Source organism: Callithrix jacchus, chromosome 16 (assembly GCF_049354715.1).
Source record: "Callithrix jacchus isolate 240 chromosome 16, calJac240_pri, whole genome shotgun sequence".
In the NCBI taxonomy this organism is placed as follows: Eukaryota; Metazoa; Chordata; class Mammalia; order Primates; family Cebidae; genus Callithrix; species Callithrix jacchus.
This window is the reverse complement of record NC_133517.1, coordinates 70,374,397-70,518,575: the sequence shown is the minus strand read 5'-3', so window position 1 is coordinate 70,518,575 and position 144,179 is coordinate 70,374,397.

Here is a 144,179-nt window from a genome sequence, read left to right as displayed (position 1 = left end):
GCGTGGGCCTTGGAATCACAGACCTGTGTTCAAATTCTTAAAAGCCATAATGAAATCCGTGTCTCAGGCCTCCTGTGAACACCTTACTCTAATATGGCTTCTACTCTCTCCACTTAATAAAACTAGTCTTAAAAGTACATGTTCATCACAATTGACCCACACTCCTCCCTGAAACACATTTCTGTGACCTCATGCCTTCCTGGTTTTCTTTCTACCACCCTAGTTACACTTGTTCAGTCTTCTGTGCTTGCTTTTTCTCCTCTCTCTGATCTCAGAATGTGAAGATAAACCTTCTTCCCTCTTCTTAAACACACTCTAGATAATAGTCATCATTTCATTAAACATCAGGCATGTGCTGACAACTCTCAGATTTATCTCCATAACTTAAATGTGTCTTTGGAGATTCGGTTTAGTTTCTTCACCTGCCCACTTGCCATCTCCACTTGGATGCCCTTTAAACATCATACACTAACATATCTATGAATCTTGAGCTTCTCCTTAAAAACCCGTTCTACTCCAAGTCTACCACATCTCAGTAAATGACACCATAATCAAACTCATGACTCTAATCAAAAGCCTAAGGTCCATAGTAAATCCCTCTCTTCTACTCTCCATATAAGATACATCTGTACCTCATGAGGATCCTGTATCCAAGTGATATGGTTTGGATTTGTGTCCCCACCCAAATCTCATGCCAAATTGTAATCCCTAGAGTTGGAGGAGGGGTCAGGTGAGAGGTGACTGGATCATGGGAGCAGACTTCCCCCTTGGTGTTCTCCTGATAGTGAGTTCTCATGGGATCTGGTTGTTTAAAAGTGTGTAGCACCTCCCCCTCCTCTCTCTCTCTCCTCCGGCCATGTAAGACGTACCTGCTTCCCTTGCACCTTCTGCTGTGATTATAAGTTTCCTGAGGCCTCCCCAGCCATGCCCCCTATAGAGCCTGCAGAACTGGGAGCCAGTTAATCCTCTTTATATATTACTCAATTAAACCTCTTTTCTTTATATATGACCCAGTCTCAGGTAGTTCTTTATAGCAAAGTGAGAACGGACTAATACACCAAGGATATCTTAAATTCATCAATTTATCTTCATCTCCACTAGCACCTTTTAGGAGGTGTATTTTTCATTTTCCTCCCTGGATCCATTTTTCAGCCTTCTCCAACCTGTATGATTCCTTGGCAGACTGAGGTATATATGATATTATCAATAAACTCCCCAGCCTTTGGAGTGGCTAATTGGGTTTAGCTAGTGGAGAGTACTAGCTGGAAATTAGAGAGAAGGAGAAAACTGCAATTGGAGTGTGTGTCCCATGGGTTCCTTTCTCTCAGGAGGGCCATAGACTTACAGGGGTCCAGCTTCTGTCTCCATGTTCTAGTTAGTCCTCCCTCCACTTGTGTCTCTGTGCCCTGTGTGGCAATGTCTCTCCACTGGTCCTTGTCCCAAAGAAACTGCACAGCTCTCTTGTGGCTTCCTTACATCCTGCCTTGCATGATCCCTGAATTTAACTCTCCCAAGCTATCCTTCTTTGAAAATGCTATCTATTTTCTGCTTGGGAGCATGACGGTTTCTGTTTTAAGTATTCTGTATTTTCTGAGTCACCAAAACATCAACAACAACAAAAAGAGTCACTGTCCTAATTTGCCGCCTCCACTTACTAAAACCAGCCTAATAGAGTCTTTGCAGCAGAACTGAGTGGTCATTTAAAGACTTCTATCATTTTACCTTACTGCTGAAAATCTTTCAGAAGCTTCCTTTTGCATTTCAATAACCTCCTTTCTTTGGGACTAAGTCCCTCCATGATCTGACTCCTGCCTACTTCTCAAGCATATTTTGTGCTCTTCTATGGCTTTGTTTTTTGTGCTTCAGTCCTGCAGATATAATTAACTTCTTTAAAACACTCCACGCTCTTTGCTGCCTTGTGGATTTCATGCATTTTCCTATGTATGCCTGGAATCCTTTCTTCACAGAGAACAAGCGAATTTGCCTCTTCCCTCGTCGAGGTTTCAGCTTAGTTGCCACCTTTTCAGAAACACCAGTTCTTTCCTCCTCATTCTCCGTCATGGCTTCATGTTATCTTCTTTCATAGCAAAGACTTCACTAATTATTAATTATTTAATATATGTGTCTCTTCAATAGACTGTAAGTATAAGGACACGGCTGTGGGAGTGGTGGTGGTTTTTACCCTCACCCCATAATGAACATTGCCTGTTATATAATAGGAGCCTGATAAATATTTATAGATTTAAGGCATTAGTCAGGTGCAGATACCTGGCCCATAGTATGTGTTTATTTATTGAGCATGTAGCATTTACCAAGTTCTTTATGATCCCTGATGTTTGTTATTAATATTAAGATAATCAAATCCAATATTTATTCCGGTACTTCTGGTTATCATGGATGGATTTTTGAGACATAATTCATAATTCAAATATTTAGGGTAATTGATTTTCATAATTGGGGGCATGTAGGTATACCTATTCTCTAAATGTCCTATTTTCTAAATACCAATCAAGTTTGATAAGTCAGAATAAAGAGAAGAAAGCAATTTACCCTCCTAGAAGCTTGGGAAATAGGACCTGTTGGTGGAGAAGAGTACTAATCTATTCTAATAGAGATATATTGTTATATTTTTAAAATACTTATTCATATTAAAGGGGATTCCAGCATAAATAAATAAAGGCTTTTGGATAGATTTACAATCTAAGACTTCTTTGCCTAGTGGTATTTATCTAAATTACAGGAAATAGTACTAGGTAGGAAAAAACCAACAGGCCTTTTGAATACTATTATTCATTGCACATTTGAACCAAGAAAGATAATAAATGCAAATAGAGTAATGATTAAATAGCATCATAAAATTTTTTGACCTATTTGGTGGTGAGAAACATTGTAAGTGCCTCCTAGAGAACTTAGATTAAAACAAGTGTTTTTTTTTTTTTGTATAATTATAAATTTTAGATATTGGAGAAACCTTGAGTGGTTGTCTTTTGTGGACTCATGGCATGTGGGTGGGGAAACAGAAGAAGCACAAGTAGCCCCATTTTATAAATGAAGCAGCTGAGGGTTGTAGAGATTACACACTGTCCAAGGTCAAAACAACCTTTGTGAGTCAGAGTCGAGCATGCGTACCTGAGTACCTGCCTCCTGGTACCATGACAGTCAGATTCAGAAGTTCCCTCCAGGCCCATATTTCAGTTTTCTCAAATTTGTATTCAGCAACACTTTACTGATTTTAATAAGGTGAATAGTTGAACCTACGAGTCCTTTCATATCCCTATTCTTACCTGGACCCCATAGCATCTTCATTAAGTTGGTATGTTGATTAAAGTGAGACTCTTGCTTTTTTGGGAATGTAAACTCATATAATAGTATGGTAGACAGTATGGAGATTCCTTAAAGAACTAAAAACAGAACTACCATTCGATCCAGTAATTCCATTACTGGTGTCTACCCAAAGAAAAACAAGTCATTATATGAAAAAGACACATGCACATGCCTGTTTATAGCAGCACAATTTGCAGTTTCAAAAATACACAACATAAATGCTTATCAACCAATGAGTGGATAAAAAATGTCATATATATACCATGAAATGCTACTCAGCCATAAAATGGAATAAAATTATGGTCGTTGCAGAAACTTGGATAGCCATTATTCTAAGTGAAGTAACTTAGAAATGGAAATGCAAATATCATATGTTCTCACTTACAAGTGGGAAGTAAGCTATAAGGACGCAAAGACATGTAATGGAATGATATAACGGTAACGGACTTTGGGGACTCAGGGAAAGAGTGGAAGGTGGGTGAAGGATAAAAGACTGCACACTGGGTACACTGTACACTGCCTGGGTGACAGATGCACCAAGAATCTCAGAAGTCACCACTAAAGAACTTATCTATGTAAACAGAAACTGCCTGTACCCTGAGAACTATTGAAATAAAACAAAAACTAAAAGATCAGAATGAAGGTGTAACAACCATTAAACAAATACACCAGCTTTCCTGTAGTCACACACCCAGAACGTGTCAAAAGAAGGCCTCCAATTGTGGATGTGCTGATTCCGAGTCTTACTGCCTTTTCACTTTTTGGTGTTAAGCCAGTGGAAACAGCACAGATCTCTATTTTCTTTCTTTCTTTTTGTTTTGAGGTAACAATGTTTTTTTAACACCGTAACAAAAGTGTGGTACCTTATTTCTCCCTAAAGGCCAAAGTACAGTACCTTCCTCTGATGATTGCTACAGGCAGTCATCTGTTATCACCTGCTTCGGTGTGAAGCCACTTACAGAATCATGAAAAAAGAATTTACCCTAAAGGGTCTTGCTCAATAAAGGTGCCAAGAAAAGGGAAGTGAGAGGGAATGGAATTTTCCCCACCATCTTTACATAATTACTTTTTATAGGCAATGTTATGGCAATGTATAATTACAGGCATATAATAATAACTCTTGTTCTCAGGCCCAGAATTCAGGCTATGAGCTTTTGCTTAAATAGAATCTACCCTTCAGTGCTGTGTAGAGGAGAGGAATTAGGGAAGATTTTGAAGCACACAGACTTGGGCTCTAAGTACAGCTTCATCACTGGCTGGCTCTGTGGCGTTGGCCACAAACCGCATCTTTCACTCTTGCTGCTTTATTATCTCAAAGGGTACATCAATAGGATTTTGAAAGCCTAACTGATAAAATGTATGGAAATGCATAATAATAACAGTAACTGAAATCAAATAGACACTCCAAAAATGTTTATTTTCTTCCCCTTCTCCATCCGCTTGTGTAATATAGACATTACCATAACATCTGCCAAGGGCAATGCAAATGAATCCTCTTTCCGTCTTGAGTGGCAGAGGGCATGCATGTAGGAGATTGTTCAAAGTTGTGATGCTGTAAGCCTATCCAAAAAAGCCACTGGCCAGTAGGTTAATGCCCCCTGTCTTCAGTTAATCTACATTACACTGGATACAATGAGAACTTTCTGCATGGCTTCAAGCTGAGAAGTTTCAAGCTAAGATAATTTATATGAATTGGCCAAAATTCACCCAAAGTAGGATATGAGTCAGTTGAGATTCCAGGCTTCTGGCCTAGACAAGATCTATTCAAATCCAACTCTATTGGCAGAGTTTATTTTATTTTTAGGATATATTTTTCTAAAGATTTAAAATTCTTCTTTAAAGTCATACCCCAGTCCTTCTTATTTTCTTATCCAATTTCTCCCTTTTTTGAGGACTCCTTCCAGGACACAGCTTTCGCACATGTGGAATGATAATGTTTTTCCTACTGCTAAAAATAATAATGGTCAATATTAAAGCAATAACAATATGTAGTCATTTATATTATTTAATCCATTCGTCAATATTATAAGCCTATAATAGCACTCCTACTTTACAGAAAAGAAGCTGAAGCTTATAGAGGTAGAGAAAGGGGCAGGGCACTTCTAATCTAGGTCTGTCTCATTCTAATACCCATGTTCTAAATATTATATTCTAATATACTGTCTTCATTCCAATTGTGTATACATTAAATGCCTAGCCTCTTTTTCATGCATTTAGGAGTAAATAATACTGCTTTTTAATGTGTTGAATTCAGTCCCTAAATAACAGCAACAGATTTATAGTTTGTACAAGTTTTCCAAAGATAAAACTGCTGCTGACTCACCTCCACCTGATAACTCAAAACACCATACACTTAACACATCCAAGGCATCACGGCCTACTCTGCCAAACCTGCTTCTGCCCAGCTTTGGTAGAGAAGGCCGTGATGCCATGGATGTGTTAAGTGTATGATGTCACCATTGGTAACCCAGTGTCTTAGGTGAGAAATTTCTCCTCGTCTTAATGTTTTTACCTCTAAAATCTTAATTAATCCACATTTCTCTACTTCCATAGTCACTGATAGTCTGAGCAGAGGTTGGAGCAGTCTCAGATAGAGGTGTCAGGGAGTGTATTTGGGAATTGGATGTGGAGCTTATTCAATGGGTTCTAAATTCCCCTCAGATTATGAGACTTCATGAACTTATCTCCTCTATTGAATGTAACTCTCAAAAGGAGGTATTTAAGGCTTCCATATGGCAAATGTAAGAAAAGCATCATCGATAGGAACATGTAGATAAGCTCTCAGGCAGGTGTAGGCTGAACTGTTTCATAGAAGGAGGTTTTTTGTTTGTTTTTGGCTTTTTTGTGTTGTACACTTTGGCATGCAGCCATTTGTAGATGGCGTGCAGGCAACCTCTCCAAACCAAATTCAAATACAATGACGAGAATCTGGAGTCTGAACTGTGTGGGAATTCCAATTCTGCCAGAAATGTGCATGTGTCACCTTGGGCTCCTCAGCCTCTCTCTGACATAATTTGCTCATCTGTCAAAAGGGAAGATCACTACTTCACATACTGAGTGGGCAAAAATAGATCATAATGCAGAAGATAATAAAGAAAATAATGTGTGTATTTATTTCAAGAGTATTGCATGTCGGATAAGTGATGAAGATGGAGAGGGCAAGAGAGACACAGTTCCTATCATTGGGTAATTTACTATTTACAGGGATAGACAGATGCTAAACAATACTCATAAGATGCTATGTAGATAATCATCCCAATAACAGGTAAGACTCATCAACCCCTTTGCTATGCTAGATAGTCAAGGCGTTTTACATACATTATCCAGTTCAGTCCTACAGCAGACCTGTGAGGAAGACACTGTCATCATCCCATTTTGTAGATAAAAGAGCTGAAGCACCAAGAAGTGAAGTAACTTATCCAAGATTTTCCAACTACTAAATGACCAAGTCCAGATTTGAACCAAGGCTGCCTGGCTCTTGACATTCTCGTATTATACTGATAGTGTCAGGAAGGCAAACAGCAGGGCACTGCGAAATAACATACTAGGTATGCTGACATAGATTGATTAGGGTGTCTGGGAAGCCTATCCAAGAAATTAACATTTAGGATGAAATTTAAAGGATAAGTAAGAGCCAGGATAAGAAAGTCTGGAGTAAATACTTTGACATGGGCATGAAACAGACATGGATCAGGTGGGAGGAAACTTGAGAATGAGGGGAGTCCAGGGGAGAGGAAGTTGCAGAGACCAGCGAAGGGCCAGAACAGACAACAGTTTAGAGGCTGTGCAGGCAACAGTTTAGAGGCTGTGCCAGGGATTGTGGATTTTATTTCAAGAGCAGAGAGATCATTGCAGATTTTAATCAAGGTAATGACATGATACAATTTTGTGAGAGCTTGGTAGGTATTCGGTATTATGATATACTGGGTATAGTAGAGTAGGAGGCATTCTATAAAGATTACCTTTCTTAAGATGTCACAGGTGGTATGTGGCTAATGCAGGATTTACTATGGGTGAGGCTAACCTGTTTTCACAGCCTTAACCTTTAACCGTGGCATGGTCCTGTAGAGGGTCTACCACGTACTCTATGTGATAAATATCTCTAATCTACCCTCTGGTATAATTCCATCCAGTCCCATTGCTTTCAGTCCCACCCACATGCCAATGACTCCCACATTGATGTGCCCAGTTCTAGTCTTTCCTGGGAATTCCAACTCTGGGGTTGACTTGGTATTTCTATTTGTATGCTTATTGGCTTCTCAAACTTAACATGCAAAAATGTGAACACTTGATTTCCAGTTTTCAGTGGCAGCTTCATTATTCCATTGCATGGGTTACATAGCTGTCATCTTCTGCTCCTCTCTTTAGTGCCACAAAAGTAATCTGTCACCAACTCACGTTGGCTCTACTTACAAAACATAGCTCCCTCTCCTTTCCGAATGCAAGTCACCAGCATCTCTCACCTCATTCTTGTTAACGCCTTCTCACAATTTGCTTCCAAAGTGATCAAAACTCTTCAGCAGCTTTTCCTCTTAGAGTGAAAGCCAAAATTGTCACTGTGGTTTGTAAGACTGTACTTGTTTTATTTTGCTTTTATTGCCCATTTGTTTACATTTAGTCTATGACTACTTTCATGCTATAACAATACAGTTGAGTGGTTGCAACAGAGACCATATGGCCCATGAATGTAAACTATTTATTGTTTGGCTTCTTGCAGAAAGAATTTTCTGATCCATGCTCTACATAATTTTACATACTCCCCAAGATATGTGTGTGCATGCCCAAGTGCGCACTCACACTTTCTCTCTCTCTCTCTCTCCCCCCCCACCACTTCCCGCCTCCTCTGACCTCATACCCTAACACTCAGACCCTTTCCTATTCTGTTTAGCTACATTGACTTCCATACAACGTCAGAAACTTTCTCAAAATGTCCTTACCTCAGGAAAGTTTACTTGCTGTTCCCACTGCCTGGAGGACCCTTCACCCTTGATCAAATGCATTCATCTATCCATATGCAAAGCTCCCAAGCTTCCTTTCAAGGTTTTTGCTCAAGTGTCATCTGATTCAAACACTCTCCCCAGGTTTCCCTAGTGAAGTAAACAAACAACACCCTCCCCCATTGCTCTTTCACTCCCATCTTGCTTTTCTTTGTACCCCAGACCTCTGCTGATAGTGTATAATTTGTATATGCTCTGTCTCTCTACTACCATGTAAGCACCATGAAAGCAGAGATTTCATTTCATTTATTCCTTCATCATCTGTGACTTGAGAAAACCAGGTACATAAATGCCCAATTACTTTTTTGAATAAATAAATGCGTGTGAAAATACCTGGACTGTAGTAGGAAATGTCAGCATAAGTTCTAGAATATTCGCTGTGTGCCTGTCATGTGCTAGGCACTTACTGAACACTTTCACACACATTGACTTCATGTTTCACCTCTCAGCCATCTTGATAGGAAGGGGCCCTTGTTTCTTTTCTGTCATTTCCATTGCAAAAAAAAAAAAAAATCTCTGAAACAATGGGCTGTGAAAGCTGTTGTGTACTGAGGGGCAGGAAGAGGCCATGTCTCCGGAATACTCACAAGTGACCATTTCTGAGGTCTGAGCCACTTCTTCCCTCCAGGTGGCTGCTGAGAAAAGCACTATCTCTTTAAAATAGCTCACATCATTAAGATGCTAATAATAAATCATAGTTATGTGATTTTTCCTAAAAAGATTAAATCCAGTATCCTTCCCCAGAAATCCAGTTCCTGCGACAATGGGCATCCTGTTTACTGTGCTCGCAATAATAGTCTTAACTGGAAGATGTCAGAATAAAATTAAAGGTCAGAGCACACATGGGCGTAGCACTTTTGATTTTTCTTCTTTGTTGAATACCAAATACAGATATGCGTCTCAAAACACTGCCTAGAACCAACCTTCTTCTTTTATTGTGGCAAAACATACCTGACATGGAATTTAACATTTTAACTATTTTGACATGTATTTCAGTGGTATTACGTACACTCACATTGTTCTGAAACCGCCACCACTGTGCATCTCCAGAACTTCTTTATCTTGCAAAACCTTAACTCTGTACCTGTTAAGCCATAACTCTGTATCCCTCCTTTCCCCAGTCTCTGAAAACAACTATTTTTCTTTCTGTCTCCATGAATTTGATGACTCTAGGTGCTTTATGTAAGTGGAAACATAGTATTTACCCTTTTGTGACTGGCTTATTTCACTTGGCAGTATGAATTCAAGGTTTATCCATGTTGTAGCATGTGCCAGAATTTTCTTCCTTTTTAAGGCCGTGTGATATTCTATTGTACACATATACTATATTTTGATTATCCATTCATCTATTGGTTAACTTGCATTACTTCCACCTTTGGACATACTGTGAGTAACACTGCAATGAACTTGGTTGTGTATATATCTCTTCACAACCCTGCCTTTAATTCCTTTGGGTATATATCCAGAAGTGGAATTGCTAGAACATATGGTAATTCAGTGTTTAATTTTTGTGAGAAACTTCTATATAGTTTTCTAATCAGTCTTTTATTAAATTTGCCTTAGGTGAAAATTTAAAATACAGATTAAAAGACTGGCTTTGACAAATGTTACAAAAATAACAAAAGTGCTGGTCTTTCACCCAGTTTCAAGTCTCATGACTCAGCCACTGACTTCCCAGGTTGCCCTAATGACCACTTTATTGTTACACTAAGGTGCAGGTATTCTGTCTTTATTTCTTGTGTTTTGTTCCCCAAATGAGTCAACTGAGGAAGCCAAGAAGGCTGAGGGAACAATGCTAAGTGTTTTGTAATTCTTCCTTCCATTTTCCCCTAAATTTACCAGTCTCAATATTATCCAACCCAAGTCAGAGAGCCACGTATCAAGGCTATTTCCTTGTAACCCATCTGTGACCCTGTGAAACTCTGAAGGGGCCCTAACAGACCCTGACAGACCAAGGCTAAAGGCCTGGAATCATACAATGTTACATTATGACCTGGATTGGAGTACTGAGCTATATGAATGCCTGCAATTTTTGGAGTCATAAGGAGAGCCGTGCAAATGGAGATTGGGCATAGCATCAGGCCCTATTATATATTCTACTCCTAAATTATTTAATGTGATCTTGGTCGAGATACTTAACCTTCTCTAAGAGTGGATCAATTTTTCTTTTACTGCTGTTTTTAAAGAAGTAGTAGTGATGTGGTTTGGCTCTGTATCCCCACCCAAATATCATCTTGAATTATAATTTCCATGTGTTAAGGGAGAATCTGGTGGGGGAGGTGATGGATCATGGAGCAGTCTCCCCCATGCTATTCTCATGATAGTGAGTGAGTTCTCATGATAGCTGATGATTTTAAGATGTGGCACTTCCCCCTTCATCTCTCTTTCACTCTCTCCTGCCACCATTTGAAACAGGTCTTTGCCTCCCCTTCACATTCCACCATGATTGTAAGTTTTCTGAGGCTTCCCCAGTCATACAGAACTGTGAGTCAATTAAACCTTTTTTTTTTTTTTCCTGTATAAATTATCTAGTCTCAGGTAGTATCTTTATAGCAGTGTGAAAACAGACCAATACAGAAAATTGGTACTGGCAGAGCAGGGCCATTCTATAAAGATACCAAAAAATGTGGAAGCAACTTTGGAACGGGTAGTGGGCAGAGGTTGGAACAGTTTAGAGGGCTCAAAAGAAGCAAGAGAATGTGGGAAATTTTGGAACTTCCTAGAGATTGGTTGAATAGTTTTGATCAAAATGCTGATAGTCATATGGAAAATGAAGTATAGGCTGATGCAGTCTCAGATGGAGATGTGGTATTTATTGAGAAATAGAGCAAAGATCACTCTTGCTATGCCTTAGCAGAGAGACTGGCAGCATTTTGCCCCTGCCATCGAGACCTGTGGAACTTTAAACTTGAGAGAGATGATTTAGGGTATCTGGCAGAAGAAATTTCTAAGCAGCAAAGCATTCAAGATGTGACCTGAATTTTTCTGAAGCATATGGTTATATGAGTTTACAAGTAGATGATCTGAAATTGAAACTTATGTTTAAAAAGAAGGAGATCATAGAAGTTTAGAAAATTTGCAGCCTGGCTATGCAATAGAAGAGAAAAACCCATTTTCTGGGGAGAAAGTCAAGCCTGCTGCAGAAATTGGCATAAGTAATGAGGAGCTAAATGTTAATAGTTAAGACAATAGGGAAAATATCTCCCAGGCATTTCAGAGATCTTCACAGCAGTCCCTCCCATCACAGGCCTGGAGGCCTAGGAGGGAAAAATAGTTTTGTGGGCTGAGTCCAGGGCTCCTCTGCTTGGTTTAGCTTTGGGACATGGCACTCTTGAGTCCCAACAGCTCCAGCTCCAGCTCCAGCCACAGCTTTAAGGGGCCAAGGTAAAGCTCGGATCATGGCTTCAGAGGGCACAAGCCCCAAACCTTGGTGGCTTCCATGTGGTGTTGGGCCTGTGGGTTTGCAGAACACAAGAGCTGAACTTTGGGAAGTTCCACCTAGATTTCAGAGGATGTATGGAAATACCTACATGTCTAAGCAGCAGTTTGTTGCCGGTGTGGAGCCCTCATGGAGAACCTCTACTAGGGCAATGCAGAAGGGAAATTGGGTGGTGAAGCCCTCACACAGAGTCCTCACTAGGGCACGCCTAGTGGAGCTGTGAGAAGAGGGACACCATCCTTCCGACCCCAGAATGGTAGGTCCATTGATAGCTTGCACTGTGTGCTTGGAAAAACCACAGGCACTGAATGGCAAAAGCAGGTGTGGGTGCTATATACTGCGGAACCATAGAGTCAGAGCTGCCCAAGGCCTTGGGAGCCCACCTCTTGCATTAGCATTCCCTGGATGTGAAACATGAAGTCAAAGGAGATGATATTGGAGCTTTAAGATTTAATGAGGTCCCTGCCGTGTTTTGGACTTGCATGGGGCCTTGGTCCCTCTCTTTTGTCCAATTTCTCCCACTTGTAACAGGAACATTTACCCAAAGCCTGTATCCCCATTGTATCTTGATAGTAACAAACCTGTTTTTTATTTTACAGATTCATAGGTGGAAGGGACTTGACTTGTCTCAGATAAGACTTTGGACTTGTACTTTTGAGTTAATGCTGAAATGAGTTAAGATGTTGGGAAGGCATGATTGGTTTTGAAATGTGAAAGGGGCATGAAATTTGGGAGTGGCTAGGGGCAGAATGATACGGTTAGGCTTTGTGTCCCCACATGAATCCCATCTTGAATTGTAATCCCTACATGTCGAGGGAGAGTTCCAGTGGGAGGTGATTGGATCAGGGGTGGCTTCCCCCATGCGATTCTCATGATAGTGAGTGAATTCTCATGAGAGATGATTCTAAAGTGTGGTACTCCTTCCTTTTCTCCTGCCACCATGTGAAGAAGGTACTTGCTTCACCTTTGCCTTCCATTGTAATTGTAAGTTTCCTGAGGACCCCCCAGCCATATAGACCTATGAATCAATTAAATACTTTATTTTTGTAAATTATTCAGTCAATTAAACATTTTATTTTTATAAATTACTCAGTCTCAGGTAGTATCCTTATAGCTGTGTAAAAACAAACTGATACAGTAATTTCCTAGAATCAAATAAAATATTACTCAGAATCTCAAAATATGATATAAACAATAGTAAAAATTATTTGCTTAAAAAAAGATGGCAGTTGCATGCAGTGGCTTATGCCTCTGATCCCAGCACGTTGGGAGGCTGAAGCAGGTGGATTACTTGAGCCCAGTAGTTTGAGACCAGCCTGGGCCGCATGGCAAGACCTATCTCTACTAACAATTAAAAAAAATAGCTGGGTGTGATGGTGCATGGCTGCAGTCCCAGCCACTTGGAGGCTGAGATGGGAGGATTACTTAAGCCTGGGAGGTCAAGGCTGCTATGAGCCATGATTGTGCCTCTAAATTACAACCTGTACAGCAGAGAGGGACTCTGTCTCAATTTAAAAAAGGTGGGGAGAGATTGAGGGTCAGAACCTCATGGACTCATTGTCACTCACTTGATCTCTTCTTGGCCCAATCTCTAAAGTCTTCTGAAGCTCCTTGTGGCATTCTAGTGCTTAGTAGAACTTAGGAAACCAGTAAAATAGATATCTAGCTATTGATATCCCACTGTAACATGCATTGATTGAAGTTCTTAGAGACTACAATGTGGATGTTGCTTTAATTATGAACAGGCTTGCTAAATGCAGTTTATAAGTACAGTTGTTCATCAAAAGTCTAAGGATACAATAATACATCAATGATGATTCCTGCCATCTGTTGGTTGTGGTCAAAGCTGATGGGGTTTTACTCTGACTCACTGCTCTGTTTACAACTCTGCAAGTTTGTCAATGTTTTAGAGATGAGAAAACTGAGCCTTAGAGATGTTGTGTGATTTGGTCAATGCCAACTTGTATGTGGAAGAGCCAGGATTTGAATCTAGGAAAATTTGTTCTTACAGCCTATACATTAAAAAATTCCACATAATAATCCCCTTTTAGAAGCCAGAAGTGGATAAGTGGAGAAGTTTTTGTACACAGCAGATGTGAGAGGCAGGAGGTCCATCCACTGGACTACCCACCACCATTGTCTCAATACCACTGTGAGAGGTGCCCATCTCTGGCAAAAATCACCAACCTTGTTCCCTGCAAAGACCCAAGTCTCCTGGGCCAGCACCGTGTAGGCTCTTCAGCAAGTTTTAGAAATTAAAGTGATTTAGTTGAAGGTTCAGAGCTACAAAACAATTTATTTGGTGTAAGATTAGATCTTTGGAATTGAATTCTCCATCAGTTTCCACATCTCTTTTATTCCTCTCTTTGCCTCATAAGGGGCTTGTCGTTTTTAATTACACAGGTGCTTCCTCTTCTTTCTTATTTTCTTCCTCAGGGCTCCCTGCAGAGAGTCTGCTACAGTTGATTGATAAGACAATATTGATTCCAAGGTGAGAGTTCAGCAATATTCATATAAATGGATCAAGTTGTTAATAACGGGTCACCCGAAAAGAGGTTTAAGGATAGAGAAGTTGCTGAAATCAGAGCTCTCAGCAGTTGTAGTAAGAGAGATAAAATGGCCCAATGACCCATGCTCAAGAAAGTAAATTAAAGGAAAGGAGAGATAGAATCAAACTTACCATTTATCAAGCATCTATGATATATATGCAAGAGTTCTGGTTCTACAATACAAACCTTATGACTTTGAGCAAGCTTCTTAACATCGCCAGATCTCAGCTTCTTCAGCTGTAAAGTGGCATCAGTAACATCTTCCAAAGGTGTTGTCAGGATTAAATGATGTATGTAGAGTGCTTGGCACAGCTGCAGTATTAAGCAGTATAATAATAAGCAATATAGAAATGGTCATTGTTAACTAGCATCACTGGCACAATTATTATTTGTGCTTTTGTTTAACCATCGCCAGTATCCTAAGTGATAGGCATCAACTAGAATTCTAGGTTTCAAAATCCTAAAGCAAACATGCTACACAACCTTGCCTGTTGGGTGGTACAATAGCGTTTCTCTTTATGATTTACATATAAAAATCAGACCAAGTGATGGCTTTTGGAAAAGGGAAAGATGCAGAAAAATAAAGCCAGCTGAGGGGCAGAACGTGTGCATTTTACAACCGCCCTTGCTTTAATGTTTGGCATTCAATCCTCATTAGTGACTGTGTATGGCTTCACAGTAAATTGAGAGAGTGCTATATGAGAAAATGAAGATTTATACAAAGCTAAATTGAACAAATGGTGAATAACTGATTTAGCTGACCTGACACCACCCACTTATAAATAACATAGAATGTTTTACTCTGGCAGTAATTTAGTTTTCTGGGCATCCTGACTTCTAGCAATACACTGTAGAGTCACAGTGCTTTCTGACTTTCCCGTACAGGAGAAAAAAAAAATTAGATCATGAGCTCTGTCCTCCCAGTATCACACTGGCATGATCTATAGCCAGTATGGTGGTTCACATTATGTGGTTCACTTCATGTTCTTCAGACATTCCCTGAAGAACGTACAGATCCTTTATTTAGTCCTGTGATTTAAGAATACAGTTTGGCCTCTACTTAGCAAACCTTGAAATATATTTGGTTGGGTTTAAGAATTACAGTGTTTACCAGTCTTATAATACAGTCTTAGGAAAAAAGAAAAGTAAAATAAATAACATACATATAAAATAAACAATATTGTGTCATTGTTTAAAATGCCCTTTCTGGCCTCTGGGTATAATACATCCCATCTTAGAACACATTAGTGTAGGAAGCATTTATTTCCAAGCTTAGTATCCCAAGGAATGGTACAGGTGAATATACAAATCCTTGGGCATATCCACACCAAGGGCTATATGAATTCACAGGTGGCTTCCTAAACAAGATACAGAAGCAAATGAGGGCATTTTACAGATATCTTTTAGCATTCCAGAATCAGAGTATTAGGATCGAAAGTATCCTAAACAGATTATTCTCTTTAACCTATTGATTATAGGCTCTGTTTCATTCAATAAACATACAGTGAACTTCTGGAGTGTGACAGGGATTAGGCTGGGATTAGATGAAGGGGTGTGTTTAGGGAGGCAAAATGAAAAAAGAAGGCAAAGTTTCTGCCATAAAAGAATTTCTATGCTACTAGAAGCAATATTTGGCTACACATGGCTATGATACTTGGCAAGTGCCATGAGGGTGGTATGAATAAAGTAGTAATGAAGCAGTTGAAGTGGAGACATCTCATTCATATTTTTAGCTTGGATGGCACAATATCATTCTTTTTTGTTCCAAGTCAGCATCTTGCTCTGTTACTTGGGCTGTAGCACAGTAGCACAATCACAACTCTCTGCAGCCTTGACCGCCTGGGTTCAAGCGATCCTCCTACCTCAACTTCTCAAGTAGCGAGGACCCAGGTACACATCCCCATGTCTAGTTAATTTTTTTATTAAAAAATTTGGTATGGATAAGATCTCACTATGTTGCTCAGGTTGGTCTCCAACTTCTATGCTCAAGTGATCCACCTGCCTTGGCTTCCAAAGTGCTGGGATCACAAGAGTGAGCCATCACATCCAGCCAATATTATTCTTACATGAGCTTCTCTTTACTTCATTCATTCACCAAAAATCCATTGACCATCTTCTATTAGCTGAAATACTGTGCTTAAGTACTTGGGGATGCTGAATATAGTAGTCATGATCTAGCTTTATGATGGACCCAAAGTCTAACAAACAAGGTTGATATTTGAACAGGAAATTGTGGTGTTATGAGCATTCTGAAGTACTGTGTTCCTTGCTTACATAGACCTATATGAAACTGGCCTGAAAGACTGTGGGAAGACAACGCAAACAGACCAGAGAATTATTTTCTATTTTTGATCCTGACTACTTAAGTGGGAGAGATAAGGCATATGGATGAGAGGAGAATTAGCTTGTTTTTATTTAAAACTATAGACTTTAGGCTGGGTGCTGTGGCTCATACCTGTAATCCCAGCACTTTGGGAGGTCAAGGAGGGAGGATCACCTGAGGCCAAGAGTTTGAGACCAACCTGGCCAACATGAGGAAACTCCATCTCTACTAAAAATACAAAATATTAGGTGAGTGTGATTACAGGTGCCTGTAATCTCAGCTGCTTTGGAGGCTGAGGCAGGAGAATTGCTTGAACCTGGGAGGCAGAGGCTGCTGTGAGGTGAGATTGTGCCATTGCACTCCAGCCTGGGCAACAAGAGTGAAATTCCATCTCAAAATAAATAAATAAATAAATAAAAATAAAAGTATAGATGATTCCTACTTGTGGGAGGATCCAAGATGGCCAAATAGGAAGAACTTTGGAGTGCAGTACCCAGAGAGAACAATGCAGAGGGTCTGTGATCACTGCATTTCCAAATGAGTTATTACTGCCCACAGATCAAGAGATTCCCCAGACTGAAAGCACCATGAGTTTCCAGCACAGCTGTTTCAGCTGGCGCAGTGGGTCTCCACACAAAAACTCACACAAATCTGGGTGGCCATTTCAATTGGCACCTGGAATGCCTAGGAGACAGAGCTGCCCATTCAACTGAAAAGAAAGGGGGCTGAAACAGGAAGCCAGGTGATCTGACTCAGTGGGTCTCAGCTGACAAAGAACAGCAATCTGAAACACTCTGGATTGAGAGTTTCACAGAAAGTGCAGCTGGACCCAGGACAGTCCAACTCTGTCGGGGGAAGGGCATCTGTCATTACCAAGGCAGTCCACCACTACTGAGGCAATGTGCCATTACAGAGGCAGTCTGCCATTACTGAGGCAGACCACCATTACTGAGGCAGTTCTAACTATACCTCTATAAACAAAACCGCAAGGAAGTTCACACAGCAGCTGGGCAGAGCCCATGGCAGCTCAGCAATGCCTCTGCTGGCAGTGACTAGGCTACCTCCTTGCTGGACAGGGCATCTCTGAAAAAAGGCAGCAGCACATCAGGAACTTATAAATAAAGCCCCACCTTCGCAGGACAGAGCACCTGGGAGAAACGATGGTTATGAGTTCCACTGCAGCAGACTTAAAAGTACCTGCCCAGCAGCTCTGATCAGAACAACAGAGCTCACAGCTCAGCACTTGAGCTCCTATAAGGGACAGACTGTCACCTCAGGCAGCTCCCTGACCCCTGTATATCCAAAGAGACACCTCATAAAGGAGAGCCCAGGCTGACATCTGGCAGCAATCCTTCCAGGTCAAAGATAACAGAAGAAGAAACTGACAGAAATCCTTACTGTTCTTCAGCCACTGCAGGTGATCCCTGGGCAAGCAGGGTCTGGAGTGCATCTCCAGCAGTCCTACAGCAGAGGAGTCTGACTGTTAGAAGGCAAACTAAAAAACAGAATGAAATAACTTCATCATCAACAAAAAGGACATCCACTATGAGACCCCATCTGAAAGTCACCAACTATGAAGACCACAGGTAGATAAATCCACAAAGATGGGAAGAAAGCAGCGCAAAAAGGATTAAAACACCAAAACCAGAATACCTCTTCTCCTCTAAGGGATCACAACTCCTCACCAGCAAAGGAACAAAGCTGGATGGAGAATGAGTGTGATAAATTGACAGAAACAGGCTTTAGAAAGTGGGTAATAACAAACCTCTCTGAGCTAAAAGAACATGCAAAGAATGCAAAGAACCTAAGAACCTTGAAAAAAGGTTTGATGAAATGCTAACAAGAATAAACACCTTAGGGAAGAATATAAATGAATTGATGGAGCTGAAAAACACAACAGGAGAACTTTGCAAAGCATATACAAGTTTCAATAGCTGAATCGACCAAGCAGAAGAAAGGATCTCAAAGACTGAAGATCAACTCAACGAAATAAAATGAGAAGGCAAGATTAGAGAAAAAAGAATGAAGATAAATGAACAAAGTCTCCAAGAAATATGGGACTATGTGAAGAGACTTAATCTACGTTTGATAGGTGTACCTGAATGAGACGGAGTGAATGAATCTAAGTTGGAAAACACTCTTCAGGATATTGTCCAGGAGAACTTCCGCAACCTAGCAAGGCAGGCCAACATTCAAGTTGAGGAAATACAGAGAACACCACAAAGACATTCCTCAAGAAGAGCAACCCCAAGGCATATAATCATTAGATTCACAAGAGTTGAAATGAAGGAAAAAATGCTAGGGGCAGCCAGAGAGAAAGGTCAGGTTACCCACAAAGGGAAGCCCATCAGATTCACAGCGGATGTCTTGGCAGAAATCCTACAAACCAGAACACAGTGGGGCAAATATTCAACATCCTTAAAAGAACTTTCAACCTAGAATTTCATATCTAGCCAAACCAAGCTTCATAAGTGAATGAGAAATAAAATACCTTATGAACAAGCAATTGCTGCAAAATTTTGTCATCACCAGGCCTGCCTTACAAGAGCTCCTAAAAGAAGCACTAAATATAGGAAGAAACAACCAGTACCAGCCACTCCAAAAATGTACCAAATGGTAAAAAGCATCGACAAAATGAAGAAACTGCATCAACTAAAGGGAAAAACAACCAGCTAGCATCAAAATGGCAGGTTGAAATTCACACATAATAATATTAACCTTAAATGTTAATTGGTTAAATGTCCCAGTCAAAAGACACAGACTAACAAATTGGATAAAGAGTCAAAACCCAGTGTGCTGTATTCAGGAAACCCATCTCACATGGAAGGACACACATAGGCTCAAAATAAAGGGATGGAAGAAGATCTACCAAGCAAATGGAGAGTGAAAAAAAGCAGGAGTTGCAATCCTAGTCTCTGATAAAATAGGCTTTAAACCAACAAAGATCAAAAGAGACAAAGAAGGACATCACATAATGGTAAAAGGATCAATGCAACAAGAAGAGCTAATGGTCTTAAATATATATGCACCCAATACAGGAGCACCCAGACATAGAAAGCAAGTTCTTAATGACTTACAAAGAGACTTAGACTCCCACACGGTAATAGTGGGAGACTTTAACACTCCACTGTCAATATTAGATCAACAAGACAGAAAATTAACAAGAATATTCAGGACTTGAACTCAGCTCTGGACCAAGGAAATCTAATAGACATCTACAGAACTCTCCACCTCAAATCCACAGAATATACCTTATTCACAGCACCACATCACACCTATTCTAAAATAGACTACATAATTGGAAGTAAATCACTCTTCAGCAACTGCAAAAGAATGGAAATCATAACAAACAGTCTCTCAGACCACAGTGTAATCAAATTAGAACTCAGGATTAAGAAACTCACTCAGAAACACACCACTTCGTGGAAACTAAATAACTTCCTCTTGATGTTGACTGGATAAACAATGAAACAAAGGCATTAATAAAGAAGTTCTTAGTAACCAATGAGAAGGAAGACACAACATACCAATATCTCTGGGACACATTTAAAGCAGTGTCTAGGGGAAATTTATAGCAATAAATGCCTACATGAGAAGCAAGGAGAGATCTAAACTTGACACCCTATCATCAAAACTGAAGGAAATAGAGGAGCAAGATAAAAAAAAACTCAAAAGCTAGTAGAAGACAAGAAATAACTAAGATCAGAGCAGAACTGAAGGAGATAGAGACACAAAAAACCCTTCAAAAAATCAATAAATCTAGAAGCTGGTTTTCTGAAAAGATCAACAAAATAGACTGCTAGCCACATTAAAAAAGAGAGAAGAATCAAATAGATGCAATAAAAAATGATAAAGGGGATATCACTACCAATTCCACAGAAATACAAACTACCATTAAAGATTACTACAAACAACTATATGCACATAAATCAGTGAACCTGGAAGAAATGGATAAATTCCTGGACACTTGCACCCTCCCAAGCCTAAACCAGAAAGAAGTCGAAACCCTGAATAGAACAATAATAAGGGCCAAAGTTGAGGCAGAAATTAAGAGCCTACCACCCAAAAAAATCCCAGGTCCAGATGGGTTCACAATCAAATTCTACCAGACATAGAAAAAGAAGCTGGTACCTCTTTTTCTGAAACTATTCCAAACAATACAAAAGAGGGGAATCCTTCCCAAATCATTTTATGAGACCAACATCATCCTGATAGCAAAATCCAGAAGAGACTCAACAAAAAAGAAAACTTCAGGCCAATATCCATGATGAACATAGATGCAAAAATCTTCAAAAAATATTGGCAAACTGACTGCAATAGCACATCAGAAAGCTTATCCATCACAATCAAGTAGGCTTCACCCTGGGGATGCAAGGCTGGTTCAACATATGCAAGTCTATAAATGTAATCCACCACATAAACAGAACCAAAGACAAAAACCACATGATTATCTCAGTAGATGTGGAGAAGGCATTTGACAAAATTCACAGCCCTTAATGCTAAAAACTCTCAATAAACTAGGTATTGACAGAACGAATCTCAAAATAATAGAAGCTATATGTACTAGGTCCTCAAGGACCTAGAAATAGAAATTCCATTTGGCTGAGCAATCCCATTACTGGGTATATATCCAAAGGATTATAAATTGTTTTTATTTTATTTTATTATTTTATTTATTTTTTTAAGACGGAGTTTTGCTCTTGTGACCCAGGCTGGAGTGCAATGGTGCAATCTTGGCTCACTGCAACCTCCGCCTCCTGGGTTCAGGCAATTCTCCTGCCTCAGCCTCCCGAGTAGCTGGGATTACAGGCATGCGTCACTGTGCCCAGCTAATTTTTTGTATCTTTAGTAGAGACGGGGTCTCACCATGTTGACCAAGATGGTCTCGATCTCTTGACCTCATGATCCACCCGCCTCGGCCTCCCAAAGTGTTGGGATTACAGGCTTGAGCCACCGCACCCAGCCTATAAATTGTTCTATTTTAAAGACACATGCACACGTATGTTCACTGCGGCACTGTTTACATTAGCAAAGACCTGGAACCAACCCAAATGCCCATCGATGATAGACTGGACAAGGAAAATGTGGTACATATTCGCCATGGAATACTATGAAGCTATAAAAAAACAATGAGTTTGTGTCCTTTCTAGGGACATAGATGAATCTGGAAACCTATTATATTCAGCAAACTGACACAAGAACAGAAAATCAAACACTTCAAGTTCTCACTTAGAGGCAGGTGTTGAATGATGAGAACACATGGACACAGGGAGGGGAGCATCACACACTGGGGTCTGTTGGGGGTGAATAGAGATGGGACAGCAGGGGGTAGGGAGGTTGGGGAGGGATAACATGTGGAGAAATGCCAGATGTAGGTGATGAGGGATGGAGAGAGTAAACCACATTGCCATGTATGTACCTATGCAACAATCCTGCATGTTCTGCACATGTACCCCAGAATCTAAAGTGCAGTAAAATATATATATATACATACATATATATGTATATATGTATGTATGTGTGTGTGTGTGTGTATATATATATATTTATATATATATATTTATATATATATTTATATATATATATTTATATTTATATATATATTTATATATATATTTATATATATATATTTATATATATATATTTATATATATATTTATATATATATATTTATATATATATTTATATATATATATATTTATATATATATAAAATAAAAGTATAGACTTCAAATGAACATGAGTTGTGCTAAATTTTGCTTGGCAAAATATATAACAGGCAAACTGAAGAGAGAATTGTAAGTTCTTGCTACAGTTTAGTGTAATTGAATACTTTCTGGCCTGCAAATCAGAGGCTCTGAATTCAAGTTTCAGCTCTGCTATGGAGTAGGTGTTTATCCATACTGATAGGACCTTATTCAATTATATTGAACCTAGGTTTTCTTGGATGTGAAGTTGGAAGAAGGAGTAACAGGAAGCTACTTCTGCTAAACTCTACCTCTGTTCTTTTGACAAACTCATGACACAGGAAGTCTCTTTGGCCCTATGGCACAATGAAGCTGAAATATATATATATATATATATATATATATATATATATATATATATATATATATTTCATTTCTTTTTTATTGCATTTTAGTTTTGGGGTACATGTGAAGAACATGCAAGATTGTTGCATAGGTACACACATGGCAGTGTGATTTGCTGCCTTCCTCCCCTTCACCTATATCTGGCATTTCTCCCCATGCTATCTCTCCCCAACTCCCCACCTCCCACTGTCCCTCCCCTATTCCCCCCCGACAGACTCCAGTGTGTGATGCTCCCCTCCCTGTGTCCATGTGTTCTCATTGTTCAACACCCACCTGTGAGTGAGAACATGTGGTTGAAATATATTTCTAATACATGTTTTAGAAAAAGAGCCAGTTGTATTGCCTATAAGTGTCAGATTACCTATATTCTGTTAACACTGATAATGCATCAACTCCCAAATTTTGGTTTTTATATGTTTGAACAACCGACATTTGAAAGGCAAATGTTTCCAATGAATCATATCCTAAAGTTATTTTTAATTACCATGAGAATAGGATTGCAGCAATCTGCATGGGCTTTGCACATGGGTTTGTCGTTTTGGGCTATGTGACATAAAGAATCTTTATAACCCTGGATCTCAGTTTTCTCTTCCTAAAAATAGGGCTGATTATTGTGTCTGCCTCATTGGGCTATTTAAAAATGTAAGACTTATAGTATCACCATCATGGTGTCTGGCATACAGTAAATTTGTAATGATTATAGGTCCTATTGATGTGGGCTTTCCAGCCGAAAGTGTTGTACCCTCTCTTGAGTTCCTTTTTTATTGGACTAATTTCAACTCACATAGGTGGAGAATGGCAAGCCTGGGACTTGAACCCAGGTAGATATCAGAGAATGTACTCTGTTCACTTCACTGTCTCTCTGATTAGTGAGTTAGAATCGATGACTTTTAAACATTGAGACTCATTGACAATAAAATAATCTGTGAAACTCTTTACCTGGTGGACTTTATATGCCTGTTAAAGATGTTATATATGTTTATAAAGAGATATGCATTATATACCGTTATACACTTCAAATTGTTAACTCTTATTCAACCAATTAATATTGGTGAATATTATTAAAACAATTCTTCTGTTTTGTCTTAGGACCAGAGTTACAGTTCAATTGAGTTTGAGTCATGATTGGACATTAGAATTTCAAAATACATTTGAGAAATATCATTAAAAAGGATAACTTTTGGAAAGCTTTCCTATACCTGGAATTACGGAATCCCCATCTTTTATCTACTGGTGAATTTTTATATGTCGGAGGCCTCTGATTTCTTGTTTGCATAAGACCTAACTAGCATTTTGATTTAGAGGAGTGGGTTATTTGAAGAGTGTGATGGTGAAACAATAATAGAAAGAAGCTAGTGTTCGTTGAGCACATATTATGTACCAGGCACTTTTATATTTTATTATATATATTTTTATTTTACATCTTTTATTACTATTTTTATAATAATTTTGCAAACAAGATATCATTATATCCATTTGACTGATTGCCCAGATTGAAATCAAGATTAGCCCGTCTCCAAAGCTCAGCAATTTTCACTTCCACTCTGCAAGCCCAGAATGGAAAGGAATGATGTTTATAGGAGCGATGGAAAGAAGCCTTGCTCTGATTGAAAAAGTGTGTGTGTGTGTGTGCACACTTGTATCTGTGTGATTATTTTTGTGAACTAAGATACCATATACGTTCAGAAGATAATACTATTAAAATGAAACCGGTAATAAGACCTTTTGCAAAAACCAAACATTTTTATGTAGAGAATAACTACCCCCATTATAATTCTTTTGGGAAATATTCCTTTGGATCAAACATGTGTATTTAAATGAGCTAGATGCACATCGTGCTTTTACTCATGGCCACCATGATGGCACCTCTGATTTTGCCTAGCAGGGGTGTTATTGGAGGAAGGAGCAAACAAATATTGTGAAAGAAGAAGCAACTGTTAAAAGTATAACAACTTACATTTATGTAGAACTTTATTTTTATTTATGTATTTATTTGAGACAGAGTCTCACTGTCTTGCCCAGGCTGGAGTGCAGTGGCACAATCTAGGCTCACTGTAACCCCTACCTCCTGGGTTCAAGTGATTCTCTTGCCTCAGCATCCCAAGTAGCTTGGATTACAGGTGCCCACCATCACACAGGCTCATTTTTGTATTTTTAGTAGAGATGTGATTTTGTCATGTTGGCCGGGCTGGTCTCCAACTCCTGACCTCAAGTGATCTACTCATCTCGGCCTCCCAAACTATTGGGATTACAGGCACGAGCCACTTCACCCAGCCTCATGTAGAACTTTAGTAGTCCTATGATTTCAACTTCACAAGGGCACTGTGAAGAAGTAATCTTTTAATTTCCCCATTTAATAGATAAGCAAAACTTTAAGAGAAGTTCAGAGCCTGCCAGATTTCAAACAGCAAGACACAGAATTAGGAGTTAAGCCTTAATCTTTTAGTGCCAAAACAATGTTTCATCTGGCCTACACTGTATTTAGTGGAGTAGGTTGAAGAGAGGGTCTTCCAGAGTTTTTGGCAGTAGTAACCAGCACAGGCAGTTATTTACATGGCAGTAATTAGCACAGATTGGTATTCATTTGATGTTGTCAATTTTTAATCAAGTGCTTATTATGGTCTTGTGAAAACAAAATTTAAACTACCAGTTGTATGCCTTGCAGTTCATGATCTGATGTTTTTGCTACTGCATTTAAAAAATTATTTCATAAAGTTTACAAGTAAATGAAATGTATGCAAAATTCATCGAGCATATATTATTTGCAATGGAGTTTTCATTTTAGAAGGACAAAGATAAATGGATAAATCATTATAATAGATTTTTCATGTTTTAGCATAGATATTTACTATGGATGCTGTGGGAAAATAGATGACTTCCTTCCTCCTGAGGCTGGTATTAAAGATATGCAGTTGAGGTTATTTAAATTGGATCTTAAGTTGAAAAAATATGTAGGCATTCACCAGAAATGCATAGGGAAAACTGAATTTAGGTTGAGAAAACAAGCATTTGAACAACATTAAACCATGAAAAATCAAGGGATTTTTTTTAAAAAACAGCAAATGGTAAACAATTCAATGTGTCCAAAACATAGAAAATAAATAGAAAATGTGTGTAGATATAATTGAACAAGAAATTTGGAATTTGATTGTGAGGAGACTGGTCTGTCTTGCTGAAAAGCGTGGAGAGCACTGGGAGGCCACTGAAAATTTTCAGAAAGAAGTGGGATGACCAGATGGGAGTAAGAGAAACATTTCATTGGCAGCAGTGTGGAGAATGCATGAATAGGCTGAAATCAACAAGGTAAGAGGCTGACACAGCAATCCTGTAAAGAGATGAGACCTGGGGCAGTGGCAGGGGAGTTGGAGAATATGCCTCCAAAAGAGAAACCTACCTTTGTGGGGGTGTTTTCTAATAGCCTTTGTAGACAGGGTTGTAGCTTTCATCTCACACTCCATGTGTCTTCCTCAGAAGAAGAGCTAAGATAAGAATATTTTGGTTTTTTTATTCATTGATTTATTTTTTAAAAAATATAAAAGAAACCAGCCCTTACTGTAACCAGTGAAGCAGTTTGAAGCTATGAAAAGAATAGCTAATAATATTCCCTCACATTATCCTTTTTCCTGAGGCAAGCAATATTAAACAGCTTGATGGGTATCTTTGAATCTATTTTCATTGTTCTTGCAAAACATATGGATGTATGTTTTTGGTGTTTTTCTATTAGAGGCATCAAATTCATACACAATTGTCTATGATTTGCTTAATCTCTTTATTACACTTTTAAAACACATCATGGACATCCCTCGAGGGTAACAGATAGAAATAAAACTCACCTTTTTATATGACTGAATAATATTCCTTGCATGGATGTGCCACAATTTGTGCAGTCTTTTCCTTATTCATATATTAAGCTTGTGTCTTTTGTCTCCAGAAACTATTAAATGATGTTTACATATTTTTAATTATATCATCTAAATAACGGCTACAGAAGTTTTAAAATAATCATTTTGCATATTTTCACACCTTGAAAAAACTTTACACATGTCAATCAACCTCCTAATTTACAGACGAGGAATCAGAAGTATTGAACAGGTCAGAGAAGCGCTCAATATCACATAAATAGTTTGGTAGTTCATCTGGAGCCAGAATCCAGTTTCCTGGAAGCCAACTAGCCCTGTTTTCACAGGGAAGGTACTTCTAGGGAACAGAGATTTGGATTCTGAAATAGCTGGGGACTTGTCATCACAAGGAATCCACATTTAGAACTGTTCTTCTAGGCCTGATTTTAATCACAAGTCAACCTTTCTTCTAGTAAACAAAGCCTCCTTTGCCAAAGCAAGGGCTAAACTCACTCTAGCCTTCTGGTCTGAGGAAGTGCTCTTTTATCAAGTGTGTGGGGTTTCCAGGTTGGGGGACAGAGGCACCTCCTCTTCCCTTCCTTGCATAGATCCCTTTGACCTTTTAACCATCATTGGAGGCCCTGTTTCACTTACTCTCTTATGTATCCAGCCTCCAGATTCCTAGCAATAGGTAGAAAACAACAACAAAAATTCTTAGTGTTTTCACTCTGAAATGCTAAGTAGGGAAAGAGGCAGAAGACTGATGACCTTTTCCTTCGGCTATTTCCAGACCTGTCTAATCTTTAGAATCATTCTGAGAGCTTATTTACAATGCAGATTACTGATTTCAAATATGACTTTCCAGGGGGCACCTCCAAGGAAAAAGCAATATTTTAAAATACATTATTTTAAGTGTATTATTTAGAAATTCAGCCAGTCGTAGTGGCTCATGCCTTTGAAACCAGCACTTTGGACAGTGGAAGTGGAAGGATCACCTAAGGCCAGGAGTTCACGATCAGCCTGGGCAGCATAGCAAGTCCCATCTCTGTATTAAAAAAAAGTTTTGAAAAAAAAAAGTTACACACATGCAAACATGCAATATATATATTTTTTCTGAGTTCCTGAGTTTTTCCATGGTTAGCACAGTTAGTGACCTGTGGACTGAGTGTAACATTGCTATTTTCTCAGTGAGAAAGTTGAGCTCTGGAAATGCTCTAGGACTTGTCTGAAACCACACAACAATGGTCCTGCGGCAGAGCTGGGACCACTCCCCGTTTCTCAGGTCCTGGGTCAGAATTCTTCCATTCAATTTATAACTACAGATTTCTTTTAAAACAGAGAAGATGATTTGTCTTAGTCAAAATGCCACTGTGAGAGGATGTAAGAAAAAAAATACAAAGCAGACAAGGCTCCAGTCTTCAGTGTTGGACAGAGGCAGCATTTCTGATCCTGATGGACCTGTTGGGGCGCAGGAAGGTGGGGAGCCAGAGGCCCAGGGATGTACGGGGGTCCACAGGGTCTCACCCGCCTATTGTATTTCAAAGGCTGGTGAATAGAGAAAGTTGTTGAGGTAGAGGCCGATCCCATTCATCTCTTAAGCATGTGAAAGACATTTAGAGACTGAATGATTTTCAGTCCCTCTAGATTTGGGAATTAAAGGTAAATATGGTGCAGAAAATGCTTTGGCCTGGCTTTAAAGGCTTGTGTGAAACGCTTCCCAAGGGGGGAGCTGTGGGTCACTAAGAGGTTGCTGCTCACTAATGCCCATGATTGGTTGATGGTGTGCAGTTCCCTCTGAAGTGGCAATCAGTTAGAGTGACCACTGCCCTTTTGCTGCAATTATCAATGGTCTGGCAATTTCCCTCAATTTTAATCAATTTGGTTTCTGAATAGCTCTTTTCTTTATTTTAGACAAAAGAGGCAAGTGTTCTTAGTCAGGATGCCCCCCTGCTCCCTGGTAGCTCCTGTTTTCTTTAGGAAGCCCTTTAGAGACCCTGTCCACTATTAGGCTGTGCAGAAGGCTCGAATCTCCTTTCATTAGAGCAAGATTCATTTTGGCTGACATTCCAGCTGAGCGCAGCCCAGTGTGATCAGCATGGTGACTCTTAGTGGTGCGGTGGGAGGGGGGAAGTCAGACGAGGGTGTGTGTGGGGGCTATGGCATGAAAACAGACTTAAATGATTGGGGCTATTACTGTCTATTAGAGTTGCCAGTTACAATAAAAGACTGTCAGATTTCAAATGCAGATAAATAACACTTTCATGTGGGACATACTTATACTACATTTTTTTTTTTATTGAGTATCTAAAATTACAATGTAGTTGGGTGTCCTATATTTGTATTGGTTAAATGTGACCACCTCAGTATGAATAGTTAAGGGTAAAGAAACAAATCATATCAAAGTCCAAGAAACCAAGAAGCTGATGGGTAAGTACAATAGTAGCAATGGTGACCTAGCACTTTCATTCATTCATTTGTGAGTGAATTTGTATTCGAAGATTCACTGATTTAGTAAAGATTTATTGAACCTTGTTATGTAGCCAGTATTTTAATGGGGGTATTAAGATGAACAAAACAGGTAAGTGTGATTGAAGATGTGCAAACCAATGCTATGATGCAGTATGGATAAGTATTGTTACAACAAATGTTGATGCAAATGTTCTTGGTGCTAGTGCATTTTTTTCATTCATCAAGCTGGCAGGTAATATGATTTGTCTGTGTCCTGATCCAAATCTCATCTTGAATTGTAGCTCCCCATAATTTCCACATGTTGTGTGAGGGACCTCATGGGACATAACTGAATCATGGGTGTGGGTCTTTCTCCTGCTGTTCTCCTGATAGTGAATAAGCCTCATGAGCTCTAAGGAGTTCCCCTGCTCATGCTCTCTTTCATGCCACCATATAAGATGGGACTTTGTTTCTCCTTTGCCTTTTACTATGATTGTGAGGCTTCCCCAGCCCTGTGGAGCTGTGAATTCATTAAACCTCTTTCCTTTATAAATTACCCAGTCTTGGGTATGTCTTTATTAGCAACATGACTAATACAAGGGGTATGACCCTCAATGGCTGAGCGCTCAAGCCAAAAATGCTTTAGAATATATCAATCTTTCTTTATCAGGAATTTTTCCCACTTTATCATCTTCTGACCTCATTCAAGATAACTCTTCAGGAAGTAGATTGAGCGGGTGAATATCAAACACCTGTATGCTCTATTTGTGAAATAAACAGACTTCAACTGAAAACCATTTAAGTATACAAATTGGGCCATGGCCTTCAATATATTCCACAGTTGTATAAGAAACAAACAAAGGAAAATGTGATATTTCTACTTAAAGTTTTCTCTAGATAGAAGTTCCAAAGGCATCTTATTAAAATTTGTTTTTAAATCGGACCCAGACTGCTTGCCATTTTATTTTCTGCAAAAGATTACTTATCTAATGTGCCTCATTCTCTCTGTGGTCCCTCACCCCATAACACATCACATCCACAAACACACCCTTTTTGAATCAGAGTCATAATAATGAGAGACTAAATTGATTCCAGAAAAAATGCAGTTCAATCAAATTTTTGTGTTTTTTTTTTTTTTGAAACAGAGTCTCGCCCTGTCTTTTAGGCTGGAGTGCAGTGGCATGATCTCAGCTCACTGCAGCCTCTGCCTGCCAGGTTCAAGCAATTTTCCTGCCTCAGCCTCCCAAGTACCTGGGACTACAGGTTTGTGCTGCCACACCTGGCTAATTTTTGTATAGTAGAGTCAGGGTTTCACCATGTTGGCCAGGATGGTCTTTATCTCCTGACCTCATAATCCACCCACCTCAGCCCCTCAAAGTGCTGGGATTACAAGTGTGAGCCACCACACCCGGCCTCAATCAGATTTTAAAAGTGCTTAGTATCTATTAGTTGCTGCAGGGGATTCAGAGATGAACGAGAAACAGTTTGCTTTTCCTGCAAAATAAATTTAGAGAGCAGTAATGGAGAGAAGAGAGTCCACTGGGGAGTCTTTGCTTCAGATGTTTGCCATGCCCCAGCTGCCTTTGTTGGGATTCCCAAACAGACACAGTGCACTCCCATAAGAAATCTTGCTAGTGCCAAGTGTGAACCCATCATCTCGGGCATGGGTGACTGGAGTGTATATGTTTGCTTGGGGTTGATATGTAACTCAAGGACAGTCAATTGGCCAGCAGACTGCTGGTGGCATAGAAAGGCTGGCCAGTGGATACAATGGTGACCACTGTGATCAACAGATTTTCTCCCTTTGAAATAAGCAAACGGAAAGTGAAGAAAAAGACAGAGGAGTGGTTGAATTATGGTGAAGAGAGTCTAGGCTTAGAGGGCCCACCAGAGAGGCACAGGCATCGGCAAGGCTGTTTGACCAGGTGTGCACACTGTATCTATGTGAAGAATGACCTTGGGATCTGTACCATAAGCTTGTTGGGATCTCAAGTAACCTTTTGGTTCTTGAAAGTGTTTCTGTCCCTCTGAAGCCTAGAAGTGTGAACATCTCTACCCTTCCTGGAGGCCAGACTCTGGAGATGCTCCAGTTTCCTGTGAGACCTGGTTGAGCTCCCTGCTTTTCTTCAGGCTATATCTTTTCTTACAGTAACGTATGATCTTAGGTAATGCAAGGGAGGCCTGAGCTTCTTACAAGCAAAAAGTAAAACTCACAAACCCAAGCCCAATAAGATTATTATGTCACAAGGCAAATAAGACCTGTGCTTAGAGCAGAAGGTGAAAAAGCTGAGAAATACAGTGGAGTGGAAGGCCGGTTTCTGCTGGGAGACTTAGACACTGCAGCATCTGAAATGGGCTCTAAAGGAGGGGTCAAGAGTTTTCTAGCAAGTACCTCCTGAGGAAGTAAATAAAACCATGTGCTTGTAATAAAAGCATTCCTCTGCCTGTGGAGCTGAAATCAGATGTTCATGTTTTGACTCACTAAAAGACACGTGTATGTGCATGCACACATACACACACAGCTGGGATTTACCAGCCCCATATCTTCATTATGAAACACCTTTATGTCTTTTTCTATGCTCCCTGAAGAAGAAAGATATGAAGGAGAAAGGAAACTAAGAAAACAATCAGATTTGTTTGGTCATTGAGCTAATATCTCACCTTGTCCCAGTTGCTTATGTGACCACATTTAAAACTCACAAAAATTTGCTAATGACATGCTCCCTTTTTACAGGTGAGTTAACAAACTCAGAATAGATAAGTGATTTGCCCAATATTACACATACATTAAAGATATGAGTTTTTTTCTTTATAAATATCACTTTTTCTTTTGTTTTTAAATTTTTTATATTATACTTTAAGTTCTGGAATACATGTGCAGAATGTGCAGGTTAGTTACATAGGTATACACATGCCATGGTGGTTTGCTGCATCCATCACCCTGTCATCTACATTAGGTATTTCTCCTAATGCTATCCCTCCCTAGCCTCTGTATCCACCGACAGACCCTGGTGAGTGATGTTCCCCTCCCTGTGTCCACGTGTTCTCACTGTCCAACACCAACTTATGAGTGAGAACATGCGGTGTTTGGTTTTCTGTTCTTGTGTCAATTTGCTGAGAATGATGGTTTCCAGCTTCACCTGTGTCCCTGCAAAGGACATGAACTCGTTTTTAAATAAAAGAGGTAAAACAAAAGCAAAAATTAAAAAGGCAAGTATTATCATATAGAACCTGTTCACAAGCCACCACCCCACCCCTCCACATGCCCTTATGCCTCGGACCTAGTTGTTCTCACTGCTGCTTGGTGGCTTCGGACCCACCAGAGCCACGCTTTACTCAGGCCAAGACTTTCTTCTATTAACCCAGGATCTATGATAATTTTGACTCTCGACCCCATCTCAAAACTTACCTGCCCTATGCTTCATTCCCTGAGATTATTGCTAAAGAATTGATTGTGTAATAAGCAAATCAAATACTGAGATATTAATAAATGATGATCAAAGTATAATCCTTTCTCCTAAAGTAAATGAAAATGGAGACCAGGCTTGAAGAATCCTTCAGAGCAGGCAAAGCCAATTAGACCTCACAAGGGATCTTACCTCTGGTTTGCAAACGTAAGTGAAACTTAAGTTGAGCATTTTCTTCTCTCTCTTCCTCTCTTTCTCTCTTTTTCTCTATCTCTCCTTCTCTCTTTCTTTCACTCTTGTAGCCCAGGCTGGAATGCAGTGGTGCAGTCTCAGCTCACTGTAACCTCTGCCTCTTGGGTTCAGGTGATTCTCTTGCCTCAGCCTCCTGAGTAGCTGTGACTACAGGTATGCACCATCATGCCCAGCTAATTGTATATTTTTAGTAGAGATGGGGTTTTGCCATGTTGGCCAGGCTGATCTCAAACTCCTGACCTCAGGTGATCCACCCGCCTCAGCCTCCCAAAGTACTGGGATTACAGGCGTGAGTCACCACTCCAGGACCCAGTTGGGCATTTTCTTAACAATGACCATATTAAAGCAAAATGAAACGGAAACTGAAGGCTAACCAGTCAGAAGATACCAACTCACTTACATGACTAGGAACCTGTTAGTACAGACCAAATAAGGTAACTGTATAATGGTAATCTACCAAATATTTTCTTTGCTTTACTTCCATATTCATCCTATAAAAGCCTTTCCCTAGGATTCCCGTGATGGACCCCACTAGCAACTTCTGACTTGGAGCTGCCCAATTCACTAATTTTGTTTGCTCAAATAAACACAATTAAAAATGTTATTATGCCTCAATTTACCTTTTAACACTTTTCGAGACTGTATTGCATTTTATCCTGGCAAAACTGATTGAAAACTCAGCATATTTCTAAGAATGAAATTCACTTATTAGTCCAATAGTTTGTTTGTTTTTTAATAGATCTGGCAGATACTAGCTGGAGCCTACAAAGTGCTGCTGCTCCTGAGTCCAGTGCTAATTCTTTTCCTCTGGAAATACTATTCATTTGTCTTTAGCTTTTTTTAAAATATAAATCCTGGGACTCTAAAATACCAGATTCAAAGAGTGTAATTAAGTTTTCTGAACCTGCCACACAGCCCAGCTTTAAGTATAGCACCCTTTTTTAAAAAAGTGAAGTCAGTGTTTGTGGACTTAATTTGAGTTTAAACTATATTTTGAATCCACTGCTCATAGGTTGACTAATCAATGTTTATTTTTTTCAACAACTGTGGCCTTTTGTAGCCTTTCTTCAGGGGTATAAAGGTCCTGCCCCATATCAGTTCACAAAAGTTGATGCATTCTTAGAAAATTTGTGACTGGTTGACTCCTTCCTCTCTTGCTTCCTTCCTTTCTCCTGTTTTTTTCCTCTCTTCCTTCTTCCCTTGTTTCTCTTTTTTCTCCCTTCTATCTTCCCTTTCTCTTTCCCTGACTCTTACCTTTCCTTTCTCTGTCCTTCCCTCACTCCCTCTATTCCTTATTCCCTTCCTCTTTCCTCCCATTATTTTTCTTTTATTTTCTATGCTTGCTTATATTTTTCATATATACTGGGCATTTTGACAGGCCCTTTACGTAAAACCTTATTTTATCATTATAACAACTCACTATACCATTTTAACTCAATTTTTACAAATAAACAGAGACTCAGGGTATTTAATACCCAAGAAACCACTACTGCTAAATAGTAGAAGTGGAATTGAAAAGCAAATTTGTGTGGTTTGGAAGCTCATGTTCATTCACAAATCTGTACTGAAACACACCACAATAAAAACAAAAATAAAAAAAAGCAAAAAGCTGGGTTGGCGACTCCCAAACAGACTAGCTCTGCTGCCAGATATTGCCTCGAAAGATCTGTTACTGGATGACAATATGTCTTTACATCCCCACCAGGTTTCTGCGTCAGAAAAAACATATTCACTAAAGTTAACAATGAGGATGGGAGGGGGCAACCTGCTCTGGCATTGTCTGAAAATAAAAAACTCAGGCAGATCTCACTACCCATCAGAGAATGTGAGATGTTTTAGCAGGGTGCTCCCCAAGAGGTGGCCCTGTCTTGATAGGAGATACTGGGTACCACCACACCCCTCACCAACTCCTGTCAAAATATCAACCAGAGATAGAATTTGGAAATCTTCACACTTTTCTTTAAAATCCTTCTTTATCTCTGAGGTTGCTTATTTCCATCTCTGGACACTGTTTTACTAACAGAAAAGCTACGTAACTCAACTCTTACAACACCAAACTCTGGTGAGTCCAGGGTGGACGATTCAGAAACATTTGGATTTAATTTCCTTCTTAACAGACAGGAGACTAGAAATTAAGGGAAAATGTTTTGGCAAATTCGGGGAGATTATCAAGTCCCAAACCAAACTTAAAACCTAAAATATAAAAGGATAAACTCGTTTGCCCATCCAGTCAACAGACATTTATTCAGCAGGTGCAGCCAGGTGGCTAGTACCACCCTACACATTGGGAAACGGTGCATGAGACAAGTAGGCTGGACCTGTCAGCAGCTTGAGAAGATAAATTCGTAAACCTAGAAATAAGCAGGACAATTTCCTATTTGGATAAGTCCTGTGAAAACATAGGGTCTTTCATAGTGCCCTTGCAAATAGATTATGAGTGATGGTGTCATTTTGGGTATTTAGGGAGGGCCTCTCTCAGCAGGGAAGCTTTGTGAAACTCAGTGACAAGTGAGTCTCTTCAGGGTTCTCAGTCTTCCTTCCACACTTCTGCTGTATGTCTGAGTCAGCCTACCCTTGTTCTGTTGATTCCCACTCTAGCTATTTTTCCAATACTGCATTCTCTCTCTGGCATGCTAAATCTCCACTCAGACTTGATTTCAAGGTCTAATCTAAATGAGGCAAAAAAAAAAAAAAAAAAAAAAAATCCAAAAGGCATGGCCTGTTTAAAATCTTGACTTTCCTTCTTACTAGTGTTATCTCATATACAGATTTAACTATACTTGATTAAATTTTACAATTTGACAAGTTTTAACTATGTAGGTACCTGTAAAATAATCACAGAAATCGGTAAAATGAACATAGCCATCACTCTGAAAAGTTTTCTCCTGTATCTTTGGATTTCCTCCTTCTGACCTCTCTTTATATCCCCCAAACCTGTAACGAGTAATATGCTTTCTTTATGTGAAGATCTTAGAAATCTTTTGTCAGATATGTAACTATTTCATAGTTTTGATGCTATTTCAAATGGTATTCATTATAGTGTCAATTTCAGATTTTCTAGTGTATATGTCAATACAATTGATTTTTTGTATTGATCTTGTAAGCTGCAGCCTTGCTAAATTAACCTCTTAATTCTACTGTCTTTTATTTTGGTGAGGGGAGGGAGTATATTCTAAATAATTTTCCATATAAATAATTACATCTTCTGGGATTAAAAACAATCACTTTTCTTTTCCAGTCTTTTTTGTTGTTGTTCCTTTTTCTGTCTGATATTACCTGCTGAAATCTTTAGTACGATGTTGAATAGAAGCAGTGAAAGGAGGGCATCACTGTTTAGTTTCTGATTTTAGTGAAAAAGCATCCTGTCATCATTTAAAGTTGTGGTAGATGTTCAGCGAATTGAGGAACTTTCTTTCTCTTTCTAGTTACAGAGAATTTTTATTGGAAATAAGAGTTTTTTCCCCCAATTACCCACCTAAGGGATATTGGCCTGTAGTTTGTATTATTGTGGTGGTTTTTAACCAACCAAACAGATGGCAGTGATGACCTGTAGTTTTTATTCTTGTAATACTTTTTGTGTTCTTTGGATATCAGAGTGATGCTGGCCTCAGAATAAGTTGAGAAGTATTCTTTCCTCTTCAATTGTTTTAAAGAGTTTGTGTATGTTTTAATCTTGATAGAATTCTCCAGTAAAACCATCTGAGAGTAGCATTCACTTTGTGGAAAGATTTTTAACAAAAAAATTGTTTAAAAAATAGACATAGGGCTATTCAGTTAATTTCAAGTGAGCTTTGGTATTTTGAATGTTTCCAGGTATTTGTGCATTTTCTCTAGTTTATCAAATTTATCAGCGTATGAAGTTGTATATAATATTTTCTTATTTTCCCTTTAATATATCGAGAATCTACAGTGATGTCGCCTCTTTCATTTCTGATATGTGTAATTTGCCCTCATCCTTTCTTTTCTGATTAGTCTACCTAGTGGTAAATTAATTTTATAGACCTTCTCAAAGAAGCAGATTTTTGTTTTATTGATTTTCTCTATTCTCTTTTATATTAATTGACTGAAGGTATGATTGTTTCATTTCTTCTGTTTGCATTGTTTTTTGTTGTGTGTGTGTGTGTGTGTGTGTGTGTGTGTGTGTGTGTGTTTTCTCTTTTCTAGTTTCTTTCATGGAAGCTGAAGTTATGGTCTGAAACTTTTTTTTCTTTTCTAATATAGGCCTCTTGGGCTATAAATAAAGTGCTGCTTTAGAGTCATCTCACAGATTTGATAGGGTGCTAACCATTTTTTCTTTAAGCTCAAAAGTCTTTTTTGTATTTTCTTTTGTTTTTGTTTTTTCCCACTGGTCCATATTTACTTAGAAGTTTGTTATTTAGTTGTCACGTATGTAAAATTTTTCTAGAAATGTTTTGCTTGAACATCTATGTTAACTTTTAAATTAGACTTTACCTTTCAGAGCAGGTTTAGATTCATGGCAAAACTGAGTTAAATACACAGAGTTCTCACATGACAATGAGTACTGAAAAATGCATAATGACATGTGTCCACCAGTATAGCATCATATGGAAGCATTTCACTGCCTTGACAGTCCTTTGTTCTTCTCCTATTCATACCTTCCTTATTCCTAACCCTTGGAATTCACTGATCTTCTCACTGTTTCTACAGTTTTGTCTTTTCCAGAATTTTGTATTGTTGATATTTTACAGTATATAGCCTTTTCAAATTGACTTTTTTCACTTAGCGGTATGCATGTAAGTTTTCTCTATGTCTTTTTATGACTTGATAGCTCATTTATTTTTATCTCTTAAAAAAAATTCATTATCTGAGTGTACCACAGATTATTTATCCAGCTCTCTACTGAAAGACATCTTAGCTGCTTCCAAGTTTTGGCAATTTTGAATAAAGCTGCCGTAAACATTGTGTGCAGAGATTTGTGCAAACATAAGTTTTCAACTCATTTGGCTAAGTACCAAGAAGTGTGATTGCTGGATTGTATAGTAAGAGTATATTTAGTTTTGTAAGAAACTGCCAAACTGTTTTTTGAAGTAATTTACCATTTCTCATTCCCACAAGTAATGAATAAAAGTTTCTTTTGCTCCACATTCTCAGCATTTGGTGCCAGTGTTTTGGTTTTGGCCATTGAAATAGTTGTGTAGTGATATTTCTTTGTTGTTTTTATTTGCAATCCCTTAATGACATAAGATGTTGAAATTTCTTTTTTTTTTTTTTTTACTCTTTTTTTTTATTGCATTTTAGGTTTTGGGGTACATGTGCAGAGCATGCAATACAGTTGCATAGGTACACACATGGCAATGTGCTTTGTTTGCTTTCTCCCCTGCACCCACATTTGGCAATTCTCCCCAGGCTATCCCTCCCCACCTCCCCTTCCCCCTGGCCCTCCCCTTTTCCCCCCAATAGACCCCAGTGTTTAGTACTCCCCTCTCTGTGTCCATGTGATCTCATTTTTCCTCACCTGCCTATGAGTGAGAATATGCGGTGTTTCATTTTCTGTTCTTGTGTCAGTTTGCTGAGAATGACGTTCTCCAGATTCATCCATGTCCCTACAAACGACACAAACTCATCATTTCTGATTGCTGCATCATATTCCATGGTGTATATGTGCCACATTTTCTCTGTCCAGTCTATCATCAATGGGCATTAGGGGTGGTTCCAGGTCTTTGCTATTGTAAACAGTGCTGCAATGAACATTCGTGTGCATATTTCCTTATAGTAGAACGATTTATAGTCCTTTGGATATATACCCAGTAATGGGATTACTGGTTCAAATGGAATTTCTACTTCTAAGGCCTTGAGGAATCGCCACACTGTCTTCCACAATGGTTGAACTAATTTACACTCCCACCAACAGTGTAAAAGTGTTCCTTTTTCTCCACATCCTCTCCAGCATCTGTTGTCTCCAGATTTTTTAATGATCGCCATTCTAACTGGCGTGAGATAGTATCTCAATGTGGTTTTGATTTGCATCTCTTTGATGACCAGTGATGATAAGCATTTTTTCATATGATTGTTGGCCTCATATATGTCTTCTTTTGTAAAGTGTCTGTTCATATCCTTTGCCCAATTTTGAATCGGCTTGTTTGTTTTTTTCCTGTAAATCTGTTTGAGTTCTTTGTAAATTCTGGATATCAGCCCTTTGTCAGATGGGTAAACTGCAAAAATTTTTTCCCATTCTGTTGGTTGCTGATTCACTCTAGAGACTGTTTCTTTTGCTGTGCAGAAGCTGTGGAGTTTCATTAGGTCCCATTTGTCTCTTTTGGCTTTTGTTACCAATGCTTTTGGTGTTTTGTTCATGAAGTCCTTGCCTACTCCTGTGTCCTGGATGGTTTTGCCTAGATTTCCTTCTAGGGTTTTTATGGTGCCAGGTCTTATGTTTAAGTCTTTAATCCATCTGGAGTTAATTTTGGTGTAAGGCATCAGGAAGGGGTCCAGTTTCTGCTTTCTGCACATGGCTAGCCAGTTTTCCCAGCACCATTTGTTGAACAGGGAATCCTTTCCCCATTGCTTGTTTTTGTTGGGTTTATCAAAGATTGTATGGTTGTAGCTATGTTGTGCTACCTCTTATGCCTCTGTTCTGTTCCGTTGGTCTATATCTCTGTTTTGGTACCAGTACGATGCTGTTTTGATTACTGTAGCCTTGTAGTATAGTTTGAAATCCGGTAGTGTGATGCCCCCCGCTGTGTTCTTTTTGCTTAGAATTGACTTGGCTATGCGGGCTCTCTTTTGGTTCCATATGAAGTTCATGGTGATTTTTTCCAGTTCTGTGAAGAAAGTCAAAGGTAGCTTGATGGGTATAGCATTGATTCTGTAAATTACTTTGGGCAGTATAGCCATTTTCACGATATTAATTCTTCCTAACCATGAGCATGGAATGTTTCTCCATCTGTTTGTGTCCTCTCTGATTTCGTTGAGCAGTGGTTTGTAGTTTTCCCTTAAGAGGTCCCTTACGTTCCTTGTGAGTTGTATTCCAAGGTATTTTATTCTTTTGGTAGCAATTGTGAATGGCAGTTCGTTCTTGATTTGGCTCTCTTTAAGTCTGTTATTGGTGTAGAGGAAGGCTTGTGATTTTTTTTTTATTAATTTTTTATTGGATTTTAGGTTTTGGGGTACATGAGCAGAGCATGCAAGACAGTTGCGTAGGTACACACATGGCAGTGTGCTTTGCTTTCCTTTCCCCTTCACCCACATTTGGCATTTCTTCCCGGGCTATCCCTCCCCATCTTCCCCTCCCACTGGCCCTCCCCTTTCCCCCCCAATAGACCCCAGTGTTTAGTACTCCCCTTCCTGTGTCCATGTGTTCTCATTTTTCGTCACCTGCCTATGAGTGAGAATATGCGGTGTTTCATTTTCTGTTCTTGTGTCAGTTTGCTGAGGATGACGTTCTCCAGATTCATCCATGTCCCTACAAACGACACAAACTCATCATTTCTGATTGCTGCATAATATTCTATGGTGTATATGTGCCACATTTTTCCAATCCAGTCTATCATCAATGGGCATTTGGGTTGATTCCAGGTCTTTGCTATTGTAAACAGTGCTGCAATGAACATTCGTGTACATGTGTCCTTATAGTAGAACGATTTATAGTCTTTTGGATATATGCCGTTTTGCACATTGATTTTATATCCTGAGACTTTGCTGAAGTTGCTTATCAGTTTCAGGAGTTTTTGGGCTGAGGCGATGGGGTCTTCTAGGTATACTATCATGTCGTCTGCAAATAGAGACAATTTGGCTTCCACCTTTCCTATTTGAATACCCTTTATTTCTTTTTCTTGCCTGATTGCTCTGGCTAGAACTTCCAGTACTATATTGAATAGGAGTGGTGACAGAGGGCATCCTTGTCTAGTGCCAGATTTCAAAGGGAATGCTTCCAGTTTTTGCCCATTCAGTATGATATTGGCTGTTGGTTTGTCATAAATAGCTTTTATTACTTTGAGATACGTTCCATCGATACCGAGTTTATTGAGGGTTTTTAGCATAAAGGGCTGCTGAATTTTGTCAAATGCCTTCTCTGCATCAATTGAGATAATCATGTGGTTTTTGTTTTTGGTTCTGTTTATGTGGTGAATTATGTTTATAGACTTGCGTATGTTGAACCAGCCTTGCATCCCTGGGATGAATCCTACTTGATCATGATGAATAAGTTTTTTGATTTGCTGCTGCAATCGGCTTGCCAATGTTTTATTGAAGATTTTTGCATCTATGTTCATCATGGATATTGGCCTGAAGTTTTCTTTTCTTGTTGGGTCTCTGCTGGGTTTTGGTATCAGGATGATATTGGTCTCATAGAATAATTTGGGAAGGATTCTTTCTTTTTGGATTATTTGAAATAGTTTCAGAAGGAATGGTACCAGCTCCTCTTTGTGTGTCTGGTAGAATTCGGCTGTAAACCTGTCTGGACCTGGTCTTTTTTTTGTGTGGTAGGCTCTTAATTGCTGTCTCGACTCTGACCTTGTTATTGGTCTATTCATAGTTTCAGCTTCCTCCTGGTTTAGGCTTGGGAGGACACAGGAGTCCAGGAATTTATCCATTTCTTCCAGGTTTACTAGTTTATGTGCATAGAGTTGTTTGTAATATTCTCTGATGATGGTTTGAATTTCTGTGGAGTCTGTGGTGATTTCCCCTTTATCATTTTTTATTGCAAATATTTGGTTGTTCTCTCTTTTCTTTTTAATCAATCTGGCTAGTGGTCAGTCTATTTTGTTGATCTTTTCCAAAAAACCATCTCTTGGATTTATTGATTTTTTGAAGGGTTTTTCGTGTCTCAATCTCCTTCAATTCAGCTCTGAACTTAGTTATTTCTTGTCTTCTGCTGGGTTTTGAGTTTTTTTGATCTTGCTCCTCTAGCTCTTTCAATTTTGACGATAGGGTGTCAATTTTGGATCTCTCCATTCTCCTCATATGGGAACTTATTGCTATATACTTTCCTCTAGAGACTGCTCTAAATGTGTCCCAGAGATTCTGGCACGTTGTGTCTTCATTCTCATTGGTTTCGAAGAACTTCTTTATTTCTGCCTTCATTTCATTGTTTACCCAGTCAACATTCAAGAGCCAGTTGTTCAGTTTCCATGAAGCTGTGCGGTTCTGAGTTATTTTCTGAATTCTGAGTTCTAGCTTGATTGCACTATGGTCTGAGAGGCTGTTTGTTATGATTTCAGTTGTTTTCCATTTGCTGAGCAGTGCTTTACTTCCAATTATGTGGTCAATTTTAGAGTAGGTGTGATGTGGTGCTGAGAAGAATGTATATGCTGTAGATTTGGGGTGGAGAGTTCTGTAAATGTCTATCAGGTTTGCTTGCTCCAGGTCTGTGTTCAAGCCCTGGATATCCTTGTTGATTTTCTGTCTGGTTGATCTGTCTAGTATTGACAGTGGAGTGTTAAAGTCTCCCACTATTATTGTGTGGGAGTGTAAGTCTCTTTGTAAGTCGTTAAGAATTTGCCTTATGTATCTGGGTGCTCCTGCATTGGGTCCATATATGTTTAGGATCGTTAGCTCTTCTTGTTGTATCGATCCTTTTACCATTATGTAATGGTCTTCTTTGTCTCTTTTGATCTTTGTTGCTTTAAAGTCTATTTTATCAGAGATGAGAATTGCAACTCCTGCTTTCTTTTGCTCTCCATTTGCTTGGTAAATCTTCCTCCATCCCTTTATTTTGAGCCTTTGTGTATCCTTGCATGTGAGATGGGTTTCCTGGATACAGCACACTGATGGGTTTTGGCTTTTTATCCAATTTGCCAGTCTGTCTTTTGATTGGTGCATTTAGTCCATTTACATTTAGGGTTAATATTGTTATGTGTGAATTTGATACTGCCATTTTGATGCTAGCTGGCTGTTTTGCCCGTTAGTTGTTGTAGATTCTTCATTATGTTGATGCTCTTAACATTTAGTGTGATTTTGGAATGGCTGGTACTGGTTGTTCCTTTCTATGTGTAGTGCCTCTTTCAGAAGCTCTTCCAAAGCAGGCCTGGTGGTGACAAAATCTCTGAGTACTTGCTTGTTCACAAAGGATTTTATTTTTACTTCACTTCTGAAGCTCAGTTTGGCTGGATATGAAATTCTGGGTTGAAAGTTCTTTTCTTTAAGAATGTTGAATATTGGCCCCCACTCTCTTCTGGCTTGTAGAGTTTCTGCCAAGAGATCTGCTGTGAGTCTGATGGGCTTCCCTTTGGGAGTGACCCAACCTTTCTCTCTGGCAGCCCTTAGTATTTTCTCCTTTATTTCAACCTTGTTGAATCTGATGATTATGTGCCTCGGGGTTGCTCTTCTTGCAGAATATCTTTGTGGTGTTCTCTGCATTTCCTGCAATTGAGTGTTGGCCTGTCTTGCTAGGTGTGGGAAATTTTCCTGGATAATGTCCTGAAGAGTATTTTCCAACTTGGATTCATTCTCTTCGTCCCCTTCTGGTACACCTATCAAACGTAGGTTAGGTCTCTTCACATAGTCCCACATTTCTTGGAGAGTTTGTTCATTCCTTTTTGCGCTTTTTTCTCCGATCTTGGTTTCTCGTTTTATTTCATTGAGTTGATCTTCGACTTCTGATATTCTCTCTTCTGCTTGGTCAATTTGGCTATTGAAACTTGTGCATGCTTCGCGAAGTTCTCGTATTGTGTTTTTCAGCTCCTTTAATTCATTCATATTTCTCTCTTAGGTATCCAGTCTTGTTATCATATCCTCAAATGTTTTTTCAAGGTTCTTAGTTCCTTTGCATTAATTTAAAACATGTTCTTTTAGCTCACAAAAGTTTCTTATTATACACCTTCTGAAGTCTAATTCCGTCATTTTGTCACAGTCATTCTCCATCCAGCTTTGTTCCCTTGCTGGTGAGGAGTTTTGGTCCTTTCTAGGCAGCGAGGTGTTCTGGTTTCAGGTGTTTTCCTCCTTTTTGTTCTGGTTTCTTCCCATCTTTGTGGATTTATTTACCTGTCGTCTGTGTAGTTGCTGACTTTTCGATTGGGTCTCTGAGTGGACACCCAGATTGTTGATGATGAAATATTTCTGTTACTTGATTTTCCTTCTACCAGTCTAGCCCCTATGCTGTACAACTGCTGAGGTCCACTTCAGGCCCTGCTTTTCTGGGGTGCACCTATAGCAGCTGCGGAAAAGCGAGGGATGCTACCAGTTTCTTTTTCTGCTATCTTTGTCCCAGAATGATGCCTGCCAAATATCAGTCTTTTGGATATAGAGGGGTCAGGGAGCTGCTTGAGGAGACAGTCTGTACTTTGTAGGAGCTCAAGTGCTGAGCTGTGAGCTCTGTTGTTTGTTCAGGGCTGTTAGGCTGAAATAAACCCTTTTTTCTCAGATGCTCTGTCGGGGTTGGTTGGGGCTTTCCTTGTGAGTGTCTGCCTCGCTGTCCTGCCCAGCTAGGAGGCAGTCTATTCACTATTTGCCTGCCGAGGCTCCGCCCTGCTGGTGTGAGGTTCACTCTGTTGCTGCAGGCTCTGCCCTTCTGCTGCAGTCTCCGCCCTGTTGCCACGGGCTACGCCCTGCAGCGGAGTCTGTCTGTTGTACCGGGTTGCCTCAGCGATGGCAGGCTGCATCAGCAATGGGCGTGTACCTCAATAGGGGCTGATTGCCTCGGTAATAGCGGATGCCCCTCCCCCACGGAGCTGCGCTTTAAGAAAACCTCCTCACTGGGAGTGTTTGGAATGGCCATTTTGTTTGTCACACTGGGCTACCCCAAACGCTGTTTCCCTGGGATTTCCTGGGCTGGCTCACTTTCCAAGTCCCATTCAGTCTCAAGTTCAGCCCTCTCAGGTCTCAGTTTGCCAGTTCAACAGTGCACCTGTAACAGTGCGCTTTTGTATGAAGCGTTTTGGAGCACCTCTGTTCTCCGGCACGGGCCGGAGCCACACCGGCTGCCAGCTACACCAGCCGAGACCTCTGCCTGGTGTCCCACGTCTCTTTTATACCTGGGAATTTCCCCGTTCTGTGGGCAACTAAGATCCGTCTGGAAATGCATCCCCTACTCACCCTCTCCGCATATCCAGCGAGAGCTTCAATCCTGGGTTGTTCTCATAGTGCCATCTTGAGTCCTCCCCCCAGATGTTGAAATTTCTATGTGCTTATTTGCCATCTGTTTATCTTCTATGATGACTTTTTTTTTTTCACGTCTCCTTTTAAGACTTATGCACATTTTTAATAGGTGGTTTGTTTTTTTTATTATCAAGTTTTAAGGTTTGGAGGAGTTTATTTTAGATAATAGTTTTTTTCAGGTATGTGTTTTGCAAATATTTACTCCAAGTCGATGGCTTGTCTTTTTATTGTCTCGACATTGTCTATTGTGGAGAATAACTATTTTTAAAATTTTAATGAAGTCTGTTTTATCAATTTTTTAATGGATTGTATCTTTGGTATTATATTTTAAAAGTGACATACTGAAGGTCATGTAGATTTTCTATCTTGTCTCCTGGAGTTTTATAGTTTTGCATTTTACATTTAGGTCTATTATCTATTTTGAGTGAATTTTTGGCCAGCATTTAGCTCGGTTATTTTCACTGTTGTTGCATGTGGATTTCCAGTGTTTCAATCACTATCTGTTGAAAAAAACCATTGTTTCTCCATTCTGTTGCCTTTGCTCCTTTTTAAAAATCTATTGACTCTGCATATGTTGATTTATTTATTTGTTCTTCATTTTTTCCATTGATCTATTATTTATCCTTTTGCCCATATCACACTGTCTTCATTACTATAGTTCTCTACTTGGGAAGCTGAGGAAGGAGAATCGCTTGAACGTGGGAGGCAGAGGTTGCAGTAACCTGAAATTGTGCCATTGCACTCCAGCCTCGGCAACAAGAGTAATACTCCATTTCAAAAAAAAAAAAAAATAGTTGAGTAGTGTCAGTCCTCTCAGTTTGTTGCTATCCACAAAATAAGTTGCTAAGATTTTAACTGGCATTGCATTGAACTTGTTGATCAAGTTGAGAAGAACTGACATCTTGACAATATTGATTCTTCCTATTTATTACTTGAAATATTTCTCCATTTTTCCATTTCTTTGGTTTATTGTATAAACATTTTATAGTTTTCTTCCTGTAGACATAGTACATATTTTCTTAGAGTTTAGTTTTTTGAGTGTTAATGTAAACTGTATTATCTTAAATTTCAAATTGTTCCTATTCATTGTGAGTATCCAGAAGATTGACTCTTTTGTATTAACCATGTACTCTGTAACATGGCTATAACTTCTTATTAATTCCAGGAGAGTCTGATAGTTCTTTTGAATTTTCTGTGTAGACAATTCTGTCATCTGTAAACAAAGAAAGTTAATTTCTTCCATGGCACATTTTATATTTTTCTCATCTTTTTTTTTTTAAATTTTACTTTAGGTGTGTACTCTATCTGGCATTTCTCCCCATGTTATCCCTTCCCACCCCACCACCCTCCTCTGTCTCTCCCCTACCCACCCAGTTGCCCCCAGTGTGTGATGTTCCTCTCCCTGAGTCCATGTGTTCTCACTGTTCAACGCTCACATATGAGTGAGAACATGTGGTGTTTGGCTTTCTGTTCTTGTGTCAGTTTGCTGAGAATGATGATTTCCAGATTCATTCAAGTTCCTACAAAGGACACGAACTCATCATTTTTTTTTTATTTGTGGCTGTGTAGTATTCCGTGGTGTACATGTACCACATTTTCTTTGTCCAGTCTATCATCGATGGGTATTTGGGTTGGTTCCAGCTCTTTGCTATTTGTGCACAGGGCTGCAATGAACATAGGTGTGCATGTGTCTTTATAACAGAACAATTTATAGTTCTTTGGGTATATACCCAGTAATGGGATTGCTGGGTCAAATGGAATTTCTATTTTTAGATCCTTAAGAAATTGACACACTGTCTTCCACAATGGTTGAACTAATTTGCACTCCCACCAACTGTGTAAGAGTGTTCCTATATCTCCACATCCTCTCCAGCATCTGTTGTCTCCAGATTTTTTAATGATTGCCATTCTAACTGGCATGAGATGGTATCTTAATGTGGTTTTGATTTGCATTTCTCTAATGACCAGTGATGACGAACATTTTTTCATATGTTTGTTGGCCTCATATATGTTTTCTTTTGAAAAGTGGCTGTTCATATTCTTCACCCAATTTTGAATGGGTTTGTTTGTTTTTTTCTTGTAAATCTGTGTTAGTTCTTTGTAGATTCTGGATATTAGCCCTTTGTCAGATGGGTAGATTGCAAAAATTTTTTCCCGTTCTGTTGGTTTCTGGTTAGCTCTAATGATGGTTTCTTTTGCTGTACAGAAGCTCTGAATTTTAATTAGATCCCATTTATCTATCTTGGCTTTTATCGCCATTGCTTTTGGTGTTTTAGTCATGAAGTCCTTGCCTAAGCCTATGTTTAAATCTTTAATACATCTGGAGTTAATTTTAGGGTAAGGTAGGGGTCCAGTTTCTGCTTTCTGCACATTTCTAGCCAGTTTTCTCAACACCATTTATTAAACATGGAGTCCTTTACCCATTGCTTGTTTTTGTCAGGTTTTAACAAACCTGACAGTTGTAGATGAGTGGTGTTGCTTCTGGGTCCTCTGTTCTGTTCCATTGGTCTATGTCTCTGTTTTGGTACCAGTACTATGCTGCTTTGATTACTGTAGCCTTGTAGTGTAGTTTAATGTCTGCCAGCATGATGCCTCCAACTTTGTTCTTTTTGCTTAGGATTGTCTTAGCTATTTGGGCTCTCTTGGGATTCCATATGAAATTTAAAGTGTTTTTTTCCAGTTTTGTAAAGAAGGTCATTGGTAGCTTGATGGGGATAGCATTGAATCTGTCAATTACTTTGCGCAGTATGGCCATTTTCACAATATTAATTCTTCCTAACCATGAGCACGGAATATTTTTCCATCTGTTTGTATCCTATTTCCTTTAGCAATGGTTTGTAGTTCTCCTTGAAGAGGTGCTTTACATCCTTTGTTAGCGGTATTCCTAGGTATTTTATTCTCTTTGTAGCAATTGTGAATGGGAGTTCACTCTTGATTTGGCTCTCTGTTGGTCTGTTATTGGTGTATAGGAATGCTTGTGATTTCTGCACATGGATTTTGTATCCTGAGACTTTGCTGAAGTTGCTTATCAGTTTCAGGAGATTTTGGGCTGAGACTATGGGGTCTTCTAGATATACAATCATGTCATCTGCAAATAGAGACAGTTTGACTTCCTCCTTTCCTAACTGAATACCCTTTATTTCTTTTTCTTTCCTGATTGTTCTGGCTAGAACTTCCAATACTATATTGAATAGGAGTGGTGAGAGAGGGCATCCTTGTCTCATGCATGATTTCAAAGGGAATTCTTCCAGCTTTTGCCTGTTCAGTATATTAGCTGTAGGTTTGTCATATATAGCTTTTATCATTTTATGATACATTCCGTAGATACCTAGTTTATTGAGAGTTTTCAATAAAGGCTGTTGAATTTTGTCAAAGGCCTTCTCTGCATCTATTGAGACAATCATGTGGTTTTTGTCTTTGGTTCTGTTTATATGATGGATTACATTTATGGGTTTGTGTATGTTGAACCAGCCTTGCATCCCTAGGATGAAGCCTACTTGATCATGATGGATAAGCTTCTTGATGTGCTGTTGGAATCTGTTTGCCAGTACTTTATTGAAGATTTTTGCATCAATATTCATCATGGATATTGGCCTGAAGTTTTCTTTTTTAGTTGAGTCTCTGCCTGGTTTTGGTATCAGGATGATATTGGTCTCATTAAATGAGTTTGGGAGGATTACCTCCTTTTGTATTGTTTAATACAGATTCAGAAGGAATGGAACCAGCTCCTCTTTTTACTTCTGGTAGAATTCGGCTGTGAACCCGTCTGGACCTGGACTCTTTTTGGTTGGTAGGCTATTGATTGCTGCCTGAACTTCAGCCCTTTTTATTGGTCTACTCAGGGTTTCACATTCCTCCTGGTTTAGTCTTGGTACAGTACAAGTGTCTAGGAATTTACTCACTTCTTCCTCGTTTACTGGTTTATGTGCACAGAGCTGTGTGTAGTAATCTCTGATGGTAGTTTGTATTTCTGTGGGATCAGTGGTGATATCCCCTTTAACATTTTTTATTGCATCCATTTGATTCTTCTCCCTTTTCTTTTTTATTAATCTAGCTAGCGGTCTATTTTGTTTATCTTTTCAGAATATTAGCTCCTGGATTTATTGATTTTTTTGAAGGGTTTTTTTGTGTCTCTATCTCCTTCAGTTTGGCACTGATCTTAGTTATTTCTTGCCTTCTGCTAGCTTTTGAGTTTTCTTGATCTTCCTCCTCTAGCTCTTTCAATTTTGATGATAAGGTGTCAATTTTAGATCTTTCCTTGTTTCTCATGTGGGCATTTATTGCTATAAATTTCCCTCTTGACACTGCTTTAATGGTGTCCCAGAAATTCTGGTAAGTTGAGTCTTCATTTTGATTAGTTTTAAAGAACATCTCTATTTCTGCCTTCATTTCATTTTTTATCCAGTCAACACTCAGAAGCAAGTTGTTCAGTTTCCAAGTGGTTGTGCAGGTTTGACTGTGTTTCTTAATCCTGAGTTCTAGTTTGATTGTGCTGTGGTCTGATAGACTGTTGTTATGATTTCTGGTCTTTTACATTTGCTGAGGAGTGATTTGCTTTCAATGATGTGGTCAGTTTTAGAGTAAGTGCAATGTGGTGCTGAGAAAAATGTATACTCTGTGGATTTGGGGTGGAGCATTCTGTATATGCCTATTAGGTTCGCTTGGTCTAGCTCTGCATTCAAGTCCTGGATGTCCTTGTTAATTTTCTGTCTCGATCTGTCTAATACTGACAGTGGAGTGTTGAAGTCTCCCACTATTATTGTGTGGGAGTCTAAATCTCGTTTTAGGTCATTAAGAACTTGCTTTATGTATCTGGGTGCTCCTGTGTTGGGTGTGTATATATTTAGGATAATTAGCTCTTCTTGTTGGATTGATTCTTTTACCATTATGTAATGTCCTTCTTTGACTCTTTTGATCTTTGTTGGTTTGAAGTCCATTTTATCAGAGATTGAGATTTCAAGCCCTGCTTTTTTTCATTCTCCATTTGCTTGGTAAATCTTCCATCCCTTTATTTGAGTCTATGTGTGTCTTTATTTGTGAGATGGGTTTCCTGAATACAGCACACTGATGGGTCTTGACATTTTATCCAGTTTGCCAGTCTGTGTCTTTTGATTGGGCCATTTGGGCCATTTACATTCAATATTAATATTGTTATGTGTGAATTTGATCCTGCCATTTTGTTACTGGCTGGTTTTCTTTCCTATTAGTTGACTCATTTTCTTCATTGCATTTTTGGTCTTTGCCAACTGGTTTCCTTTTGCAGTGACTGGTACTTGTTCCTTTCTGTGCTTAGTGTTTCTTTCAGGAGCTCTTATAGGGCAGGTCTGGTGGTGATGAAGTCTCTCAGTAATTGCTTGTCCATAAAAGATTTTATTTCTCCTTCACTTATGCAGCTTAGTTTGGCTGGATATGAGATTCTGGGTTGAAAGTTCTTTCCTTTAAGGATGTTGAATATTGGCTCCCACTCTCTTCTGGCTTGCAGGGTTTCTGCCGAGAGATCTGCTGTGAGTCTAATTGGCTTCCCTGTGGGGGTGACCTGACCTTTCTCTCTGGCTGCCCTTAGCAATTTTTTCTTCATTTCAACCCTGGTGAATCTGATGATTATGTGCCTTGGCATTGCTCTTCTTGAGGAATCTCTTTGTGGAGTTCTCCATATTTCTTGAATTTCAATGTTGGACTGCCTTGCTAGGCTTGGGAAGTTCTGCTAGATAATAACCTAGAGTGTGTTTTTCAGCTTGGATTCATTCTCTTCATCATATTCAGATACACCAATCAAACATAAATTAGGTCTTTTTACATAATCCCATATTTCTTGGAGACTTTGTTCATTTTTTTTCACTCTTTTTCCTCTTGTCTTGCCTTCTCTTTGTATTTCATTGAGTTGATCTTCAATCTCTGATATCCTTTCTTCTGCTTGATTGATTCAGCTATTAAAACTTGTGTTTGCTTCACGTAGTTCTTGTGCTGTGTTTTTCAACTCCATCAAGTCGTTTATGTTCTTCTCTAAGCTGGTTATTCTAATTAGCATTTCATCTAACATTTTTTCAAAGTTTTTTATTTCTTTACATTGAGTTAGAATGTGTTCCTTTAGCTCAGAAAAGTTTGTCATTATCCACCTTCTGAAGCCTCTTTCTGTCAATTCGTCGCACTCCTTCTTGGTCATGTTGTGTTACGGTATTGTTGAGGAGTTGTGATCCCTTGAAGGAGAATAGGTGTTCTGGTCTTTGATGATTTCATCTGTTTTGTGCTGGTCTTTTCCCATCTTTTGGATTTACCTGGCTGTGGTCTCAGGGAGCTGCTTGGTGAGGTCACTTGTCTACCTGTTGAGATGCTACTGGGTTTCTAGGGACTCCTTCAGGTTACTAGGGAAACTTCCTGTGTCTTTTTTGTTTACACTGGGGGTTTAGGCCCACCTTTTCTGCTGGCCTGGTGGTGCTGCTGGGTGGTCAAGAATGCAGTTCTGTTGCTACATAGGCTTCCTGTGTTTTTTTGTTGAAACATGTAGCCTAGTCCAACCCCTCTAATGGTGGATTATGCCGTTCCTCCACTGGGCTGGATCATTCGGGGTTCAGTTCAGACTGTGGCACTGGCTGTGCAACCTGCTAGAGTCAGAGCTTCAGCCCTCTGGGGTTTGTGGGGAAGGGTAAGGACCCACCCAGGTGCACCCGACCCATCTCCCCCTTTCAGCTTCCTCTCTCTCTGGTTATGGGGTAGGAGCCTGCCCATCTGCTCCCGCTTACAGCTCCCTCTCTCCGAGTTTGGGGAGGGAGCAATAGCTCAGTCTGCAGACTCTCCTGGCTGCCTTTTGGGCTTATGCATCTGTTTAGGTCTGTACACCAATCTGGGACACCATCCTGGATTATTATTCAACTCCAGACTTGTAATTCCTGGTGCTTGGCTGGCAAAGATCCCCTGTTCTGTGTATTGCTGAGGCTTTGGGGGACGTGCTGTATCTGGACCAGAGTGCCAGAGGAGGAACCTCCACTTGCAGGTCAGATGCATTTTCTGGGTGAAGCAGCACCCCTCCCTGCCTCGGTCTCCCCTGCATAGGCTTTGCTCACCATTGGACCAGACCCTTTGAAATGCACCTGTTACCTCGAATTGAGCTCGGAGATCTCTGGATTTCTGCATTTCTCTCTCTGGGTGTTGTGTGCGGGAGTTGTGTCTATTCAGCCATATTGAAGAGTCTCTATTTTTCTCGTCTTATTGCATTAGTCAAGACTTTCAGTATAATGTTGAAAATGAGTGGTGAGAGGGAACATTGCCTAGTTCCTGATCTTTGTGGTAAATAAAGCTTTTTTATCTTTCTTTACTTAATAGGTGTTTCAAAATGGAATGTATAATATATTTTACTGCAAAAAGAAGTTCAATGCTTTAAAACTGTTATTGCATACCAAAATATGTAGTTTTAAGCTTTTCATATACCATGCACTAGGTAATACTTATTAAATTCATCATCAACTGTTATTTGTGTTCCCCTATATCGTAATTACTTATATGTCTATTAAAAACTCAAGTAGTTCATTTAGCTGATCCACAAGAAACTTTGTTGCTATGAATTGGCTGTAATCAGCCACTGATCGTGGCTGCACGATCAGTATCTAATCTCACCCCTCCTCAACTCCCCTCTCCAAATTATTTTTTCTAAAGTAAGAATTTATTTTGGATTTAATACACTCAGGAATGAGTTTCAGTGCAAACAAGAGTCAAATTACCAGAGCAAAATTCATTATGTTTTTAGGAAGAGACATTTGCCAGAGGAAAGGCTCTTCAATGATTCATAATAACTTTCAAGAAATGATGCACATTTATTGATTTATTTGGTTTATTGATTAATGGCTTAAAAATACCAAGGAGATTTCCACTCTAGGCATCCTACAAGATAACACCCCAAAAAGCAGTGAAAACTATGATAGAGATGGAATTTTGCATTACAAACGTGAGATGTAAATATATGAGTCAAGTGATGGCTCTCGAACATAAAAGGAAGTGTTTTTCAAATATGGAGTTAATAATTTAGGTGCACCAGATTCTTTCTATGAATACAGAAGAAAAATACCTGCCTTTGGGTACCAGGTTTTATGCTAGGAATTATTCTTGTGTTGTATCTTTAATCTTCCCAGTAATCATTTTGTGAGATAAATATAATTTTCCTCATATTCAGATATGTAGTTGAAACAGAATGGGTACGTTGCTTGCTTGGCTAAGGTCACATAGCTAGAAAGTGGCAAAGTCAGAAAACATAGAAAACGCTTACTGTGTATGTGCCAATAATTATGATAAAATATTGAAAGGTGTGATTTTGTTTCATGCTCCTATCAGCCTTGTGAGATTGATTACAGTATTTTGCAGATGAGAAAATGGAGACACACAGAGCCCAAACACCTTATACAGTATCATGTGGCCAGCAAAGTCAGCATCAGGATTCATCTTCTGTCCTCTGTGATAATTAATTATACCAGGAAATGAAAAACATATACCAGAGAGGCTTTGTGAGAGAGCGTAAGATCTCCAGAAAGACCTAAACATTATTCTTCAGAGTGGAAGAGAGAGATTTGTGTGGGAGGGAGCTCTTAGGCTAAGAAAACCCAAAGGACCACTGAGGAAGTTGCCACACGATGCCCTCACAGGTGGCCCGGTGGCTTCTCCAATATACCTCCAGGTGAAGGAATAGTGAAATGTTTCTGGACCCTTTCTGCTAGTAAACAGAGATCTTACTTCTCGCGGGTCTGGATGACACTTGTGTTTTCAGTCTGTAGAGTTAAACGGTCTTGATTTCTAAGCCTACCTTGGTGACATAAGGCAAATTATTTAAGCCCTCAAAGTCTCAGTTTTCTAATCTTCAAAATAGGGTTAATATTAGTATTTGTTTCATCACATATTTGTTGAGAGGAGGTTAGGTCACTCAGGGACTGGGGCGGGATACAATCTTTGGATCGGATGCTACTTAATGACCTTTCCAAGTTTAAACTTTTCTGATATAAAATTTGACAAAATATTGAGTTTTTAATGATGAAAACCTGGCTTTAGAGATACTGTTATTAAGTACATTGCCTAGCATCTCTCATAAAACTTCCCAGGTAGCTGCATCTAAGATGGACCCACATTTTTTGCATTCAGTAGGGAAAAACAAATCTAAACCTACTGAGCATTTACTGCCAGGCGGTATTCGTTTCACTGTGTATTTGTGATGCTATTTAGTCGCTACAAAACACATATGGCACGTATTATTCATATCATTTTGCATTTAGAAAAATGGGACTAAGAAGTAGATAAACTTTCCACAACATGCATAATTGGCAACTTGAGCATCCAAGGTTTAAGCCCAAATCTGTTTGACTCCAAAGTGTGTGCTCATTATCCTGTGAAGCAAAAGTCAGGTTATATTAGATCTACTCTAAAATTAGATCAGTTTCTCTCCCCTAGGCCCCACTTGAACAGACCCCTAATCTGAACTTGAGGAAGAGAGAGACTTCCCTTCTAAAGAAGTCTGTCCTTCCAGGAGGAGCTGGGTATTGTTCCTTAGCATTCCATAAATTGTGGTCTAACCTGCCCATATCCTGTCACTCCAGCTTCCTTCCCTTGCTGCTGATAGCTGGGCTGACTATAAGCAGCAGCCCTGATAGGCACCTTACTTGCTTCTTTGCTGGATGAATGCAATGATCCTTGACAGAAGAGATGTATGGGATTCCCACACTTCCGAAGAAGCATACTCCAGATGTGAAGTAAAGTTTACTGACTCTCCTTAAAAATATTTTTTTACCTAATTAAAAAAAATTTTTAAAAAACAACAAAAAAATGAGGGCAGCTGAAGTGCTTGGTCCACACCCACTAGAGCAGACACTGACTGTTCCTTAGGCTCTGGTGCAAGTGACTTCCCTTTTCCTTTCTTCTTATCGCTTCCCTTTAAAGTGCCTGGAAATGTTGCAAAGGGGAAAGTATAAACAATGTCAGGGGTGGTGCTATATTTAAAGGAAATTTAGGCCTTGCATCCTGTCCTCTTAGAAAATAAATAAATAAATAAACTGGAGCATTCCTGCACATTTTGTACCCTTCCCTTGGTGTTAGTTTATTTACATAGTTAGATAACCAGTTTAGCATTTCGATAATCTCAGAGCTGACTTTCTGACTGTCACAAATGTAGTGAAAAGCACCTAATCTCAGCCTTCTGGACTAACCCATTATCCCTCTCACAACAGTGTTTTTAAAAACACTTCCAGGAATTTCCTCTTTAACATTCCCCAAAAAGATAACATCATAGGGCTTGAGTTAGAATGACTTTCAGAAATGAAAGGGAAGTTACTGGAAGTAAACTCGAGACCCATGAGTGAAATCTTGTACATATGGTTTGTTTGACTTTCAAAGACAAATGTTTTCAAAAGATGTGATCCAACATTTAACAATTAATTGATTCCACATTTTAAAGTCTGATTATTTTTAAAGAGTGGAAGATACAGCAACCTTGGGCTGGCAATTCTACCTGATATCATTAGATGAAGTGAAGTAGCCACTTCTCCCATAGGAGAGGCAAACCTTTCTCTTGTGTCACCAGCATTGAGGCTCAAGGCCAATGGCCCGTTACATCATTATATTGCCTTTGCATCGTTGTTGCTATATTTAAGAAAATTATATCTTATAATTATATCTGTATGATCTTCAGCAAATGACAACATCTGGAAGCAGTGTCATTGTCTGGGGCAAATACCTGAGATTCATTGTCTCATGGCCATGGAAAACTGTAAGCCAACACACAACGAGTAAGGTTCAAAGTGGAAATTTAATAGGTGAAAAAGAGATGAGCTATCTGCAGCAGAGAGGGGTCCCAGAGAAATGGGTTGCTGGTTTCGAGGTGGAATTTAGTGAGTTTTTTTAGGTGAGCTTGAGGAGGTGGTGGCTGATTTCCATAGGGCATGAAAGACTTATTGGACCAGGTGTTTCATTTGCATAGGGTATGAAAAAGCTGGCCGCTGCTACCCTAATCTTTTATTATGCAGATGAGTTCTCTGTGTGGCCAGCACCATGTTGCCTGTTTCTTTACTTTATGTGTAAAAAAAGAGAAGTTGGCGCCTCCATACTGAACATACCTGGGTCCCAGATGACCTTTTACTTTCCTCTTTTTTTTTTTTTTTTTTTTTAATGTTTCATTGGATTTAATGAACTTTTTTTTTTTTTAATTTCTCAGGTACATGTGCAGAGCGTGCAGGTTTGTTACATAGGTATACATGTGCCATAGTGGTGTGCTGCACCCATCAGCGTGTCATTTACATTAGGTATTTCTCCTAATGCTATCCCTCCCTTAGCCCATCATCCCCTGACAAGCCCTGGTGTGTGATGTTTTCCTCTGTGTCCATGTGTTCTCATTGTTCAGCTCCCACTTATGAGTGAGAACATGCAGTGTGTGGTTTTCTGTTCTTGTGTTAGTTTTCTGAGAATGATGGTTTCCAGCTTCATCCATGTCCCTGCAAAGGACATGATCTCATCCTTTTTTACGGCTGCATAGTATTCGATAGTGTATATGTGCCACATTTTCTATATCCAATCTATCATTAATGGGCATTTGGGTTCGTTCCAAGTCTTTGCTATTGTGAACAGTAGTGTAATAAACATACCATGTGTTTTATGGTAGAACATGTGACCCTTTTCTGTCATCACAGCTCATGGCATTCATCTGTGAAAGGTTCCAGCTTGCAGCTTGATTTTTCAGGCTTTTCTTTGTTAGGAAAAAAATGATTTGGGTGCTGCTTTCTGTTAAAAGGAAAATTCTGCTGAAGACTCCATTGCCCTTACTATCTGCTTAAATAATTTATTTCTGGCTCCTGTGTCACACTCTAAGCCTCAACTTTCTCATAAATAAAATGGAATAATAGTAGTAACTATATCATTTGGGTGTTTTGAGACTAAATGTACCAATATATGTAGTGTTTAGAATAGTTCCTAATATACAGTCATTGCAATAGATATTACTGTTGTTTTGTTCAGAATTTATTGAGAGTTATTGTTGACTATTTAAGAAAATACAGGTTTCTTTTTTTTTTTTTTTTTTTTTTTTTGAGATGGAGTTTTGCTCTTGTTACCCAGGCTGGAGTGCAATGGCACGATCTCGGCTCACCGCAACCTCCATCTCCTGGGTTCAGGCAATTCTCCTGCCTCAGCCTCCTGAGTAGCTGGGATTACAGGCACGCGCCACCATGCCCAGCTACTTTTTTGTATTTTTAGTAGAGATGGGGTTTTACCATGTTGACCAGGATGGTCTCGATCTCTTAACCTTGTGATCCACCCACCTCGGCCTCCCAAAGTGCTGGGATTACAGGCGTGAGCCACTGCGCCCGGCCCACAGGTTTCTAATGTAACTCTACCTGCCTGACTATGTACTGTTTATATTCTTGGTGATTTCACATTTATGAGTGAGTATCTCATTACTTCGTAGGGCATATTTATGGAAATATACATGTTATATTATTGTAAATTATTTTTTTTCTTTATATTACTTTCAGAAGATAATATTAAGGTCTTTTTTTAAAAAAAAGTATGTGTGAGAATATGTTATAGTATATGTAAAATTTATTTCTGATAGTAAAGAGGCATTGCAAAATACTTGATCTGAAAAGGGTTTGATTATGCGAGTGCTTTGGTCTAGTGTTTTCCATGCATGGCCTAATAACATTCTCTGACTTCCTAGAACTCTTAAAGGGACCATTTTGTAAGTCAGACAATTATCTGTCTGACTTTGCAGCATTTAAAGGAAGGCCAGTTTTATGCTTACACAAAACAGGGATTATCTAATCAACTTGGAGTGACTAAGTCACAGCTTTCTAGAATAGTAATGTCTGCTAACTGGCAACCGCCAAAAGAAGAGAGAAGCATGTCCCAAACGGAAACGAAGGGTTCCAAGAGATTTATCCTTCTACTGCCTATTAACTGGGTTTGTGGCTCAAGGTTTAAGAAAGAGTCGTTCAATATTTCATGCAAATCCAATGGTACCTCTTGACATCAGAGTTTATCTCATTCCAAGTGTGATGAAAAACTATTGGAGGGTTTCAGACAAGTAGTTAATTGGAATTATTATACTCTTAAAAGATCACTGTAGTTGCTGGAAGGCATGTAATCTTCAAGGAGGAAGGCAGACCAAGAGGAGAAGCAGAAAAATTAGTTAAGAAATATTATCTCAGATGAGTGAAACTACAGTGGTAGCAGGCGAGGTGAGGAAATTTGTTCCAACCAAAAATATACTTTGAAGGGTGAACAAAAGGAATATGCTGATGGATTAGATGTGGAATATAACAGGCATCAAACTGGCTCTTTTGGAATCAAACAATAGCAGGAAAGGCGATGCTATTGAATGAAATAGAGAACACAGAAAAAGAAGGATTGGGACGTGGATTCAAGGGTTTCATTTTGAACATGGTAAATTTTCTCAGCCTATTGTTATCTGAGTGGAAATGCAGCTGGATAAATGAGTCTAGACTTTGTGAAACAGGTCAGGTCTAGAAATAGGATTTGAGAGTCATCAGTATATTGGTACATTTAAAGCCATGATCCTGGATGAAATCTCTAAAAAGTGAGCACAGGCACTTACTGATGTTGAAAGGTTTAGGAACATGAGCAGGATCCAGCAAGGGAGAAAGAGGAAGAAGAGACATAGACAGGATAAAAATAGATATATATTGGAAGTATGGACATCTTACAGTGACAAACATGTTTTAAGAAGAGAATGTAACCAGTTTTGTAAAAGGCAACTGAAAGATCAAGAAAAATAATCATTGAGAATTCATTGTTGAATTAAGCAAAAACTTTTTTAAGCTTTTTCTTCTGCGTGTTTTAAAAATGTTCACTATCACGTGTCTTAAAGTGGGACTTTAAATATATTTGTACTGAGCACTTAAGGTTTTTAATCTGGAGACCTATGTGATTTTATTCTGGGAAAATTTTCATTATTTCATGTTTTTTTCTTCCCCTTCACTTTCTCAGGCCATTATTTCTGGAATTTCTATTATTTGGATGTTCAACTTCCTACACTGATTTTTCTAATTTTGTTTTATCTCTTATTCTCCATCTTAGAATGTTTGACTTTACTTCTGTGAGATTAGTGTAACTCAACTCTTTTAAGTGAAGGAGAGTCAGGTGTGGTGACATGTGCTTGTAGCCCTAGCTACTTGGGAGGCTAAAGCAGAAAGATCCCTTGAGCTCTTGAGTTCAAGGTTACAGTGAGCTGTGATCATGCCACTGTACCCCAGTTTGGGCATCCCTAAAAATAACAAATAGATACATAAATAATGCAATAAAATAAAAAGTGAAGGAGAATTCAGAGTCTGATAACTGATAAGCAGAAGAACCTGAGAGATTCATTTGCTTAACTTACATATTTTACAACAATCACTTCCAACTTTTTAACTCAGATCTGAGCTATTATGTAAGAGGGTGTGCACATCCTTTGGCAATCTTTAATAGAATTTTGAAAGCTTAGAAGGAAGAGAAACATACCTGGAGGGGAAGAAATGTACCAAAGAGATTTGCTTGTCTTGTGGCCACAAGTTAAAGAAAACTTCTACCAATACTAGGCTAAATCCCAGAAGTTCCTGTTGATCTCAGAGGAATTTGAAAGAAGGCATTTTACTGTGGGTTACTCACGTGCTGATAAGAAAGACAGACATGAAGCAATTATATCCGCAAGCCTCTTAAGACTTTGATGATCAGGGGGTGCCAAACTTGTTACCACGCCTGTTCCCTACATATTTGGCTCTTGACTCTTACCTTATCAGGTGTTTTTCTAGATTTAAAGATTTTTGTTTTTGAGATGAAGTCTTACTCTGACACCCAAGCTGGAGTAAAGTGACACTATCTCAGCTCACTGCAACCTCTGCCCACTGGGTTCAAGCAGTCCTCCCATCACCTCAGCCTCCTGAGTAGCTGGGACTGCAGACACATGTAACAAAGCCCAGCTAATTTTTTGTATTTTTGGTAGAGATGGGGTTTTGCCATGTTGCCCAGGGTGGTCTCAAACTCCTGAGCTCAAGCAACCCACCCTCCGCAGCCTCCCAAAGAGCTGGGATTATAGGCATGAGCCACTTGATTCTATAATTTTCCTGGTCTCTTGAAGTACTAAAGTGTTATGAATCGAGTTCATAATTTCATGTAACTCCTTCTACCATGTGCTAAGTACCTTGGTACTTAAGAACAGACAACATGATCTTCATCTTTCAAATCTACAGTAAAATTTAAAAATGGAGAAGGGAGAAAATAATAGACAACATTGCACTTCAAATTTAAGGTGCAAATAGGATAGATGGAGGCTCCTATGAGTACTGAATTAAGCAATTCGTGTTGAACCAGGTGTGGGTTTAACAAGAAGTGGCATATTTAATTAGAGATATCAGGCTTCAGCAAAAATGGAAATAGCTATTTCTTCTCTGTTTATCTGTGAATAGCTATTTTCTTCTGTGTTAATCTAGCCAAGAATTTTTTGAGAGGTAGAGAGAAAAAGAGAAAGAAATATACTGATCAGGTGTGGTGGTTCATGCCTGTAATCCCAGCACTTTGGAAGGTCAAGGAGGTCAATCCCCTGAGGTCAGGAGTTCAAAACAGCATGGCCAACATGGTGAAACCCTGTCTCTACTAGAAATACAAAAATTAGCCAGGTGAGGTGGTGGTGTATGCCTGTAATCTCAGCTACAGGGAGAGGGAGGCACTAGAATCAGCTAATGGGGAGGCTAAGGCACTAGAATCACTTGAACCCAGGAGGTGGAGGTTGTAGTGGGCAGAGATTGTGCCACTGTGCTCCAGCCTGGGTAACAGAGCAAGAATTTGTCAAAAAAAAAAAAAAAAAAAAAAAAGAAGAGGTATGCTAATGTGAGGTGGAACAGTCAAAGCACACTTTCTTTGGTAGGTGGCAAGGTTTTGCAAGAAGACAGATAAATGAATGACACCCCAGGGAAGGAGAAGAGAGAGAACAAGCACAATGTGTTTTATGCCAAGTCTTCCATAACATAACCATAAGCATTCAGGAGTTCTGACCTCTAGTCCTACTGCACCAGCCATTAGCTATGAGTAAAATACAAATCATTTCTTCTTTCTCAGGTGGTATTGCCATTTGCAAATGGAAGTTTCATTTCTGACCCAGTATTATCATTCATAAAATGAGAAGATATTATGGCATGCTCCCTAAGGGATGTTCTATGAAATTTTGTGTTCATGAGATGTTATGAATATCATTGGGAAAAGTGTTCTGCAATCATGTAAACTTTAAAAATACTGGTCAAAAAAACCTAAATTGGATTATTTAGTACATTTAAAAAATATTATATAGTATAAATTTTATGATAGAAATATCATAAGCAGAGATATTCAATTTATTTGATCACAGAACCTTTTGATAAAAGACTATCATGAGGGGCTAGGAGTGTGGATGTGCTCCTAATTTTTTCCTATCACCCAGCTTTGTGCAAGACACTAGGAAGAGATGCAAAAGGAGAAGATAATGGACAGATGGAATATGGATGATGATTCACATAGACCTGGCTTTGAATCCCAGGACCGGTACCTACCTCCTGTGCAAACTGGGAAAAGTTAACTTTCATTTGTTTCAATTTCCTCTTCTATATAACACGGCTAACAAGATTTACCTCGTGTATTGCTGTTAGGATATTTGGAGACAGGATATGTATGACCTGACAGCACAGTTTCTGATACTAAGTAGATGCTCAGTAGTATTTATTTTACTTCCTCCTACATAATTTTTTGTTTTAGTGAGGGTTAAATAGCCATGGGATTGGTTGCAAATGGGGTATGAGACTCATAACCATCATGATTTTAAACACTATGTGTAAAGGTGTAGGGGGGAGAACTCTCTTTTCACTGTAAGATATTATTGATCTGGAAGGGTAAAAGAAACATTTCTTTTTCTATTTTTTCTTTCTTTTTTGTTTTTGAGATGGTCTCATTCTGTCACCTAGGCTGGGGTGCAGTGGTGTGATCTTGGCTCACTGCAATCTCTGTCTCCCAGGTTCAAGTGATTCTCCTGCCTCAGCCTCCCAAGTAGCTGGGACTGCAGGCATGTACCACCATGCCCAGCTAATTTTTTGTATTTTTAGTATAGATGGGGTTTCACTGTGTTAGCCAGGATGGTCTCTAACTCCTGACATTGTGATCCACCCACCTCAGCCTCCCAAAGTGTTGGGATTACAGGCATGAGCCACTGTGCCTGGCCAAAAGTGCATCATAGTGTGACCAGATGTTTACAAACATATTGCTTGCACAAGATCACAAATCCTGTCTATACCTGGTTCCATTTTTTAAAAGTGGTAATAAGAAGAAAGTACTAGAAATCAGATTTTGTCTTGTAATTGCAGAAGAGCAGGTGTACCAGACTAATGTGTCATAAATTGTATCCCTTCTCGCACCCCCTTCCATCTGAACTTCACTACCCAAGGCACTCCTTCTTTTGAAAGAACGCTAGACTGTACTTGATGCAGGGCTGGCTACAATTAAATGAGGTGGGCAGCTGACCCAATAGCAGCCTATACTAATTGCTTACAAGAAGGTTGGATAGCAAGGGTGATAGACAATTACCAAATACCAAAGTCACAATTTTTGTGATTCACTTGACATAAAAGAGAAATTAGTCTACCGGGGGCAATAGAGCAGATAGGCAAAGAGAAGACGTGCTGTCCTTGGGCCTTTTTCTTATGATTCCCATGACTTCTTGCTTTGTAAATAGTAACAACTTAAGTGGCAAATGAATTTCGTCAATTCCTTTGCTTCAGTATTCCCATCTTAGCCTTTACAGAAGTCTTTCTCCAAGCCAAGCATTGGGAAGTAACCAAAATATTTTATTTCTCAGTTGTCTTTAAAGTGTTGGTTTGACTTCTGTTCTCCCAGGACCAAGATGAGAGGTGGTCCCTGAGTTGATTACCAAGGTAGGTTTACTTCAAAGTGACTGAGAGATGAAGATCAACATACGTTCGTGCAGATCCAGATGTGCCAAGCTTGGGTAGACTTTCTCTTCCCTGCTTTATCAGGAGCTTTGATGATGTGCCAGGTAAAGCTGTCTATAGCCATTAGCTATGTGGATGACATCAGACATATACTACTTGGCAACTCAACTCTACATTCCTAAAAAGTCTCAGGAAACTTAAAAGATCATCTAAAAATTTGTATGTTTTGGGAGTTTTACTAAGAATTGTGGGTCAAATATTTATCTTTCAGATGAGGTCAATGACTATATTTTAATTCTTTTCTCTTATGCAAAGCCACAGATTCTCCAAGCTAAGGACCAATGCCAGCAATTATATGCATGTGTACATATACATGCGTGTGTATGTGTGTATATGTATGTGTATGTGTGTGTGTATTTGCAGATTTTGTATGAGGCTCTCCATGTTTCAGTGGCTATGGAAGAGAGAAATAGACTAGGCTGGGGCCTATGGATCTCAGGTTTTAACCCATACTCTGCCACAATTTCTATTACTTTTGACAAATGTCTTCTTATCTATTCATCTTCGGTTTTCTAAATTGGATAGAATTTCGATGACTGGAGCTAAAAGACTTCTCTAGAAATGCTGGTGTCCAACTGCCTTCATTTTAGAAGTGAGAAAACTAAGGCTTTGTGTGGCAAGCTTTTCCTGGGATCCAAAAATTCTCGTAAGCAAGTTTTTGCCACTCAGTATTCCATTTCCTTTTCTTTGGTAACAGCACTCCAGTTTCCTCTAGAAAGCCCCATTCCCTCATTCTCTATCCAGTAAAATGGGTTAACTGTAGTAACTGTTCTTGGGAGTTGACATGTGGTTTAAGCCTGCCCAGTCAACATGTTTTGTGTCCTCACAGTTTCTCAGACTTTGTGACTGGTTAAGGGATGGGTCATGACTCAAACTAGACAAATGGGAGCCAAGGAAACACAATTAGAAATCTTTGCTTTAAGAATTGCATGATGGGAGAACTCAAGATGGCGCTGTGAGAACAACCCAGGATTGGAGCTCACGTTGAATCCGCAAACAGTGAGTCAGAGCTGCATTTCCAGACTGATCTTTGTTGCCCACAGAACGGGGAAACTCCCAAGTATAAAAAGAAACGGGACGCCAGGCAGTAGGTCTGCCTGGCGAAGCCGGCAGCCGGGGCGGCGGCGGCCAGCCCTACCCAGCAATCCCCACAGGGCGCGCTTGTCCAGGTGCCCTGTTGAACCGGCAACCTGAGACTTGAGAGGGCTGGACTTGAGACTGAACGAGACTTGGACAGTAGCCCAGCCCAGGGGATTGCAGGGACAAATCGTTTGGGATACCCAGTGGGACGAACAAAACCGCGATTTCAAACTATCCCGAGCAGACGGTCCAAGACGCTCTGTGGGGAGGGGCGTCCAACACTACCAAGGCAACCAGCCCCAACTGAGATACACGCCCACTGCTGACGCAGGCAGCCGTTGCTGAGGCAACCCGCCCCAACTGAGATACACGCCCACTGCTGATGCAGCCAGCTGTTGCTGAGGCAACACGCTACAACGAAGAGACTCCGCCGCAGGGCGTGGCGGAGACCACAGCAGAGCCTGCAGGAACAGGGCGAATCACACAACAGCAGGGCGGAGCCTCGGCAGCCAAACAGTGGCTAGTCTGCCTTCTAGCTAGGCAGGACACCTCATTGAACATCCAAAAATAAAGCCCAAACCCCTCAACACAGAGCATTTGAGAAAAAAAAAAAAAAAGAATTTTTTAATGAGCTCTGTTGCAGCAGAATCAAACATAGCAGCCTAACAGCCCTGAATGAACAACAGAGCGCACAGCTCAGCAATTAAGCCCCTATAAAGTACAAACTGTCTCCTCAAGCAGCTCCCTGACCCCTCTATAGACTTACATTAGGCAGGCATCATCCTGGGACAAAGATAGCAGAAAAAGAAACTGGTAGCATCCCACGCTGTGCCACAGATGCTAGAGGTGCACCCGAGACAAGCAGGGTCTGGAGCAGACCTCAGCAGTCGTACAGCAAAGGGGCTAGACTGGTAGAAGGAAAACCAAGCAACAGAAATACTTCATCATCAATATTCTGGGTGTCCACTCAGAGACCCAATCGAAAAGTCAGCAACTACGCAGACGACCAGTGGAGAAATCCACGAAGATGGGAAGAAACCAGTGCAAAAAGGAGGAAAAACCCGAAACCAGAACACCTCGCCTCCTAGAAAGGACCAAAACTCCGCACCAGCAAGGAAACAAAGCTGGACGGAGAATGACTGTGACGAAATGACGGAATTAGACGTCAGAAGATGGATAATGAGAAACTTTTGTGAGCTAAAAGATCATGTATTAAATCAATGCAAAGAAACTAAGAACCTTGAAAAAAGATTTGAAAAAAGATTCGAGGAAATGATAACAAGAATGGATAACTTAGAGAGGAATATGAATGAATTAAAGGAGCTGAAAAACACAATACGAGAACTTCGCGAAGCAAACACAAGTTTCAATAGCGAATTGACCAAGCAGAAGAAAGAATATCTGAAGTCGAAGACCAACTCAATGAAATAAAACGAGAAACCAAGATCAGAGAAAAAAGCGCAAAAAGGAATGAACAAAGTCTCCAAGAAATGTGGGACTATGTGAAAAGACCTAACCTACGTTTGATAGGTGTACCAGAAGGGGATGAAGAGAATGAATCCAAGCTGGAATATACTCTTCAGGACATCATCCAGGAAAATTTCCCCCACCTAGCAAGACAGGCCAACACTCAATTGCAGGAAATACAGAGAACACCACAAAGATATTCCGCAAGAAGGGCAACCCCAAGGCACATAATCGTCAGATTCAACATGGTTGAAATAAAGGAGAGAATACTAAGGGCTGCCAGAGAGAAAGGTCGGGTCACCCACAAAGGGAAGCCCATCAGACTCACAGCAGATCTCTTGGCAGAAACTCTACAAGCCAGAAGAGAGTGGGGGCCAATATTCAACATCCTTAAAGAAAAGAACTTTCAACCCAGAATTTCATATCCAGCCAAACTGAGCTTCAGAAGTGAAGGAAAAATAAAATCCTTTGCGAACAAGCAAGTACTCAGTGATTTTGTCACCACCAGGCCTACTTTACAAGAGCTCCTAAAAGAGGCACTACACATAGAAAGGATCAACCAGTACCAGCCATTCCAAAATCACACTGAATGCTAAAGAGCTTCAACATAATGAAGAATCTACAACAACTAACGGGAAAAACGGCCACTTAGCATCAAAATGGCAGTATCAAATTCACACATAACAATATTAACCCTAAATGTAAATGGACTAAATGCACCAATCAAAAGACACAGACTGGCAAATTGGATAAAAATCCAAAACCCATCAGTGTGCTGTATCCAGGAAACCCATCTCACATGCAAGGATACACAAAGGCTCAAAATAAAGGGATGGAGGAAGATTTACCAAGCTAATGGAAAGCAAAAAAAAGCAGGAGTTGCAATTCTCATCTCTGATAAAATAGACTTTAAAGCAACAAAGATCAAAAGAGACAAAGAAGGCCATTACATAATGGTAAAAGGATCAATACAACAAGAAGAGCTAACGATCCTAACATATATGGACCCAATGCAGGAGCACCCAGATACATAAGGCAAGTTCTTAATGACTTACAAAAGGACTTAGACTCCCACACAATAATAGTGGGAGACTTTAACACTCCACTGTCAATACTAGACAGATCAACCAGACAGAAAATCAACAAGGATATCCAGGGCTTGAACTCAGACCTGGAGCAAGCAAACCTGATAGACATTTACAGAACTCTCCACCCCAAATCCACAGAATACACATTCTTCTCAGCATCACATCACACCTACTCTAAAATTGACCACATAATTGGAAGTAAAGCACTGCTCAACAAATGCAAAACAACTGAAATCATAACAAACAGCCTCTCAGACCATAGGGCAATCAAGTTAGAACTCAGAATTCAGAAACCGACCCAGAACCGCACATCTTCATGAAAACTGAACAACTGGCTCTTGAATGTTGACTGGGTAAACAACGAAATGAAGGCAGAAATAAAGAAGTTCTTCGAAACCAATGAGAATGAAGACACAACGTGCCAGAACCTCTGGGACACATTTAAAACAATCTCTAGAGGAAAGTATATAGCAATAAGTGCCCATATGAGGAGAATGGAGAGATCCAAAATTGACACCCTATCGTCAAAATTGAAAGAGCTAGAGGAGCAAGATCAAAAAGCTCAAAACCCAGCAGAAGACAAGAAATAACTAAGATCAGAGCTGAGCTGAAGGAGATTGAGACACGAAAAACCCTTCAAAAAATCAATAGATCCAAGAGCTTCTTTTTTGAAAAGATCAACAAAATAGACAGACCACTAGCCAGATTGATTAAAAATAAAAGAGAGAACAACCAAATAGATGCAATAAAAAATGATAAAAGGGAAATCACCACAGATTCCACAGAAATTCAAACCATCATCAGAGAATATTACAAACAACTCTATGTGCATAAACTAGTAAACCTGGAAGAAATGGATAAATTCCTGGACTCCTGTGTCCTCCCAAGCCTAAACCAGGAGGAAGCTGAAACTATGAATAGACCAATAACAAGGTCTGAAGTCGAGGCAGCAATTAAGAGCCTACCACACAAAAAAGCCCAGGTCCAGACGGGTTCACAGCCGAATTCTACCAGACACACAAGGAGGAGCTGGTACCATTCCTTCTAAAACTATTTCAAACAATCCAAAAAGAGGGAATCCTTCCCAAATCATTTTATGAGACCAACATCATCCTGATACCAAAACCCGGCAGAGACCCAACGAGAAAAGAAAACTTCAGGCCAATATCCATGATGAACATAGATGCAAAAATCTTCAATAAAATATTGGCAAGCCGATTGCAACAGCAAATCAAAAAACTTATTCATCATGATCAAGTAGGATTCATCCCGGGGATGCAAGGCTGGTTCAACATACGCAAGTCTATCAACGTAATTCACCACATAAACAGAACCAAAAACAAAAACCACATGATTATCTCAATTGACGCAGAGAAGGCATTTGACAAAATTCAACAGCCCTTTATGCTAAAAACCCTCAATAAACTCGGTATTGATGGAACGTATCTCAAAGTAATAAAAGCTTTTTATGACAAACCAACAGCCAATATCATACTGAATGGGCAAAAACTGGAAGCATTCCCTTTAAAATCTGGCACTAGACAAGGATGCCCTCTCTCACCACTCCTATTCAATATAGTACTGGAAGTTCTAGCCAGAGCAATCAGGCAAGAAAAAGAAATAAAGGGTATTCAAATAGGAAAGGTGGAAGCCAAATTGTCTCTATTTGCAGACGACATGATAGTATACCTAGAAGACCCCATTGCCTCAGCCCAAAAACTCCTGAAACTGATAAACAACTTCAGCAAAGTCTCAGGATATAAAATCAATGTGCAAAAATCACAAGCATTCGTCTACACCAATAACAGACTTAAAGAAAGCCAAATCAAGAACGAACTGCCATTCGCAATTGCTACAAAAAGAATAAAATACCTTGGAATACAACTCACAAGGAATGTAAGAGAACTCTTCAAGGAGAACTACAAACCACTGCTCAATGAAATCAGAGAGGACACAAACAGATGGAGAAACATTCCATGTTCATGGTTAGGAAGAATTAATATCGTGAAAATGGCTATACTGCCCAAAGTAATTTACAGAATCAACGCTATCCCCATCAAGCTACCATTGACTTTCTTCACAGAACTGGAAAAAACCACCATGAACTTCATATGGAACCAAAAGAGAGCCCGCATAGCCAAGTCAATTCTAAGCAAAAAGAACACAGCGGGGGGCATCACACTACCGGATTTCAAACTAGACTACAAGGCTACAATAATCAAAACCGCATGGTACTGGTACCAAAACAGAGATATAGACCAATGGAACAAAACAGAGGCACCGGAGGCAACACAACATACATACAACTATACAATCTTTGATAAACCTGACAAAAACAAGCAATGGGGCAAGGATTCCATGTTTAACAAATGGTGTTGGGAAAACTGGCTAGCATGTGCAGAAAGCAGAAACTGGACCCCTTCCTGACACCTTACACTAAAATTAACTCCAGATGGATTAAAGACTTAAACATAAGACCTGGCACAATAAAAACCCTAGAAGGAAATCTAGGCAAAACTATCCAGGACATAGGAGTAGGCAAGGACTTCATGAACAAAACACCAAAAGCTTTGGCAACAAAAGCCAAAATAGACAAATGGGACCTAATGAAACTCCACAGCTTCTGCACGGCAAAAGAAACAGTCACTAGAGTGGATCGGCAACCAACAGAATGGGAAAAAATTTTCACAGTCTACCCATCTGACAAAGGGCTGATATCCAGAATTTACAAAGAACTCAAACAGATTTACAGGAAAAAAACAAACAAGCCCATTCAAAAGTGAGCAAAGGATATGAACAGATACTTTATGAAAGAAGACATATATGAGGCCAACAATCATATGAAAAAATGCTCATCGTCACTGGTCATCAGAGAGATGCCAATCAAAACCACATTGAGATACCATCTCACGCCAGTTAGAATGGCGATCATTAAAAAATCTGGAGACAACAGATGCTGGAGAGGATGTGGAGAAAAAGGAACACTTTTACACTGTTGGTGGGAGTGTAAATTAGTTCAACCATTGTGGAAGACAGTGTGGCGATTCCTCAAGGTCTTAGAAATAGAAATTCCATTGGACCCAGCAATCCCATTACTGGGTATATATCCAAAAGACTATAAATCGTTCTACTATAAGGACACATGTACACGAATGTTCATTGCAGCACTGTTTACAATAGCAAAGACCTGGAATCAACCCAAATGCCCATTGATAATAGACTGGATTGGAAAAATGTGGCACATATACACCATGGAATATTATGCAGCAATCAGAAATGATGAGTTTGTGTCGTTTGTAGGGACATGGATGAATCTGGAGAACATCATCCTCAGCAAACTGACACAAGAACAGAGAATGAAACACCGCATATTCTCACTCATAGGTGGGTGATGAAAAATGAGAACACATGGACACAGAAAGGGGAGTACTAAACACTGGGGTCTATTGGGGGGAAAAGGGGAGGGCCAGTGGGAGGGGTAGGTGGGGAGGGATAGCCTGGGGAGAAATGCCAAATGTGGGCGAAGGGGAGAAGAAAAGCAAAGCACACTGCCATGTGTGTACCTACGCAACTGTCTTGCATGCTCTGCTCATGTACCCCAAAACCTATAATCCAATAAAAAATCAAAAAAAAAAAAAAAAAAAGAATTGCATGATGAGGCATACGGTTTCTACAGGAGTGGTTGATAATAAAGGTGGAGTAAATCAAAGCTATGCTTCAATCAAGACAGAAAGCCCTGCTTCAAAATGGAGCCAGAAAACAAGTGACAGAGTGTGGTATGAGAGGAAGATTGAGTCCTGTAGATATAATTTGAGTCCCTGAGCCCAACTTAAGCTAAATGTTGGAGCTAGTCTTCCCTTGTTGCAATCACAACTCTGCTACCAACAAGCTTTGTGGCCTTCATGAGCAAGCCACTAGACTTGTATATGTCTCAGTAACCTCACTGAAGTGAATAAAGGTGAGGACTGGAAACTTTACCTCATAATGTGCTGTGACTAATACACAATTTCATACCCACGTGCGCACGTGCACACACACACACACACACGGATAGTTACCCTTATTATGACTGGAGTTGGCAGTTGTATGAGCCAGTATGTTCCATGTTCTGCTTAACACAGTGTGATCTCCGACAAAATTGTCAAGTTAGTGATAGATCTTAAAACCAGGTATTCTGACCTACATTTCAGACAAATTGATTTTCCATCACTATAATGATGCATCAAATTAAGGCATTGGACTGAACAGAGAACCAGTCCATATGTTTTCTGAGTTTATTGCATTACATGTCAACTGATGTTAAAGTCGAGGTATTCAATTGTGGGAACTGCTGTTGATTTCGTTAGGTGTGATATTACCGTGTTACTGAACAGGGAGATGGTCTTTTCTCTTTTTTTATAGATATACACTGAAGTATATATGACTCAATGTTATAAAAAATCTATAATTTATTATAAAGTAATTGTATTATTAGAATTCTCTAGAGTTGACACTCTGTATTAACCGTTACAGTAATTTAGCAAAATCTAAAATAATGAGACAAAGCAAATATGACATGCTAGTAACTGCCATTCTACTCAATTAAGGATAACTGAATGTTCATTATAAAATTGTCTCAGCTTTCTTGTATGTTTGAAAACTTATATAATGTTAACCTTGATTACAATTCCTGGCTTAATTATTTGTCTTCCCCACTTCAGTGTAGGCACCATAAGGGCAAAGTTGCCTTTCTTACTGTTATATTCCCAGGGACTGTAGTATGGTACTTGCTCAATAAAGATATAATGAACAGGTTAGACCTTGTTAGTTGAGAGGAACTGAAGATGTGGATGCTCTGCCACATCTCATCACCAGTCATTCCTGTGCATGCTGACAGCTTTCAACTGCAGGCATCTGGAACTTATGTCCTGAAGGGTGTTCTCCGGGTACTCGGTCTCTGCAAGGGGCTGGTCACGTTTCACTTCCCCAACAGTAGCCCTGTGATGAGAAGAACCAGTGATGAGCAGAAGTTGGAGGACAGTTATTTTAGGTTTCTTGCCCCTCTAATGAAACAATCTGTGACTTACTCTGTATTGTTTCTCAGAGATCCCCAGGGCAATTGCACTTTAATTGCCACTGCAGCTCCCTGCTCATGAACACACCTTCCTTGGGCCAGTTGAGCTCCAACTGCCACTGCAGCTCCCTGCTCATGAACACACCTTCTTTGGTTTACTTCTCTTCTCTTTCTTCTATCTCTACTCTCTTACCTAAAGTCACTTCTAAAATGAATTACTTGCCTCCAAATTTTTGTCTAAGATATGATTTCCACAGACAACCTAAGACAGAATGATAAAGAAGATCAAGTGTGAGCAAGGTCACCAAGAGTAGATATAGAGAGGAAGGATTTGCTGGGATTACTTTCTGGATGTACTAAACAGAATTTAGTCTCCTATGAGTATGGGGTGATTTAGAAGACGTTATTGCTCCCTGAATATATTCCATGGTTTGTGCAGGTCTGACCGGGGTATTCAGTCGGCTTTACTGGACATTGGGAAAACCCTGTGCTCATCACCAGCACCACCACTTCTAGAATAAAATCACTCAGCTGTTCCACTTTCAACCCCCCTTTCTGCCTTCTCCATGGAGACATTGCTTGGTGCTGGTGTTTGAATCATTAGCCAAATATTCTTTTCCTCTCTGCATAGTAACTTTGCAGTACAGTAAAGACATATGCTCCCCCCTGAGAGCCCATCCTAAATTCCATCCTGGCTTCTTCAAATGCCCTTGGATGAAAATAGACATTCCTTTCTCCTGCAATCTTTGTGTATTCTTTTTTATTAGACATGCTATGTTAAATCCATTAATGGAGCAGTTATGCTTATGAAACTTCTAAATTGTATCCAACTCAAAGCCCTCATAAAATGAAGCACAAAACTGAGAAAAAATAAAGTTTCCCTAGCTACCCATTGTCCATGGGGCACAATATAATCTGCTTGGTCTGACAGTCAAGAATCTCAATGACTTAAGGTTCCAGAAGTACTGAAGAAGATCAAATGGATCTGAATTTGATTTCTAACATTTTCACTATCCTCCTGGGTAGTTTTGAATCCATGTCCTGTTTCATTATCTCTCTAAAAAAGTAACAGCATACTCAATCTATAAGAATACAATTCTTATTTACCCAGGCAAATGAGAAGCTTGTTACTCATAGGAGAATGACATTAGAGGGATTAATGAAGCAAGTAATGAACCTTTACTTCCCCTTGTATTTCCAAATACTCTCTCTGAGTTATTGCTATAAATCTTCTAGCTACAAGCCATGGAAGTTCAGAGTAACTTTTGACTTATCTTGCTTGATCTTTCCTTAGAGGTCTCCCTAAATCCTCCTGTTTGTACCATCTAAGGTTCTCTAACTGGTCTCCCTGCTTCCACACAATCTCTGCTAATAGCTCCTACTTATATCTCTGTTTTATCCTGCTGTCAGTGGATGGCCCTATATGTGAGTAGGTTTATATTTTCTCTGGTTACCAAAGAGTCAGTAGTTTCTCCACGGAATTCTACTTTGTCTCTTGGTAACTAGATCCAGCTTTATTTCTATTTTCAGGATTTTGAATCCTATGCTTCTTCCTTACAAGTCTTAAATGTTTCTTCAATTTTCCTTCACTGTGCCTTTGCTCAAGCTGGTTTCTCTTCTTAGTGCCCTTCTCAAATACATATTTGTCAAAGCCCTAAATATTCTTAAGGTGTTGTTCAAATTTTATTCCACTCCCCCCAAATCATGATTTATTTTTAGTATATAGTACCATAGCACATAGTTTCTCTAAAACAAAATTTACTGTCTTGTTTCTGAAAGATTTTGTTTCTGTTTTCTTCATTTGCTCGTGGGTGTTCAAGAGGCAGTTGCTGTTTTATTCATTCAAAATCAGCCACTAGCTCTTAGAACTGTGCTCTGTACACAGCAGAGACTCATTAAATGACATCTTTAAGTGTAACTGCAGGGTAGGGCGAGGTTTGGCTCTTGGAAGCATATATGACCATGAGGTAATACTGACACTTCTGACTATTCCAATCTCTCCTCTCATAGACCAGGAATTGCATTTGGATTTAAAGAAACAAAACTTTAAGAACCCTACTGTGGTGAGTAGCTTCTGACATGACTCTCAGTGATCTCTTCCTCCTGGTGTTCATGTGCTTGGGTAATCTTCTCTGAGTGTGAAGTAAATCTCACATCTCACTTCTAATGAATAAAATATGGCAGAAGTGATGGGATGTCACTTCCATAATTACATCACAGGTTGTGATGTCCATCTTGCCAGCACTTTCTCGTTGGTCGATATTCTGTTTTACTTACTTGCTTACTTGCTGCTAAGTTGTAAGGCAATCTGTGGAGAGGTTTACATAGCAAAGAACCAACCACATTGCAAGGCCTCCAACTAAAACCTTGCAGGGAACAGAGGTCTCAGTCCAGCAGATCATGAGAAGCTGAATTTTGCCAACTATAATGTGATTGAACTAAGGAGCCAATCCTTCTTGTTTGAGCCTTGAGATGATTGTAGCCTTGTGAGAGACCCAGAGATACAGCATCTTCCTAATCTGTGTCCAAATTCTTGGCTTAAAGAGCTGTTGCTTTGAGCCACTATGTTTTGGGGTAAATTGTTATGCAATAATACTTAACCTAGATATCTACTTTTGAAAATTCTGCCTACCATGTTCATTCTATCAGGACATACTTTCTTACTGATGGATAGCCAGTGACATGGATTTAATTGTCCTTCTATCTGTTTCCATTTCTGGTCTTTGTATAAAGACTGTTAGTGCTTATTAGCATGGTTTATAAATTTATCTTCAGAGCTAGTCCATAATTGTGCAAAAGCTGTACTTTAATAGAAAATAAAATAAAACACAGTGAAAATATATTAATTAGAGATTACTTAATGGTTTAGGTATCTTGTGAGGGTAACTATTTTCCCAATTCCACAAATAAGGATGATGAGACTAAGTGAAGACATTTGGTCAAGAGCACACATTCAGCAAGTGTTAGATGTCAAGTTCAGACATGTACACTGTCAATAGCAAGCTCTTTCCCCTAAACCAAAGTCCTTAACTGTGGCTATACATTGCAGTCACCTGAGAAATACTAAATACATACTGAGAGAGTAATTTAATTCTTTTGGGGCACAGCCTGGGCATTGGAATTTTTAGAAACCACCCAGGAAATTCTAATACATAGCCAATTTGAGAACCACTAGGTACATCTCTGAGCCTCCCAAATTTTGTTCATACCCAATGACACTTAATCACACTCTATGTTTGTCTCCTGATTCCTGAATTTGAAAGCAAGCCACTTGAATCTTTCCTGAAAAGGACAGAGTTTCACCAAGACAGAACAATCTGTTGAGTACAGACTGTGAGGAGAAGCATCTTAGGTGAGGAAGAAATAGGAGGGGCACAATAAACTCTGACCTTCAGTTAGTTACACAGTCATTGAATGAGGAAGATTTTATTACACGCCAGGACACTGGTCAGCAGTTTTCCTGTATCTTAGATAGCTCCACTATTTACTCATATTTCACGTGTCCTTGAGTAATGGTCATTTCCCTTGAATGATAGTATTTGAGTTAGAAAAGATTCTAGAATTTAATTATTTTATGTAAAAGGAAACGGAACCTTAAAAAGGAGAAAGGCCGCACAGCAAATTAGTGGCAGAACAGAATCTAGTTTACATGTCTATGCCCTTAGACCATGGACCTTTCCATAACATCAGAGCAAGCTTTTTTGATTAAATTATAGGTAGGTAGGTGAATGTTTTATTTTCCAAAAGTATGGAACTGACAAAGAATTTCAGGCCTTTTCAAAAACCCATGCTCTGTTTCCTCCTGCAGAGTGCCAGATTTTAGGAGTGTTTCATTTGCTGTTTCTTGTGTCTGAAACTCTTTCCTTAGGCATACTTTATTGCCATCCCCTTCACCTCATTTAATCTTTGCTCGAATGTTGTTACCTTACCAGAGAGGCCTGCCCTGACCACTCAATATAGAACAGCAACCTTCCCCCGGCACTCTCTTCACTTTGCTGTATTTTTTTCTGTAGCTTTTATCATCAGCCACAATGTATTTTTTTAAATTATTTCTGTCTCCTCTGCTCACCTCACTACACTGTGAACTGCATGAGTAAAGGGTCTTTGCCTCTTTTTCTACTGTACCCCTGAGGCCTAGTGGCCTGAAGGAGGCCCTCAATAAACATTAGCTAGTTAAATGTAGAACTAATTGTAAGAACTTCAAATATGAACCATCCTGAGAATGAATAAATTCAATCTCAGGAGGCATGTTCAGGTATAGGTTGAGTTGCCACTTAACAGGGATAAAGAAAGTGGTCTTTAGACACAAATGGGAAATCAAGTCTAAAGACTTCTAAAACCTCTTCCAAAACTGAGAGTCTATAATGTGAAAGGTTACTTCTCTAAAGAGAACACTCATGTTTGCTGGAATCTTCATGGATTCTTTACATAAGCACTTAATGCATTCAATATTTTTTGTTCATTCAAGAAATATTCAGTGAGAGGCTGCTTTATGCATGGTAGATACAATTTTTGCATGAAAAATACAAGAATCAAGTGGTGACTCTCATGATCTCAAGCCTATTTCTCCACTCCTGACTTCTCATCTTTCTCTAAGTATCTCTCTACTTTTAGTTGTTCCTTTATCATTTTTAGAAAGTCAAATTCAGCCTAACTGGTGACCACTGGGAAAAGAGTAAATTTGTAGCATAACTTTATAGTGCATGAGGTTCTGACCTTTGCAAAACAACTCACAGGAAAGGCAACCACATACCATCACTCCCAAAGGTCTCATTCTTTCTAAAATGAAGGAAAGAAGGCTGTATCAGACCCCCTTTATTTCTTGCCCTTGGGTGACTTTGATCTATAATATGACTTGGTGAGAATTAAAGGCCAGAGGAGAGTCATTTGAAGTAAACTTTTCTTGGAGTTACTTCCGTTGGAACCGTTCTCCATTGCTCACTCTGGAGGAGGAAAGTACATTTTTGTATTTTTAACCACCAAACCTGACCCTCCTTAAACATCTTCTCAGGGACTTACTTCAAATCATCTTCCAAGGTTTTTATCAACAAAAATCATCAGTGTAACAAAGACACTTTGTTGGGCCTTGTGACTATGAATAATATTTTTAAAATATCAGCTTTACCAAGATATAATTCACATAACAAATCTTTTTAAAAATGTAAAACCAAACAATTCTGAGTGTTCGATTTTATAGTCTCATTACCTTGAAAAGAATCCTGTACCCTTTTTTGTCACACTTCCTATTATGTTTTTCCACCAGTTTTTGGCAAACACTAACTTATTTTCTGTCCTAAATCTTTTTCTATTCTGAACATTTTATGTAAATGGAATTATAGAATATGTGGTCTTTATGTCTTCTTTCCTTTAGTGTAATATTTTCAAGGTTCATCTAGGTTGTAGCATGTATCAGTACTTCATTTCTTTTTACAACCAAATAATATAGTGTTTTTGTATAGATGATATAACACTTTTTATTTCATTGTATAGATACAATTTTAGAAAGTTAAATTCAGCCTAACTGGTGACCAGGGGAAAAAATAAGAGTAAATTTGCAGCATAACTTTATAGTGCATGAGGTTCTGACCTTCTTTGCAAAACAACTTGTTGTACAGATAAAATGAAATTTTATGTCTTTTTTTTTATTTCTCCATTTATTAACAGGTAGACATTTGAGTTATTTTCACATTTCAGCTACTATGAATAAGGCTGCATAAACATTTTGTATAAGTTTTTATGTAGCCATATGCTTAAATTGTTTTGGGTATAAACCTAGGAGTGTAAATGCTGGGTAATATAGTAACTCTGTTTAATCTTTTGAGGAATTGCCAAACTGTTTTACACAAAGACTGAACATTTGATATTCTCACCAGCAGTATATGAGGATTCCATATTTTTTACATCCTTGCCAACACGTGTTACTGTTTATCTGATAACGGGTATCTTAAAGGGTATGAAATAGTATCTCATTGTTTTCATTTGCATTCTCTTAATAGCAAATAATGTTGAACACCTTTATTTATTTAGATGTGTATGTTTATTATCCATTTTCACATCTTCTATGGAGAAGTGTCTGTTCAGATACTTCGCCTATTTTAAAATTGAGTTTTTTTGTTGAATTGTAACTATACTTTACATATTCTAGATATTAATCCCTTATCAGATATCATTTGTGCAAATAGTTTCTGTAATTCAGCGAGTTGTCTTTTTACTTTCCTGATGGTGTTTTTGAGATCAACATTTTTTAGTTCTGAAGAAGGCCAGTCCTCTATTATTTTTGTTTTTGATGCTTATGTGTTTGGTGTTATATCTAAGAGTCACTGGCTAATTCACAATTGTTAAATTTTATTTCTATATTTTTGTCTAAGAGTTTAATAGTTTTAGCAGTTACATTAAGGTCTATGATCCATTTTGTTAACTTTTGCATGTGGTGTGAGGTAGGGGTCCAAGTTCACTTTTTTGTATGTGGTTATTCAGTTTTTCCCCAACTATTTGTTGAAAGGACTATTCTTTACTTACTGTTTTCTACACTCTTGTTAAATGTCATTTGACTGTAAATGTAAGGGTTTGTTTTTGGACTGTTAGTTGTATAACATCAGTTTTTATGTCTATATATGCCATTGTCACATTGATTTGATTCCTTTAGCTTTACAATAACTTTTGAAATCAAGAAGTGTGAGTTCTCCAACTTTGTTTATTCTCCTTTAATATTGTTTTGGCTATTCCAGACTCTTTAAAATTCCATGTGAATTTTAGAATTTACACACACAATTATTTTGAAAATGCATCCAGGATTTTGATAGATATTATATCGAATCCATAGATCATCTTGGGTTTTACCACCATCATAGTAATATTATATCTTGCAGTTGATAAAACTGGGATGTCCTTTCACTTTCTATTTTCTTTAACCTCTTTCAGTAATTTCTTTTGCAGTTTTTAATGAGCAAATTTTGTACTTCTTTTTTGAAATTAATTTCTAAGTATTTTTTGTTCTTTTTGACACTGCTTTCAATAACATTGTTTTAATTTTAATTTTATATTATTCATTGCCACTGTATAAAAGTATAATTGATTTTTGAATGTTAATCTTGTGTTCTGTGGACTAACTGAACTCACTTATAGTGCTAATAGTTTTTATAGATTCTTTAACGTTTTCTACATAAAACATCATTTCATCTGCAAGTAAAGATTGTTTTAATTCTTCCTTGTGGATCTGGATATCCTTTCCATCATTATCCTAATGGTTCTGGCTTGAACCTCCAGTAAAATGTTCCACAGAAGTATCAAAAGAGGAAAACTTTTGTCTTATTTATTATCTTGGGAGCAGAGCATTCAGTCTTTCACTTACAACTATGATGCCAACTGTGCATTTTTAATAATGGTCTTTGTCAGGTTGAGAAAATTCTTTTCTATTTCGAGTTTGCAGAGAGTTTTATCATGAAAGAATATGATTTCTGTCAAACGACTTTTGTGGCTATTATAATCATGGGTTTTTTTCCTTTGTTCTGTTAATATTAATATGGTATATTACATTGACCGATATTCATATGTTAAGCCAACTTTTCATTTCTGGGGTCCATGCTGCATAATCTTTCATATGTTGTTTACTAGTAATTTTTTAGGGATTTTTGCATCTATGTTCCTAAGGAATATTGATCTATAGTTTTCTTTTTTCCCCTTATGCTGTTTTTTTCTTGTTTTAGTATCAACGTAATCCTAGCCTCAGAGAAGTGTTAAAAAGTGTTCCATCTCCTCTATTTTTCTGGGTGAGTTGTGAAGAATTAGTGCCAGGTCAATTCATATTGTCCAGTCAAGTAACAGAAAGGAAAAAAGGATGAAATAATAAAAAACAGAGTCTTAAAGACTTGTGAGACATCAACTGTAACAATACACAAAGCCCTACTAGCTTTGCATTTTCACTTATCAGTAATTAACAGGGTAAATAACAGTTATATGAAATGTATACTTTCTTTCACTTCCATTATTCAGTTTCCCATTCTTTTACATTAGGCAACTTTCAATGATTGTGTGTTACTGCCTGGCTTCTGTGGAAACTTAGTTTGCAACCTCTGAAACAGAAGAACATCAGGAATAAATGGAAAGATATTTTCAAAAGGAAAAACAGCAGAAACAAAGAATAAGGAGTAAGAAAGTATATGGTTTCTTGAGAAAGAGTAAACATGGACTTGGCTGAGGAGGAACTCTTTGTAGGAAGACAATAGTAGATGTATTTGGACAGAATAGCTGGAGCTAGACTGTGGAGCACATGTATAGCAGGATTTTACATACAATTTAGCAGCTTTCATGTGTGTCAGAGAGCAGAAATGCTAAGTATCTTATTTGCTCTCCACTGGCACTCTTGAAATGAGGATTATGGTTGTTATTACTATTACTATTGTTACTGGTATTATGTTGAGACAGGGCCTCACTTTGTTGCCCAGGCTGGAGTTCAGTGGCACAAACATGGCTCATGGCAACCTTAAAGTCCCAGGTTCAGGAGATCCTCCCACCTCAGTCCCCCAAGTAGCCGGGACTATAGGTACATGCCACCATGCTTGGCTAATTTTTGTATTTTTTATAGAGATAGTGTTTCACCATGTTACTCAGGCTCAAACCCCTGAGATGAAGGGATGTGTCTGCCTCAGCCTCCCAAAGTACTGGTATTATAGCCATAAGTCACCATGAGTAGCCTATGGTCATTATTTTTCAAATGTGGAGATTAAAGCTGAGAGTCACATCATCTGTCAATGTCTAATGGCAAACTGGAAACAGAATCTCGATCTCTCAGTCTGGCCCACTGCTGGTAGACAGACAGACTAGCCATCACAAACAAGCTGGACATAGGCCATATTGATTGTTTTGTTCTCTGCTTTTCTTCTTAGCATCTAGAAGACCGTGTAGCACTTGGATGAGAGAAATATTTGAATCCTGAGAAGCACAATAAATGCAGTCTGCTTATTCTATAGTCAGTTATCATTGGCCTTCTCAGGGGTTTACACCACATGCAACTCCTGGAAGGTAGAAAGGCTTTAACCAGGTGCAGCTATTTGCTTCAGTTTCCCAGCTCCTCACATAAGCTGAATTGGGTCATTCGTCAGGAATTTTCTTCTTCAGAAGATACTAGGAACTGGGCTCATCACATGACTTTATAATGAGGCAATCTGGCTGACCTTCAAGATGGTGGTAGATAGGCTGGCCATTGGGTGGGGATTGAGGACCATGGTGAAAAGCAGTTGTCACTTGAAAAACACTCTTTTCCAGTCATTCCTAACATAAGATATGACTACTATTTGCTTAGGAAGGAGAATTTGTCCTGAAATTTACTCCTTCTAAAGAGGCTTTTTTTTTTTTGCACCAGGTCTCACTCTGTTTTCCAGGCTGGAGTGCAGTGGTGCAATCACTGCTCACTGCAGCCCAAACCTCCCAGACTCAAGCAATTCTCCCACCTCAGCCTCCCAAGTAGCTGTGACTATAGAAGCATGTCACCATGCCTGACTAATTTTTAATTTTTTTTGTAGAGACAAGGTCTCCCTATGTTTCCCAGGCTGCTTTTGAAATCCTGGGCTCAAGCAATCTGTCTGGCTCAGCCTCCCAAAGTTCTAGGATTATAGGCATAAACCACTGCACCCAGCCTGAAGTACATTCTTGAGGTCTTGTTTCAATGTGTCAGATCCCTGTCTTTATATTTGTGAACCATTTCTGGATGAATTGATTTAAAGCGTGGTATTATAAAGGCTACAGAATTTTCAAGGCCCCAAACAAAAGAAGCCATCTTTCATTTTATTTTGTTTACTAGTGAATTAGAGGACATCTGATCTAGATTTAGCTTGGTTTCTTATACAAAGCACCAAACAGAGAATTCAGAGGCCTGGATCTTATATATGTTTCAATATAGTGACCTTTAGCTGGTCTTATGATATGTCTGAGTTTCAGGGTTCTTCCATGTAAAAACAGAAGTGGAGAATTCCTCAGGATCTTCCAGGTTTATAGTCCACTTACTTGTATATTGCAACATTTCCTGAGAAGGTTCCAGTTCAGATTGATCTTGTTGTGAATGTTGTTTCTAATTCCAATTGAAAGAAATGAGGGTTTGGTTACATCCAAAGACATATTTTTACAGTGATCCCAACAGGTTCCAACCAAATTCAATATTTGCTCTAGCAATACTTTGTATTTGTATAGCCTCTTGTAATTTTTTAAAATAACATGAATTACTTAATTTGTTTAACTTTTTTCTCTACAGTAACTTCTAAGGAGGCCAGATCAGAGGGAACAAGTTGAGGGCATTATTCCCATTTTATATATGAGGAAACACCCTCAAAGAATTTCAGTAATTTTTGAAAAATAATATAACTAATTAGTGGAAGAAGTGGAACCAGAACCTGGGTCATCTGATGGATGGCCCAGAAATTTAAAAATTATTATTAAACAACTGCTTATATGTAAATATTTTGCTGTGACATCATCTTATGGGACCATAAGACATGTCCTAATTCTCTGGAAGCTTCCATGTGGTACATCTGTAATCAAATAATTTGAGTAAATTGTGTAAGAGCAGTAATTGAAGTGGGACTGTGAAGGGAACCCAGAACAGAGAGAAACACAGACCCACCTGGGGAGTTCTTGCAGGGCTCAAGTAAGATAAGGCATCTGACTATGGTCTTAAAGAATGGAGGAGTTGGCTGGGTTCAGTGGCTGATGCCTATAATCCCAGCACTTTGAGAGGCTGAGGCGGGCAGATCACCTGAGGTCAGGAGTTCAAGACCAGCCTGGTCAACATGGTAAAACCCCACATCTATTAAAAACATCCTGAAAAATAAGCTGGGAATGGTAGCAAGCAACTGTAATCCCAGATACTCAGGAGGCTGAGGCAGGAGAATTGCTTGAACCCAGGAGGTGGAGTTTGCAGTGAGCCAAGATCATGCCACTGCACTGCATCCTCAGCAACAGAGCAAGACTCTATCTCAAGAAGTAAAAAAATAAGAATGGATGAGTCAGCCAGACATAGCGTGGAAAAGGGACTTTCCTGGTTGAGGGAGCAACATAAATAAAAGTACAAAGGTAGGAAACAACTTTATCTGTGCAGAGAAAGATACCCACTTCTTTTTGGAACATAGATTGAAAAGCTGGGACTGGAGTGAAAGGAAACTAGAAAGGTAGCTGGGATCAGATTATGAAAGGTTGCATTTGCCTTATAAGCTTGGAGCTTTTCCTGGAGGATGTGGTGGGAAGCTACTGAATGGTTTTACTTGGAGGCATGACTTGGTCCCATATCCAGATAGCTAACTGTTGTGGGTGCATACAGGTTATGAGAGGGGTGTAAGAGAGGGGGCGGGGAATTCAGTTTGGTGGCTTTAGCACAGGATGGAAAATGCTCAGATGTTCTTTGGAGTGAAAGCCAGCAGTTGAGTAGAAAACCTAATGGAAGTGATCATCTTTCCAGAGGAAAGTGAGGTATTTTCCCTCGTTACTTGGTAGCTTAAGGGTGTGCACACCACTTCTTGTTGGGGTCCGGCACATCTGCCAGGGGGCTATCGACCTGCGGGAGCCCCTGAGACCGCCAACGTAGATGTCTCGTTCAACCTGAGGGAGAGAGTGAGCGGAAGTGAAAGAAAAGAGAAAAGCAGAGTGTGGAGGGCTGGCTTAGGCTATGTCCAAGCAGCAATTTTATTTTTGCAATATGTTCCATTATATACTTTTCTGAAGTTAATGTTGTTTACGCTAGATCAACATACTTAAGTTACAGTAAGCAAGTTACGCCCACTAAGTTATGCCCAGTAAGTCAGTTATGCCCAGTAAGTTAAGGTAAGTAAGTTACAGTTACACCCAGTAAGTTAAGGTAAGTAAGTTACCAAGTGTAAATACTTAAGTTAATATTTTACAATGAAGGTAACAACGGTCCAAAATGAACACAATCAAGCAATAAACCATAAGGAGCCGAAAGTGGACAACAATGCCTCCCAAGTCCTCATATCCATAAAGTAATGTCTGTTAATTATTTTGAATAGCATAGTCCCTCTCTCGGTTCCTGCTTTCCCTCAGCTCGACTCCCCCAACCGGGGATCTGTGTCTGGGCTCAAGCTAACCATATGGCGAGGCCCATTTCCTAGGGGCCTCACACGGGAGTGATCCCCACAGATCCCTCAACTTCTCTTAGTGTTGTTTATTACAATCAGATTTCCCATTGGAGTAAGCTAAAAGTATGCTGTAAATAAGATAAAGCCAATGCTACTAACCAAATGAAATTGGTTGACTACTGTAGTGTAGGGAGTGAGCAAAGCCCTTTACATTCATTCTATTATTCAGCATTCTCATCAGTATTGTAAAGCAGGTATACTTACCACAGATGGAAAAATTGAGAACAAAGGCAATAAGTTGCCTGCTGAAGATCTAGTGTGTGATGGAGTTAGAATTCAAATGTGGGTTGGTGGCCGGTTGCAGTGGCTCATGTGTATAATTCCGGCACTTTGGGAGGGCAAGGCAGGTGGATCACTTGAGATCAGGAGTTCAAGACCAGCCTGGGCAACTTACAGAAACCCTGTCTCTACAAAAAACACAAAAATTAGCCAGGCATGGTGGTGTGTGCCTGTAGTCCCAGCTAGTTGGGAGGTTGAGATGGGAGGATCGCTTGAGCCCAGGAGGCAGAGGTTACAGTGAGCCAAGGTCATGCCACTGCAGTCCACCCTGGGTGACACAGTGAGACCCTGTCCCCCCCCACCGAAACAAACAACAACAACAACAACAAATAGGCTGGACTGTTTCCTCAAATGTAGCTTTTCATTGTAGCAGGTCTTGAAGTAAAAATAATAAAACTTAGAGTAAGAATGGAGGGTACAGACCAGCAAGAGGAGAGGATAGGGTATGGGGGGATGTATGGTCCTCAGTGCAGCTCAGCAGCAGCAGTTAAGACCTGTGGCTCACTGTGGTCGAAGATTCCAGTGTTCTCACCAGAAAAAAAGGAAAAGAAGATAGACAAAGCTACAGTTACTCTGAGTCCCACCGTGATGATGTCAAACATCTTTGTAGGCTTGGAATTCAGGCCAGTGAATGGGGCTGAGAAACTCTAACTCTGCCTCTTTTACTGCTGCTTTCCCTTTTAGATTTCTTCTATAGACTGTATATTCTGTGTCCCACAGGTTGAAAAGCTTTTGTACTTAAAACCTAGATTTTGGGGAAACTTTCACAAATGCTTGTGTGTGTCTCAGTCGTGTTTATGACTATCGGTTAAGCTATGGGAAAAAAATCTACCTTGGAAGGCAAAGCCATCAACTTGACTGTTACTATTTCTGGATTGGTTTCTGTCGCATCTCCTCAACCAGCTGCTTGGAAATGAGGGAATGCAGAGAGGATATTTTAGAAGTAAAAAACGATACTAGGTCACAATTCCGAATATTATCCCAGTAAATTAAACCTTCTTGTTTATAAAATCTAGGGTATTGCTATCACTTTTTCATCAAATTGATTATGTGAGCTCCCTGAGGACAAGTGGTAGGTCTGTCTTGTTCACTGCTATATCCTCTGTTCATAGACTCGTGTCTGCTGTATGATAAGACAGTTAAGAAACATTATTGGTTGAACAAATGAATTAAAGTTCTCGAACATTCTTCTTTCTACATTGAGATAATAGTTGGCTTTGCTAATTTTCAGAAACACGTCAAGAACCTGTGATGTTTATCAAGCAAGGGAAAGTCTGCCTTTGAAAGAGAGATTAGGTTGGTTCACTGGTATTTCAAAAGTCAGAGAAGGGACCAGTTGATGCAGACTGCAAGGGGGCACATTTCAGTTCCTTTAAGGGTAATGTTTGACAGCTACAGCACAGCAATCACAGAATCATCTGCCTTAGGAGCTCACAAGAAGCAAGATCAAGTTAGATAATGACTGAGAATTAATCCTTGATTTGACAAAATGGAGATGACTGATGACTTTGGCAGGGTGGTTCTAATGGGTCAAAAGTCTAGTGAGTGAGTATAAGAAAGCCTGAGAGAAGAGGAATTGGGTAACAGTTAGGCTTCTGCTTTAAAGGGGAACAGAGAAATATAGAGTAACTGGAAAAGAAGGGTGGGTTTAAGAGAGAGGTTTTGTTGTTGTTTTTTGTGAGACAGAATTTCGCTCTTGTCACACAGGTAGGAGTGCAGTGGCATGATCTCAGCTCACTGTAACCTCTGGCTCCCGGATTCAAGTGATTCTCCTGCCTCAGCCTCCTGAGTAGGGGGGATAACAGGCACACACCACCACGTCTGGATAATTTTTGTATTTTTAGTAGAGACAGGGTTTCACCATGTTGGCCAGGCTTGTCTTAAATGCCTGACCTCAGATGACCTGCCCGCCTCAGCCTCCCAGAGTGCTGGGATTACAGGCGTGAGCTACCGCACCTGGCTGTTGTTTGTTTTTAATGTAGAAGGAAGAATGATATGATTGTAGGCAGGTGGGAATAATTCATCAGAGAGGAAAGTTTGATGACAGAAGAATGTGTTGAATTATTGGAGTGATCCCCTTGGATAAGAGTTGGAGAAGACACACATTTTTACTGGATAAGTTGAAGGGCTGGTCTTAGCCTGAGGCATAGACAGTTCATCTGTAGTCATGATGGGGAAGACAGATGTCCATTACTGAGTCTAGATGCTGATAAGTGGGTAGACGTAGTGGTTGGAGGTTCTGGAAATTCTCAACAACACTCATTATATGTCATTTCATCATTTGGCTTATGTGTTTTTTTCTCTCATTGGGCTATAAACTCCTTTGTGACTGTGGCTTAGACTTATTTGACCCTGTTTTTCTGGCAGTTTTTAGTTGCTTGGCATTTAAAAGACACATTTAAGTCAATAAAGGAATGACTAAAATATACACCTGCATTTTCTGAATACTAGTATAATACTGGAAGTCTTCAGGAAATAGAGGTTGGAGGGGGTAAAAGAATGGGAAAGCTTTAAAGACTAATTCCAGCAGTATTAATGAAAAAAGAAAACGCATTGCAGCTGTGAAAAGGCTGTGACAGGAGCATTAAAAAGGTGGGTGGAGGGCAGATTTTGTGGAATCAGTAAGCAAGCTTTATTAAGAGCCTCCCGGGACCCAACCCTCTGTACTGTTGGGACTTGAAGAGAAGAATGATGTAGGATGGCTCTTGAAGACTTTATAATCTGCCTGTTGTGTCAAAACCTTACATAAGCAGGTGGAAGATCATATGGTCCTTACTTAATTCTTCCAGCTTATTAGCTAATAGTGTGGGCTCTGAAGTAAAAAATGTCTGAGATTGAATCTAGACTCTGGCAGGTTGTCATAGAATAAACTTGGATAAATTATGCTTTGTGTGTATGTCAGTTTTATTATCTTTAAAGTAGTAAAAAGTTCTCACACATTGTAGGTTTTTATGAGAATTAAATGAGTCAATATATGTAAAACTGAGAATTGGACATGTAGAAGTAACCCCCATGTGTTAGGCACCACTATATTTAAATGAATGGGTACGAGAATATACTGGGCAGCCAAGGCTGCCTTCTATCTTCTATCTTCTATTGAGAAGGCACACACTAGAGTGACTGTCTGTCTTCACCTGATTCCTCCCAGTGGTTATGTCCTCCTTACTTCATGACCTCTGACTGTGTTGAACCACAAAAAGGGACTTGTTGATTGAAGCTGGAACAAAGTCTCTCACTTAAGAATTTGTCATCAAAACGAGACACAGGAATTGATGTTAGTAGGAGCTGACTCACCTTCATAGCATCAACTTTTATCAAAAAGGCCACAGACTTCTGATACTGATGTCCTTGTGATTTCCCAAGTTTCTTTTTCCTGAAATTCAAGTATTCAGATTTTTACTTAAATCTGTGACTACTCCATTTTCAATAAACCTTTTGTCACCTGAAGAGCAAAAGTTCTTGTGTTTTGGCTTGCAAATCAACACACTTTTGCATATCTCAATGGATTCCAGACTCAATGGAGCTCCTTCAGGGAGGATACTGTACCATGGAGTTTTCAGCTCTTAAAGGCCACTAAGTCATTTATTTGCTCAGCCAGCATTTAGTGAGATCATTCTGTTTTAGCATTGCTACATATTGGGACCATATGGATGATGCAGATGGAATTTCTGCCTTCAAGGAGCTTGAGTTTCGTAGCGAAGAGATTTCTGTGCCAGATTCAGAAGAAGGGAACATGCTAATTTCATAGTTTCGGCGGAGTGACTGGGTTAAAGCTGGTACCATCAAGTATTGCTGAGTCTAGACAAGGGGTGGTGTGATCTTTGGAAAAAAACAATTGAGTACACTTCTAGTAAGCTGTCAGACTCCTGCCTTTATACCTCTCTTCTTAAGCACTTACAAATGATTCCCTTCAAAATGAAATTTGGAAGTTGAAATCTTTGGGGCTGGTGAAAACGATACTAGAAACATGCTATTCCATTCATTTGTCAGTGGAGGTTAATATACATCTCTCCCAGTTTTGTTCGTTCAACTTAAACATTGTAGCAAGTTTTAGTATCATATTTTCAAGTGGAAGTAATTTCTCCACTATCTATTCCTCTTTTGTGGTGGTGGTGGGGGTTGGGGGGGATACTTTTATTCTAATCTTTTCAGTTTCATTTCTCACTGTTCTCTATAAACACTTGGGGCTTCCATCATCATGCTAGCATTTCTTTCATACTTGGTGTATTTTTTTTTTTAACCTCTGTGCCTTTGTTAATACAGTCTTCCCCACCTCCTGAAAGAATGTCATCTTTTCATGACTTTGTGCATAAATTAAACTTGTCTTTTCAGTAGAAATGTTGTATGCTTTCTGAAAACTTTATTACTTTTCAGCTAAAAACTTTACTTTTTCGGATTCTAAATGTGCCACCTGCACTTCTTTTTACAGATTTTATTATTTGATACCTCGTGTTGTAGCTATTATCTCCAAAAGTTATGTGCCTCTCCAAAACTGTTGTAAGACATTCAAACAGAATGTTCCAGAGGCTTCGTTTCGTCTCTTGAAACAGTAGCCCCTGCTCAAGGATTCTTCACAGATACTTCAGTTCCTGAAATTGAAAAACAATGCATCTTTTTATAGGTCCTGATATGTGAAATGTAGATTTTCTAGCCTGCTTGATAGATAAGGTAGAGGAAAAGATGCATTTCCAAGAAGGAGCGAGGCACATGAGCTTATGTCATTTGGGGAAGCCAGGCAAAGACACTTCAACGACTGAGCCAACATGGGGGAGAGGAGCAAGGAGGAAGAAGAGCAGACTGGGTTCCAGAGACAAATCAAAGTAGAAAATGTATGATAAGTTGGGTTCCCCAGGAAACAGCCTGATACGGACATTAGCATTGCAGGTTTCTTAAGGGCTGTTTCTGGAATCAATACTTGTGAAAAGGAAGGAAAGGAAGCAGGACTGGGAAGTGGGAGATGCTGTGCTGTCATGCAGTCTCAATGGAATCCTCAGCTGATCTTGCAGGAAATTCGGAAGATGAGATAACCCTTCAGAGCTGTCCTGAGTTCTGTCAAGAAAGAAGGCTTTCTCCCCAAGAATCATGCAGCTATTGGAGGTAGGCTGCCCCAGGAAGGCGGATGTCCTCTGGCAAGCTGACTTCTGTCAACAGACAGATGAAATGTGTCTGCCAATGTCTGCCAGCAGAACTTTGAGCAGCTGGAATAGTCAGTCTTTTTGACTGAGAGGAGTCATAGTGCATCATCATGTCCGACACAAGGTGTTTGTGTGCCTTGGGGCAAGGCAGGTAACTAGAAGCCAAAGTGATAAGGCTATAAAATTAGCATTCAGATTCTGAACAGTGGTTCTAAGTAGCCTCAGTAGGCCTTAGTTTTCATTAAAGGCAATTAGAATTATCCTATGAGTTGTAACCTCTATTTGGGTGTGAAAATGCAACTTTTCTTGGCCTTCCATTTCTAATAGGAACAATACCAGACAATGTAGTGATAGGTGCCATCAGGTTTTGCACATAATATATTACTCAGCAAATAATGTTGAATGATTAAGTGACCACCTAAACCTTTTGAGTTACTGGAAAACTGCATATTCTTTCCAGTAACCTTTTGAGTTACTGGAAGGCTGTTCTGTTTTATGGACCTCTCCTTAGCTCTTTAAAAGTCTCTTGCATTTTCTTCTCCATTTCAATCCTGGTTTCTACCAGGACTGTCAAGTCTTCATGGCCTTGTGCTTTGGTTTATTGTCTTTTTAGATTTGAAAGGTATCTTTTCTATACAGCATCTCTTGTCTTTGGCATTGAAAAGAGCATTCCTCCATTTTCTTTTCACACCCAAGAGGTGTGTGTATGTGTGTTTGATCTCCAGCACCTTGGTTCTATCCTGGAATGAAAGTTTCTCATTTACAACATTCCATCTTCACCACTCAGGCACAGATAGATCCTTGTGAAAACGCAAATAAAACTACATATGAAGGAAGTGGTCTCTTTGCAATGTCTTTTGGCCGACTGCCTGTGTCTTACTTGAGCCCTTCCTGCTTGAATCAAAGCCTTGGGTGGCCTAGGACTTGTTTCCTGGCTTTGGTAAAATTCAAAGACCTGGTAAAATCCAGACAGAATGGGAAAATTATGTTTACAAAAGAGAATAATTTAACTTGAGGATCAAAACAGGCAGTTGTAGGCAGTCATGATTCAAGATGAGTGAAAAGAGGTGAATTAAAAATCAATTAACTTCTGTAATCTGCAGTTTCCTTATCTATTAAGCAGAGATAATAGTACCTAATTAATATATGCTATTAAGATTAAATGAAGTTATATATATTTATATAAAAGAAGTTATATATATAAACATTTAACGTAGTACCTGATGAGAAGTCAGTTTTTAACAAGTTGACATTTTGTTGTTTAATATAGATTCTTACTACAATTCAAGGATGGGAAATACAGCAATATATTAAATAAAATAGAAATCTATTTAAAAGCAGTTCAAGATATTGGCAATAGTAGCAATGACAAACTGGGCTTCAAGTCAGCAGAGAACAGATATTTTTAATATGTTTATATGTAAAAGAGAAGAGATACTAGACTGGGACTCAGGATAACTGGCATCTAGGAAGCCTCTTTCCACAATGATTTTGGGCAAACATGTGAACTTTCCAAGGATTTGTAGAATTATATTTAAAATAATTGTATAGAATAGATAGTTATTGCTCTCCAAATATTTAATGTGCTTCCCTATATCCTTCAGCTTCCCTCACAGTTCAGTTGTGCATAGCTCTGACCAATGAGCTGTGTTCAGAGTGTGTGTATGTTCTTAAGAATGGACGTGTGGTCTTCAGGTTCTTTCTTTCCCTGCTATGGTGAGTATGGAGGGTATGGGTTGAAATGAAGTAGCCACAAAATGGGACCAGATTGAAACACCTGAGTTACCGCATGGAAGAGAGCTGCCCTAGGGCACTACTGTACTTTTGGTGTGAGCAATCTATTATGAAAATAGAATATACAAGTTTTCATGTTAAGCCATTGAGATTGTATCCTATTCTGATGAGCATAAATGGCATAAGGTTAGATTAAGCTTGTCCAACCCACGGCCCTTGGGCTGCATGTGGCCCAGGACGGCTTTGAATGCAGCCCAGAGCAAATCTGTAAACTTTCTTAAAACATTATGCGATTTTTTTTTTTTTTTTTTTTTTTAGCTCATGGGATATCATTAGCGTTAGTGTATTTTATGTGTGGTCCAAGACAGTTCTTCTTCTGATTTGACCTGAGGAAGCCAAGAGATTGGATACCCCTGAATGAGATGATATCCAAGATTTATTTCAGCTATAATAGTTTTCATTCTGACCATTAGGATGAATGGAGAATGTGAACACTGTGTATGAACATCGCTCTGTTATATTTGGGGTTACTACAGAACTGAAGAGCCACTTTAGGAAGGTTTTATTTTATCACAGGTGCGATAATTAGGGGCCATGCCTAGAGTTTTTACCTTTTCTGTTTTCTTTAAACTCATGCACATGTGCTTGTACATGTATGTGTTTTATGTTGCTGTGAACAAAGATTTCTGTTATTGCTTTTAGCCAATTTTTCTTCTTATATACTCTAACTCAAAGTGAGGTTAACACACAATGGCTCAAGGCACTCATTTTTAAAACAGTAATACCGACTTAATGATAAGGAAAGGAAAATGGGATAAGAATACTAAATTAAGATTCAGTAAGGCAGATGATTTAATGATATCCCTTTTTAACATTTAAATTCTAAAATAAGTAGATACACGTGACTATGTATAATTATAGTGTTATGCCTAAAACGAAGATCATATAAAAATATTCACAAGTTTTAAATGATGGCAAAATTAATCAGAACCAGAAGTAGACATTTTACCAAGAACAATCACAATACATAGACATACACACATATCCTCAAACTGCAAATACATACCATGTTAACTATACTAATAATAGTAGAGCTTCATAGCTAAGAGCTTGAGTTCTGAAATAAAACATTTACTACCTGGATAAAGTTATAAGTTATTTACTATCTTTAAGACTCAATTACCTAAAATATAAAATTAAGTAACAGTAGTATAATACTAGGACCTATGTCATAGGGTAATTTTGAGGGGGTAATTGTTAATGATCTATGAAAAGTACGTAACATAATGCCTGGCATAGAGAAATCTCTAATAAATGTCAGCTATAGACATAGTTAAATCACCTCAAAGAGAAAAGTAGACCTCAGGTAACATAAGATTATTGATCTTTCTGGCCAGCAAGACCATGTGTTCCAAAGGATGTAAAATTATTTCCATATTGATGTGGTATTTTGTACCAGATTACTTTCCAATTGAAGAGTTTTTCTATAAAGCTAAATGCTTTGCCATAGGTATTTGGCGTTGGTATCTGAAAGTGGATATTAGTTTCTACCTTCTCCACCCAACCCTTCAGAAATATCACTTACTACGAGAATGGGGCTGTTACAAATCAGATCTTCTACAGAAAGGTCCAAATGAGTAAAATAACTGCCTTATCCTCACTTGGAATTTTCTCATGTAAGTTCATAGTGCATATTTTTGTTGTCATTGAAAATGGATCTATTTTCTAAATGCTTAATGATGTGTAAGAAACTATCTTTTACCTGTTGTACACAGTAACTGAAAAACTGACTAAAATTAGGATTCTATCATTAAAATTAACACTAATCAAAAGAAAGATTGAGTGGCTATATGAATATCAGAGAAAGCAGACTTCAAAACAAGAAATATTGCCAGAAGTGAAGTGAGGCATTTAGAAATAACAAATGGGTCAATTCATTAATAAAATACAACAATTCCACCTCTATATGCTCCTAAAACCAGAGCATTGGAAAAAACAAACAAAATTTGATAGAACTAAAAAGAGAAATAAACAAATCAACAATCATGACTTTTAAGTTCTATCAGATTTTGAAAAAAAAATCTGATTGATAAAGTAAACAAGAAAATTAAATGGGGTTAGAAATTTAACAAGTAATTCTGAAATAAATGAATATTTATGTATCATTCCTTAACCAAAAATAAACTTTATAGAAATATTACATATATAAATTTAAAAGCAAGAACTGTAAATATTTTAGAAGGAAGAATAGAGGAAAACCTTTATGGCCTTGGATTAAGCATATTTGGTAGACAAGTTGCAAAAAACTAAGTATAAAGAAAAATTTTGTAATTTATTGAACAAATAAAAAACCTGGTCATCAAAAGATCCTATTAAGTAAATAAATGTGCTAGTCACAGACTGAAAAAAAAATGCAAAATATTTTATTGACAATAGACTTGTATAAAAGCTATATAAAGATCTCTTATAAACCAAAAACAAAAATAAAAACAACCCAATTAAAATAGGCAAAATTTGTGCACAGACACTTCTTAAATAAAAACATAAAAATGGTTAATAAGCATGCAAAGTTTAATAACATCATTATTTATCAATGGCACGCAAACAAATCACAATTCCATTTCATACTCCCTATAGTGACTAAGATTAAAAATGCCGACTATCAAATTATGGCTACGATGTGGAGGAAGTGCAGTGCTTAGACACCGCTGAAGGAAACATAGGTGTTACGTTATTATCATGCAGCCATTCTACTTCCAGATATTTACCCGGGAGGAATGAAAAAAAAGTGACTACAGAAATATTGTATAAATTGTTTCTAGAAGCCTGGTTTTTAATAACCAATACCCAGAAACAGATCAAGGATTTACCAAGGGTAAAGAAATAAAGAAATTATGGTTTATTCAAACAATAGAATATTACTCAACAAGAAATTAGAGTAAATTGGTTATACACATTTAACATGAATGAATTGACAAAGCACTAAATTGAGTGAAAGGAGGCAGATATAAGAGAAAAGATAGTGTGGATTTCATTTTTATATAAAATCTCATAACAGCCAAATCTAATTCGTGTTCCCAGAAATCAGTTCACAATTCTTTCCTTTGCTAATCCTATTGACTGAATAATCTTGCCATATACATTTTTCATATAGCAGACTTTTTATTTCTTTTTGCAGCTCCTATTTCAACTCCCCTCTTTAAGCCTTTTAGATTTCCACTAGATACTTTAAAACACTTATTTGAAAGCTCCTATCTAGTAGATCCACGATCTATGCAATCATTGAATTTGCCTCTTATCTTGATTCTTTCTTAGCCTTTCCTTCCTGTTTCTTGACTCTTCAAGTGTCTTATAATTGTTAGTATATGTTAGATCTTATGTGTAAATAACTGTAGAGACTGAAGTAAATATGCTTTTCTAGGAAAAGTTCACACATTTTCTTTTCAAGGCTGTTCATGCAGAAGCCTGAGTCAATATTGCTTGTAGTCAGTCTGAGTCTGGGCTTTATGTTTGCTTTACTTAGATTATGAACACCACTGGCTTCTAATGATTTGAGATCAGAATTAGCAACTTCTCTTCAACTGGCTGGGGATCTGAACACCAGGGAGACTCTGGAGATGTCTTTGTGGTTTATAATCCAAATGTCAGTTTTCTAAACTATGTAAAATGTTTCTCTGCCTTACAGTCTGCCAGATTTTTGGGTTTCTGGGGAGTTCCCCCTTTTTCTCAAGGATATCCCTCGCTTTTTTATTTATTGGGAGATTAGTCTCTTCCCTGCTGTCTTGTTCAGCCTTTAGAGTCCTGTTCATGATTTGAAGGCCTGGAGAGCCCCAAAAGGAATTCTCTGTCTCTTGCTCCAACTCAGCCTTCAGCATCTTCTGCCTTGCACTCTGCCACAATCTTTGTCATCCATTGCTTTATACTTTGTGTTGGCCTGAAGGACTCAGAGGGGTTTCTCAGTTCCCACCCGGAATGCCTGTAGATATATTCAGACTCATTGTATGCCCAGAATTTCTTGAGATTTCAAATCTTCACATCAGCTCACTTTACCATTAAACTTCATTAGGCTGAAGTGGGTGATCACCTGAGGTCAGGAGTTTGAGACCAGCCTGGCCAACATGGTGAAACCCCATCTCTACTAACTAATACAAAAATTAGCTGGGTGCAGTGGTAGGCATCTGAAGTCCCAGTTACTCAGGAGACTGAGGCAGGAGAATCACTTGAACCCAGGAGGTGGAGGTTGCAGTGAGCCAAGACTGTGACATTGCACTCCAGCCTGGGAGACAGAGCAAACTCCGTCTCAGAAAAAGAAAAAAAAAAAAATGAAAAGCTTCATTAAACCTTGAGATGATTTCTCCTTCTCCATCTGTGGTGAATTCAGCCTTCTGCTAGACACTACAGATAAAAGCAACAGAAGCACTCTTCTCATTTAGAAGAGATTGATGTCCTCTGAAATTTAGTTCATTTAGACTTTCTCCTCAGATTTCTAATGGGTTCTGTGCTCTTAACAACTATGATTTTGTATTTTATCCTGCTTCTTTTTGTTTCAGTGACAGTGACAGATTCTACTCCTTTTTACATCCTAATCAAAAGCCTGTACTTTCAAATCTGCACTATTGTTATTTAATATTTTTACTACCTGGGTTAGGTGTTGTCAAACAAGGGGCATGACAAATCCAACTACCCCTATGTTTCTATTATACTTCAAGCTAAGTCAGGCCCTTTATAGGAAATGCTCACTAACCCCCAACCTAGATTATGACATATTCTGTGTCATAGGATGGTTTTATCTTTTCTGTTTAAAAGAAGGATATTCATTTTGTAATGTGGTTGCACACGTGGACTAGGAAAAGCAATGCTGGGGAGAAAAGAGAAGAATGTGTGAGCAGGACAGAGATTGTGCAGGCCACACATGGTGTCTTTGGGACAGCTTTTCTTTGGCTTCAAATTAAAGAGGCATGCAAGGGCTGTGACATCTCTTTACGTGATTTTCTGCAACAGTCGTTTTGGCATTTGGACTGAGGATATAGTTTGGCCAGCCAATGTCATATTTTGAGGATGCTTTATCTCTACCATAAGAAATCTTAGTCCTGGAAACCCTTTCTCAGTAACAATGGTACTACAAACAGGATTAACTCTGTGTGCACTCTGTGAAGAGAAGTCACTGGCTCAGCATCCCAGAAAAAATGACTTCATGTCTGGGCTTACCAGAAATGCCTGCTGTGATGTCTGCGCTTCAGAGATGGGGTCCTGACGGACACAATGCCCCTTTATCTAAAGCCATCCAAATCCTTTTTCCTGTCTTTCCTGTTCCCTTCCTTAGTTATATCTGCTCCAGATGACCAGGTGATGGCTGCTGAAAATAGAGCAGAGAAGAGGTCAATGTCACTGTGGTCAGGAGCACGTCATTCAAACATGTGAAAGGGAAGCTTGAAATCTTGTCAATTCCATTTTCCTTCAACGCCCTTTTGCTTTCTTGTGCTTATGAGTATATATATATATATATATATATATATATATATATATATATATATATCCATAATCTTTTGCTATGTTTAAGAAAAAGGGAAGATAAGGTACAGCGTCTCATACCTGTAATCTCAACCCTTTGGGAGGCCAACACAAATCCAAGGAGGATTGCTTAAGCCAGAAATTTGAGATGACAGTGTACCATGATTGTGCCACTACAACTCCAGCCTGAGCAACAGAGCAAAACCCTGTCTCTAAAATCAAAAAAGAGAGAAATATAGCTTTCCTCGTGTCACCAATTAATGAATGTTTACTGAGCATTTATTAAAAGCTAGGACTTCTGGGGTATGTTGCCTTCAAAACCTTCCAGTGTTCTTATTGCCATAATGGCTGTTCATATACCTCTTTTTAAAAATTCTCTTCACAACCCTGTAAGTCACCAGTCATTATTATTGCGATTATTACCATTGTTAATTTTATTTTATAAATCAGGAAAGGGACTGAGAGAGAATCAATACATTGTCATTGTCACATATCATAGACGTGTTGAATTGGAACCCAAACCATGGCACCAGATTCTGAATCTTAAATTTTGGATTCCAGGTTCTGGCTTCTGCTTCTGTACCACAACTGATTTTTACACACACACACAAATATATATATATATATATTTTTGTTTTGTTTTGTTTTGTTTTTTTGAGGTGAAGTCTCGCTTTGTTGCCCAGGCTGGAATGCAGTGGTGCAATCTCAGCTCACTGCAACCTCTGCCTCCAGGGTTCAATTCTTGAGCATATTTTTGATGAAACACCCTGGTAGGGTTTTCACTTTTTATTACCTGTGACTATACCACAGATCTTAGAAGAGATGCATTCTAGCCATGCTTGTAGAAGCCAGTTATCTAACATCTGTTCTTTGGATCTTCAAGAATGGCTCTTTGTCAATGCCAATAAATTTGCAACCATGGAGGTTAGATCCCAAATTGATTCTTGGAATACTGCAGGAAGGAAATAGTCCATATGAGTTCCAGTAGAATTATCAGTGCAACATAGTGCATAGATGAAAGGGTTGATTACTAAACACAGTCCAAGGGTAACTTTTCTGGTACTATAGGGACTACTGAGTACTAAGGATCAGTCTACTTAGATATCATCTCATCATATTCCATTGGTTTTTGGATGATGGATCTGAAGTTCAGAGCAGTTAGGCCGAATGTCCAAAGTCGTTTACTTGTTTATGAGGAGACTTAAACCCCTATTTTCTCTCTCAAAGTCTTACACTCTTTCCATAGCCCTACACTTATCACACAACTACACGATACTGTGCTATTGTGTCTTTTGCACATTTAAGTTTCATAAATGAAACCACATTTAGCACCTGTTAAAAACAGACAAAAGGAAACTGGCAGTTTTCAAATGCAAGTACCACCGCCCTGACTTAACTCCATAAGCATATCCTTGCATGAGCATGAACTGAGTCAACTGCTTTCTCTTGGCTAACCTCAAGTTTCATGGTCTACTAGGTCTCTCCTGGTCACTGTCTTCTATCCTTGGCCTCATTCTAGTGTCATATCATTTATTAACTTTTATTTTGGTACAAATCTAAGCCCAATAAATACTTCATTGCTACTCAAACAGAAATCTCTTTGAAAACTGAAGGAAAAAAACTGGCTTAGGCATCTCAGAATTAAGAATTTTGGGTGCTCTGGTTCCAAAAATTTCCAATAGATTTTCAAGGGAAATTGATACAAAACACAGTTTTCTTTCTTTGTGTTGATTTTAGAATGAAACCTTTGCCTCTCTCCCATTCCATTTCTAGTAAAATGGGGTTTTATAATCTTTTTATTAATAACAGCCCCTTTCCTCGAGCAGAGTATCACTCAGTCTTCTTAAGGGAAACATAGATTTATTAAATACTGAATCTTATTTAAGTGTTCCTTTCCTACACACAATGCTTTCTTCTCTCTCTGTGGTCATAATTGTGAGTTTAATTCGTTTGGAAATTCATAATCTATATTTGTTCATCTCATTTTGGCCTGATCTCTTCTTTAAATTCTTTTTTTGCTTGAGGCTTTTCTCCTCCACGTCTAGACTTTAAGTTACTTGAAAGTGTTGTACCTTATGTCTCATTTCTGTAATGTTTTGCATATACAAGGCATCCAATAAATACCTCTTTGTTAGAATACATATCTGGAAAGACATATCCCAATAGAAGTAGTATCCAAAAACAGTGAAACTTTTCTTTTTGTTAAGCACTTTAGATATACTATTGCAAAAATGCCAAGGGCTAAACATTTTGAAGAGAAAAGGATATCTTGAATGTAGAAACTGAGGCTGGGAGAGGATCAGTGAGCTGCCACAAATCAGGCTGCTAGTAAGTGTGGTGCAGGGCCTCTGATTTCACCTGCCATGTGCAAGCACAGGTGCTCATGACTCATCTGCTGATGGATCTGTGCCACTGCTGCTCACTGAGAAGAGAGATCAGGGAAGCCTTTGCACAAGCTGTTCCCTCTGCCTGGGACATCTTTCCTAGGCATTATTCATTCATCAAGACCAAGGTTAAATGTCCACCCCCTCTTGAGGTGAAACCATCTTCAAGCAAAATTTGCCGTTCTCCCCCTGGGCTCATATCTGTACCTTGTAAGAATGCATGAATTTCTATCACTCCACCACAGCTCTCATCATCCTTGGTAGTAAATATTTTTCTACTAATCTGTTTTTTTTTTCCACTGAAATAAGAGTTCTTTCAGGATGGAGACTGTATTCAATTTCTCTACCACCAACTCCAGCAGGTGTTTAATTTATATAAGGAATTAAATTTTTCCTTTTGTTAAATGAATACCTTCTCATTACTCCATTAATGAAAAGAACAAACCTTCCACTGGTCCACAAGATGCCTCCCTGCTGTATAGAAGTTTAGGTCTGGTAGACCTCAAAGATTCATTAAGTTTGACGTGGATGTTTGGAGATTAAGAAGCCATATCTCTACTGCTGTATTTTCTTCCATTAGAGAGGCTAAAAGACACCAATTATTCTTTCAGACTTTGCTTTCTGAGGCTCAGGAAGTGCTGCACACAAGCTTGTAAATGATCTCACCTCTAAAATCCTGTTGAGATAGCTAGAGAGGATTCCTCTCTGAGGCACTGTTTGTAATCATTTAACAGTTTCTTAGGTCTATATCCCAAGGAGAGTTCCCTTGCATAGCCCTACAAGCTTCCAAGCAGATAAAGCATCATAAATTATAACATAGATGAACAGACAAGCCCTTCAATCACTGGGCATCTTTACTTCCTTTTTCTATAGTAAAGAGAAGTAGACTTCCCCAGCCAAGATAATTTCCTTAACATTTGCATGTGCACAGTTGGTTTTGGTGACAGCAATGTACCTTAGACCCTGGGCTTTGAAGGAACTGGCAGAGAAAGTGAATTCCCTATTGTAAAGCCCTGGTAGATTTTTGTAACCTTGTGGAAAGGGGCTAATAATTGATGGCAATGCCTAGGAAAGATATCTAGTCCCAGCAGCTTAAAGCCAAAGGATGAGTGGTCAGAAGATTCCAGGGACCTATAGCTTTGAAATGCCTGGCCTATAAGGACCCTTAAAAACTCTCATTACTTCTCTATATCCCAGACTTTAAGATAATGTTGATCTCTCCTTTTCTTTTCACCCCATCATGACCACTCAGGTACTAACATCTCAGAACTGGAGACTCATTTTCATTTGTTTTATATTTTCCAGTTCCCTCTGACACGATTTTCCTTGTCTTCATGGCCCATACTGTGATAATTTTCTAACTGAGCTCTCTGTTTCTTGTCTCTCCCTATTTCTCCTTCCAGTCTATGTTTCACACTCAGTTTCCCAACTATAGCAGAATATTGAAGAAAGAGGAAATAATTTGAGTCGGACATACATGATTCAGAAAATTTACTTTCCCAGGTACAAGCCCTTGAATTCTAGGCTTCAGTGCTTCTATCTGTTAAAAAAAAAAAAAAAAAAAAGGGCAGCACATTCGCACCTGTAATCCTAGCACTTTGGGAGTCTGAGGAGGGCAGATCGTGAGATCAAGAGATCGACACCATCCTGGCCAACATGGTGAAACACTGTCTCTACTGAAATTACAAAAATTAGCTGGGCATGGTGGTACACACCATTAGTCCCACCTACTTGAGAGGCTGAGGCAGGAGAATCATTTGAACCTGTGAGGTGGAGGTTGCAATGAGCCAAGATCATGCCACTGCCCTCCAGCCTGGTGACAGAGTGAGACTCCATCCAAAAAAAAAAAAAAAAGCAGTATGTATTTTCCCTAAGAAGATTATCATAAGATTAATATCATAAATTTCAAGCAACTAGCAGGATGTATGAATAAATGTGGATGCTCTGCTCCCTTATTAAATGTTAGTAACGTTATTATACTAATTATTCCTTCCCCTCAAAAGCCACAATGACTCCCTATGTATGAAGACACATACATATAGGCACACAATTGCAATGAAAAGTAATAAATATTTATATTTTATACATACTTACACAGCTTTCTATATCCTGGCTATATGGCTTCTACACTGCTAACAGAGTAAAATCCAAACTCCTAACCTGCATTCAGTTCAAAAATAAGAATCCATCCATCTGTCTCTCTAGTTGTTCCTCCATTCTGCCTCTTCAATACTGGATGCTTCACCCAAATCATGCAACCCACTGAACTCAGGCTATCTCTTCTCCATGGCTTAATTTTTGCATTTTTTTCACCTAGAAGAACACTTCCCTTGTCTCAGAGTGTAAAAATCATCCCCATACTTCAAGGTCTCTTGCAAATTCCTCCTCTTCCATAAACTCAGAATTAATCACTCTCTTGCTGAATGGCATGCATACATGATCTAACATTTCTCAGGCGTTTGTCATTTTCCTCCTTGCATTGTTGTTAATGTATACACAGATCCATTCACTCCTTCCGAGCGGCTGCTACGTTTTATTTATCTTCCTGCCCTCAGAAGCAAGTATAGTGAATGGTACCAGCATATGTATCTAATAAATGTTTGTTGAATTGGATAGAACGAAATTGAATTATTAGATCTTGAGCAATTGTAGGGAACAATTCATGCCCTTTAATCTTGGTATTATCCATTTCTAACACTGTTAAGCTTCTATATCCAGAACCTGTAAGAGAATTGCAAGGCTCTCATGGACGTCTACAATTTTAGAAGGAACCTGGATGCTCTTCACTTCACCAATGGGCCCTGCTGAGTGTTCGCCCCACCCCTGCCGACCGTCCCATGGAGGACTCAAGATATCACCTCTCGGTTCTAATCTATTATGTACCAGAGGCAGAACCATAGACTTATCTGCTGTTTAACTCTAAGTACAAAGAAATGACCAGATACTCTTGATTAGTGTAGTGAATAACAAAAGAATTTTCTAGAGGATGACCCTAGAAAAAATGTCTGGTTTCTTAACTAAAATTTCCCAATCCACTTAAGAAACAAAGGTATTTTCTTCTCATGTTACATTTATTCAGTCTGAATTTGCCAGGAGGCTGGAATGATTGCCAAGCCTTGGGCAGCTGGAGTGTCACACAGAAACATGTGAAGTTTATCCTTTCAAGAAAGAAGTGGGGATGACAAATTCTGTCTTTTTTTTCCCTGAGGGCCAAATAAGAGGATGTGGTCTTTTATTTTAGCAGGAGAGAATTAGGTTAAAAATAGGGAAGAACTGTCAGGTAACAAATTGTGAAGTATGCAAAATACACACGAAGGAATAATAAGATCTCTTTATTATTTTGCTAGAAAACATTAGGGTTTATCTGTCCATCTACCCGATATGATTACCTGCATTATGAAAATGTGGAAATAGACCAGGAACCTCTATCAATTCTTTTTTTTTTGTTTTTTTTTGAAAAAAAAGAGAAAAAAAGAAAAAAGAATGAAGGAGAGGAAGAAAGAGGAAGAGAAGGAGGGAGAGAGAACGGGAATGTTGCTTTATTCTAAAAATGGGTATTGAAAACCTCTTTTATACCAATAATTGTGCTTAATAATGGCCAACCAATATTTCATTTAAACATGTGAGTAGGTGTGATGTGGTACTGATAAGAGTGTATATTCCATGTATTTAAAGTGGAGAGTTCTATAAATGTTTATTAAGTTTACTTGTTCCGGATCTGAGTTCAAGTCCTGGATATCCTTATTAATTTTGTCTCGTTGATCTATCTAATATTGATGTTGAGGTCTCCCACTATGATTGTGTGAGAGTATAAGTCTCTTTATAGGTCTTATGTATCTGGGTGTTAGGATTGTTAGCTCTTATTGTTGCATTGATTCTTTTACCATTATATCTTTGTTGCTTTAAAATCTATTTTATCAGAGGCAAAAATTGCAACTCCTGATTCTTATTTATTTTTGCTCTCCATTTGGTTGGTAAATCTTTCTCCATCCCTTTCTTTTGAGTCTTTGTGTATCCTTGCATGTAATTCTCATGTGTAATAATAAGGTTATAATAATACAATACAGTGTAGTAGCCATAGTCTCCTCATCTGGAAAATGGAGAAGTTAATGAAATTATGTTGATCACTGCGTTTACTATTTTATTTATAAGTATAAATAGATTTGGAGTTGCATATTTTCATACATATTACAAGATTATATAACATACAGGAAAAATAAAATTATTCATGCAACATACTTCATGTGCTCTCAGGCATATAGTAAGCCCTTAGTTAATAAATGATAGTTGAGGATGAAGACGGGGGAGGAGAAGGAGAATTAAAAAGATGGATACAAATATAAAAATTGGTTTCTAAGGGAGGTAGCTGGGGTCTCCTGTGTGCAACATGGACTTAGAACATGATTGTGAACTTACTAGCCATATTATTTTGGGAAAATTACTGAAATTATTTGGATTTTAGTTTTCTTTCTAGAGGATGACCCTAGAAATTATTTGGATTTTAGTTTTCTTTCTAGAGGAGTGACATGTACCCCACAAGAGGTTATAAAAAGCCAATGAAAATTCAATGAAAAAATCATAGCACAAGTTTTGGTACACACTACACCCCTCTATGTGTACCTGAAAATGAGTTAAGGATGGACATTTAAATTCTCTTTATTCATACCAAAGAATAAATAAAATGATGAATAGAGTCATCAACATAAATTCATTTGTTCCACTGGTAAGCCCAGACACAGTGCCAGTCCTACCTCTGGAGCAAGTCACCAGTCCTTTCAGGGTAAATTTTGACAAACACCAAGAAGTTCTTTCCTTGTCATCACAAAATCTCACTACTAGCAGCTTTCTACATGTTAGTATCCCTCCCTCTGTTAGCCTTTAAATTAAATGTAAATTATTTCATGAAGTGTTAATGTATAAAATTCTTAGTGCCTTAGAAAGGAAAGGGAAATTCTTTCCGTGAATGATTATTAAGCATCTCTTTATGTTCCAGCCTCTACACTAAGAAAAAATTCTTGGTTGCTTTCAAGATTCAGAGCATGCACTGGTGTTCTGGAAAAGTTAGAGGGGGCAGGCATTGAAACAGAAATGGGTGTACCCAATGCTGCAACCTCTTTTTTATTAAATGAATGAAGATCCATGGCTTTGGGTGAGGCAAAAAGATTTGGCACAGTGAGGTCTCCTACAAATTCTTAATATCTATGGGCATATTGCACTCCAGCCTGGGTAACAAGAGCAAAACTCCGTCTCAAAAAAAAAAAAAAAAATCTATGGGCATACAACCCACTTAAGGTTTACTATTGCTATTACATATCATTTTTCTGTTAAATAAAACAAGTAACCTAACAGAAAGTTAAGAATATAATTGTCCCTTATTTTAGATATTTCTAAGAGTGCTGAGAAAGTAAGAATATGCCAGTATGTAATACTTCATAAACCTAACTATCCTGAGGGAATTCTTGAAGACTTGCATGGGTGGAAGCATTCCTAACTATGCATGGCAGGCAATAAGAAGCCATTGAACTTGCAGTGTCGAAGGTATTGAGATGTCTTTGCAGATCAGTTTGCTGTCCCACAGAACTCTATTTCCTGCCTGTTCTTTGATTCATGTGTACTTGCCCGCCCACAGAAAGCTGCAGAGCTTCCGATCCTTTGGATTGCTGGCACTTGGGACAAAGAGGAGCTTGTTTTTTTTTTTTTTTCTCTCCTCTTTTACAAGTCACTTCCCCCACCTCCACGTTGTTAACCTGCCCTACCAGAACCAGGGAGAGAGAATTAAAGAGAACAGGTAAAAAATTGTGGGGCGGGGATGGCTGTGCCCAGATTTCAGCTTTTGTTCTCACTTTAGGCCTTAACTGCTTGCTCCATTGACTCTGAGGAATTGGACACAAAAGAAGGAAAGAATCAGTGCTTGCTGATGTTATCAAGATCTTACCCACCAAAGATACCACTTAAGACCTGGCTTGCTCAGAATTACCTTGTTCTATAGGTAAAGTACACCTGAAGGGCCGGCCACAGCTTGAGAATTAATTAGCTGGGATTCTTCTCAAGATATCATAAATAATGGCCAATACTGACAAAGAGCAGTTCATTCCATCAGTTTCAGACTGGTCTACCTGTTTTCAATCAACTGCCCAGTAAGAAGCCAGAGGGATCCAGGTATATGCTGGACCTGGCTTGTGCAGGTCCTCAAGAGCTGATTGTGAATACTCAGTGGACAGTGATGGTCAGCGAGGTAGAAAGGAGCCACCGAGGGAGTATTTACACCATGAGAAGCAACACACACACAAAATTGGGGCTTTTCTTTTTTCTTTCTTTTGCATTCCCTCTCTCCCTCCCTTCCTTCTTACTTTCTTCTTGCTCTGTCACCAGGCTCGAGTGCAGTGGCGCCATCTTGGCTCACTGCAACCTCTGCCTCCCAGGTTCAAGCGATTCTCCTGCCTCAGTCTCCCAAGTAGCTGGAATTACGCGCAACCACACCCAGCTAATTCTTTTGTATTTTTGGTAAAGACGAGGTTTCACCGTGTTAGCTAGGATAGTCTTGATCTCCTGACTTCGTGATTCCGCCCACCTCGGCCTTCCAAAGTCCTGGGATTACAGGTGTGAGCCACTGCCCCTGGCCTTTCCTTTCATTTATATATAATATTTATAATATTCCTCTATCTGTCTATACACACACACACCCCACATATATATTTGCCTAAGCCCCTCTTACGCTGTATGCTGAACTATGTATCTTTTTTAAAAAAAAACTTTTTTTTTGTTGCTTTCCCGCTTCCCCATAATACTCTTTCTGTTTTCATTACTTCTTATCCACATGTGTATTTATCATTCTTCTATTCTCCACCCTTACCCTATGTGAAGCTTCTTGATGACAGAAACTTAGCCTTATGTAGTACATAGAAGACACTTAGAGAGAGTGTGTGTGTGTGTGTGCCTGTTTATATATATATACACACACATACTGCAGTTAGGAAGAGTGGAAGGAAAGAAACAAGGGGTAGAATTTTGTGGAAGTTCCATAATGTTGATTATTTAGTAGACAACATCCCTGGGAAAGTGAAATATGTCCTTGGATCTTTTTGGCCAGTATTCTGGGAAACAGCTGCATGAGTCTTGCTGTTGTGTATGTGACCCAGATAGGCTACACGGTTGCCTGACTGGGATCATTCCCTCAAATGGCTCCCTTTTCTTCAAAGGGCTTTAGATTCATGTATGAGTTTTTATTGCTGCTTTAACAAATTACCACAACTGTAAGTGGCTTAAAACAACACAGTTTTTCTTTTTTTTATGTTGCAGCTTTGGATTTCAGAAGTATAAAATTGAAGTTATAGGCAGGACTGCTTTCCTTTTGGAGGCTCCGTGAGAGAAGCTGTTGCCTTGCCTTTCCCAGCCTCGAGAGAATAACTGCATTCCTTGGCTTGTTGTCCCTTTCTCTATTTTCAAAGCCAGCAGTCTAAACACTTTTTTATTGCCCTCCTGCCTCCTTCTTTTAAGAATACTTGTAATTACGTTGGATCCACACAGAAAATCAAGGATAATCCCAATATCCTTAACTTAGACACATATGCAAATTCCTTTCCCATGCAAGGAGACATAATCACAGATTCCAGGGATTAGGATGTAAACAACATGGGGACGGGGAGAGACTGACATTTTCAGTCAACCACAGATGGGCAATTTTCCTCCGTATTTGTTAAGATAATAGCATAAGAACCAAACTGAAAGGCCATAAAATGAGCAAGAGTACTTTATATACTGTAATTTATTTTGCCCAGAGAGCCCCATAATGATGGAGACTATTTCTTTCTTTTTATTTGCTCCTGTCTCCTTATGGAAATAAGATCGATTCTTTAGACATTCAACTGATTCCCTAGATGTCATAAGAGCAAAGCACATACTAATCTATCTTTATCTTCATTAAGTGGACACTCTAGGATGTCCTCACTTGGCTAATCACAGCTTGCCTATACAGGTGTCCTCCTGGCCTCTCCACAGCACACATTCAGGGCTGGGGTCTTGTAACCACCTGGTGGCTTCACCTTGCCCACTCCTAGACAGACAGAGTCTATTTATCAAGATGAACATTGTAATGGCAAAAGTAATTCCCATAGAGCAGGCTGTGCAGGAGACCAGAGTCTTATTATTTACTCAAATCAGTCTCTTCGAGCATTCAGGGATCAGAGATTTTAAGGAAAACTTGGCAGGTATGGGCTCAGAAAGTGGGGAGTGCTGTTTGGTTAAGTTGAAGATGAAATCACAGCAGGTGGAAGTGAGTTCTTCTTGCTGACTTCGGTTCCTGGGTGGAATTACAGAACTGTTTGAGCCAGTTTCTGGGTGGTGTCATCTGCTGCACTGGAATTCAGGCAGTGTCAGCAAAATATCTCAAGCACTGATCTTAGGTTTTACAATAGTGACATTACTCCCAGGAGCAATCTGGGGAGGTTCAGACTCTTGCAGCCAGAGGTGGCATGGCCCCCAAAGCATGATATACAATCTTGTAGCTAACTTATTTGTCTTGCAAAGGCAGACTGGTCCCCTGGCAAGAAGGGTTTTTTTTTTTCTGGGAAAGGGCTATTATCCCTTTTGTTTCAGAATTTAAACTACAAATTAAATACCTTCCCAAGGTTAGTTCAGCCTACAGCCAGAAATGAACAAAGTTTAGAGGTTAGAAGGAAGATGGAGTCAGTTAGGTCTGACATAATTTCTCCAGTTATAATTTTGCAAAAGCAGTTTCAGTCCCATGCTCAGATGCCCTTAGAAGCCAGACAGGTGATATAAATGAGAGAAACTGTCCAGGTGCAAGACACAGGGAGTGATAAGAACCGTGTCTAATGAAGAAGTCTTGCTTTCCACAAAGGGTTTAAAGTTGAATGTTGTTTTAAGCGTTGTGACGGCCAAATGAAACATGGCAATGGGTGGTATCTTGTCCTTGGTCCAGCCATTTGATTGCAGTGGAAAAGTCTGGGTGAGGGCTTTATTTTTTTATCATCTCTGGCTGCTCCTTTTCTACTGATTCCATCTCTCCAAAAAGAATGTGCACTCATTTGAGGCAGAAGCTGCTATGTCTTCAATATTTTCTTATCCTCTTTGCCTTACATCTCTACATATTATTTTTTTCTAAGAAAGTTTCTTCATGAAGCTATTTCATTAGATGATACATAGAAAATTCTCTGTAAGCCAGCTTGTGACATGATCGTCGGTTAATACCCAAAGGGCTATGGTAGTTATCTATTTTGCATTCAATTATTTATCCAAAATTTACTTAAATATATTTATCATTTTAAGTCACAAGCCAGGGCTGAAGTGTTGGTAATCTTAACCTTAATTCTTTTCCACTAGAGATTTCCTGACAAGGAATTTTATGCAAAATGAACAATGGCCAGATTCAAATTCACAATTTAGAAGTATTTGGAAAATAAAATACTTAGTGACAACTTACTTGAATGTACACTGAGAAAACATTAGTTAAAATAACTCTGCTTATGTCTTCAGATCTAAGTGAAATACCTGGCTTCCAGATTCTCATGAGTTGAGGTTGATTGGCTGCAAGTGAGCCCAGAATTCACTCATCCAACTAACTCCATAGAGTAGAAATAGCTGGAAGGCAGGGGCCAGACACAGCAGAATTACCTTCCACATAAACCCAAAAAAGTAAGATGTTTAAGATTGTGCAGGGGACTTAAGGATAGCTACATTGCTCACTAGTAAAACATGGCTCAATGAATGTCCTGGGCTCTAACAAATTACATTTATAATTTTCTCAGTTTAAAGAGGAGTTACCAAGAGACATGTGTAGAAGGACATGGTGAATGGCACAGATATATCTCTATCCCTAATATTGTAATATTTGCCAAATTTAAGTCCTTTCTATGTAACAGGAACTATGCTACTAACCTTGCCAACTTTGTGTCTAATCCTCTGTATATCTATAATATATTGTGCATATGTGTATCTGCCTCTGCACTCATACAAGGCTAGCTTCATAACAGGGCACTTAATTAAGGTTTACTAAGTGTAAGACTTAGAACAAGAAAAATTTAACTATACTGGGCTGTGTGGATGTTATTTGAGAAAGCCTTTAATCATTGTACCAGATATCAAGGGCTGCTGTAAGAAATTACTACAAAATTGGTGGCTTAAAATAACAGAAATGTATAATAATAATAATTATTATAATTATTATTATTATTTGAGATGGAGTCTCATTCTGGTGCCCAGGCTGGAGTACAGTGGTGCAATTTCAGCTCACTGCAACCTCTGCCTCCTGAATTCAAGCAATTTTCCTGCCTCAGCCTCTGAAGTAGCAGGGATTATAGGCATGCACTACTATGCCCACCTAATTTTTGTATTTTTAGTAGATATGGGGTTTTGCCATATTTACCAGGCTGGAGTGCAGTGCAGTGGTACAGTCTTGGCTCACTGCAACCTCCGCCTCCCAGGTTCAAGCAATTCTCATGCTTCAGCCTCCTGAGTAACTGAGATTAGAGCTGTGTGCCACCATTCTTGGCTAATTTTATTGTATTTTTAGTAGAGACAGGGTTTTGCCCTGTTGTTTAAGCTGGTCTCAAACTCCTGACCTCAAGTGATCAATCTGCTGCCTTGGCCTCCTAAAGTTTTGGGATTAGGGCATGACCCACCTCACCCAGCCTAATTGGGTTTTTATATCCAAATAGCACTAACTGGAGACTGTCTTACTTTCATGGAAGACTTCATCTTAGAGAGATAATAGAGAAGTGAGATTGCTAAGATAAATTCTCACGATTGGCTAAAGCCTACTGTTGTGAGCTTGAGTAAGTCACTGATGGTGGCTAATTTTATGTGTCAACTTGACTGGGCTAAGGGATGCCCAGTTGGCTGGTAAAACACGATTTCTGGTGTATCTATTGGGGGACTTTGGAAAGAGATCAGCATTTGAATCAGTAGACTGAGCAAAGTCCATCTGTGCTTACTAATATGCATGAGTATTAGCCAATGCATTGAGAACCCCAATAGAATAAAATGGTGGAAGAAAGGTGAATTCTCTCTCTACTTGAGCTGGGACATGCATCTTCTTTTGACCTTAGTCATCACAGCTCTTGGATTTCTGACCTTAATATTCTAGGGCTTATACCAGCACCCCCACCACTTGTTCTTAGTCCTTTGGACTCAGACCAAACTGTGCCACTGGATTCTCTGGTTCTCCAGATTACAGATGGCTTATTGTGGGACTTCTCAGCCTCCATAATCACATGAGCCAATTCTCATAGTAAATTTATTTGTATATATCTATATGTATTCTTATGATTCTGTTTCTCTGGAGAACTCTGACTAAAAACATCAACTAAATTTTTTGAGCTTCCACACCCTCATTAGTATAATTGGGAGAAAAATATGCCGCATTTTCTATTTAGAATTATCTGACATTACAAATGTGAAAGTACTATGAAACCATACAGATCTATACAAGGAATGGCTGTTTCCTCCAAAGGTCCTATTGATTAAATTCAGTTTCAATATTCAGCCTTCCTCATTGACTTGCTGCAGAATAAAATAGACTTTTTGTACTAGAAGGAAGCTGGGCCTGGTCTGGGACTCAGACCCAGAGAGTTTCCCAAACTGTCAGAGTCAATGAGAGTGATTGACAGCTGGTGAGCTTGCAGCTCACCATGACCCAAGGGTCGGTCTTTTATCCTGGATGCTTGACACCTTGCCAGTCACTCGTCATCAGTGATTCATCCTGTGGCCTTGAATGTGCTTCCTCCATTTGACCCCTATGCATCTCCACCTGTTTATCCTGCCATTCACTACTTTCTCCTTACCCTTCCTGCCTCTCACCTGAACAATGACATCAAGTCAATGATGGCAAACAGTAGCAGTTGGATTGCCAGGTGATAGAGTTCTGAAATGATTTCTCTTCTATCAATGCCTCCAGTAGCTTTGTCTTCCTGTGTGGCTTTCTCTCTTAACACAATCATACAAACAAAAACTAGAAAATGTCTTTAATGCTGAATTAGAGGAAGCATTTACATCAAAATGATCAAAAAGTGTTCAAGATTATAAAGGATTTCCTAGAACCTGGATGGCATCAAAAGTCTTTTACTGACAGCAGTGATGTAAACTCTGGGGCCAGATGGATATGGGTTCAAAACTAGACTGTCACTTGGGAACTAGGTGGCCTTGGATGAGTTATGTAATGTCTCTGAGCCACAGTTCCCTAATTTATAAAATGTGAATGAAAAATTGTAGAACTTTCCTTCTGGTGTATTGTATGTCTACTGAGTTGTTAGCCCTCAATAGATGTTCATTGAATGAATGATCAGGTAGAGATTGAACAAGGCAATTCATGTAAAGTACCTGGCATGGTGCATGGCAAAAAATAAGCTGTCAATGCACAATGGTTTTGCTATTACTTATAGCACATATCTTAGTCTGTTTGTGCTTCTATAGCAAAATATCAAAGACTGGGTAATTTATAACATCATACATTTATTACTTACATTAATGGAGGCTGAGAGGTCCAGGATTAAGGCATCAGTTTAGTGTCTGGTGAGCTCCCAGTCTCTGCTTCTAAGATGGTGCCTTGTTTCTGTGTCCCCAGAAGGGACAAATACTGTGTCCTCATGGGGAAGAAGAGATGGATGTGCAAGAGGACTAGCTTGTTCTCTACAACCTTTTAGGACATGATTATAGCCTAGTCATGTCTTAAAGGGCCCACCTCTTAAGGCTGTTTTCTTGAAGATTCAGCTTTGCCATAAATTTTGGAAGAAACACAAACATTCAAACTATCAGAATACCACGTCATCCCAGGGATTGTCCAGGTCTCCTCCTTATACTTCCTTGTTTCTTCCTTGTACTTTCTTGTCCCTTCCTTGTCATAAGAACTTTGCAGAATAATTAAAATATAGACTCCAGTGTTGGATTATCTGTATGTGAACTCTGGCTAAACCAAATTGGGCTAGTTATCTAACCTTCCCTGAGTTTGTTTCCTCATAGACATAATGAAGGTAATATGTGTTTCATTACCTTCATGTGAGGATTCAATGAGTTTATTCATGCATTAGGCTTACAACAGTGTCTAATAGATAACACTCAATGAAATTAATTTCTATTTGTTAATTATTATTAGAGTTTCTATAGTTTGGCTCTTGGAAAGTCCAGACACAAGGAAGATTCCTCCAAAGGCATTCTCCTTGGCTCTTCCTTGTGTATCACTTAATATCCTCCCACTGATTTCTTTTTAAGTCTATATTGTCTTGTTTCCCTGGCCTATGACTTATTCCAAAAACTAAGATCATGCTTCTTCCCTCTTTCCCTACTGCTCCTAGCATAGTGCTGGGGCACTTTGATATTGCATCTACTTTTGAAAAGTGTTTTTTGCAGAACTGGCATAACATGGCATCTTTAACAATGACAAAGTTGTAAATCTTGAAGGACTTCAGCTATACTCCCATATACTCTTCCCATTTTATGGGTGAAAAAAGTAAAGCCCAGAGAGATTGGAACTTGACCACATATACCTGATTAGTTATCAGCTGATTCTCAAAGCCAAGTCTTTTAACTGTTAGCACAGTACTTTTATTTGCACCCATTAGTGAAACAGCTTTTTAGAAAAACAACAACAACAAAAAGATTGACAGCGTATGGATCCTAAAACTTGCTTTGAAAATGTGAAACCGCAATCCTGTGTTATGGATTTTCCAGTGCTGGTTTTTGGAGGATAAGAACCACCTTTTGTTGGATATTTACCTGAGCAAATAAGACATATGAACAAATCTGAAGACCTGAGAGGATCTTTTACTTTTATTCTCCTCCTGGTCCAGGTACAAAGCAAAATGTGGCAATGAAAAGAGAATTTACTATGGTACAAAGAAATAGGTAATATAGGAGACATTTGCACAGGTCAGGAACTTGGCTGCTGCTACTCACATCTCTTTGACACTTGTCTGTTTAGTTTCCCTCTCAGGGACTCAGTTTCTTCATCTGTTAAATAGAAGGATTGGAACTAGCTGTGTTCCAAAGTCTATTCCCATTCTAGCATTCTGTGAGACTAGCAATGAATTCATGCTAAGTAGATAGTCTGTGCACAAGTATTTCATTTACTATTACCTCATGCTCCAGCCAGGAGGTTCTGTATTGCCAAAATTCTTTTCATACAATGCATCTCTTTGAGTGACACATGGGTAACTGTTAAACATGACTGTAATGTGAGAATATGCGTTAAATTAGTGTAAAAAACTGTATGCCTCACAATTTCCAGATGTCAGTATTTCGTAATGTTGTCATTTCTCTTTTTCTCTGTTCAGACGTTCAACAAATGGAAGGCAAATGGCCATAGGAACCGTCTCCCTGCAGCACATTCTTTCAGCTTGCTTTAACCAGTTTCTTCCTAGGGAATCACATGCTCTCTGAGGGCTCACCAAAGTCAAACCGTCTCTTAGAATGTCTCAGCATGCTGGCAATGCCTCTCTTGTGCATTGCCTAAAGTATTGGCTCTTATGTGACTCTGAACACTTGAAAGCACAGACAGGCTGGTAGTAGATAGTATTTACCCAAATTAAAGAAATTAAACTCTGAACTGTTCAAGTTTCAAGCAATCAGTTCCGGTTGGTACACACTCAATTCCAACCTTAAGCATCGAAGAGAAAAAGTGATTTGGCAGCGAAAGATGCTAGTAGGAATTTTTAGGTCCCAGTCAACATAAAATGTACATAAGTGCCAAAGCTGAATGTTGATCAGGAGGTTTTCTTTTGCCTACTTCGTATCAGCTGTGATACCTAAAGGTTTTTCTTTTATTAGACAAAAGGGGGGAAAAGGCAAACAATTTCAAAAAGAGATTAAATCTCCTTTGTATGGTATAAGAAGGTTATAAAGCCACGATAGAAAAGCTATAAATTATTCTACCATTAAAATCATTGTTGCCTTAATCTTTTTTTTATTATTAAAGTTAATACCAAGTTATTTTGTTCTGGATACTTAGAAGAAAATGTGCTTTCCCTTAGAAGCTAATTCATGTGGCTGGACTGAGCTATGCAACCCCAGGGGATCATGGTTTCTATTGTACACTACACATTTATTGATCAGATAGAATGGGTGGGATGGTGCCCTCACAGATATGCAATGGAAAAGCCATACAAAATCTGAATGCAAACGTAGGATGAAAGGGAATGGGAATCAACACAAAATATGTGTGTATATAGACACGATATATATTTGCTGGTTAGGAGAGCCCTAAGAAATGAAATATAAGTAGGAAAGTGAGGCTCGAAGAAGTTAAGTAACCTGCTGAATTAAGCAGGGTGGCCTAACTTCCATGACAAACCGCAATGGAAACTCAATGTTTCAACATGGTAGTTTCTACTTCTCACTCACATCATGATCTGATTGGAAATAATGGCACTCTTAAGTACAGATTTGGGGATCCAGTTCCTTCTATTGATTGGCTCCAGTATGTACATTGGCCTCAGAGGTCTGCATAGGATCCTCTGCTAATGCAGACAGGGAAGAGAAGAGAGCCCAAAGAGTCTTCAGAAAAAATCTGGGTAGGGCCAGGCTGGAGATGGCTGAACCATATCACATCTGCCTACATTCCATGAGCTGGAACTCTGTCATAGGCATCATCAACCTGCAGGCAAATCTGAAGGAAAGTCTCTGTGTGCCCCTAATGGAAAATGGGTTTGATGAACACAGTACCAATGCATTGTCTTTGCCACTTGCAGCCCGAGTTACCAAGAAGATTAGGAATTTCTTGTCTGTAGCTTCAAATTCTATCCTTTCTCCACTCCACAAAGCTCTAGAACTCTTCCTTTGAGAGATTTTTTGACACAGATTATAACAACAGCAGTGCCTGAGGTCAAACAAGAGACTGAAATATCATCTAGATGTTTCTAAAATGTCTCCTTTGGATTTATATTGACACAAAGTTGAATATTTGACTGAATTTTCCAGATCTCATTCATGTTTAACTCAGACATGACCCAACGGTTGCCTGGAGGTATTTGGCCAAGTGGAATTTATAATGCAATGTAATCTTAAGAATGTTCCTGTCTCTACCCCTGTTCCTTTTCTCTCTCTAAGACCTCGTCTTTGAGATTGTAGCTATTCCTGTTGTTTCAACTGTAAATGGCATATGGTCTGCTCCCCTATATGTTCACATTTTCAACACTTTTTTCTTCCTCTCTCCTCAGCTAAAGGGCTCATATCTAACCATCTGCTGAGCACCTCCTCAATGTCCCACATGCTCTTGTTAATGTATGCATCATTGCAACTTACTTTTTTCTTACAAAGCTTGTCTTTATTTTGTTTTAATTTAAACATATTTTTAAATTTAATTAATGAAAATTATATATATATATATATATATATAATACAACATGATATATGCCACCATTTTGGAATGGCTAAATCAAACTAATAAATGTATCTATTACCTCACATACTTTTTTATGGTGAGATCATTTAAAATCTACTCTATTCACAATTTTCAAATATACAATACATTGTTATTAACTATAGTCACCATGTCATACTATAGATCCTCTAAACTTATTCCTCTGTGTAAGGAATTTGTATCCTTTGAGTCACATCTCCTCAATCCCAATCCCCACTCCCCAGCCCCTGGTAACTACCATTGTACTCTCTGAATCTATGAGTTCAGCTTTTTGTTATTCCACATATAAGTGAGATCTTGCAATATTTGTCTTTCTGTGCCTTGTTTCTTTTGCTTAACATAATGTCCTTCAGGTTCATCCATAAATGGCAATCTTTCATTCTTTTTTAAGGCTAAATAGTATTCCATTTGCTAGATCAATATCAAGATTTTCCCTAATGTTCTTGCTAGTAAAACATTGCTATAAAACATAGTTTTGCATAGTTATAATTGTATGTTTTTTAGTTTCTGGTCTTATATTTCAATTTTTAATCCATTTTGGGATGATTTTTTTTTATTGCATTTTAGGTTTTGGGGTACATGAGCAGAGCATGCAAGACATTTGCATAGGTACACACATGGCAGTGTGTTTTGTTTGCTTTCTCCCCTTCACCCACATTTGGCATTTCTCCCCAGGCTATCCCTCCCCTACTCCCCCTCCCACTGGCCCTCCCCTTTCCCCCCAATAGACCCCAGTGTTTAGTACTCCCCTTTCTGTGTCCATGTGTTCTCATCTTTCATCACCCGCCTATGAGTGAGAATATGCGGTGTTTCATTTTCTGTTCTTGTGTCAGTTTACTGAGAATGATGTTCTCCAGATTCATCCATGTCCCTACAAACGACACGAACTCATCATTTCCGATTGCTGCATAATATTCCATGGTGTATATGTGCCACATTTTTCCAATCCAGTCTATCAGCAATGGGCATTTGGGTTGATTCCAGGTCTTTGCTATTGTAAACAGTGCTGCAATAAACATTCGTGTGCATGTGTCCTTATAGTAGAACGATTTATAGTCCTTTGGGTATATACCCAGTAATGGGATTGCTGGGTCAAATGGAATTTCTATTTCTAAGGCCTTGAGGAATCGCCACACTGTCTTCCACAATGGTTGGACTAATTTACACTCCCAACAGTGTAAAAGTGTTCCTTTTTCTCCACATCCTCTCCAGCATCTGTTGTCTCCAGATTTTTTAATGATCGCCATTCTAACTGGCGTGAGATGGTATCTCAATGTGGTTTTGATTGGCATCTTTCTGATGACCAGTGATGATGAGCATTTTTTCATATGATTGTTGGCCTCATAAATGTCTTCTTTCGTAAAGTGTCTGTTCATATCATTTGCCCACCTTTGAATGGGTTTGTTTGTTTTTTTCCTGTAAATCTGTTTGAGTTCTTTGTAAATTCTGGATATCAGCCCTTTGTCAGATGGGTAAACTGCAAAAATTTTTTCCCATTCTGTTGGTTGCCGATTCACTCTAGTCACTGTTTCTTTTGCCGTGCAGAAGCTGTGGAGTTTCATTAGGTCCCATTTGTCTATTTTGGCTTTTGTTGCCAATGCTTTTGGTGTTTTGTTCATGAAGTCCTTGCCTACTCCTATGTCCTAGATAGTTTTGCCTAGATTTCCTTCTAGGGTTTTTATGGTGCCAGGTCTTATGTTTAAGTCTTTAATCCATCTGGAGTTAATTTTAGTGTAAGGTGTCAGGAAGGGGTCCAGTTTCTGCTTTCTGCACATGGCTAGCCAGTTTTCCCAACACCATTTGTTAAACAGGGAATCCTTTCCCCATTGCTTGTTTTTGTCAGGTTTATCAAAGATTGTATAGTTGTAGATATGTTGTGTTGCCTCCGGTGCCTCTGTTTTGTTCCATTGGTCTATATCTCTGTTTTGGTACCAGTACCATGCTGTTTTGATTACTGTAGCCTTGTAGTATAGTTTGAAATCCAGTAGTGTGATGCCCCCCGCTGTGTTCTTTTTGCTTAGAATTGACTTGGCTATGTGGGCTCTCTTTTGGTTCCATATGAAGTTTATGGTGGTTTTTTCCAGTTCTGTGAAGAAAGTCAATGGTAGCTTGATGGAGATAGCGTTGATTCTGTAAATTACTTTGGGCAGTATAGCCATTTTCACGATATTAATTCTTCCTAACCATGAACATGGAATGTTTCTCCATCTCTTTGTGTCCTCTCTGATTTTGTTGAGCAGTGGTTTGTAGTTCTCCTTGAAGAGGTCCCTTACGTTCCTTGTGAGTTGTATTCCAAGGTATTTTATTCTTTTGGTAGCAATTGTGAATGGCAGTTCGTTCTTGATTTGGCTTTCTTTAAGTCTGTTATTGGTGTAGAGGAAGGCTTGTGATTTTTGCACATTGATTTTATATCCTGAGACTTTGCTGAAGTTGCTTATCAGTTTCAGGAGTTTTTGGGCTGAGGCGATGGGGTCTTCTAGGTATACTATCATGTCGTCTGCAAATAGAGACAATTTGGCTTCCACCTTTCCTATTTGAATACCCTTTATTTCTTTTTCTTGCCTGATTGCTCTGGCTAGAACTTCCAGTACTACATTGAATAGAAGTAGTGAAAGAGGGCATCCTCGTCTAGTGCTGGATTTCAAAGGGAATGCTTCCAGTTTTTGCCCATTCAGTATGATATTGGCTGTTGGTTTGTCGTAAATAGCTTTTATTACTTTGAGATATATTCCATTAATACCGAGTTTATTGAGGGTTTTTAGCATAAAGGACTGCTGAATTTTGTCAAATGCCTTCTCTGCGTCAATTGAGATAATCATGTGGTTTTTGTTTTTGGTTCTGTTTATGTGGTGAATTACGTTAATAGACTTGCGTATGTTGAACCAGCCTTGCATCCCCGGGATGAATCCTACTTGATCATGATGAATAAGTTTTTTGATTTGCTGTTGCATTCGGCTTGCCAATATTTTATTGAAGATTTTTGCATCTATGTTCATCATGGATATTGGCCTGAAGTTTTCTTTTCTTGTTGGATCTCTGCCGGGTTTTGGTATCAGGATGATGTTGGTCTCATAAAATGATTTGGGAAGGATTCCCTCTTTTTGAATTATTTGGAATAGTTTTAGAAGGAATGGTACCAGCTCCTCTTTGTGTGTCTGGTAGAATTCGGCTGTGAACCCATCAGGACCTGGGCTTTTTTTGTGGTAGGCTCTTAATTGCTGCCTCGACTTCAGACCTTGTTATTGGACTATTCATAGTTTCAGCTTCCTCCTGGTTGAGGCTTGGGAGGACACAGGAGTCCAGGAATTTATCCATTTCTTCCAGGTTTACTAGTTCATGTGCATAGAGTTGTTTTTAATATTCTCTGATGATAGTTTGAATTTCTGTGGAGTCTGTGGTGATTTCCCCTTTATCATTTTTTATTGCATCTATTTCGTTGTTCTCTCTTTTCTTTTTAATCAATCTGGCTAGTGGTCAGTCTATTTTGTTGATCTTTTCCAAAAAACCATCTCTTGGATTTATTGATTATTTGAAGGGTTTTTTGTGTCTCAATCTCCTTCAATTCAGCTCTGATCTTAGTTATTTCTTGTCTTCTGCTGGGTTTTGAGTTTTTTTGATCTTGCTCCTCTAGCTCTTTCAATTTTGACGATAGGGTGTCAATTTTGGATCTCTCCATTCTCCTCATATGGGCACTTATTGCTATATACTTTCCTCTAGAGACTGCTTTAAATGTGTCCCAGAGATTCTGGCATGTTGTGTCTTCATTCTCATTGGTTTCAAAGAACTTCTTTATTTCTGCCTTCATTTCATTGTTTACCGAGTCAACATTCAAGAGCCAGTTGTTCAGTTTCCATGAAGCTCTGCAGTTCTGGGTTGGTTTCTGAATTCTGAATTCTAACTTCATTGCACTATGGTCTGAGAGGCTGTTTGTTATGATTTCAGTTGTTTTGCATTTGCTGAGCAGTGCTTTACTTCCAATTATGTGGTCAATTTTAGAGTAGGTGTGATGTGGTGCTGTAAAGAATGTATATTCTGTGGATTTGGTGTGGAGAGTTCTGTAAATGTCTATCAGGTTTGCTTGCTCCAGGTCTGAGTTCAAGCCCTGGATATCCTTGTTGATTTTCTGTCTGGTTGATCTGTCTCATATTGACAGTGGAGTGTTAAAGTCTCCCACTATTATTGTGTGGGAGTCTAAGTCTCTTTGTAAGTCATTAAGAACTTGCCTTATGTATCTGGGTGCTCCTTTGTTGGGTCCATATATGTTTAGGATCGTTAGCTCTTCTTGTTGTATTGATCCTTTTACCATTATGTAATGGCCTTCTTTGTCTCTTTTGATCTTTGTTGCTTTAAAGTCTATTTTATCAGAGATGAGAATTGCAACTCCTGCTTTTTTTTGCTGTCCATTTGCTTGGTAAATCTTCCTCCATCCCTTTATTTTGAGTCTTTGTGTATCCTTGCATGTGAAATGGGTTTCCTGAACACAGCACACTGATGGGTTTTGGCTTTTTATCCAATTTGCCAATCTGTGTCTTTTGATTGGTGCATTTAGTCCATTTACATTTAGGGTTAATATTGTTATGTGTGAATTTGATACTGCCATTTTGATGCTAAGTGGCCGTTTTGCCCGTTAGTTGTTGTAGATTCTTCATTATGTTGATGCTCTTTAGCATTTAGTGTGATTTTGGAATGGCTGGTACTGGTTGTTCCTTTCCATGTGTAGTGCCTCTTTCAGAAGCTCTTGTAAAGCAGACCTGGTGGTGACAAAATCTCTGAGTACTTGCTTGTTCACAAAGGATTTTATTTTTCCTTCACTTCTGAAGCTCAGTTTGGCTGGATATGAAATTCTGGGTTGAAAGTTCTTTTCTTTAAGGATGTTGAATATTGGCCCCCACTCTCTTCTGGCTTGTAGTGTTTCTGCCGAGAGATCTGCTGTGAGTCTGATGGGCTTCCCTTTGTTGGTGACCCGACCTTTCTCTCTGGCTGCCCTTAGTATTTTCTCCTTTATTTCAACCTTGTTGAATCTGACGATATGTGCCTTGCGGTTGCTCTTCTTGCGGAATATCTTTGTGGTGTTCTCTGTATTTCCTGCATTTGAGTGTTGGCCTGTCTTGCTAGGTGGGGGAAATTTTCCTGAATGATGTCCTGAAGAGTATTTTCCAGCTTGGATTCATTCTCTTCGTCCCCTTCTGGTACACCTATCAAACGTAGGTTAGGTCTTTTCACATAGTCCCACATTTCTTGGAGACTTTGTTCATTCCTTTTTGCGCTTTTTTCTCTGATCTTGGTTTCTCGTTTTATTTCATTGAGTTGATCTTCAACTTCAGATATTCTTTCTTCTGCTTGGTCAATTCGGCTATTGAAACTTGTGCATGCTTCGCTAAGTTCTCGTATTGTGTTTTTCAGCTCCTTTCATTCGTATTCCTCTCTAAGTTATCCATTCTTGTCATCATTTCCTCAAATCTTTTTTCATATCTTTTTTCAAGGTTCTTAGTTTCTTTGCATTGATTTAATACATATTCTTTTAGCTCACAAAAGTTTCTCATTATCCACCTTCTGAAGTCTTATTCCGTCATTTCATCACAGTCATTCTTCATCCAGCTTTGTTCCCTTGCTGGTGAGGAGTTTTGGTCCTTTCTAGGAGGCAAGGTGTTCTGGTTTCAGGTATTTTCCTCCTTTTTGCGCTGGTTTCTTCCCATCTTTGTGGATTTATCCACTTGTTGTCTGCGTAGTTGCTGACTTTTTGATTGGGTCTCTTAGTGGACACCCAGATTGTTGGTGATGAAGTATTTCTGTTACTTGGTTTTCCTTCTACCAATCTAGCCCCTTCACTGTATGACTGCTGAGGTCCACTCCAGGCCCTGCTTGTCTGGGGTGCACCTATAGCAACTGCGGAACAGTGAGGGATGCTACCAGTTTCTTTTTCTGCTATCTTTGTCCCAGGATGATGCCTTCCAAATATCAGTGTTTTGGATATAGAGGGGTCAGGGAGCTGCTTGAGGAGACAGTCTGTACTTTATAAGAGCTCAATTGCTGAGCTGTGAACTCTGTTGTTCATTCAGGGCTGTTAGGCTGCTATGTTTGATTCTGCTGCAACAGAGCTCATTAAAAAACCCCTTTTTTTCTCAAATGCTCTGTCTTGGGGAGTTGGGGCTTTGTTTTTGGATGTCTGTTGAGGTGTCCTGCCCAGCTAGGAGGCAGTCTAATCACTATTTGACTGCCGAGGCTCTGCCCTGCTGTTGTGAGGTTCACCCTGTTGCTGCAGGCTCTTGCTCTTCTGCTGCGGTCTCCGCCAAGGGCTACTCCCTGCAGCGGAGTCTCTCTGTTGTAGCAGGTTGCCTCGGCAATGGCAGGCTGCATCAGCAGTGTATCTCAGTAGGGGTGGGTTGCCTCTGCAACTGCAGGCTGCATCAGCAGTGGGCATGTGTCTCAGTCGGGGCAGGTTGCCTCGGTAATGGTGGACACCCCTCCCCCACAGAGAGTCTCAGTGACCATCTCCACGGAGAGCGTTTGGAATCGCCGTTTTGTCTGTCCCACTGCGCTATCCCAAACGCTGTGTCCCTGCAATCCCCTGGGCTGGCCCACTGCCCAAGTCCCTTTCAGTCTCAAGTTCAGCCCTCTCAAGTCTCAGGTTGCCATTTCAACAGGGCACTCGGACAAGCGCGCCCTGTGGGGATTGCTGGGTAGGGCCAGCCGCCACCACCCCAGCTGCCGGCTTCTCCAGGCAGAGCCTCTGCCTGGTGTCCCGCGTCTCCTTTATACTTGGGAATTTCCCCATTCTGTGGGCAACAAAGGTCAGTATGAAAATGCAGCTCTGACTCACCTCTCTGCAGATTAACCAAGAGCTTCAATCCTGGGTTGCTCTCACAGCGCCATCTTGAGTTCCTCCGGGATGATTTTTATATAAGGGGTGAGAGAAGGGTCCAGTTTCGTTCTTCTACATGTAGAGATTTCATTTTCCCAACACAATTTATTGAAGAAACTGTCCTGTCTTGATTATATGTTCTTGGCACCTTTGCCAAAAATTATTTGTCCATAAATGTGTCTATTTATTTCTGGGCTATTTGGTTACATTGACCTATATGTGTGCTTTGGTGCCAGCAACATACTGTTGCAATTATGATATTGTTGTAGTAGATTTTGAAGTCAGGTAGTTTGATACCTCCAGTTTTGTTCTTTTTGCTCAGGATTTCTCTGGCTGTTTAAGGTCTTTTGTGGTTTCATACAGATTATAATTATTATTTTTATTTCTGTAAAAAGTATGAAAATTTTTATAGGAAATGCATTGAATCTGTAGATTGCTATTGGCAGTATGAGCATTTTAACAATATTATTTCAATGCATAAACATAAAATATATTTTATATGGTATTTTTCATAAACGTTTTATGATATTCATTGTAGAGATCTTTCACCTCCTTGGTTAAACTTATTCCTCAGATGTTTTAATGTTATTGTAAAAGAAATTGCTTTCTTGATTTGTTTTGTGGATAGTTATAAGTGTATAAAAATGCTGCAAACTTTTGTTTAGTGATTTTGTATCTTGAAACTTTACTGACTTTGTTTAGTAGCTCTGTTTTTTGACAGAATCTTTAGGGTTTTCAAAACACCATCTTTAAGCAATGACATTTCTACTTCTTTTTTTCCAAACTAGATGTGTTTTATTTCTTGTCCTTGCCTAATTGCTCTAAGACTTCTAGTGCTATGTTTATTTTAAGTGATAAGAGTGGGCATCCTAGTCTTATTCCTGAATTTAGGAAAAAGTGTTCAACTTTCCACTACTGAGTGTGACAGCTGTGGGAATATCATATATGGCCTTTGAGGTGTTGCAGAACATTTCTTCTATACCTAATTTGTTGGGAGCTCTGATTATGAAAAGATGTTGAATTTTGTCAAATGCCTTTTCTACTTCTATTGAGATAATCATGCAGTTTTTGTCCTTCATTCTGTTAATGTGGTGTATTGGATTTATTGATTTGCATACATTGAACCATCCGAAACCCATGACTGATGACTTCATGACTGAATTCTAGCGAACTAGATAGCAGTAATACCAGTTCTTCTCAAACTCTTCCAAAAAATTGAAGAGAAAGGAATGCTTCCAAACACGTTTTACAAGCCTCATATTATCCTGATATCAGAGCCAACTAAGAATGCTAAGAAATAAAATAAAATTACAGGTTATATTCCTGATGAACATATATGCCCAAATCCTCAACCAAACACTAACAAATCCAGTTCAAGAGCACATTAGAAGTATTATTCACCATGATGAGGAGGGATTTATCCCTGGCAAAACACTACTTTATTTATTTATTTATTTTTTTTGTCATTTGGGTTATCAACTAATCATTCATCTATATAAGTAGATCCAAGGTTTGTGGGTCCTAAAGCTTAAACATAATAATATGGCACTCTGAATACTAATTCAATTCAAAAGTAAATACTTAGAATAAGGAAAGCAATTAAAACAAATTACAAATTAAACTTGACAAACTTCACAGTCACACAAATCAGAACAATAATATATAGTTATATTTGTTACCTGACACAGCTCAACTCTACAGTATTCTTACATTGCATTGGCTATATCGAAAATATGTCTATCTCTCCTAGTCTTATTTCTAGCATTATTAATATCTATTTATTTTTTATATTAATAGTTTATTGGAGTCTTTTCAGCTACTTAATTCATGGATAAGGTTATAAAAAGTTGTATACATTTTTTTCACACCTGAAAAACTTCTATTAAAATTCTTTCATTGAATTTCATATTTTCTTTTGAAGTGACTAATATTAAATACCCTTTAAATTGCAATACATATGTTCTTTTGGGAGACGGAGTGAAAATTTTTAAAAATTTTTATTTTAGTAGTTTTTTGAGTTACAGAGAGTTTTTGGTTACATGGATAAGTTCTTTAGTGGAAACGTCTGACATTTTAGTGCACCCATCACTAAATTGTATACTGTACCCAATACACAGTCTTTTATCCCTTACTTACCTCCCAACCTTCCCCAACTCCAAGTACCCAAAGTCCATTATATCATCTTATGCCTTTCCATCCTCTTAGCTTAACTCTCACTTATAAGTGAGAACAAACTGTGTTTTTTAATTCCTGAGTTACTTCACTTAAGAATAATTGTTTCCAGCTCTATCCAAGTTGCTTCAAAAGACATCATTTATTTTCATGACTGAGCAGTATTCCATGGTCTATATATATATGCATATGTGTACACTGCTTTTTTATCCATTTGTTGGTTGATGGGCACTTAGGTTGATGCCATATCTTTGCAGCTATAAACGTGTGAATTGTGCAGCTATAAACGTGTGTACATGTGTCTTTTTCATATAATTACTCATTTTCCTTTGAGTAGATACCTAGTATGAAATTTCTGGATCAAATGGTAGTTCTACTTCAGCTCTTTAAGGAATCTCCATACTGCTTTCCACAGTAGTTGTACTAATTTACATTTCCACCAGCAGTGTAAAAGTGTTCCCTTTTCACCACATCCATGCCAAAATCTATTGGTGTTTTGCCTTTTTAATGATGACCATTCTTGTAGGAGTAAGGTGGGATCTCATTGTGCTTTTCATTTGCATTTCCCTGATAATTAGTGATGTTGAGCATTTTTTCAAATGTTTGTTGGGTGTTTGTACATTTTCTTTTGAGAAATGTCTATTCATGTCTTCAGCCCACTTTTTGATGGGATTATTTTTCTTTTTTCTTGCTGATTTAAGTTCCTTGTAGATATTGGTCCTTTATTTGATGCATAGTTTGAATTGCAATACTTGTTAATACTGGTGGGGGCCCTGCCAGGGCCTTGCAAAGGTTTTGTGCAAATGAGAAACCCCAAAGCTTAGACTTCATTATCTTCATTTTAAATCTAGCTATTTGAGGTAAACCCTTGTCTACCTGTGCTCACCCTCACACTGTTTTCCCACAAATAACCAATTGCCAAAGCTCTTTTAGCATGTTTTTCATGATGGAACTCTGTCTCCATTATGCTGCCCTTTTTAAACTTTCTTATCTTAGACATGAACCATTGCAATCTTCTAAATTTCCCATTTGAAGTCGTTGCCCCCTTTTTGTCATTCTGAAAAAATTCCAAAGAAATTATTCCAAAGTAATTTCAAATTTTTTAAAAAAACTCTTCTACTTATCAAATCACATCTAAAATCTTCTACCTAATTTTTTGGGTCATACATAATCTGGACCAAACTCTTCTTTCTAGTGTGATCTATTTCACTCTAGTCTAGAGATTTGGACTTCATCTAAACAAGGCTTACTACTATGCCATTTATTCTACCCTGAATATGGTGATTTTACCTTATATTAGAGGGATGAAATTCTCAGCATCTCATTAGAGCCTGGAAGTTCAGAAGTGAGGAGGTGTCTTATGTAGCTATTGGAGAACTCAGATGTAACTCACCTGGAATCAGATCCTTTTTCTCTCCTTCAGTTTTCTCCATGGTCCTTATGATAACCACGTTTTAAGAATTCAACATTGCTTATTTGTTTGTTCATCTTCTTTCATTAGATCACATTTTCCCTGGAGTAAGAAAATATTTGGTCTGCTTTGTTCATTGCTGTTATCTCTACTGCCTGTTGGAGTGCCTGTAGTATAAACATTTCTTGAAAATGTTGAAAGGTTGGCCACATTTTGCCTATAAATTCTTGAGCAATCATTTATCTTCCCAAAGACTTATCTGTACAATGGTAATTATTATAGTAAAGATTTTGTACAATTACTGTAAAAAGTTAGGAATAAAAATCACTTAAGTTCTTAGCAGAGTGCTTGGCAGATAGTAAGTACTCAATAAATATTATCTAGCATTTTATTTTAATTAGAACCCTCACAGGAAAGTGCCAAGAAAGCAGCAGCCTCAGGTAGCAGAATTTGATATTGCCACTGAGTAGCTCTGTGGCCTTGATTAACGCACTTTGATTTTCTGACACTTGGTTTGACATATCAGCATAATGGGAATAATGGGACCGTCTGTGCTACAAAGTTGTAATAGAGATTAAATGAGATATCCAAAAAAATTGTTTAGTCCTACAAAATACCCTTATTAGGACAGTTATTTGAGTAGAAGGCCTGTCTCCAGACCCCTCATAGGCAGCTGGCTGAACATGTCTGCTGTGCCTTTTTTTACACAATGTAGAGAGGCCTCTGAGAATCTCTGATGACATGTGCTATGGAAGAAAAATTATTCATGTTTTAATTGTAAACTCTAAAATGTTTCTACAGAACAACAGCAGTGATTAGCAGTTCTAATTTTAGAAATATAAAGAAATCTGAAGATCGCCAATTGAGCTAATTTCACCAGACAGGAATTTGATTTAAAATTTGTTTTATTCCTTGCCAACTTTGCTCCTGGTATAGTCTAGCAAGACTTCTCTTTCCTTCTTGTCTACTTGTTTTTAAGAAGTGTGTACAGAGTCTGTTTTCCTCTCTGGGAAAGATGCATACTTGTGCCAGGAGGTAAATGAGGCCAGCTTCACTAGTGGTTTTAGTGCCTTTGAAACATAGCCAAGGCTGGATCAGAACCAGAATAAGAATTTCTTAAAGCTGCAACCGACGATAAAAATCCAAAATAGAAACTACCATTGTGATGCAAAGGGGGAAGCAGATGTAATTAGCACAGGAGCCTTTCTGGAGGGAAAAAGATGAAGTGCTGAAACGATTTTAGTGGGTGCCTCACTGATTCCATATTTAGGCATCAGGGGTAGTTGTGGTGTAGCAGCCAGGAGTCATGACCAGATTCCAAAGAGGGGTCCTGGTCTCCAGTTCTGGCACAAATCTTTCTTTTGTGGAGATAGTGGTGGAAGGGACATTGTGCAATGATGGATACAGAGTTCTAGAAATGACAGGGCATTAACTGGTAACAGTTACCTAGTGGTAACATCCCTACCATTAGTACTAACAATTACCTAGTGGTAACATCCCTACCATTAGTACCTGGCCTCAGGTAAAATGAAAGAAAAAAAAAAGACCAACATTTATTTAGAGGCATTTAGCATAATGGTTATGGGCATGGGACTGGAGGTGATTAGTCTGAAGCAAATCCAGGTACTACTATAGAGGAGCCATATGATCTTGACTAAGTTATTAGGTTGGTGCAAAAATAATTTGCCATTAGTGGCAAAAATCACAATCACTTTTGCACATATTTTAAATCATGAGCATCAGTGTTCCTACCTAAAAAAAAATGAGGATAATTATTGTAGTACCACACAGGGCTACTGTGAAGATTGTTAATTAATCATCGAAAGCACTGAAAACACCAAGTCACTAGGCAAAGTTTCTTGCCTAAACCACCTGGTTCAATCCTCACAGTTCAGAGTCAGGTTTCACTCTCCCCATTCCATGGATAGGACAGTTAAGGGTCCCAAATCAATTACTAACCTGGTGTGTTGTCTAAGGCCTCAGGGTAATATTACAGACTGAGGGGCAGCTCTGTTGTACAGTGGAGATGAGAGTCTTACAACAGCAAAAGAAACATTTAAAGCAGATTCATTTTCCCAAAACCACCCCCAACTGAGCCACTGAATCTAGGTTTTCCTTTCTCTGAAGAAAATTTAGGAGTTTCTTCTCAATGGATTTCTACTCCCTCCCCCTCCCCCAAACTCTGGCATTCCTCTATCACAGCAGTGGCTCAGGATGGTTCTGGAAAAACACGAAAACTTGTGAGAGAGCTCCTTCTTCTCTGGGGATAGCAGTCTCTGTAAATGAGTGAAGTGGGAATGGTGAGACTGATTACTGAACAATCATGTTAAGAGGGTCACTTGAATTTTTTGCTTGCAGGCTTTCTGATTTGTTTCTAGCTGTATTTCAAGAAGTCCACTGTTTGTAAGCGAATTCCTAAGACCACAAGAGTTGGAAAGGATGTGAGGCATCATCTAAACAAGCTTCCATAGTTGACAGATGAAAAAGCTGAGGCCCAGGAAAGGAAGGAAATTTCTTAATAGCTTTCACAGTTCCTTCAACAGCAGAGCTCAAGCCTAGTGTTCTCACTATCGTTCACCACTTCCTTCCCTTTCATCAGACTGAACTCTTGGCAGTTCCCCAAATATACTGTAGCTTCTCAAAAGTCTTAGCTTTGACACATAATATGTACTCATCCTTAAATCTCAAAACATTCCCGCTTTTCATGTTTTTGTTTTGCTTTGCTTTACACCTCCTTATCCATAGTACTCATATCAAACATAGTCTCCATAGAAACTCACCTCTTATTTGCTCTCGTAGTAGCCCCTGTTTATCAACCCCACAATCTGATTTTATTATGTGTTTGTGTATGTCTGCCTTTCCTGGAGGAAAAAAAACACACCTATTTTGCTCATCATTCTGTTCTTTGTCTCTTGGCATCATCATCGGCCTATTAGTATGTCAAAAATATTGAATTGATAAATGGATGGATGGATGGATGGATGAGTGGGTGGATAAATAGGTGGGTGAGTAGATAAATACATGGATAAGTAGGTGGATTGATGGGTGGACGAGCAAATGAGTGGGTAGATGAATGTGTAGGTGGATGGGTGGGTGAGGAGTGGATGGGTGGGTGAGTGAGTGAATAGGTGGGGTGGGTGAATGGGTGGATGGGTAGGTGAATGGATGAATGGATACATACATGTATATATGAACGAACATGTATTTTTTTGAATGTGTAAGAAATTACCCAAGACATTCTCTAAGTCTCAGATAGCATGAATTCTTTCATGATTCCTACAATACTTTTCATAGTATTATTTCTATTTTATTGGCCTAGCTTATGATCCCCCGATGTTTCTAAAAGCAGGAAGAAATGCATATTCTGCTCTAGTAGCAGGTGGAAAATAAATGCCCCATTACTGTGTGCTTTGGTTGAAAGTTTTTAGCTCACTGTAAGTATTTCCTCTCAATACCTTTGCAGGCCATGGGTACATGTGTGCACTTGTACCCTTATTGATTCATCTCCTTAGACCAGCAGGAGATAAAAAGATAGCAGGAGACTTATACAGGATTCACAAATGACCCCTTGGACCGTCAGAAGTTCCGTGCCTTCACAGGTATATATCCTATTTTATGGGGAGCCAATGAGGTCTGGCAAGCCCTAATGTCTGCCTTGGTCAAATGCTACCATAATTTAAAGTCACTGTTATCAGGAATCCCATGTGATGTATGCAGTGGCTCAGCCCTGCCTACCTTTCAATTCTTAGGCAAGAAAGAAATAATGCTTCTGGGTTCTCTGAGTGACAGAATACTAATAGACTGTTGCATTTTGAATTTTATATTTGCCATAATTTTGATTTTTTTCTTCTCTGACTACTTTGTTTTGTAGTCTCATCAGCTCAGAAGGTCAAAGTTGAGTTACTTGTCTATACAGTCAAAATGTAGAACAATGAGCCTATGACAAAGGTGAGGCATGATATTAATTGTACATTAAGCTTTACAGGTTTTGGGATCATTCGTCCCTCTGACAGTGGTAAGAGGAATCCTGAAGTGCTATTATATTTCCTTCACAGCAAAGATTATAAAAAACAGGAGGAATTACACATGCTTCTACCCCATCTTATCAGCACTCAGACAAGGTTTACTAGTGTGTGTAATCACAATGAGTTCCAAAAGGTTTCACCTTGGTACTTCTGTTAATTTAATTCAATGTAACACGCACTTACTGAGCATCTAATAAGTGTCAGGCACTAGGCCTAGTGCTGGGGATAGAGAAATAAATGCATGAATGTGGACTTTTGCCAGTAGAAATTAGAAGTAGAGTTGTGTGCAGTGGATTTATATGTTTAAGTTAAATATGGACTTTTCCAAGAAGAGGAATTCAGACAGAATTCTGGTTCACCTTTAGTACTAATTGCGTGACTTCCAGCAAGCCCGTTTTCCCCTCTAGGTCTTAGTTTCCTATGTGTAGCACATTTAAGCACAAATATTTCATATTTCTGTCAATCTTTCTGTATCTTAGAATTTGGAATTTATTCTGTTAGAAAAGTATCTGCTAAGGGTGAAGCTGAGACCTGAAGTCTTCATTGAAAGAGTCTGAAGACATAGCAGTGAATCCGCACTCTCGAAGTAGCACATATGTTGGAGGCTGTTTTTTAGAATATCATGGAGAGTAGCACCCTTTGTTATCTCCACTGCATGAGAAGCTCCACAGAGATTCTCACCACAAGGCTTACGTCAAAGACCTTAACCCTATTCTTTGAAAACATATTCAAGGGGAAGAAAACAAATCAATTGTAACTCATAAGTAGCTCAAGAAACCATCTCTCATCTCTTGATGGGTGTTTTCAACCAGTGCATTAGGACCAATGCGGTCAATTTTAGAAAAGTTAAAATGCTAGATTTTTCCTTATTATGTACCACGGGAATTCTTATAATGAATGGGTCCAATTTTCAAGAGTTTTAAATAATCACATTGAAGACTCCTAACTATTGATTAACAATTCTGTAGATAAGAGACTGCAAGTGCAGCAATCTTAGGAACCTATGTATAAAATGTTTATATATCTGATTATATTCTGTGGAAGTTATAAGGTAAACACAGTGGTTGTATGACTGACATTCACAAAAGCATGCCCATGAGTCTTATCCCAGGGTTTTGTGAGAAGACATTTTTTCCCACTTCCTTAAAAAAAAATTCATATATTTTGTACATTTTCTTGCATACCTAGATTCTTCAAGTATTAAAAATTCAGATTAGGAGAGAAACAATAGGTTTGGTGGACAGATAATTGGCTGGAGTATGAATTGAGAGGTAGGCTTCTGTATGAATGCCAGTTGAACCCCCTAGTAATTGAATGACTTTGTTAAGTCATTTAACTTCTCTGAATCAGGTATCTCACCCGTAAGATAAGGACAACAGGAGTACCTACCTCACTGGAATTTTAGGAACGTTAAATAAAATGTTTCTGGAGAGTTAGAAAAAAAATACAAACTAATTATCAACAGATAGAAAGCTTGCACATGAGATGATAATGCAAGATCAATTTATAACTTCAAAAATAAATAACACATATTATTTTCTTTGTTAAGAGTATGTCCCAGTTGCAGACATTGACTCTTAAACTTTCCTTTCCAAGATTTGATTTTATCGGCAGTGATTTCCAATCCTGTTTTCTTCATCTGGAGAGCAAAGAGTAGAATAAAGACAGAATCCTTTGACCTTTTGCTGTGTACCTTGGTCTTTCTTTCCAAAGACCACAGAGAAAGGCTGAAGATAAACATCTGGTCTCTAGTGGTCTTTTCCCTGTAGGGTCCCTTGTATTTGGACCCATTTGGTGAAACCCGGCTCCTATTCAATTTCTAAAACTTCTGTGGAAGGAGTAAATTAGTGCTCCTCCTAATGAGGTCCAGGAATGGTGGTAGTGAGCAGCCATTTGGTGACGGTTGTTTTATTTTAGATTCAGGTGGTGCACACGTAGGTTTGTTACACGGATATATTGTGTGATGCTAAGTTTTGGGTTTCTTTTTTTTTTTTTTTTTTTTTTTTTGAGACGGAGTTTCGCTCTTGTTACCCAGGCTGGAGTGCAATGGCGCGATCTCGGCTCACCGCAACCTCCGCCTCCTGAGTTCAGGCAATTCTCCTGCCTCAGCCTCCTGAGTAGCTGGGATTACAGGCACGCACCACCGTGCCCAGCTAATTTCTTGTAATTTTTAGTAGAGACGGGGTTTCACCATGTTGACCAGGATGGTCTCGATCTGTTGACCTCGTGATCCACCCGCCTTGGCCTCCCAAAGTACTGGGATTACAGGCTCGAGCCACCGCGCCCGGCCAAGTTTTGGGTTTCTAATGATCCTGCTGCTCAAGTAATGAACGTGGTATCCCATAGATAGTTTTTCAGCTCTTTTGTACCCTTCCTTCTCTGTCCCTTTTTGGAATCTCCGCTGTCTATTGTTCCCACGTTTGTGTCTGTATGTACCCAGTGTTCAGCTCCTTCTTATACGTGAGAACATGCTACATTTGGTTTTCCATTTCTGTGTTAATTCACTAAGGATAAATGCCCTTCAGCTACATACATGTTGCTGCAAAAGATGTGACTGCATTCTTTTTTATGGCTGCATAGTATTTCATAGTGTGTATATACCACATTTTCTTTTTCCAATACGATGTTGATGAGCACCTGGGTTGATTCCATGTCTTTGCTGTTGTGAACAGTGAGCTGCCATTTGTTGCAAGTCCGTGAAATAAGCCCAGAAATTATGTTTAGAAACTTTATAGCAGTGTAATAACAGAATGCTTTTGTTTCTGTTGAATCTAGTGACACAAATTTTGAGTTTGTATTTTAATACCTTTTAAATTTAATTTTTCTAAAAATGCCTTATATTTTTATTGGTTGTTTTGCATTATAAAAATGCAAAATAGTTCATTATATTTTATAAAAGCATTAAACTATAATCAATTGGAATTTAATTTTAAAAACCTGATTATTTAACGCAGCAAGAAAAGCCATGCTGTAAAACAACACAGCCGTGTTATTTATTATTAAAACTTTCTGCCATATAACATCTCAGATTGTTTGTTTCTGTTCAAAATATGGTGTGTAGAATTCAAGTATAAATTAGATAAAATCAACTAGGCCTGGTGGCTTGTATCTGTAATCCTAGCACTTTGGGAGCATGAGGCAGAAGGATTGCTTGAAGCCAAGAGTTCAAGACTACCATGGTGTACATAACAAGACACTGTCTCCACAAAAATAAATAAATAAACCAGCCAGCACGCCCACCAGCCCACCCTGGTGATGCATGCCTATAACTTCTTGTGAGGCTGAGGTGGGAGGACCACTTAAGCCCAGGAGTTTAAGGCTGCAGAAATCCACGATTGTACACACTGCAGTGTACTTGAGCCTGGGTCATGGAGTGAGACTCTGTCTCAATCAATCACTAAATTAAACAAAATCCTGTGATACTTCAGATTTTAATTTTAATAAAAACAGAGAATATCAATACTCTATTCCCTGATATTTAGCTGAGTATCTTGGGGACTACCAACCTTGGTATGAAAGTTGAGGAAATTCTACAGGGTTATAGGGGAGATATGATATGCCTATCATTAATCATCATAGGAAGCTCAGTGTGCTAATAGTGAGGTATGGGCATAAGTATATCCATATTTATACAAGCGGCTGGGTCTGAGAGCTCCTACTTTTAGTTAGGAGAGGGAGAATGAAAACAGGGCAATGAAAATAGGATGGATTTAACCAGAGACGGAAAGTCAGGACGGGGGTTCCAGTCCCCCTTAAAAACATAATCATAGGCTGAGTGCCGTGGCTCATGCCTGTAATCGCAGCACATTGGGAAGCTGAGGTGGGCGGATCACCTGAGGTCAGGAGTTTGAGACCAGCCTGACCAACATGGAGAAAATTTGTCTCTACTGAAAATACAAAATCTTAGCTGGGCGTGGTGGCACATGCCTGTAATCCCAGCTATTTGGGAGTCTGAAGCAGGAGAATCTCTTGAACCCAGAAGGCAGTGGTTGTGGTGAGCCGAGATCATGCCATTGCACTCCAGCCTGGACAACAAGAACAAAACTCTATCTAAAAATAAAATAATCATGTAGACACTAAATGTATGTATATATACATGTATGAAATATGTCACTAGAATATTTACTTTTCATTTTAGAATGTGAGAGTTAAAAGGAATCATCTAGTTTAAATTTCATACTTGATGTAAGTGAAAAAGTCCAGCCCAGTGAGTTGATTTGTCCAAAGTCCAGTGAGAAAGTGCATATGAAGACATCCAGCAGGCAGAGAGTGTGCTGTGGCTGCCTTATCATTATCTAGTAATGCCCACTTGACTGGAGCAGTTTTAGCTGAAGTTGGTCATAGGTAGTTGTTCATGTTTAAAGGTTGATGTCAAAAGATAAATTTTACAGGCTATTAGAAAGGCAGCATGATGTAATAGAGCAGGGATTTTTTTTCCTTCATTTCTACAGATTTTTGAAGTAGAGGTGGTATTTGGATAATAAGCAAGTTATTTAGTGGTGATTTGTGAGATTTTGGTGTACCTATCACCCAAACAGCATACACTGAACCCAATGTGTAGTATTTTATCCCTCACCTGCTTCCTGCCTTTTCCCCCTGAGTCTCCAAAGTCCATTGTGTCATTCTTATGCCTTTGCATCCTCATAGTTTAGCTTCCACTTATGAGTGAGAACATATAATATTTGGTTTTTCGTTCCTGAGTTACCTCATTTAGAATAATAATCTCCAGTTCTATCGAGGCTTCTGTGAATGCCACTAATTCATTCCTTTTTATGGCTGAGTAGTATTTCATTATACACACACACACACACACACACACACACATCACAGTTTCTTTATTCACTTGTTGATTGATGGACATCTGGGCTGGTTCCACATTTTTGCAATTGCAAATTGTGCTGCTATAAACATGCATGTTCAAGTTTTTTTTTTTTTTTAACGATAACTTCTTTTCCTCTGGGTAGATACACAGTAGTAGGATTACAGGATCAAGAGGAAGAACATGGAATTTGGTTCAAAATATGATCTACCACGTTTTAACCTGGGGGACACATTAACCAACCAATCTAATCCACAGCTTTCTCATGTCTGGAATAGGTATGAGAATTAGTGTTGACGGGAGTTTTTAAAAAGTGTTACTTAAGAACATGACCCAGAGTAAAGCTGACCCTGAATAAGCACTATCCTGTTTTAACAAGCTCATCCACCAAGTTAGCAGAACAGTCACGTACAAAAGGTATCCATGTCTTACATCCCCAATCTGTCCTTTCTGCAGGAGCTTGCTGCTTCTCTCTTACTTCTTTGTTGGCTGAATTTCCCACTTTGCCATGTTTATTGCAGGATTGTAGCAGCATAGTCTGATGTGTAGAAATAGTCACAGTATAAACTGGGATGCAGGGACACACATACCTGCAAGAACTAGCTTATTTAGTGCAGGAAAGATGTTTCAGTTTTTAGTCTCTTGTCACTAGAAAATGAAGGTAGGATTTGTCTGGCATGAATTCAGAGTTTCACTTGGTTAATTAGCTACCAATAGGTCAAATCATTTGTTGGACATAAAAGTGAGTCTTTTCTTGAAACAAGATAACTGAAAGATCAAACCATTATCTGTAAATATATGGGCTTTCAGCAGCCCAGAAAGCATTGCATTAGCTTCATCCTTCATTTAGTCCTGCCAGGAGAAGTTTTGTTCTCCAGTTGCAGCTACAATAGGCAGATGTTCTCCACAGATGCTGTGGCAGAAATGACTTGATTAAAGTCTGAAGGCCTTAACATATCCCTGAGGAAGGGAATACACAGCTCACCATACCATGCAGGAAGCTTATGCTACCTCTTTACAGTTTCTGTTTCAGGGCAGGGGAGGGGTAGAGTAGGAAGAAGGTGGATTCGGTGTCACTGGCACATGCCTTGCATACCAGAAACCCGGTTGACCTTTCATTCCTGGCAGATTCCAGGTCTCCTGCCTCTCACTGAGCCACCTTGCCTTTAGAATTGTGTGTTGATTAAGAGCCACAGCTGGGAACATTGCTGGGTAGTTCATGATGCTGTTTAATGTTCAAAGTCATCCTTTGAACCTTACATTGAACTCTGAAGGGTGAAACCTTGAGAAGGTTCGTTTATGCGGCTGCTTCCGCTCATTCTCTCCACTATTGTTGGCAACACTATCTATTACCCTGGGAAGCCATTCCTACTCATGTAGGATATCCTGTTATGTGCCCAAATTCTGTCTTTATAATTTACCACTGGCCACAAATAGAAAGGGAAGGAAATGGATATTCAATTAGAGCTTACTTGGCACAGACCCTCAACACACATTATCTCATTTAGTCTTCATGACAATAGCACAATGTGGAGATTTTTATTCTCATTTTACTTATAAATGAAGTAAGGTCTAATACATTGATTCTATTTTCTTAAGGTCATATCGATAATAAATGTCTGAACCAGGAAAAAAATTTATGTTTCTAACTCTAAAGTTGGTCTTCCTATTCTGTCATGCTGTATCCTAGGAGAAAAATTCCTTCTAGGTAGAAACAAACATGAACTACCGGTCTTTTTTCTCATTTGACATATATTTAAATATTCAAATAAAGCACATATTTATTTGGATACATACTGTTTAGGATCTGAAGACATAATCATGAAATAAAGTTTCTCTCCTTAAGAATTTTAGAAATAGGTCGGGCGCAGTGGCTCAAGCCTGTAATCCCAGCACTTTGGGAGGCCGAGGCAGGTGGATCACGAGGTCAAGAGATCGAGACCATCCTGGTCAACATGGTGAAACCCCGTCTCTACTAAAAGTACAAAAAATTAGCTGGGCATGGTGGCACACGCCTGTAATCCCAGCTACTCTGGAGGCTCAGGCAGGAGAATTGCCTGAATCCAGGAGGCGGAGGTTGCCGTGAGCAGAGATCGCGCCATTGCACTCCAGCCTGGGTAACAGCAGCGAAACTCCGTCTCAAAAAAAAAAAAAAAAAAAAAAAGAATTTTAGAAATACATACACGTATGTTCAGACATATAAATAGGAAATTATACTTCATGATGAAAAGAAACCAGTGATGTATAGAGGAAGTCTGGATTGATAGGAGAACATGCAGAAGGGGCATTTAACTCAAGATGAAGAAATGTTTCAGGAAGAACAGATATATTAACAGAGGTCCTTAGGAAGCATAGGCATTACCCAGAAGATGAAATGAAGATGAGGTTTCAACAAAGGGATCAGTAAATGCAAATACCTGGAGATAGTAGAGAACTGTGTATATTTTGAGAAGTGAATGTTGCTGTATGTACATTGTACAGGAAGAATTATTCACCGGTACATTAGTTCCGCAATCCACTCCTAAATAACAGATCCTGCAGAAATTAGTGAGCTACAGGTCCTCTCCCTTGGCAGTTTATGCTTTTATGGAAGAAATAGACATGCAGAAAAATGACTGCCCCAGGACATGCTAACATGCAACAGTCAAAACTATCTCAGAGATGGGAAATACTAGAGTGAGAAGAGAAGCAAATGTATACATGTCAGTGAAGGAGTACAGAGTCAAAAGAGGCTTCAGAAGGCTCTGAAGACTGAACAGAATTTTAAGCGTTGAGAGGAACCCACCAAATAGGGAAGCCAGGAAAGTGTATTCCAGAAAGACATGGCATTTTCAAAGGGAGGCCATGTAGGATGCTTTTCTTAAGATTTGCAATTAAATCATTAGTCATCTCCTTTTGTGTATTTATTTGAATACATTTTTCACCAGGCAGCAAGAGGATACAAGATGACATCAGTGTGTTCTTACTAGAAGTTATAATTCCAGTCCATTGAATGTTCCCATTTGACTGGAAGTGAGTAAAAAAAGAATCTTGAAGAAAACAAACTTTTAAAGGAAATAGGCCCTCTGACTCCACCAGCATTGGACTTGGAGTCAATTATCACAAACTTCTAGGCTCTATAAGAATCAAGCGTTCTATTTACGTATCTTTTTCACTTCTGGGTTCCCCACACCAAGCTTAGTGTCTGACTTATAGTAAGTGTTTAAAATATTTATTGAATAAAGGAAAAAGTAAGAGTAAACTTTAACCTTGTGGAGGTTTAGCTTTCTCATCTGGAAAAGTTAGATGGTATTGTATGCTGAACCACATGGTATCTGCACTCAGCTTGAATTTGAATCCTGCTCTACCCTTTACCCCTCATTCCCCTTTGGGTAAATTATTTAACTTTTAGGTAACTTCTAAATGGAGTTGACAATAGCTCCTCAATGATAGCGAAGACAAAATATAGTTTCAAATAAATGACTTAGAACAGGATTGGGTGCCTATAAAGTTCTTCGTAAATATTAGCTAATGCGATAATAATTCTAAAAAGATTCTTTTCCAAAATATGGTAAAATTATATATTTCATGCATATATAAAAATACATTAATGTTGGGACTAATGAGGTGTTGCGATCAGTTCAAAGGAGATTCCATAGTACAGACACATTTATAAATCAGGAATGTTGGAACAAATGAGCAAATGGAGGGAAGATTAGCCTCCTACACATGGGGGAGGGAAATCAATGGAATCTTCACTGGATACAGTTAAAATTTACCCGTCTATGGACAAGAATTATTTTGCATTGCTATCAGTTATCTATAATGTACAGAGTTGTAAAAGCTCCCATAGAAACCAAGTTAGATAACTGGGAATAGTGTACTATAAATATCGCCCTGTTTCCATTGAGATAGAACATTTCTCTATGTTGTTATTACATATCTAACACCATGAATATAGGAATTACATGAGATTATAATGTAAAGATGTTATGTAAGCAGAAATTAATCTCATTTTTTTCTACTTTTGATTCTGGTCCCTTTTAGTATTTTAATATTCCTTTTTAGCACATGGTTAGGAATTATTAATATATTTTATTTTGAAAATAATAGTTTTTTCCTTCTTTGATTATGATAATATATGTACAGGGTAAAAAAAATCAGTCAGTATAAAAAGGAAAGGGTAAAATCAGTGATCCACCATCTAAAGGTAATTGTTGTTAATACTCTTATATATGTACATTTGGGAGCACACTACACATTCTGCTTTGTAATTTGATTTTTTCACATTTTTTAATTTATCATGTACACTGGTGTTATATATCGTGTTGTGATACAATTTATCATGTTATATTTTTATATTAGTAAAACATCAACATATTTTTAGCATAAATGAATAATATCTTCATGTGTTTAGAATATTTTATTAAACCACTCTACAACATTTGTCAATTGATAGTACCACAAGCTGATTTCTTTGTCCTACCAATGAATGTCTCTTTCCATTCTTGCACTAAAAAAGAAACACCAGACAGGCAAACAAGAATTTGCCTTTTGCCAGAGACTTGATCTATGTGTCTAAGCAAGTTTAATCTCTCTTTTCTATCTCTTCTTTTTTGGGGGCTAAAATATAACTTATTGTGGTGAAAATACAAAGCAGGTTTCTGAGATTGGACTCATGAGCAGCTCAAGATCAAAGATCCCATCGTTGGCCTTATGAAATCTGAAAATCTCTGGGCGACTGATGCTCCTTCAGCCATCAGCAGACATGACCTCTTCTCTAAAAACCTGAGAGGAACAATAGGATAAAAGGCAAGGGACAAAATGTGGTCACAATCCCATCACAATGGGAGTTGTTCCCAAGTAGATTTGTCCCCTCTACCTCTTTCTTTCTTTCTTTCTTTTTTTTTTTCTTTAAGACAGAGTCTTGCTCTGTCATCAGGTACCAGGCTGGAATGCAGTGGTGCAATCTCAGCTCACTGCAACCTCCACCTCCCAGGTTCAAGCAATTCTCCTGCTTCAGCCTCCTGAGTAGGTGGGACTACAGGCATGCGCCACCACACCCAGCTAATTTTTGTATTTTAGTAGATACGGGGTTTCATGATGTTGGCAAGGATGGTCTCGATCTCTTGACCTCGAGATCTGCCTGCCTTGGCCTCCCAAAGTGCTGGGATTACAGGTGTGAACCATCGCGCCCGGCCCATCTGCCTCTTTTTTACATGTCAGCTAGCTCAAAACGTCCTAAAAGAGCAACATCTGATTCACCTATCTCTTGTGACCATCAAAGTATCTGAAGCATAATAATTAATGTTACCTGTATAATGAGCAAATGAACAAATGACTATAGTGAGGTCAATTTTCACTCATGATGCAGCTCTTAAAGAGCCTGACCAAAAGTTCCATAATTTCCTAATTGAAGGAGCTTCCCTTCTCCACCTGCAGTCTCCAAACATATACCACCACCAACTGAACCTCTCAGACTAGGGAGGAAAATGCAACCTGAATGCTTCCTTTTTCTACCACTTCAATTATCTACTCCTATTCAGTGATTGAAGATCCAAGATGAATTTGACTACCACAGACTTTTCTCTTAGCTCTTTCTTTTCTTCTCCCTCCTTCCTCCACTCCTGGTGTTCATATGCTTCTTGCTTCTCCCTTTGACTAATCAAGATCCCCCTAGGGAATCTCCAGTGCCCCTGCTTGCAATCCATTCTCTACAAGGGGCAAGATCAGTTACTGAAAAGCTCAGATGTGACTCTGCTGTTTTCTGATTTAACATTTATAAATAATCTCTTTGGCATAGGGCTATAGTTCTCAAACTTGTATCAGAATCACCTGGATACAGAATTAACACATCAGTTGCTGGAACCAGCTCTCGTAGTTTCTGACTCAGTAGGTCTAGGGTCAGGCCTGATAATTTCATTTCTGACAAGTTTCCAGTCTCTATTGATCTTTTGAAAACCACTACCTTATGATAATAAGCCAGATTCTTCAGTGAGAAATTTATTGAGCTGCTTAGGATATTCTTGTATTTATACTAAATCAATTTACTTTTCTAGTTAATTTTCTGGTATTTCTATTTCTTCTCTCACCTGAGGCGAGCATGGTTTTCCTTCTAGATACAGCAAACCAACAGCCATTCTCCATATATTTCTTATTCTTTCTCAGTTCTGCTTGATATGTAATGTTCTTCCTCATCAACATTAATCTGCAAAATTCTGCTTACACCTCAAGACCCAACACATATAACCAAAATTGTTCTTGAAATAATCTTGAACCCTCTGTGAGCTACCTTTAGCTCCAAACACCAAGATGGAGTCAGAATCACCGACAGCATTTTCTGCTTACTCTTCATTCTTCCTTTCCATAAAGTCTTTAATGACAGATGTTCATTTCTATATCAGGGTACTTAGCTCAATTATAAAATCTTTGAAAGCAGGAGTTCTTCTTTTTTTTTATTTCCTCTTTTCTCTTTCTTTCTTTTTCTTCGTAAATTATATAAGCTAACCAAGTAGCAGAATGAATGATCCTAAGAAAATATTTATGGAATTTAGTCGAATTTAAGATACAGTTTAGGATTGAGTTATCAGATCAGCTCCTAATATCATTTATTGCCCTACAGTTAGGGAAGAATTAGGTAAACAGTCGGGCAGAAAGAGCAAACAAAAACTTTTTTTTCCAGGCAGATAGTCATAATCAGAACTGATTTTATAAGAGCAAAGCATGTGAAGACAGAAGTCATGACAGCCGACTGGTTCCTTAATATCTGTGTTTGGATAGACGGCAAAGTTAAATGCCACACATACTACTGCTCATAACACGTTCATGTTGAATATATATTATTGTTAACATCTTCATATACATCGAGCACTGTGCTAAATGCAAAGTAGAGGCCATTATATGTGAAACAATCAAGAATTTCTAACCTAATCAAAAGAATAATTTTTTTGGAAAACATGACCAGAAGTCATAAATTTTCCAAGGATTTCCCTAAATGTCTTAAGAGTCAATTGAGTCACTTTTAAACTGTCTGTGGCGTCATGATCTTTGTGAATGTATTTCATTCAATTGTTAACATATCTAAGTCAGATCTTCATTTGTACATATCTTTGAATAGGATTCAAGGAAGTTGCTTTCCTGACTCTTTTGTGATATTTGTAATTTTACCTTACAACTGATTTTTATCATTCGATAGAAGTCTTATAAAAGTGAAAATATATCTTAATAATTAACTTCAAACGTACAGATCGACATTTCTTTCACCAATCTTTGAATAAAGAGCAGAGTCCTTTCCTTTGAAAATAAGCCCATAAAATAGAGTTACGTGTCATCTTTTATAAGCCACACCCACAATACATTAATACACTTATCTGTAATTTCTAGTTCTTTTTCTGAATGAAGAGAAAATGTAAAAAATATAAGCAGCAATCAGAAGACAAAACTCCTCAAGATTCTGCGTTTTCTCTAATCTTTTTTTTTTTTTTTTTTTTCTTGAGACGGAGTTTCGCTCTTGTTACCCAGACTGGAGTGCAATGGCACGATCTCGGCTCACCGCAACCTCTGCCTCCTGGGTTCAGGCAATTCTCCTGCCTCAGCCTCCTGAGTACCTGGGATTACAGGAACGCGCCACCATGCCCAGCTAATTTTTTGTATTTTTTAGTAGAGACGGGGTTTCACCATGTTGACCAGGATGGTCTCGATCTCTTGACCTCGTGATCCACCCGCCTCGGCCTCCCAAAGTGCTGGGATTACAGGCGTGAGCCACTGCGCCCAGCTGTTTTCTCTAATCTTTTACAACAGTGTTGCAGTAGCACTTTTGGGACACTTCTTTCTTTTTTTTCTTTTTAAATAACCTTTACTTTTAAAAAGTTAAGTACATTAGAGGAAACTAAAAAACACAGGAAGCAAAGAACAAAGTCACAATCACAAGCGGTTTATAGTTTGACGCATTCTTTTAGGTCCTGTGCATCTGTAGGCACAACATCCAATTTTATGGGACTGAGATTGTATAGTATGTATCATGATTTTTCACACATCATCAACATTTACCTATCAAACCTTCCAGAATATTGACTTATTAAACTCCTATTTCATGTACTTACATAGCCTTTTATTAATCAGTTAATTCCTATAGAATAAATGAGGTTGGGAGTCAATACGGCTGATTCTTGTCACATGTAAAATTTAACTGCTAAGGATAGAAGTGTAAGGGATTACGTTTATGGACTTGCGTATGTTGAACAAGTCTTGCATCCCTAGTGTGAAGCCTACTTGATCGTGATGAGTAAGCTTTTTGATGGGCTCTTGCATTCGGTTTGCCAGTATTTTATTGATGATTTTTGCTTTGATGTTCATCATGGATATTGGCCTGAAGTTTTCTTTTTTAGTTGAGTCTCTGCCTGGTTTTGATATCAGGATTTTGTTGGTCTCATAAAATGAGTTAGGGAGGATTCCCTCTTTTTGTTTTGTTTGATATAGTTTCAGAAGGAATGGAACCAGCTCCCATCTGACAAAGGGCTAATATCCAGAATCTACAAAGAACTAAAACAGATATAGAAGAAAAAAACAACCCCATTCAAAAGTGGGCAAAAAAAAAAAAAAGCAATGTAAAGGATTTCTAAAAATTGGCCCACTAAACACCAGCATCAGATTATTGTAGAACTCAATCAGAGTATCTTGGAGACTGAGGGGCAGCGCTGGAGGTCAGTTAAAAGAACTTCAAGGCAGATAGTCCCAGGCTTATGAGGATTCAACGTTAGGGTGGTACAAGAAACATTCTCAATAGAAATTGTACTTTGAGTACGATGCGAACATCTGCTTTTCACTTTCATTATAGTATTCAATAAAGTATATGAGAAATTCAACACTTTGTTAATAGGAATGTGTCATGTTAGATGATTTTGCCAAACTGTCGGCTAATGTAAGTGTTCTGGGCACGTTTAAGGTAGGCAAGGCTGAGCTATGCTGTTCAGTAGGTTAGGTGTATTAAATGCATTTTAGACTTTACATTATTTTCAAACTACAATGGGTTTATTGGGATGTAACCCTACTGTAAGTTCAAAAGCATCTGTACTTCACTTATTAGACTCAGGACATTCCTGTGAGGTTGGTGTCATTATTTAAGAGTGATGATTCCATTCTCTCTCTCCCAGTGTTTCTAAGTAGGCCCATAAAATGAGAACATTTATCTTCTTGGGAATATTAATAGCATCCTAAAATCCTTAGTTTTCTCTCCCCTCCCTACTTATTCTGCTCCAAAGGGCATTGGTATTAGAGAGATTAGCCAAGGAGACCTGAGCACATGAAGCCTCACTCTCTTCTCCAATCTCTTTTAGATCCAGCCACCTCTTGGGATATATACATTGTCTTCAAATGTGTGAAGTGAATTGCTTCACCTGGAAAGAGAGCCCAGCTACTGTATTGATCAATGACTTTATCAGTCTTTAGTTCACTCAAATCTGGGGAAGGAGCTGACAGCCCATTTCATCTTGGGGCCTAAGCAGGGTTCTCCATTCCGGATTCGCCAGCAGAGGTCCACTGTCTATTTCACAACTGGTTCAGAACTTGAAGGAAAGTTGGTGTCATGAATATTATAAAATGTCAACCTTAGTTTTATTCTAGCCACCATTTTCTTCATAGCTCAGGTGTTTTATTTTGAAAAATCTCTAAGAGGTGGGCAGTACGATTGTTTTAATTTTACAGATGAATTTAAAAATAGCATAGACTGGATCGCTAAAGCTGAGACTTATATGGCTAGCAAGAAGGAAGACTGACGTTTGCATTTATTTGTTGTACATTCAGTTCTTTAGTATTGCACCAAAATACCCACAAGTCCGCAAGTCCGCTTTGGTACTGTTCTTACATATGCTGACAATATAGGAACAAAATAGTTATAGTTGCCGTCTAATAAAATTTATAGCTTAGAGAGGGAGACTGTGTTAATTATACGTTAATTTAA